This window comes from Polyodon spathula, chromosome 16 (assembly GCF_017654505.1).
Source record: "Polyodon spathula isolate WHYD16114869_AA chromosome 16, ASM1765450v1, whole genome shotgun sequence".
In the NCBI taxonomy this organism is placed as follows: Eukaryota; Metazoa; Chordata; class Actinopteri; order Acipenseriformes; family Polyodontidae; genus Polyodon; species Polyodon spathula.
Window position 1 is genome coordinate 29,351,981 of NC_054549.1, and position 144,179 is coordinate 29,496,159.

A 144,179-nucleotide genomic window follows, 5' to 3' on the forward strand; every position below is an offset into this window, starting at 1 on the left:
ATGTTTAAATTAGAGCTGTACAAAGCGATTATTTGGATCAGGCTCCCCACAGCTGAGCATCATTAGTGTTGATCGGGCTAATTTACCATTTCAAGTCAAACAGCTGAAGAAAGAGCTGCTTGGATTTGTGTGGATTGCTGTTCTGTGCTCAGAAAAGCAGCGATCATCACAAATCCATGCAGCTGCTTCTTCACTTGTGTCACTTTGAATGGTAAATTAGCCCTTTCAACACCAGCGATCTTTACCTGATTGTCTGCACATGATTTCTGCGGAGAGCTTGGTTTGAATAATCAAATAATTGGTTTGTGCAGCAGTAGTTTAAACTGTACAGGTAGGTTTAGGGTGGATAGCCGTCCAAGCACTGTATACTGTTACCAGATTCCACTTCTCAGTAGAGGAGTTATTTGTGACCAAACAGGTAACTAAACTCATAGTCATTAGTTACATGGTTCTTAAGCTATAGGTGTTAAGCTATAGAGTGGAAGTTGAAAATATGCATATTCACAGTTAAAAGCAATTGTTTTATTAAGTGGTTAACAAAAAAGGTGACAAGGATATGGATTTTAGCTAATGAGGAAAGAAACTGGAGTCCCACATAGGTTAACACTACTTTAAGAAAAATGACATGTCAGTATTTTAAATGTTGGTGCAAAGTTGCATACATTGTCAATACTTTCATAAACTATTGCTATAATATGCACCTTTTTATTGGTTATTTGCAGGGCTCAAAAAAGTCTAAATTTAGTGGAGATCAGATCTGAATTGGGCCATTACCCGAGTATTGCATTGCTCTGACTGTTCACCCTGTGAAAGTCTTAATTAAATAATAATTAACTTTAAATTTGGAGTTTGTGCTCAGTCTTGGCTCTCGGGTACTGAAAACGAATCGCTTCAAACCAAAGTGCCAAAAATGGTGTGTAGTCAAGCAGTTTGTTGTTGTTTAACTTTTATATAGTGTGGCTGTGTCTTCTATATTTAGTGCTTATTATTATTATTATTATTATTATTATTATTATTATTATTATTATTATTATTATTATTATTATTGTTTTGTTGTTGTTGTTGTTGTTTTTATTTATTTATTTATTTATTTATTTATTTGGCAATAAATAAATTCCTGCTCTATTTTATGTTGTGTGGGCATGTTTTGATATTTTCTATCCATTCATTTGTTTGGTCATGAGAATGTTCTAAAACTTTAATGGCAATTATAGGATTCTACTTACTGGACATTCTTGAGACTATGTATAATTAAAGCAGCTTAGTACAATGCCGAATTAAATGTAAGGTTCACTATCCCACCACCAGAGCCAGGCTGCCGTTAATGTCTTTTCCCCTGATTTTGTAATTCTGTTTGTCATTTGTAATTATAAAGTGCTGCATGGATTGTGAGGCAGTGCAAGATAAAATCACGATGAGTGCAACCCAACATCAAAACAGACGTGGTCAAATTGCTTTTTGTTCCCTCTCAATGTAACATTTATGAAGTTATGCGCTTGCTCTGAAGTGCTGTGATTACTTCTAGAAAGAAGACTTGAGTTGATTACTCTTTCATTCCGTTAAAGCCTCCTATTTGAACACTGTTACTTTTAGGTTACATTTGTCTTGCATTTTTATTCCAAGACTTTTTCTTTATAAATTTTAAATTTGACCTTATCTGTAAAAGAGCAACTTTGTGTGTATAAAATGTCACGTGTTTCATGTAGCCTTTCAGTCATCCCAACCTATTAAAGTTAAAAGCGCCACTCTGGTCTCAAATGGAAGAATGTCTTTTTAAAGGAAGTTCAGCTGGTACAGAGTGTAACAGTTAACCTGACCTCCTTCAACACTCTGCCCTCCCTCAACTCTGATTTGTAATTACAGTTCTTACAACAGTGTATGTATTGGAGTGATTTGCAAATTTATATAAAGAAAACATGAAATGCTCTCTGCTGTTTGCAAATGTCTCACAATACTGACATACAGATTTGACCACATTCTTGTGGACTGCTGTCAACACGTTGTTAAATTAAATACAATACAGTCATACAATGTAGGTATGTCAGAATAGGAAATATTAGCAGTCAGTAACAACATTGAGTAGAATATGTGCACTCCGGTTTTCTGTGAGTAGCAGACCTAGTTCTTTAATAGAGGGAGAATGTGTATTTTGATTAAGAAGTGTTGCCTGGTGTTGTTCAGTCAAACTTGATTTAATGATGTGTTTGACAGTCAGATTCCAAAAGGAGCCTATACATTCTACAGTTCCGATAATTCTGAGGAATTAAGCATGTTGTTTTATCTTCTTTGTGTGCTGTGGTTTTAGGGACTTCCTGACCCAAAGGAAGTTTCATCCAGCATCCAGCAGATGTGGGCCTTAACAGAAGTGATGCAGATCAATCAGACAAGCGCACGTGTTGGCCGACTTGATGTGAGTGTCAGGTTGGTGGCCACGCCATTCTTTGTTAAAGCAATAAGGACGTGGATGCTGTTATGTACACTTGAAACACTTAGAACATTCTAACCACTGGTTTCGTTCTACTAAATACTTTATTTGTCCACCCAGCATCATTGTAGTTTGTCAAACATGTTCTCCAAGATTACCTATATATATATATATATATATATATATATATATATATATATATATATATATATATATATATATATATACACACACACACACACACACACACACCATTATGTACAAAATTATGAACTCTCCCGCAGCAATCCAGCTAGTAGCCATTTGCTGAAAAGAAACTCGGCCTACATAGAGACAGAAATAAGAAAGCAACAACCAATGCAGGAACTTTTTGAGAAAAGAAAGATATCAAGGGAAGCTGTCCTAAGAAAATTCCATCACAGGCATGCTTGTAAAGTATATTATCTGACATTTATTGTTAAAGTGGAAACCCTGTTTTGGACTTTTTTTTAAAGTCTTTTTTTCTTTTCTTTGAGGTGGATGGCTGCTATGATATCAACTTGCTCTCCTACATGTAACATGGGCTTGTTCAGCTGAATGTGAGTGCCATCGTCAAAGTGTAGAACGGATCATGTGAACGAGAACCAAGCCCCTGATAATAAGGAGTCTTGCTCAACTAGTGTTCGTTCTACAAATAACACACAGTATTTAAAAGATGCACTATTTATTGGCAGTTGCATTGCATTACCTGTTTCCCCTTTCAAATGACCGAAAAGAAGTCATTCAATGTTGTAGCTAATATTCAAGGGAGTGGCACTAGAACTCTACTGCTGTGACTCATACGGACAAACTGGTGTGCAGGGTCAGTGAACCTGAGTGGGCATTTAGACCATATGCTTGCTTACATTTTGTCCACTTCTGGTCAAAAATCTCTACAGTGACCCCTGGTATTATTTGGGTTCATGTGCCGTCTTCTATTATACAATCCACAAATATGTGTTGCACTTTACATATTTGCTGTGCAGCACCATATACAATAGACGTGAAATGAGTGTAGAAATGATATTATATATAAATTTTTCAACAGATGAGTCATTATTATGTATTATTTATAGTTCAACGCTGAGTTCTAACTGTGTATTAATTATGCTGTGTTTTTTTGATATATATATATATATATATATATATATATATATATATATATATATATATATATATATATATATATATATGTCCCTACATAACTACACAATGATTACTGCAAATGTTAGTTTACAAATGTTTATAAGTATATATTATATATATATATATACAGATATATATTTTTTATTATATATATATATATATATATATATATATATATATATATATATATATATATATATATATATATATATGATATTATATATATATATACATTAATTCGTATAAGCATATATGAAAAAATATAGTTGTCTTTTGTTTCACATTTTGTAAACGCACAAGCCTCTCACATTTGAACATTTCTTTTAAGAAGTATGGTGTTCAAAATTGTACTACCTAAGTCTACAATTAGTTAGAAAAAAAAAGTAAGCCGTGTTTATTTTTATTGGTTACGGTGAGCATTTCTAATAAGACGAGGCTGTCTTCTAAAGTGCCAAAGTCTAAGTGGTTGAGGAATAATAACAAGGTAACTGGAGGAAAGCTAAACAGTGAGATAATGGGAGGGAAGAGACTGTTATCAAAACAGGTTTTATTCCGTTTTTTTCTTATTCAGATTTATTTCATTTAGGGCCAAGTACAGGTTACCGTCATATCATATTTACGAAATAAAACATATGTGGTCGTAATCGCTGAACATGAACAGGACCAAACAATAACAATAAACAAGCACGTCTTAAATTAAATAGAATTCCAAACTATTTAAAACTGTCGTCATAACTGTAGAAAGAGTTTTGACTGGTAAAGCTGTAACCTGCCTTAATTACAATAATATAACTTATGTGCATTTAACTGTTTTTCAGCCAGTTAACTGCACAGTATATACATTGTATTCATTTACCTCTAGTACAGCTCCAATTTATATTTTCAAAACTACATTTTCTCCATAATATCATGCAATATAATTTGTACATTTTTTTATATATTGTTATATCGTCTCTAGTTTAAAACAAGTGCTAGCACAAGTAGAACTGAACAGTTTTATATGAAATGGCTACCAGTTTCACATTTAAACTAAATTAACACCAATATACATTTAGATGTAGCACAGTGCTGCAGTGTTAAACTTGTTGAATGCTCAGTTTAAACCACTCCTGCAAAAAAATAAGAATAAAATACAGTTCTACCTATGTGGAGCTTTCTCTGCAGTGTAAATTCATTAGTCAGACTAATGAGAAATATATCTTTTTAATGCTGCCCCTGTGCTGTCACACCCCACATACTGTACAGTGCATCTGTCATCTACAAAAGTTTACAAAGAGTATATACTGAGACGATACGGTGGTAAATGCCAGAATTTCAAACTAAAATATATTTTCATTTTCAGCCAGGTGCCTGTGTGTCCAATTCATCATTATAGCTGTAGGTCCTTCTGCTTTGGGTTCTCTTAAAACCAGAGGCTGCTTGGAACTTATTTCATGCAGTGGATGGGGAAGAGATGTTGCATACCTGTGAACATAGAAATTGAAATATTAATTAGCAATGGGTGGACTAGAAATAAAAATTATTGGAATTAAAGGCAGTGTGCTGACTCATTTGGTAATAAATCCTCTTGGAACATTTTTGAACAGGAATTGTTACACAGAAGAAAATAATATAATAAAGGTTTATGTACAGAATTTTGTAGATGCTTCTGGAAGTATCAATGTTATAACAAACTCATAATTATAGATGTATTAGTATGTTAAAAATGAAGTATTCTGAATATTACAGTAACAGCTTTGGAATTAATAGCAATGGGTTTTCATTATTATTAAAGCAGAGTGAGTTGCGGTAGCATTTTTACCGTTCAAGTTGTGGTTCTTGGCTGGCTCAGAGCTTTAGAAGAGACCACAGTCTTTCAGGTTTTCTTTGATGATAATGTCGGTGACGGCGTCAAACACAAACTTGACATTCTCCGTGTCTGTGGCGCAGGTCATGTGGGAATAGATTTCTTTGATGTCTCGCCGCAGGTTAAGCTCCAAGAACTGCAACTTGATGTAATTACCAGCATCTTCATAGGTGTTTGGGCCTAGCAAAGAAAAATAGACTTCAGAGAAGGTGGCTAGACCTTTTGCTCTAACCTGAAGGCACACCACCTTACTGTCTTTCAACTCGAATCACTAAACTGTACTACCTCTCAGTTATCCTGCTCTAACTACTATACCCCACTGCCACCTAGTCCCCCAGCTCTAACCACTAGGCCACATTGCCTACTAGTCCCTCAATTCTGACCACTAGCAACACTGCTTCTCAGTTCCCCCCAACCCTAACCACTAGGACACCCTGCCACCTAATGCTTTAGCTCTAAGCTTCAGGCTGCAGTGCCTTCCAGTCCCTCTGCTCTTACCACTAAACAACACCTTCCCCAATTCCATAACTCATTCTTGTATCAATAGATTTATATTCTACAGAAAGTGAACTGTGACTTGATGTTTCTTTAAAGATTAATTTACTAACCATCATAATCGGGGAAGCACATGCTGAGGTGAGCCTTCTTGATCTTCTCTGTGAAGACATCTTTCTTGTTGAGGAAGAGCACGATGGAGGTGGTAGCGAAGTAGCGATGGTTGCAAATACTATTGAACAGGTGAAGACTCTCGTGCATGCGGTTCTAGTGGGGAAGAGAGAGACACTTTACAGTACATGTGGAGTTAACCTATGAGGCATGTTGTTGTAAAAAATATTTTTTTTGTCAGAGCAATCCACAAGACCGGATCATGTAACTTAATGGATGTTGATTAAAGTTCATTATGTCAAGGACAACAATTCCAATGAATCATTATGACGGTGGACTGTCTCTACTGAATTCTCCTCATCCTCACCACTTCATCATCCTCCACCAGCACCATGTCGTAAGCGCTGAGGGCAGCAATGAAAATGATACAGGTGACCCCCTCAAAGCAATGGATCCACTTCTTTCTTTCGGAACGCTGACCACCCACATCGAACATCCTGCAGGAGAGGGGCTTATTGAAGACACAGAACCACTTGTCCTAAAAAACTGAAACTCATGTCATTGAATAGAACTGTCCAAAGACTTTGAATTGCTGCAGTTCTATTGGTTTTGTATTTTGTATGTGTCTTTTTTATATAATAGTGTTGTCTTGCGTGCATTGCCCTGTGTTACATTATATAGTAGCTCATGTTTCAGTAACAGAAAGGAAAGTAGATTTTGTTTTGAGTGGATTTTGTTTTGAGTAGATTTTTTTTAGAGTAATTGTCAGTTTTAGATGCAGTGCAATCTATTGTAATCGTTGCTACCAGTTTCAATTTCTGTACTTCAGTACACTTATGAAAAGTATATATTGCATATGTGTGTGTTTTCCCCAGGTAAACGTTTTTACTATATACACTTGAATAGGATTCCAGGCTAACCTGAAGTTTAGGTCTTTTAGGCCGAACTGGGTCTCGATGATTCCAGTGGTCTTTACTCTTGATCTCAGGACGTCCTGCTCAGTGGGGAGGTAGCCAGGGGCGATCAGCCTGTCCAGCTCATTCAGGTAACTCGAGAAGAAAGAGGAAGAACATATTATAACATCATCTACTTCAAATATGTGTTTAGGGAAAGTTCAAATAGGCTGATCTAACCAAATATGTATTGTTTTGTCCAACCCCTGCTTCTAACTGTTTGGGATGGTGTGTATGTATATGGTACCTTTATCTGTAATGTATTCACACTTTGACTTTGCTGCTGAGGTTAAGTTATACATTCTTTAAATGTGGGTTTCATTTCTACTTGTTCATGTACGTTATACTTTTTTTTTTTTTAAATAAGTAAATTCATCATTATTACGGTATGTTTATGCTATACATAGTGGTCATTATTTATTTTTTTGAAGTACTTTTATAACTTTTGTTTTGGCGGGCAGTGGGTACATACTATCCAGCAGAGTCATTGAGCTGGTATTCAGAAGCTCTCTCGAAACACGCCTGGATGCCTGAGTCCTTCCATAGGCGGGAGATTATGTCAGACATCTCCTTAGGCATGGTTCCTTCATCGATGGTATCTGCCAAGTGCAGCAGCTTACGAGCATCATCCTGCAGAGACAGGCAGACACCATGAAAACATGGAAATGCACTGGATTAAACCGCATTCTGCCCTGCAAATATATTCATTTTGTTTTCATATAAAAGTATTTTTAAACTAAACTATGTGCTGCCCTTAAAAGAGTGGCTTAACTTAAAAATTTTGATCATGTCTCCCTAAACCCTTCTTTGTTCCAGACTAAGAAGACTCCTTAAACTATCTTCTATCCCTGAAATTAGTCTAGTTGTTCTTTGTTGGATCTTTCCCAAGCTTCCATGTCCTTTTTGTAAGGCAGAGACCAAAATGGATAGCTGCATTCTAAGTGCAGCCTAACCAGGGCATCACAACTCAACAACCTCATAACCTTGGCTGATTTGTCCTAGGCTGGACTACATGTTGTGTAGGGTCATTTTTCAGATGGAAGGAATGCTCTTAAACACTCTCCCCTTGTGTCAGCCTCCATACCTGTCTGGCAGGGTCTCCATACCCAATGCTGAAGGTAGTCATGGCTTTCACAATGGCCATCATAGACTGCAAGGTGTTGCTGTAGATAATGACGATAAACTCCAAGCATTCTTCCTTTGAATAACCATCTTGATGGATAATTCTGTCAGGGAACAAGGTGGAGTGAGGATATGAGGTGTAGTAAATTATTGTGTTTGTATTTTGCTGTATGCATAAGCCTTTATTGCAAATGTGCTGCTGAAGTTCATTCTCACCTATTTTATGCATTTCAAACAATTGCAAACAAGCAAATCGTGCAACCCCCCCCCCCCCCAAAAAAAAAAAAAACAACACTCACTTCATCTGCTTGACAATGGTGCTTTTTCCAGATTCACCAGCACCTGCAGAGGGGAAGCAATGACAAAATATGAAGGATGGTGGTGATACTTCTATTCACTCTGAAGACATGTTAAACAGGTGCTGAATGCTGCATATTGGTAATACATTAACCTACCACAAGATGGGGATGCAAACCCATTTCATTTTGGCTTTTTACAGGACTACAGGATGTTTTTTATCCTTTACAATGTGTTTTCATTAATTGCCTCCCAGTATTTTCTTTCTTTTTGGTTTGTTTGTTTATTTTGTATATGCAGACATTCCCGATAGAAGAAGGCTAAAGTGGAAGACAAGCCATCTATCTTTAACTTGTCTTGGAAGATAATGTCCTACTTGAGATAGTCCTTCAGACTCAAAAGGATTGATTTAAAGGGGATGTCGTAATGGTGAGTTTGTCTTTATATTAACCTGGGTAGAAGTAGGTAGTAGATTACTTCTTGCATGAGAAATGTATATACAGTAAAATAAATATACAAGATAAATATAATGTGTGTGTATTTTAAATGAATGTGTCTATCTATGACAGTATTATACACAAATATATTCAATTACAAATAAATACTTTTATTCATTGCAGAACACATCCTACTTTTATTTGGAAGGCCGATCACAATTGAACTGCAAGATCATTATTTTTTTTCGCAACCACATTATATCACTAGATTACTGAAACAAGATAAGGCAGCTTAGCATGAGTGATGCTGAGCCAATCCCTAATGACTTTCTTCTCACAGTCCACCTCTGTTGGGACTTGAACAATGGGCTGATTTTGTGTGATGCCAGTGCGGTACATTACAACACTGCACATTCCATGACCCTGCAAATTTCTCACAAAGTCCTTTGTGCAGGATCCCTTTATTGTGGGCATCGGCCGCCTTTTATTTGTGAAGCAGTTTTTGGTCTCCTTTTCTTTCTAATTAGCAGACTTTTCATCAGATAAAAAGATAAGAGAAATGTCACTTGTGGGAAGGTTGTATTCAATGTTATGTTTCCCATTTTAACCATATATATATATATATATATATATATATATATATATATATATATATATATATATATATATATATTATATATATATATTACGAAGGGTTTTTTGCTTCCCCAATAAGTTGTTTATATCCTCCTTCTGCTGCAAGTAGTAGCTGGCGCATTCACATTTTGATAGGGGTTATTTGGTGAAATACGCTTGCAACATCCCAACTCTAACAATTACAGAGTGGAGGGTGGTCACAAGGAGACATTACCACATGTGGCTGCATATCTCTCAACGAAAAGCCTTTTCTTTTTCTTGAATATTTTGTTGATTACAATGAAAACGAAAACACCCACTCTGTCTCCAGTCTCTCCAAAAGAATATCAGATAAACTGGGAACAGAATTTCAGCCGTGGGACAAACCAGACCGGCACAATGGGTTCTGTGATCCTGATCCCAGCCATAATGGTCCCCTCTGTAATGATAGCATTCCCCATCTGCACTACTTGATATTTTAGTCTCTGCACATCAACTCGCACACATGAACAACACCCATACTTAGGCCTTTAGACATTACAAGGTCTAACTGCTGTTCTTTGCTTTTCCGTAAGAAACACAATTATGTTCTATTAAAGCCACAACACAATAATACAAAAAAGTCATTTGCCCAGTTGCATACTTAGTTTCCCGAAGCATTTGTGGCACTATACTCTTTTGTGATATATTGTGCCATCCTTAAATATGTGTTGTCATGCTTTCCTACACTGTGATATGCTTCTACTATGGTCTGCTGTAGTACATTTTTATAAGGGCTTGACTCAATAATTGGTTATGCATTCTGTTTCCTCAGATCACATTTAGTTTGCTTTTTGGGGTTCCAGTTGTTGGGGAAGCCTTACTAACCTGAAATATAAGTTATTAAAGCCGACAAAGGTGACTGAAAATAGAATGTGGAAGGCATATCTAACACCTACGGCTATTAGAAACTTCGGGTTGGCTTGCTGGAATAAATGACTTGTACAGTTCAATTTATTAGAGGTAACATTTTCTTATCCTTCATTATCACAAACTGTTCTTATGAAACAATATGAAAGCCTTGCATTTACAGTAAAATACCATTAGTTTACTGTTTACACTAAAAGGTCAAAGGTAATTAGTTTTCTTTTTTCTGTTTCAGACAATTGAAGTCTAGGCTCCAACTCTGTTGAAGCACATAGGGTGCATCTGCTAACAGCACTGTAAAGTCATGTACAGTGTGTCCACAATGTCTGTTACCCTCAAGATTTTTCCCCACAATTAATTTTTATTTTCCTTTGCAGGCGAGTCACAGATGTATTTCAGCTCTTCACTCCATGTTATGGAAGATGTTGCACCAAACATTGTTATCTGGCATGAAAATGATGGCACTCATTGTCTAAATAGTTAAATACTTGCACTGAATACAACTGTCATCCTTCCACACGTTTCAGTTGTTTGTTTATCAGTGCACTATAGAAAAAAAAAACATGGGAGTCACATGACTTTCCGGACACCCGCTACAATACAGGTATTTTTATTTACATTTTCTTGCATTTTGATATGTTTGTGATCATGAAATGAAAACATCAATGAATCAAGTATGACAAAAGTACAGAGACTCTGGAAAGCCCAAGGCTAACTGACTATCGATGTCCTAATGCTTTTAAATTAGGACTCGAATCAGATAACATCATTGCAATTTCTTTAGCATATTTGTGGCTCACACCGTATTAATCTGCACTGGATACTATGAGTCACTAAATTAGTTTTGGCTTTTCACCTGCATATATTAAAGATATATGATATATATATATATCTGGAATATAATATATATATATAGAGCATATATATATATATATATATATATATATATATATATATATATATATATATATATATATATATATATATATATATATATTTTTTTTTTTTTTTTTTTTTCTTTTAATTGTTTTTCTATTTGGATAAACCTAGTATTCCTGATGTGCCACCTTCCAGACCGAGGGGTCCAGTTTCTCTCAAATTTTCAAACTAAGAGACCCAGATTTAGATCATGAAAGGCCCCAGTTTCAAAGTTTCAGATATGTGCCCCCAGTTTCAAAGGACATGTCTTTAGAAAATAAATAACAAAATGAATATTATTAATCAACCCCAAACAGAATTGAATGCACAGCCTTCTAAGCCAAAAGCAATTCTGTTAAGCACTAAGCTGTTTGCCCACCCAATTAAGTGAGTATTAGCTACAACAACACATAACTAATGGGTTTGGCTGTTTGGTTTAGGTAGTAGTAAAAGCTAATGCTCTTTACAAATAGTGCCATTAAAATGACTTTGTTGTGACTCCTTAAAGTTGAAAAGGCAATGTGCAGGAGGAAGGATTGTATGGCCCTGATTCAATGGTTATGTTTTACGTGGTTTTATGTATTTATTTTGGAGGGTAAACAGCATCACTCCTCCACTGATGCTGCTAGCTACTCATACTTATACAAATCTGATACTGTATGATTTTTATATCAATAGTCAAACAAGAATGTCTGTATTAAACATAGACTGAGTATATTACCACATTGTGTAAAATACTCACACCAATCTGTGGGTATAGAGTAAAACATTTTAATATTATTCCCATTTTCTTCGGGGTGTTCAAATATGTTTTTTGCTGCTCAGCATGTTTGTAAGGTATTGGTTGGAATGTTATCAAAACTGGCAGCCACACCAGACTGGTTATATCAGCTCATTCCTGGACTTGATTCAGTCCCAATGGGTTGGTTTCTCACTGGCTTGGAGATATTCAAATCAAAACAGTGGAGATGCAATGGCAAGTGGGATTGGGTACCCAAGTGAGGTAACCATGGCAACCAAAGCACTATTGCAGGTGATAATAGGAGAAGCACAACATTTCAGTATAAATCTAAACATAGTATCAAGCTACTGCTGCATGCTTGCCTGTGTTTAAAAAAAAAAAAAAAAAAAAAAAAGATAGCTTGCTGGTATTAAGAAGGCTTTGAGCCTTGTTCTAGGGTTCTGTGTTTTTACTCTGACACAGTGCTATTATCCACCCTGTCTGTATTCTGTTAATGTGTCTCTTATAAGCCCAGTTTACTTTGCCTTTCACTAGCTCTAAATCCTTTTAAAAACCCCCCTGATCCAATCACCCCGTCTAAATCCCAGTCTCTTGCAGTCAGCAGTAAAAAAAAAAAAAAAAAAATCATCATAGCGTCAGTTAAAGCAAGATCTAGCTTGTCTTATTCAGATTTAAAAATAAGACAAGTGTTTTACAGATACCAAGCATGTTGCAGCCTCATTTATAAACAAGTCAAGCAGAGTTGTTAACTATGTGAAGGTTAAAAGAGAGACAATAGCTTTTATTTAGCTACATTGCAGAGCAAAAACATACACGGCAAAGAAAAAAAACTGCCTTGCAAACCAAAGTCACACTGCATAAAACTAGCTAGCATGAGGCTACTAGCAGGATAAATGCTATAGTAATCAACAGGCTAAAAACATTCTGTAGTTGTATTAAGTAATATTTCCCACTAAACTCCTACTGGAGATTAATTCAATTGAGTACTAAAACATTCATTCAATCTCAGGCTTGATACAGAATAAGCCAACTGACCTAAATAAATAAAATCGCAACCTGCCATAGCATCTCAGCATGGTACTGAGATAGGGGACCATACTTGCAGGTTGTCATTTTGTCTTGGAACATCCATATTTCCGATAGCATCTTTTCTCTAGCGAATCATTTTTTAATTATACACTAGGGCAATGAATAGCTATTTTACAATCTGGTAACTTTAAGGGTAGGGTTAAATTAAACTCTTTGGGGTATAAATAAATAAATAATTAAGATTAGGTTTATGTGTAGATGCTCCTGGAAGAGTTGATGTTCCTGCAGCATTTAGCTCCTGAGGAAGGGAAAACCTACTGACCGATCACCCTCTGTCACAAACTCCTACAAAAATATCAAATCAGAATTAACCGTTGAGTTTCATAGCTCTTCAGATGAAGATAGACCATCAATAAAAGCTAAGAGACTAGTCCTGTTTCTAAAGCACTGGAGAATGAGATGGGCATGAATTGTTGCTTTAGCCCAGGGGTGTCAAACTTAGTTCCTGGAGGGCCGCAGTGTCTTCTGGTTTTCGTTCCACCTAAGCTCTCAATTTCTTAATTGGTCTAATGATTTGATTAATTTGACAAATGTAAAACTTCTCTCCAGGTCTCAAAATGTTTCATAGGTCATGTACCTTGAATCAAGTGCATTTTTTAAAATCATCAATTGTAAAAGAACTTGAAAAATGTGAAATATGTCCAATTGAACAAATAATTAAATCAATTAACCATTGAGAACTTAAGTTGGTATGAAAACCAGAAACGCTGCGGGCTGGAGTTTGACATCCCTACTTTAGCCCATAAAAGAACTCCATCCAGTCCTTCAGAAGATAAGGGAGGAGATGGAAACCCTTAAATGTATAAACAGACCCTGTATCAATAAATGGCAGTATTTACCAAGCAGCAACAGCTTGACAGTCCTGGCATCTGCATCAGCATCTTCTTTAAGCTTTTTCTCCAGCTCTCTGGAATGCTTCTCCTCGCTGCTAGCACCAGCTCCCATTCTGGCAAAATAGGGTTTATTTCCCCCAAAAAACTAAAATCTTAAACTGCTAAGGCTGCAGCTGAAAGGCCTGTTTAAAAAAAAAAAAAAAAAAAAAAAAAAAAAATTAAGCTTGGAGGAGTCCTGGCTAGTCGTTTGCTTGCACGTCTGAGGGCTTCACTGGCCTCAGCTGGGCTACAAGCACATCGACTGCTACTCACCTAAATGCCAGCTTTTTTTTTTACTTCTTAGTAGGATTTTGGGTGCCCATGGAGTCACCTGACCCTCGCCAGCCAGTGGAGAACAAGGACAGGGCATCAATGGATGGAGGGAGACAGGTGCGTTAAACAGATTTAGGCGGACTTTGCTGTGCTCAGCTGAAGGTGTAGAATACAGTCCTGCTAATTCAGCTAAACTTCTTATCTTTCCATATACACGCACAGCTCTCACACACATAAAAACACTCCACGCACAAATTAAAGGCTTTTATTGGTTCATCTGCTCTGTAGTTCCAGACTTGTGGGGGGGTCAGATGATGGGTGGGATATTAGCACAAGATATTTTCGTTGGATGAGAACTCGAAGAGAGAATTGGGTTAAAATATTGGCTAAAGGTATTGGCCCTAAGGTATTCAAACTGACAACTTTCCTTGCAGCCCAGCATTCTAACCACAGCTACTGAAACACCTCTATAATCTTCTGCAAATAAATGTTAAAGGTTGATAGATATGCATTTCCCTTTTCAGTTTTATTTTGTCATTAATGAAATAGTGTTTTGGTCTATCTTTGCATTTTCCCATAAATCATCTAAGTTGCCCTCAATTTAACCTTTTTGTCCGACAAACAGTTGGTTTGGGAAAAAAAAAAAAAAAAAAAAAAAAAAAAAAACTAAATTCTGTGCACAATGATGTACCCATAGACACATTGTGGTTAAATTATACAGCTATGGCCAAAAGTTTTGCATCACCCTAAAAAAATTACTAATTTTGCTTAATAAAGTCAAATGAAACCTGCTGAATAATTTTACGTTAACATATTGAATTACATACCACGTTGTAGTTTTCCATATACTTAGCTGTATATAGTAATAAATGTTACTTTTTTTCCAAATTTACTGTAGAAAAGCAAAGAAGTTTGTAGTTGCCTCCTACACAAACAGAAAATCAAATGATTCATGACCAAGCATATAATGTTTGTAGAATACTGTATCATTCCCACTATCATTTGTGTGTAGATGGTTAATACATCGTCTGTCTGTTCTATTCATTCAAGTGGTGGGAGTTGGAGGGAATCAGTTCAAATGTTTAGGAATATGTCTTGTGAGCCACAGAGAATCCTAAGTACATACTGTCTGAAAAATAATATGCAACCAATGTCCTGGGAATTGTGCATACAGTCATTTGTTATGTCTATTTGTTTAAACTTTTTGCTTTTGTTATCAAAGTACGAACATACTAAAACGTTTATGAAAGAGTAGACTAATAAGAAATGATATGACTTTTTTGTGAGTGATGGAACCCATTTATTTGATTCTTGAATTCACACACTTGGAATTTCAGTCGATTACAGTTTTTCTGGAAACAAGGTACAAAAACATCAAATGAAAAGATGAAAATATTACACTGTACAGTGACAGAACGTAAGAAAGGACTTAGTTGACTGTTCAAGGTTATTAATTGTTTGTAATAATATCAGATGTTTCACAATTTTAAACATGCACTTATCTTGAAAGGGAATAGTTAATATGCAGTCATTGGCTGCTGTTAATGCTGCTTGATTATTTCATTTATGCTGTGTTTTTGATGTTAAAGTTTGCAATACCTTCTATCTGTGCAGGTGTTGTGATTTCAATGGAGTTTGGTCCAGCACAAGTACAATTAGCTTACTGAAGTTGAAGGCAGCCGATATAGAACTTAAGTAATGCAACCTATATGTGCTGGGTTTGAACTGAACCACTGAATGTAGTTCAGCTGTGATGCAAGATTCATTTGGGGCTGTAGTTCAGCTGCATGACTATCACACAGCAGTGTAACTGCTTAGTTGAGGGTATGTTTACGTGGTTTGAGCTGGATTTGTGCTCTTGTGTAATAAATGAATGTATATCTGTGGTTTGATTGGCTAAAACAACCTTGAGCTTTGTTTAAATTACAAATACATCATGCATGTAGGGAATATGTTATACATGTTGCTGCTGAACTTGTACATGCTTAAGGCAGAGCACCAGAAGAGGATATGATCAGCACAGTATAATGATTTTCCTCTGCCATGTGAGCGTGTTATGTATAATTATCTGTGCATGTTGAGTGAAAGACAACATGGCTGGGGCTTTGCATCAAAGATATTAGACTTCTGGCCTATCAATAATGCACATAATTTCCAGTTTTGAGCACAGTTTTTTTTTTTAATAAAATATGGGTCCAATGCAGATGGAAATAATGACTTTATTGTGAGTTCAACAAGCCCAGTTTTCAACTAGAATGTATATGAGCACACCAGATTACATTTGTAAGGCACCTTTCATTTAACAAAGAGCTTTACAATGGCAGTTAACAGAAACAAAACCATAAAACAAAGGTATGCAATTAAAAAAAAAAATGAAACAGTTTTATTTTTTTGTTTTAATTCAATTTTATACCAAAAATACTCCCAACTAAGTAATGTACTTAAGTAATTTCAATTAATATAGACAAGATTGTCTATAATATAATGTTTTAGGGAGTGTTCTAGGGAGCGTTCTTTTTTCTTAAGAACGCACAAGAAGTCATCATTAACTGACTTGGATTATGGTACTCTCACTGCATCCCTGTGGGCCTCTCTTCTAAGGTATAAAAAAATAGAAACAGATATTGAATATGTGGTTGTACAGCTTCCTTCACAACCCTGCCTGGCTGTTTGCACTCCAGAACACTCTCTTTCCCACGCCTCCTCTTCAGTGATGGCTTCCACATGAATGATTTTGCTGACATATGCTAAATGAAAAATGACTGTATGAAACTTGAGCAGGAAAAGTTATTCTCTCCTTCATTCGATCGTATAAACATACCCAGGCCATAAACTTCCTTTTTATGCTATATCCAAGAGTATTATAGTATTATATCCTACTATATACAAGTAGGATTATATTTTTTGGAATGTGAAGGTATTTAAATAGAGCGATAATTATTGAATGATATTGCGCAACAATGATTATCATATTATTAAATGACTTGTGGAATTAATATTTTTTTTTAAATTTATTAAAATCCTTCTGTTCCTTCTATTTACAACTGCTGAAAGCTCTGGTCTTGGGGGGGCTTTGTGGTAAGAAACACCTCCACCCCCACCCCCTTCCAAAATGGAATAATCCATCCTTTCCCAAATCTTAGTTTATTCACGCTGATTTCACCACTTAACTTCAAGCACCAAACGTTTCAAGAAGTCATTTTGTAATATTCTGTTGCAAACTCTGCCTTTATTTTGTATTGTAGATATGTAACCTGCTGTGTGTTACTAATTTTTTTTATGTGATTCATGCAATCGTTTTTTCAACTCTTATAACAACTTGTTTACAGGTGTATCATACATGTCTACACATTTCATCATATGGTTGTAACATCATAAGACCAGGGTAAATATCCCTGGAGGTGTTTATTAATAATATATCAGAAACACGGTGTGGGGAGGTATACACAAAGACTATCAAGTTTTCCTTTCTGGTACAGTGCACAGGGTATACTATAGAATAATTGAAAGCATGTACAAGGGAACATGATTGTGGAACACTGCAGTTTAAACAAGCTATCAAAAATTAGTCCTATGCATTTTCAAAAGAAAAAGATAGAGAGCAAGAGAGTTGTTAGAAATCTAGCACATTGTTAAAGCCCTTCTAACTTTTATGAATGCAGTCCTTTGTCTCCCTTTCTCTCCTCATCTTATCCTTGTAGATTTAAGAGCACATTGCAAAGCTTGCTCTCAATCTCCTGATGGGCTTAAAATGGAGCTTTAATATTTCACCGGCCAGGCCTAATTGACCTTAATCTGTGGATGGAAAGAGACTTAGGCACACCCTGCCCTAGATAGGCGCTTGAGTCATCAGGAAAGGAACTGAGCCTGCGCTGGCTCAAATTCTTCACAGTTAGCGATATTGCTTTGGATAGAGAAGGGACTAGCTTAAGCACCTTGACTGCTGTGCAGAAAGGTAGTGGATTTCCTGCATCAAATACAATATCCTGTTTCTTTTTGCATTCATAAATCATTATTTTTGCAGTTTTTAGGGCAGGCAATATTTTGACAGAGGTGTTAATTTATGAAAATAATATATGATTCCAAGTAGATTCAATTTTTTTTTTTTTTTTCAACAAGCAAAAATTGGTGAATTACTGTGTAAGAACAAGGAAGTGAATGAATGAGATGATTGATTGATCTAAAAATGCTGTCTCTGAATATTTTGTTTTCCCTATATGTGCAATTAGTCAAACAATACAACGTTATATCTTGAATGGCATTTGTTTGGGATGTCAGATAGTTAGCATTCATTTCAAATGCAGTTTGAAGACACCAATGAAAGTGATCTTGAATGACAGTAGAAGTTGCTCTGTGGTCTGAGTACTGAGCTGCTGAATAAAAGATTCCCAAAACCAACCTTGTATTCAGAGGTCTGTAGACAAGTCTTAAAGGAAAGAGATTCTTATTTTAACACTGGATCAGTGGCACATACAGTTCAGTAACAAATCCCAGTAAGAGACATTGCTTTAAATGATGGATAGGATATCATTTAGTTTTAAACAGGCAGCTCAAGGTTCATTGTATTCTATTAAAATCATATTACTGTTCCCAATAGTAGACTGGGCTACTGGCAATATATATCAGATACTGTTCATAACTGCATAAAGGAAAATATGTCTAGCATACCCTGTATAGTATGTTAAATTGCAGTTCTTTTATCTGAGCAATTTTGTCACAGATGCCTCAAGACTTGCTTATGAGAGTCAATACATGCCATATAAACACAGGGGGTTCTTCCAAGAAAACATTTAGAAGTCATGCCCGTCTGAATACTTTTTACATTTATAGAATTGGTGTATAAAATGTCTGCCTATATTTAAAACGATATGTAGCAAATTATAATACATGCTTATTTCAAACTTAGTAATATTGCATAAAACAATTGGATACAATGGAGCTGTTATTTTCAAGTAGACACCAAGACACAGACTGTGAAAAAAACTCCACTTTCTGTAGCACAGAAATGTTGGTCAGAAGTTAGATGTGCCTGGAAATTATTTGTGGAAAGTGTGTCTTTGATCAGAATGTGCCTTCCTTAATTTTTAATACAGTATCATGAAAATTAACACACGCAAGTTGAGAATTGGCTTTATTTGTAAGCAGTAATGCTGATATGGAGTTGCTATGCCTAAGGGTCCCTTAAGGGGGCAACAGAGACTAGTTTATTTCTTACCTGTAATTATTCTTCAGCAGTTATTTGCTTCATCTGACCAGGACTGAATTAAACTATTTTTGGAAATGGAGTTTGACATCCCTAATTGTGTATAACCTGTGAGAATGAGGATTCATGCATTGCTTCCCAGATGATTGGAATAGCTGCTGTTTGCTCTATCCTGTGTGCTGACACCTTTTTTTTTTTCTTTTATTGTCTAAGGTACAGAAAGTATGAGCCATCCCAAGCTTTATTATCAGCTTAGACACACCTGAACATGTTGTCTATAGATTATAGATCATGTAAAACCTTTTCATTTTATGTATTATTTTGTATAAAATGTTATCTATGTTTTATTTCTAATAAACATGGGTGAAGCTGTTGTGAAAATCAGTAATTTTACCATTTTGTTTATGTAAATCTGGGGGAGGAATATGATATTCAAATATCAGTTAAATGTTTTTTATTTGAGTATTTTATTATTTTAGATGGTATCAGGATGTACTTCTATTCCAGTATCACACGATTGAATGTTGTTTGTAGAGACAATTTTTGTTACAGACAACTGCATGGTCAATACCTCTATGTATTGCACAGTATCAGCAAATTAGAATGCAAAAATACAGAGAATTGAGAGAGAAACCAGAACATAGCCAAACAAAAAGATGCTACGGAAGTACAATGTTTACTTTCTGCATATTTAAGACTGAAGTAATATCATCTTGGAATAAAAAGTCAAAGAAAACCCCAAAGCAAGGTATTTGTTTTTTTATATGAGCATGTGTTTCTGGAGATCTGAATTCTAGTTAGTACCAGGCTCCATGGAGCAATGAGATATTGCCACCATCACTGCTAAATCACTAGAGACCATGTGAGTGTGCATAAAGCCTCAGAGCGATATAAAAGGAATTAAAAGAATTAGAAACTGAATTAGGTTGCGGCCTTGTCACAGTGGGGCATGAACAAAATGGTGATTTTAAACAGACAGACAAAGTCGTTGAAAATGTGATGTTTGCGAATCTTCCTACCGCATGATAAAATGCTAAGACAACTAAATTGACTTGGATTATTATATGAATGTTAAATACATTTTAGCCCCTAACAATATAGTAATTGGATGAAGGACCTCCATGGAAAGCCATGTAGTAGGGTCAGAGGGAACTGTACTGAAAGAGGTGTCAGCCTTGAGAAATTAAACCTAAGTGTTATTTGCTTCTGAATAGGAGGATGGTATTCCCTGGTAGTCTAGTTGAATCCCAGTTCTGGTCAATAAAACTTGATTCATTCTGAAATACAAGTCTGTTTCCCCTCCCTTGTTCCCTAGGTCTTCACTGTAAACTGGAACCTGTTCTGTTGCTAATTGATTGCTTAGCAAGCCTAATTTTGCTAATGTTGTGTAACAGATAACCTGACAGTTATTATACAAGAGGCTGCCAGTCCTGTTTGCACACTGCTCACCCATCACCTGTTGCCAATCAGAAAAGAGAACTGGGACAATGGAGAATAGCGATGTTATTTATGGTCTTCAGTGTATCTTGGGAACAAACAGTGAATGCCATCTCAGTCAATGTTGAATTTAGGTAAATAATGCAGTGCTGTCTGTGTCCTCAGTCCTTAGTCAAGTACATAAACCCTACCCCATTATAATTGCTAGATCTTTTTACATAGTAAATTAATGGAATTTAGCCTTTTGTTTCAAATGATTTCAACCGAAACATTTGTGTACAACAACTTGCAAGCCTCACAATTTTAAAAACGTTGATTTACTATATGTTTGGAAGATCCAGCTTCTATTGGAATGTGCAACACACCTTTTTTAAATGTTTTGAATACAGTACAAACATTAAAGATAGTAAAACATGGTGGCTTGCATGGGAACGCTCACAGCGCTTATTTACTTTCTCTTTTGAATGTTGTAGTCTTTAATTCCATAATGTCTGCATCTTATTTAGAATAGAGGCTGGGCACATTCTGGAATCGACTTCTAGTCATCTTCTATGTCCTCCTTCAGTATGCTTTATAGGAGATTTGTATCATACACTCATTAACCACTTTATTATCATCCCTTCTATATTTTCATATGAAAACTAAGCTGGGTTCTTTAAATAAAGTCTTCTGTGTTTCTGAACATTGGTGCTGATTAGGTCCACCCCACAATGTGGATTGTCATCTTGAAAAGTAAACTTTTAGCAAGTAGCAGACTTCAGTCATAATGCTTGACTAGAACAATCGCAGGATCTCAATCCAATTGAGTAGTTTTGGGATGAACTTGGGCATTGCTTTGTGACCATAGTCCTCTACCTACAGTACCTCAGTGGTGTGGTTGTGAGCCATACACCTGGATGAATACACCTTTAGGCATGTTCAGACATCTAATGCCATTCTGACACCAGGTCGTTCTTAGTGTTTCATGCATTATATATACTAAAGCAACAGAGACAAAAATACTTTTAAAAGGCAAAATATGCACTGTGTAATGTCGCTTTGAAATTTAGACCACACATGTTGCTGTCAAATCAGGCTGGAGACTTCTATGATGTCTCGACCCCCCGCCACCCACACACACACACACACACACACACACACACACACACACACACAAATTTGGTTTAGTCTACGAGGCAGCAGAAGGTCACTACAATTCTGCAATGCATTATGTGTATGTTAATAATGAATAAAATGAATGTTATTATAAATAAGTGTGTAATGTGTCCTGAAATGATGCTTACTGTACTTTATAACAAACACTCCATCACATTTGTATATTTATATTGCATGACTGCATCACTTCAAACTTTTTTTTATATTTGGTCAGTATGTTTAAATGGTATATTTGTGTACTGAAACAGCAAAATTGACAAAAGGAAATATTTTTGCTAGCTCTGTGACTGATGACAGTTTGTAAAACTAGTGTTTCTATGTGTGAGAAATGAACCTACAATATCCTGTTCTGTGGTTTATCGTGTATTTTAAAGTAATTACTGGTTAACCCTTGCATTTAAACTCTGCCAGTGCATTGCAAGGGTTGTAAGGTTAATGTCTCCTAAAGTTGGATGTTTGTTAGCTTGTGTTATTTTTTAACTTTCCTGTCTTAAGTTAAGTAAATATTGCATGCACCCACTCTATGGATATTTCTTAATTGTAGAATACTTTTTTGTGATGCACTAACTATTAAAATCTTGACAAGTAGTATTATTATTATTTAATTATTGAGCAAACACTTTTATCCAGAGCAACTTACAGAAAGTTAAACAAAGTATAAAAGTATATACATTACAGGCAATACAAATTCGAAACAAACACATCTACAAAATATAAACAATAATTATAAAGAAAATACAAAAAGATAAATAAATAGCAATTTACAAATACAGATCGAATAAGTGGGTTTGAAAAGATGGCAAAAAGCAGTAAAAGACTGAACAGTCCTGAGGAGAACCGGTAGCTTGATCCACCACAGAGGGACGAGAAAGAAAAGGAGCGAACACGGGAGGAATGAGAGTGAAGAGAAGGAGCAGCATGAGAGGAAGGACAGTGAAGAGAAGGAGCGATCACGGAAGGAAGGAGAGTGAAGAGAAGGAGCAGCACGGGAAGAAGGAGAGTGAAGAGAAGGAGCAGCACGGGAGGAAGGAGAGTGAAGAGAAGGAGCGATCACGGGAGGAAGGAGAGTGAAGAGAAGGGATAACAAGTCGACCAGTAGAGGATGAGCGGAGAGGGCGAGAGGGAATATAAGGAGACACAAGGGATTGGGGATAGGAAGGGGCAGTATGGTGAAGAGAGCTCTAGGCAAGAGCAAGGGTCTTAAATTGGATACGAGCAGTGATAGGTAGCCAGTGGAGATTGCAAAGTAGAGGGGTAGCGTGAGAGTAGCAGGGTTTGGAAAATACCAGACAAGCAACAGAATTTTGATTAAGTTGAAGAGGGTGAATAGCCGAAGCAGGGAGCCCAGCGAGGAGAGAGTTAAAATAATCCAATCTAGAAAGAACAACCTTGGACCAGGAGCTGAATGGAATAAGTAGATAGAAAAGAGTGGATACCTGCCCCAAACTATTCCAACAAGTTAGCTTGTGTTTTTTTTTTTTTTTAACCTCTTAGGATTTTGATCTTGTCAGATCATAAGAAATTAAGCATAAGTGGGCCGTGCTCAGTGATGTCTGCTCAGTGTGGAGCTCTGTTGTTGGGGTATAAAGTACCTTTGAAGGTGCCCTCATTTACATGTAGTGGAGTAGAATGCAGTGTTGAAGTTTGTGGGTTTCAGTAGCTCAAGACTTGAAAACTAGTAGTTTTGTGTAGCTTGGTTGGAGCGTTGGGCTGCAATGTAGAAGTTAGTGGGTTTGAATAGTTCAGTTGTTGGGGCATGGGGCTACAGTGTGGACTGATGTGGATTTGATTCAAGAAGCGGTCGCTCAGTTTAGACAGGATTGTGGGTTAGCATAGGTGTTGGAAGGTCATTGGATTTAAGTGAAGCTGGATCAGTCAGGCTGTTTCATTTCCCATAAAGAATCTATGGTTTTTGTTTGACAGATGTCAGCTCCCACTGAGAGGTTTTGCACAAGCTCCTAACCCTAAAATCTCCCCTTCCTGACCTCTCCCCTCCACCCCACCGGGATATTTGCTCTGACTCTCGGATGGGATCAGGTTTCTCCCAGGTGCCTCCATATAATCGAGATTGTATTGGGAAAAACAAAGAAAAGTATGCAATGAAGATGCAGTAATTCCTCACTGCATAGAGGAATTTATACTGTTTTTAAAATATCCATAAAGTCACTGTTCATGCAGCAAACATTTGAACCTTTATTAGAAGCTTTGCCATGTCAATTAGTTTTACATCGAAAATGCTCCAAGGGGTCTCATTTTGAAATATTAGTTACTAACAAATTATACAGAGGTGCACATTTGGGGCTATGGTGCCAGCGTACCTCAGGTAGTGCCAGCAACATTAAATTATGGTGCCAGAAGACATTTAACTTTATTTTTGTATTCCTTTGCAAACATAGATAATGAAAGTTTCTCATTGGGTCTGCTGGAAAACTTTCAAAGCAGTCAAGCATCAATTTTCAAAATGACTTTACCAAAAAAGGTAATGGTACTGTATTTCCAGTGAAAGAAACCTGAAGGACTGTTAGCTAATTACAGACAACATGAATGGCTGCCCTCTGGTGGTGTTTATGCTACATGACATTTATTTAAAACGTGACTGGTGAAGTGACTGTATACCGTAGTAAAAGCACAGCAAGCATAGTTAAAGTACTGTAAAATAAATAAATAAATAATCATTGCAATGCATGCAATACACCATTGGGAAACAGTATATCTATCTCGGTAAACTCCATTTACTTGCTGATTAAAGTATAGCAGCTGTCATTTATGTCCACACTAACAGAGAAGTCGGTTGCAGAGTAATGTGTTTTCACAGTCACATGGCACAAAGGATTGCTATTTAATTCCAAAGTGTTGCTCTTTTTGTTGTTACCCACAGCAAATAAATAGTTGACATAAAATACAGTACACAGTGCTGCAAACCTTTTTTTTTTTTTTTTTTTTCCCAATCTGAATTTATATCAAACCTTTATTTTATTTTTTTTTTAAATTTAATAATGTGAAAATTCAATAATTGCGAATTGATTTGAATAAGGAATTGGAATTGAATAAAAGGAATGACCACAACCCTGGCTGGCTGTCTTGTTTATGTCTCTATACAACACAGGATGTTTTTCTTTTCCCCTACACAATAGCTTGTACTTTACATTGACATAACCATCCATCTGTTTTCTTGTTAGCTTTACCCCAGACCCAGAGAAGTCAGCAATGGATTTAAAACCTACCTTGGTAGTGCACTATTCACAGACAACGAAAAAACTTCTTTAACCCACAGGCTTCGCACCAACAGACAAATACAAAACCCTTTGCTGAGGGCCAGTGGAGCGACACTTGACACTTTCACCTCCACTGTTCCTTTTGTGTATCGCTATTAGTTATAGGATGCTGCAGCAGTGTGAAATTTTGCAGAAGTTTTGGTTTCTTATTGGCACAGTTTTGGGAGGACTACCGAGTATCTGGGTGCACATATTTGGCCTATTAATCCATTATACAATTTTACTGCAGCAAACCATGACACATGCATGGTAAAGTGTAGTAAAGCATAACGAAAGCATGGTAAAGCACGGACAAGCTTTGTTAATCACTTGGGACTATGGTAAGAAAAGCGGTATATCAATAGTATAAAGCATGGTTAACTGCAAAAATAGCTGTACTGTGGCATAGAGGAAATTATATTGAGGGAACTAATGCACACTGTCCCACTGCAGACAGAGTACTACAGTGTCAGGACCACCGTTCCAAACCATTGTGCTGTCATGAGTGGCAATGCCTGCTTATATTTCTGCCAGGGTTTCTTCAGGTCTATGAAATGCAGCTGCTCAGGTTCACACGACTACTGAACAGGGCATCTCTGTGCATGACTTCCTTGAGTTGGTCTATTCTTTTCACAGGCTTGGCATGACTAACAACTGGTGGTTCAATGTAAATGCACGTTTGTTTTTAGCATGACACCTCAAACCTTTCAGTACAGGAAATTCTCACCACGGTGCAGTTATATTTAGATTTAAATATGTTTAGTTGCAACAGCTCAGACTGAAAGAAGATAAGAACCAGGAAGTACAGGATCAGATAACTAATAAATGAAGGTTCAAGAATCACTCAGACTTTTATACCTGCTGACTCCCGGTGTGTTGTTCTGCTCAGTTGGAGCAGGAATCTGTATTTAAGTAGGTTAATTTAGATCGCCAGCACAGAAGGCGAGGGCTTCATGACCATTCAAAGACAGTCATCCTCCTTAAATCCAAGGGATCAGAACTGCAAGATGAGATTAGCATGGCCACTGCGAAAGAATGAAATGCAAATTTGTGAAGCATTCAAGCAAAAAAAAAAATACTGGCTATTTCAATGCGTTGACAAGGATGCCACCATATTTCCCAGTAGGAGGCAGTCAGTAAGTTTCCATGCACAGCGTGAGGAGAGCAAAAAACTAAATAAATAATTATATTTCCTGCCTTCACTGATCAGCGGCCACTTACAGTGTGTTATTGTATGAAGGGTTTTTTTTTTGTTTACAGGTACAGTAGCCGGTAAATCAAGGACAGTGTCACCACAACAAACAATATAACAGTTGATCCGTTGTACACTTTGCATGCAGCGGTCGGTCGGGATGATGTCACTGACTCGTGTCCTGAGGATGCTGCATGGTACACAGTTTGGGTCTGACGCTGTGAGTAGGTTTCACCCTCTCCCGAATGTCAGGGGATGGAAAATCTTCTAAAAGGAGGGAGAGCCCAGACTTCAACAGGTACTAGACCCAAATAGGTGAGTATGGTTCTGGTGCCAGGAAAACCTAATGGGTCAGATGGAAATCAACTGCATACATGTACGCTGAGGCTGGGGTGAGACTGATTCATTTGAATTATTGGTAAATAATTGCATACAGTTATACTGATGCTGGTTAGGAGGGATTTCATTCTCTCAACTTTAATAGCCAAGCATATATTTGCCCCGCAACAGCCATAACTCACCTTGTTAAGGTGTCGGCCAAACAAAATAATAATAAAGGTTGGTAAATTATTTCATACAGATAGGCTGATGCTGTGTAGGAGGATTCATTCTCAACTTTAATAGTCAAACATATGTTTGCCTGCAACGGCCATAAGCCGCCTTGTAATGCGTCTGCCAAATGAAACAATAAGAAATGTTGATAATTATTGCAGCCTCTCAACTTAATAGTCAGATCTAAACACATGAGACATTCCTTAACCTCTTAATGAGCAGGTCCTACTTGTTAACTGAGGTTCTTTATGGCTGCACCACCTGAGAGCGGATTGATACCTATCTGGAGAGGGATTATACTATCTCCACAGGCAACATGTATGCTAATAAATACAAGGTAAGTCACCTAATATGCCAACTAGTATATACTAGCCTGACTCCACAGTATAAGTTTTCACTTATAGGTACACATTTGACACTGAAGTCAGGTCTTTGACGAATGTCAGCATGGGAGGAGGTGTAAGATGAGACTCCCGCATTCACGGCAGACGTACAGTTAAACCTCTGTAATCTGCCCCTCTCAAAGGGGGAGTCCCCTTTGGCATTGGTCTGAAGGATCCCCTGGTCCATAGGAAGGAGATCTATCCTGCTCAGCAGCTGGTAGAGGCGCATTCCCTAGTGGGGATTCTTAACAAGCAGTTGCCTTTAGACATCAACAATTCTAGTACCCTTTGGAAAGGTAAGCCCACTTCCAGTGGGGCCAGGGAGATTGATCATTCTATGGCCATGATAAGGAAATAGGCAAGTTACTTACTCCTATTCCTTTCTCTACCCCACTTTCTGGTAAAGCAGGCAAAATATACAGTCTCTCCCTACAGTCCTGGAACCTAAACTGACTGGCTACCCCATATCCGCCCCTGACAATAGGCCAACATTAACTGGATGGTAAATGAGACAGAGCCAGTCTTGTTCTTAGCTCCTCATTGAGCCTAAAGGTTTTGGATTTCTAAGAGTAGGGAAATAGTGGAAGAGGTGCTCCGCAACTACAGTGGAACAGTGATCTGCTGTCAAAAACAATATGCAACATTTTCCACTTCAGGTTTCAGGTCCACACAGTGAATAGAAGGAATTTATCCTAGGGTGTGATCCAAAATCAGTGTACGACTTTCTATCTACAGGTATGCCTCAGCCACCTGTTTAACAGGGGTTCTACCTACCCTTCATCAATGTTCACATTGCTGCAATCTCTATCAGGCTACCTGGCTGGGAGAGTCACTCTGTAGGTAGTACCCTAGGGTGGCTAAAGAGTTTGGTGGGGCTACCACCCAAGACCCCCAGGGAAACACATCCTCCCTTAGGGGAGCCTTAACCTGTATTCATCAAATCAGGTTGCCACAGTCAGACCCTGACCACAGGTAAGATAAATGTCTACTGAATTTTTAATCTTGTGATTGCCTTTCATGTAGGTGATATGTCCGTGGGAGTGCTTGATTTCACAAATCCAACTGATTCTTTACTTTTGCAAAGACTCGATTGACCTTATAGTCAATGAAAAAGCAAATTTTTCTGTGGGTGTGAGATGGTACAGTGGGCTAATTCCCTAGTGTGCTGTGCTGCTGTATTCTGGGACTGGGTTTGAATCCTGTTCATTTTTTTTTTTTTTTTTTTTCCCCAAAATAATTTGTTAATTTCCTATAGAAACAATGAACATGCCAGCTTTTCCATGGTAGTGTGATGGCACCGTGGGTTAATTTACTAGCATGTTGTGTTCTTTATCCTTGGAGTACTGTTTGAATCGATTTCCTTCCTTAATTTAAAATAAGTGGTTAATTTCAGTCAATGATAAAGGATTTTTTTTTCCATCGAAGTGAGATAGCAAAGTGGGTTAAATCATTAGTATGCTCTGGTGTTCACCTTGGAGTCCTGGGTTCAAATCCTGCTGAATGTCTTTTATTTTCACAGAACTGTTTAATTCCCTATATAGACAATAATAAAGAAAACCAGTTCCCAAAAGTGAGATGGCACAGCGGGCTTATTCACTTGTCTGCTGTGTCTCTCTTCATGAGAGCCTGGTGTCAAATCCATCTGATTCTTTTCTTTATTTTCAAAGAATTGGATAATTTCCTCTATAGACAATGGATAAAGGTGGCAGGTTCATAAAAGTGAGATGGAACAGTGGGCTAATTCACTTATATGCTGTGCTGTTCTTGCAGGACTGGGCTCAAATCTGATGGAGCCCCTCCTTTATTTTTAAATTATTAGTTTGTTTCCTATAAATCTAATGAAAAAGCAAATTCTTCTGTGGAAGGGAAATAGTGCAGTGGGCTAATCCTGTGGTGTGCTATACTGTTCACTAGGAGGGCTTGGGTTCAAATCTGGCTAACTCCTTCCTTTATTTTTCAAAAAATGGGTTAACTCACCCTATAAGTGATTGTGCAATAGATATTTCTTGTGGGAGCTGGTGGTGCAGTGGGCTAATCCCATGGCCTTCTCTCCCTGAAGACAGTGGTTCAAATCCAGTGCCTGGAGGTGAGTTTCTGAGGTAAGTACTAGTGTTGGTTGTAACTAGCTGTGTTGTTTGTGTCTCCCCAGGTGGAGGAGGAGATCATGTCCTTCCATGTGGAGGGATGAAGAGGGGGGGGTCTGGCCCCCCCCATCAGGGGGAGAGTGGAGGGTTGGGGTGTTGCTGAAGGGGACAAAAATAGTTTCTTTTAAATAAATTTAAGCTAAAAGACATTGCAAAGTACTTTGCAATCTTTCAACAAAAGTGTAACTGTAAACAGAACTTGTAAGCACTATTTGTTTCCTTCAGTAACACCCCAACCTTCCACTCACCCCCCTCATGGGGGGGGCCAGACCCCCCCCCTCTTCATCCCTCCACATGGAAGGACATCATCTCCTCTACCTCCATCTGGGGAGACACAACCAACACAGTTAGTTACAACCAACATTAGTACTTACCTCAGAAACTCACCTCCAGGCACTGGATTTGAACCACTGTCTTCAGGGAAGATAAGGCCATGGGATTAGCCCACTGCACCACCAGCTCCCACAAGAAATATCTATTGCACAATCACTTATAGGGTCAGTTAACCCATTTTTTGAAAATAAAGGAAGGAGACAACCAGATTTGAACCCAAGCCCTCCTGCTGAACAGTATAGAACACCAGTGAACTAGCCCACTGCACTATTTCCCTTCCATGGAAGAACTTGCTTTTTCATTAGATTTATAGGAAACAAGCTAATAATTTGAAAATAAAGGAGGGCTCAATCAGATTCAAGCCCAGTCCTGCTAGAAGAACAGCATAGTGTATAAGTGAATTAGCCCACTGTGCCATCTCACTTTTACAAACCTGCCTCCTTTATCATTGTCTATATAGGAAATTATCCAAGTCTTTGATGATAAAGAAAAGAATCAGATGGATTTGATACCAGGCTCTCATCATGAACAACACAGCAGACAAGCAAATTAACCCACTGTGCCATCTCACTTTGGTGAAACAGCTTCCTTTATCATTGTCTATGTAGGAAATTATCCAATTCTTTGAACCAAGGAAATTGTTGGATTTGAACCCAGTTCCCACAAAAAAAAAAACCAACAGAGCATGCTAGTGAACTAACCCACTATCCCATCTTACTCTGATGAATTAGTTTTCTTTATCATTATCTATATAGGAAATTAAACAGTTCTTTGAAAATAAAGAAAGAAATCAGCTGGATTTGAACACAGTACACGAAAGTGAACAACACCACATACTATTGAATTAGCCCACTATGTCAAGTCCCTTCCACAGAAAAATGTGCCTTTTCGTTGTCTATATAGGAAATAATCTAATTCTTTGAAAAAAAAGGAAAAAATCAGCTGGATTTGAACCTAGTTCCCATAAGTAGGATTACCTTACTGTGCCCTTTCAGTTCCATGGAAGTGCTTGCTTCCCAAGTCTTTAACAACAAAGGAAGAAACTTCTGGATTTAAACCCAGTGCTCTACAGTCTAGATATGACGTCATGAAACTGCACACCCTCCTATCTTCAGTACAAAATGCTTTCATTCAAGCTGATAGCATAGCAGTTACAGTAAGAACTATTGTGTACAATATCTAAATTTAAAATTATGAAGCAAAATATTACTGTTAAAAAATAAGAACAAATGTTAACTCTAACTCGACTGAGGCGCACAGTGTAGCGTCCTTCTTGAGCTTGGGTTCCTTACCAAGTGACTCCTTGCACGTTGGACAGTTATATTTGTTGTGTCCTTAGAATATTGTGGCAGAAACCTGTAATTGACACTCAAGCTCCCTGACCTCCCTCCTTATTGAAGCCATGCCTTTAGCCTAATGTAACCCTAGTTTTCATTGTTCTGTGAACAGTTTTCTTGTACGGCACCTTTGTGAAATAGGTGGAAACAAAACTTATCGTGTTTTATGGTTGCTGCCAAGCAACTAGTGTGTTGACAACAGTCCAGTAGTTTACATACTGGTACTGTAAAATACAGGAATGTGTATAACAAATCACGTTACAGCTGAACACCATGTATTGCACTGCTCCTCATAAGTATTTCAACTGAGTCAGTTTGTGTGCCTATTGTTTGTAGTTCTAGTAGCCTAGGATATACATGTCTGCATTACATATCGTAATATATAGAGATACCACATTCTCTGTCTTTAAACAGACCAAAAACAGTTAGCCTATCAGGAGATATTTTTATCATTCATTATCTGACTATTTAGGAACCCCCCCCCCCCTTATCTCGCATGAATATGTAGAGGAACTTGAAGCATAAAGCTGGGGAAACACAAGCCACTTTGTAGCTTGGAACTTGATTTCAGGCCACTGCATATATACATGAAATGTTCCATCTATACTTTTGTTTAAACCTTTATTTTTTTCCTGTTGCCCTGTAACTATAATAGCAACACGCAAAACACATCATGATTCATAACTTATCAAATAGCAGTTATATATTATGTACTTCTAAACAGCAATTTGTGTAGTAAGTAGAGTACAATTCTCAAGTTAGATACACAGAAAATATTATGGTTCTCAGAAAGCAAGATTAACAAATTCCTTATGTGAAGAAAGCCAAAATCAACACAGAACTTTCTTCAGAAATCTTAAAAGACAAAACTAATCAAATCGTACTTTAATCTGCATTAACTACACATATATACACAGCATATATTGCTGAATATGTCTGCACAGAGGATGTCAATAAGCATAACATTTTTAGATATAATTATATAGAAAACTAAAATCTAAATATCCCAACAACATGGTGGGTGCATAACACATTTTGCAACTGATTTGTGGAAAAGGCATTAAGAGTTAAATAGTTTGTGCCTTACTCCCCAATTACAGTATGTTCGGTGTCCTCCTGTTTCCAGGGCCAGCGTTTAGTAGTATATAGTAAATAGCTTCCATAATCCATTCAAATGTAAACCTTGCATTAGGCATTAGCTGTGATGCTAAGGTCAGAGATCAGGATGTTGGTGTTGATAGCTCAGGAAGTGACCTCCTGGGTAGACGGTTACACATTCATATCCTGTTTAAAGTGAATCTGGATAAGTATTCCTGCTGGCAAATAGATTGGATAAGATCCAATATACCGCTAGGACTTCTGTGCTGTTGGGGTTAAGGGATAACCTTGATCTACTCTAGTCTATCAGCACCAAGGCATTGCATGTTTGGTTCAATATGGACTGCGTTATCCCAGTTCTTTAAAGAATCAATCATAAAAGAACCTCCTTTTCTTCTGTTGTATGAAAACAAAACTAAACATAATGCAATGTTTACTCTGTTCATTTCTTCTTCCTTGAACCATGACATCAGAGGCTTTGCAGTGTAAGTTTGATGTTTCAGAGATAAACAGTCAGAGATTATTGATCCCAGATTTCCAGATCTCATCCCAAAACCAATGCATCCAAGATTTAGAATACAGTTTGTTGTGATACTCCATGAGAAATTCTATGTTTTTATACAAACATTTATTCATGCACTTAAAACTGAAATTCAGTTATGTGTGAACTAGCAAATGATGTCCTACTTACATTCATGTAAACATTTATTTGCCAGATGTCTGTCCAAAGTAATACATACACAGATGTTTATGAAGAAAACAACCATTTAATTAACAACCAAATGTTGCAATAAAATAGAGGGAACATTAAGAACAGAAATGCATAATTTGTTTTATACATTCCTTACAGTTGTGTGTGCATCCACCCATAACATATTTCACAATTTAAAATATGCCAGTTAAAGCAATGTCTTTTTTGGTTCCGACTGACCTGGTTACTTGGCATTTGTATCTTCCCCATAAGCATTGTGCCTTAAAAAAACAGCTAGTCTCACACTCTCCTGCTGGATAAGTGTGCTTCTGGATAACATCCCCTTACAAAACTCCTTTTTCTTACTTGCTTGGCTGAACTACAGCAGGTTTGAGAACTATTTCCCGGGTCACTGTGTATCATGATGCTCCAGAAAGAGAAGAGCAACAGGGCACATTAACAGGTGAACCCTGACATCAACTTCCTGTCTGGAAACTGGATTGTCAGTGTGGTAGGACAGCGTCACAGCCCACGGTGTTACCGTCAGTAAAGGAGACTCAGAAACAGGGAGACTGCAGCATTGAAGCGTGGTTTGCGACTATTCATTAACAAAATAACACAACACACAGGTCAAACACTCACCCAAACTCCTTCCAAACAATGGCTTTTTCCTTCCTTGATATACATGTGGCCATTCCCTAATTATAACTCAATTAATAGATTAGAGAATGGCCACACCTGTGATTGTTGGCATGGATACATTTAACCCCATCACTGCCAAACTTACATTCACACACCTACTGACACAGTGAGCATCACAGAGCTGAGTGCACTTTTCAGAAGGCGTATAACTGAATTCTTCAATTTAATACAAACTTTCCCAGTAGCCATCATACGTGCGTTTTAGGATAACAACCCCCCTCATGCTCGCTTTCTTAATTTCCCATGGATACAGCGTGTTTCTCAGCATCTTGTAAGTCAATAGCTTTAGTATTACGCTCACTGCAAAATGTAAAAAGTATGTAGTTAGAAAATTGTCTGCAGTGTATGTGGTCACAGGACAGCCACTAGACCTGAAGGCTGTGTGGAAGCGTGTACAATTATCTAAAAGCAGAAGGATCGCAATGACTTTACAAGGGTTCCTGTGCAACCAGCTCATCCCTCTCACAGTTCTGTTCCTGGAGCGGCAGTTTGCAGGACAAAGTGAGCCTACAGACATCAGCAACCCATTACAGCAGGCGACAGAAACCTTTAAAACTGGATAAAAGACACCTGTTTTAGTTCTAGCAATTCTCCACGAACTGCATGGTCCTGTCCACTATTAAGGCCATTTTGTGATTTCTTTCTTGGCCAGTCAATGTACTTTCCTTCCTCCCAGTTATTAAATATATACACCACACCAATTCTCAAGGCAATCCATAATCATCAGAGCACATCAATTTAAATAGAAGAGAGATTTGTTTTTATAAAATATAGAGCTTTAATTTATTAGTCAGCAACATCAACAATGGGAAAAACAATGTCATTTACACAAGATCCAGTAAAGTAACATTACCTGCGCATTTTGTCTGCTACAGTAAGTCTTTCTTAATAAAACTAACAGCAAAATAATCAAACAAAAAAAAAATTCTATTAAAAAAATTACCAACAAATTATACAATCTTCTGTTTTAATGCGCAATTTTAATTTATAAAAATGGGGGTGACATAAGAGGAGCCAGATGCAATGTCCACAGAAACAAGAAGAGAAAAGAAACCTGGGTCAGTTTGAAAAGCTCAAAAAGTCAAAACAGCTATAAAAAAATGCCTTTCTGCTTTGACGTTTCAGTTTCATTCAAATGTTTCATACATACAGAATTCCTTTCTGCAGCAGCGTCTCTACAGCAGGTCTTGCTTTTACATGTCAAGGTCACTGTTGTCACAAAATGATAAGAGAAGTTCACAGTCTCCTGTGAGTCTACCAACAGATGCATATCTCCCTTTATTTATCTATCTATCTATCTATCTCTATCTATCTATCTATCTATATATATATATATATATATATATATATATATATATATATATATATATATATATATACATAGTACATAGAAATGTCATGCATTCTCTGAAAAGCCAGCTTCCCACTGTTTCCAGTATGTGTAACATACCTTTCTCAAGGGAGCATGGGTTGTATATACATATATCAAGCTATGTGTCTATAAGGATCATATGCTGAATGGCCCCAACTGAACTAACAGACATCTTTCTTTTTTTTTTAACAGTTTCATAATGTAAGAGGCAGTTCTTTAAAAAATGCACAAACTACATTGAATGCAAGAATATACAAACTGTACCAAATTTGAAGTGATTCAGTGTACTTATATAATGTATGCAGTATACCATATATACCACAGTTAATGTAACTGTACATTACTTCTCCTGTATATGTCATCTTTATCATATGTACATTTTGTGCTTTAATAACATTATTAGTAATGAAAATAATTAGTCTGGTTTCCTTAAAACTCAAATGTGAGTTTGGTACAGTCTGCATTGTAACATCAATGCTGTAACAATCATTTTAAATGCATATTTATTTTCAATAAATACTATGTTAATAGCAGACAAAAACCTTTTTGTAAGCCAATACTTACGTACTACTGTTTAAGGGTCCATTTCATATCAGCTAAACAAGGTGAATGTGTAGTATGGAGTTTCTTTGCATACTTTGTCTCCAATATTTTGTGTCTGATTTGCCTTCAGTTCTTCCTCAGTTTATGGAGGTTGGAGACTGGGTCTTGGGGGAATCAAAAAGACTTAACTTGTTATTTTATCTCCATCTGTGCTTTCAAACTGTCGATGTCCAAAAAGATACCACTCTCCAAAAATATCAGCTGTCTGTAGCAAGACACCTTTTTTTTCGATTGCCGGGACAAGTTTGGTCCATGTGCCAAGAGTCATTGGGTTCGAGTTATGTGCATGCATGTGAAACTTGGCCAACATTAATATTTTTTTAAACATGAAATATAAAACATGTCTAGCTTAATTTTTTTTTTTTTTTTTCTCGATTATGTTTGAGAGAGTAGCATTGGAAGAAATTAAAAAAATAGGGGTACAGATTGTGGTTTGCTATATTGTAAATTCAATGTAGTTTCTCTCAGATGTCTTTAACAGAAACCTAGACAGCAAGAGGATCTGGACCAAACTCAGTTAAGGGTTGTGTTTTGGTCGCTCACCCTGGCTATCTCCGTGGCTGTGGAATAAAGATGAAAAGTGTAGAAAGTCCATCGCGGCGTGGTGGGAGTTCATCGCTAAATGACTCCAGTTCGATCCAAAACATTAAGAACCCCCACCCCCCCTCCCCTAATTTACAACAAAACCCTTTCAGATTAATTTCAACAAGGTTTACTTCAGTATACACACTTTAAATGTAACATCGATTTTCTGTAGTTCTTTAAGCTGTGAAAACAAAAAATACAGCGCTCTCATAATAATATTTAAAATAATAATAACAATATTTGCCCAGAAGGTACCTATACACAAAGAGCCTCTCCTAATTAAGTACAAAGAAATCCACAGAATCATACTATATACAACCTACAATAAATACTGCATTTCTTAAATTGTTAAAGGGAACCATGTATTTTAATTTTTTTTGTTTGTTTATCTGTTTCAGAGTCTCTCTCTTCGTAGGCTCATGTTTGCTGTCCCCCGTCCTGGCCCTGGTGGTTTCGCCGGTTCCGTGGTTTCTTCTGCTCTTTGAGTTCTTTGAGGTCTTTCCCTTTCAGAGCGCCCATCAGCGGCTCTTTGGGGACAGCCCCTCCCAGCTGCCAGTAGTCCTCGCAGTACTGGTTGATGAGCCCCATCTCTGGCTGGCTCAGGATCTGCAGCAGGTCCTTGTACTGCCCAGGGCTGGGGGTTCGGGGGCTGGGGGGGTTCGGGCTTGGGGATCGGGGGCTGGCCTGAAGAACAGCGGCTGACAGGGATCCCGACTCGGCCAGCACGGCATTGACCGCTCTGCTGGATAGCACCACAAGCTGCAGCCGCACCAGCATGTGTTTGAAGTTGTTCTCAGTGGCAGTGCACAGGTAGATTCCAGAGTCTGAGGGCTGCAGAAAGCGCAGCAGCAGCCCCTGCTCCGTCTTCTGAATGCGGTCATCCGAGCGCATCTGGAGAGGGAGAAACGGTGGAAGGTAAGGAATGGGCTCTTTATGCTAAAAACAAACTTTCTTTAGCCACCACTCTGATTAAACCTAGTGACCAAAGTAAATTTAGTCCTGTCCTTTTTTATTCCAAACTGGGATACTAGTGTTGTGCATACTAATGACCCCTAAAGAAAATTAGCTCACACTTATTCCTAGGAGGCAAGAAGCAGAATACAAGTATTTAACACATAAACCAAATGCTAGTATGTACACTGTATTTATCTTTACAGTTCATGCAATCGCATAATCACTTTGCTTAGTTTGGTAAAGACTGTGCACAGCACATACTGTTGCATATTAAGGTTTGTCCTACTAGTCCTTTAATAGAAAAAGGGGATCAAGTGAGAGGGAAAGAGAACACCAATTCAATCTTGTTTTTTAACCACACCAATCAAAGTGATGAAGTAATTATAAGGAATGCAAAGTAGTGCATGCCAATACAGTGTCTTGTACTAGCTTGCTGGTATAGTCTAAGTACCTAATTAATTGACACCATACACATACATAGTTTTTAGTGCTTAGAGTTGTAAGCCCCGCTGTTTACCTTGTGAGGAGTATTGAGGGATTACCACCACACACACCCATACACACTCACTGACTGCTCCCAATGCTGTCCAGTCCCAAGCACTAACTTGTAGTTCACATGGCTCTTAGAAGCTGCCCTGTGTGGTTTATTATTTTTGAAAAAGAACGAAGATAAATGCAGACGTCATGGCAGTGCAGGGTTCAGGAATCGGGACTGGCCATGACCGTGCGCGGGTTGCACATGGAAATAAGCTGCCTTAACAATGACATCAGGCAATTACTTTAGAGGCGCTTCCCTCCCCAAGGACCCAGCCTGTGTTTCTTTTGTGACCATCAACGACGGAACAAGCAGAGGGAGGCCCCTTTGTTCTTGTTGAGAAGAAGGATGTTTTCTTTACCTCCTCAGTGCAATGACTAAACCACCGAGCTGCCCGTGTGCCAAGGACACTCCTTGGCTGTAGAGCGTGCCAATCTCCACACAGGCCTTTTCCTGTTCTTGTTGGCTACACCCCCTCCTCCTTACCCCTTACATGTAATGAGATAGTGAGAATAGTGTATAAATGATGTAAAAGGGCTACTGGCAGCACTGGGCAATATAATCGCCTTTCCACTGAAGGTCAGGTGCCAGGATGAAGTGAACGGTGCTGATGGGTTAGCGACTGTGCTCGTACTTCTTTCTTTCTGTCGCTGTTTTCTTTTTGCAGGTGCCACTTGATGGATGCTTGTGGAGACCTGGGCTGGCACTCGAGGAAGGCACTGCTGCCCTCTACTCCATACTGCACCATCTCCAGTGTGTTCTTACTGGCTGCCAGAGAGAAACAAACATTGTAAGACTCACTCTTGTCCCATTCTTGTCAAGAGATGCTATGGAGCCACTTGGCTAACCTACACGGTTGCTGTGTGGAACATGCACCATAGAGTGTGAGACAATACGTATAGCAGAATCAGCTGTTTCTATAATGACATGTTTATACAGGTAATATTGAAAACATTCTGCTGTTGAATTTATCTGTATTCTTGGGGTATTATTTTGATCTCTGTAATGGGTCTGTTTAATATGACGTACTGTTGGAGTTGTAGCCCCTGCATTGCCTGATGGGATTCCCGTGTTTCACATCTTGTCTTCTGCTGCGCCTGAACAAGTTTAATAAAGAAAAGAATAAATTCAGTGATTGTGAAACCTCCATTGATTTGAAGGTCAATAATGACAATACACGTTGAATAATTTTGATTGAAATAACAAAACAAACCAAAACTATACCTGTAATCTTGAAATTACTGAGAGAGAAGAGAACCATATTATACCCATATTGTATTCATAATATCCTGGACTGTCAAAGCAGTTATGACAGTTGACCAAAAAAAGAAGTTTAGCAAACTCTTTTTTTTCTAAAAATTCCATACATCTCCGTTTTTTTTTTGGTTCAGATATGATACTGGGCACATTTCTTGATTTATAACATTAACATTGTCTTTCTCCTTGTCAAACAAATGGCGACAAAAATGACACTGATTCAAACAGAACAAGTATCCAACCCAGTGACAGGCCTATGAAGCCACAGCTGAGGTTCAGGCCTTCTACATTTTAACAAGCTGAACCAGGGGCAGTCCTCTTTCCCTACCTCTTGGACGAGGCGGAGTATCGGGAGCAGAACTTGCCGTCCCAGGCACAGTAGGGGTCTCTGGCCAAGCAGCAGTCAGCACAGGCCTCCCCGTAGACATCGCAGCGATGGAGGGCCAGGTGAGTGACTCCCACTACTGAGGCCACATACAGCTGTTGCTGTGGGAACAACACGCAGACAAAGGTAAACTCAGTGATAGCAAAATTATTAGAAATGTTTTTTAGTTTTTTTTTATTGTTTTTGTAAACCTATACATGTATGAGTTTAAATATTGACAGCACATATATCCCACCCATTAAAAAATATGCAATTTATTTATTTGTAGAAATTCATGTGATATACACATATTAAAAGACACTGCTAAACTGCTTACCCGTTTTGAGGAAAGCTTCATCGTTGTAATCGGAATAGGATCCTGGAAGAAATAAGGAAAATGGAATCCATGCTTTAATATTGTATGTAACTTAAGTTATACTGAATTTGGACCAGGTTCCAACACCACCTGAGTCATTGGCATGCAGATAGCGACACTACGTTATTCATACTCAAACTAAATTTTCATTAACCAATAAGAACACCAAGGGACACTGTGATGAGTCAAAGGGGTTTCGGTCTGCAATTCAGCCTCCCAACAGTAGAAGGCATCAAACCAACTCGGGACTTCCCTTACCAAGGTCTTGTGACCATGACAAAAGTCATCTTTTTGAGGGGCGGCACCTTGGTGAGGGGCAGAAGTACGAGTATGTAAATTCCAGCCACTGGAGTCAAGTGAAATTAAGGACACCTGTCAGTTTGGGATTGGTGATCCACTGACTACCGGGGCGGGGTTTGCATACTAAAGGGAACGTGCTACTGTGTTCGGGGTTGGTCCTAAGGAATAGAGGCGGGGGAAAAAAGGCTGGAGGGAAGTACGTGGGAGTTTTGGACTGTGTCACGAACGGAGGCCTTACTAACTTGGCTCTTTTCTGTTTTTATTCCTTTTTGTTTTATTTTTGGATTTAAGCAGAGCGCGAAGAGGACTAAGAGGCTTCCGTTCCTTTATTTTTGATTACTCCAGCACTCCCTCCCTCACATCCTTCTTTATTATTTTTCTTTTTTTTTTCCGTGTAATATTAAGTAAAATTTAAATTTTTACACGTAAATCACTGTCTGGAAAATTCATTTTTACTCACACGTCTCACAGACACGAATATATCCTAATATTTTATACTGTAGTTATTCATACTGTGTCTCCTGTGAGTTAAACAGATTCATAACCCAGCTTCAGTATCCAAGCATGGAACTACCCCTGCCCTGAGCATAGTAAATGTTCTAGTGAATGCTTTCCTTACCTTGAAAACTTCCACCTCTTCCAGAATTAGTTCCTCTGTTTCCATGTCATCCTTTGGGAGAATAATCACCTTCTGCACTGTCCCAATGTCTGTGAGAGAAAACATTTGGAAAGGTCACTGGGTGGGTTGAATGTTAATTATATACTGTAACAGAACACTATATTATATGGAGAATATAATGCATATCCCTATGAACAGTGTGCAGGATGGCTAATATGATGTAAGTTGTTGCTGCTTTTGTGGCAATTCCATTAAAACTCGGCAGGTGCAGGTACATGTGATGAACTTTTCAGAAACACCATCATAGAGGGGACAGAGTAGCCACACAGAATACATTAAAACATTTCCCTCTAAACAACATTTAACTTGGTGCTATAGCCCCTGTTCACATAGGCAAGGCGAGAGCACACCGATTCCAATATTACATAAGGTACAACAAGTAACCTAATGTCACTTTAATACATTAGTGTGTTTTAAACAAGATTCAACAAGTACAAACAGTGATTTAACATGTGAATGTAAATGAAAGCAGTTGGTGGAACTTGTCTGTTAAGAAGAACGATGTAACTCCATCCACACAGGTTCCAGTACTAGAGAAAACTTGAAGGGTTAAAAGCAAATATATCTAGAAATATATGGACGTCAATCCTCTGGATTAGTTTCCCTAAGGTTGTAATATAAGGCTTTGGGCACAATAAATAGTGTTTACCTGAGCTGTACTCAATTAAAATGGGGAGAAGCAGATTCCACTCGTGAGTAAACGTAACTCCAGGAAAAGCCAAATGCTGCATTTTAAAGAATGTAAATCTCAGCGGCGCATAGAGGCTGTGGACCTCCCAGCCTTCTGTTTAGAGTCTGTGAAAGTGGAGCTTATCTCCTGGATTTCAATGTCTCAGTCACCGTAAATATATAGTACATAGCAACGTCAAATGTCAACACAAAGCTCATTTAAGGTAGATGATGATTAAAGGGTGCTGTAGTTTCTTAAGGAGCTGGGTGGCTTAGTGGATTAGTAATGGGATATGAAAGTCATGTCTACCACATGTGCTGTACTTGCTCTGTGGATAAATATAGCTTGAGTTACTTTTTTACTACTAACTCAACTTAAGGGTCACAAAATAGCTCTTCAGTGAAGCAAATGAACCTGTGAAAGAATTTGTTGCTGATTCCAAATGTGGTCACACAATCTCAAATTTGTACATTTGCAAAAAAATGGACAACCCCAATTAAAACAAAAAAACAAAAACAAGCTTGCCACAAAAAATGCAACAGTATTGTAAGTAACATCATTACAGGGAAATTCCCTGTATCGGCGAATAGGGAATCCAATTTCACACTATTAACAGAGAAATGTTACAAAAGCACTATATCCAGAACAGAATCTGGAAGTAAAAATGAAAAATAACTGACCTGTCCCCAGGAAGAGGACCTCATAGCGCCCATCTGCTGCATCCACCTGGTCTACAGTTATAGTGGTAAACTCGTAGTTGACATTGGTTCGCACCACTAGGGGGCGCCTGTGCACTGGGTAGACAGCGTTGTACATGGTGGGGTGGTTCCGCATGAAGTTAATTACCTCGTCAGGGTAATCCTTGGTGGATTTCATGTTGGGGGTGAAGGTACCTCCAGGGCACTAGAATTCATAAATAATTATTAATATAGCCAGTAAGCCCCCCCCCCCACCCACCGTTTAATAATTGATTTAAAACATTCCATTACAACCACAAAATAAAGGTATCTGCAGTGGCAGGGAAATGTACCCTTTAGAAATGATCAACCAAACGTCCTCAGCTTTGATTCAGATCTGATTATGTCAAGGATGAAAAGGCTTCTAATTAATTAGTGCGTATCCATTTATAAAGATGTGTTAAACCCAGCCACATTCACTACCTAAGGGCTCATGAAATGTTACACCTTTCCCTAACCAGCTAATGATTCAAGTTCACACCCACAAAGCAGAGAACATCAAAAATATAGATAGAGCCCCGTGTTTTTTGCAACAATGAAATGCAACATATAACGAAATGCAATGTAAAACAAAATAAAATTCAATGCAAATATAAAACAAAATGAAAAATCATTATAAAGCAAACATAGAATGACATTTTTAAAATGGGAGGTTTGTACAAAAAACACTTTAAATACTTGCAATTGTAGTTGTCAAGGCTCAGCCGTTACCATAGACACGGGGTGCGTTCACAGAGATCATTCTGCGCACATTCTGTGCAGAATCTGACCAATTTAGCCAATGGGTGCATTCACGGAGATCATTCTTAGAAGATCATTGGCTAAACTGGTCAGATTCTTTACAGAATCTGTGCAGAATGATCTCTGTGAACGCACCCATGGTCTGAAGGGCAATGGAACCTCTGACTAGCATTTGCGCAGATGTATAATTTGGAGCGAGTCATGATAGAAGAGAAGAGATGTTTGTTTCTAAAATGTCCAAACCACGTATAACAATTAAACAATATAATTGGAGCAAGAGGGGATGTATGCAGCTGACGCTGACAAAGTAATGATGTGTACATTTTCGAAAGATACCGTTGTTAAAGCTGTTTATTCCTTTTGGATAACATATGGCTTGTTTGCTTATATTTTCTAATAGTTCAATTCTTTGCTTTATTTCAAGTGGTGCAAACTTTGCACTGCAGCAAATGCGGTTCTGGTTTTGAATGCATTTGAATGAATTAATCTGCTTTGCTAAGTGTTTAAGTACTGAGAAACCCCAAGCTTGATGTATAATGGAGCCCTGCTTCAGTGCAATGGGATTGAAATATAATTCCTATTGTTTTTTGGGGTTTTTTTAAAGGGTAGATTGCTATATGTGCAATTATTATTTTATTTTATCTTATAATGTTTTTATAGAGGGCATGGACAGTATTTACTGTAAATAAGAGTTGAGGACTGTATGTTACTGTTCTGCCACTAATGAGAAAGTATGGCAACTAAAATATTTTTCTGTGCGAGGTCTGTTTATGTCAAGATGTAAGAAAAAGAAAAAAAAGGATAATGTTAAAACATGATGTATACTATATTATTGTTGCTACACATCTATTTGAGTTGTTTTATTAAAGTGTATCTATAACAAAACAACATTTTTGAGAAATAAAACAAAATAGAACAATGTGAAAAATAAAACGAAAAATTGTAAAAAAAATACAAAGAATTTCACGGGGTTCTAAATATAAATAAAGGTAGCCCAAGTCATGATTTCAAAATTAGCACAGAGAATAGGATAGGGGAACGAAAATGGATGACAAATAACGTTCATAACAGCAGCATTTATTTTTCAACACATGTAATACAACATAGTTTACCAGGAAAAGTAATAACAACCCTACTTGCATCTGAACCTAAATCAAAAAAGACAAATAAAACTCTTGATTGGGGGGGGGGGGGCTATAACACTCACATATCTGTAACAGTGCTGGATTAAAATGCTGAGTTTGTGCTGGAGAAGGGAGATGGGGATGGAGATGAGAACACCTTGCTTGAGAGTGAGGGTGTGAGAGTGTGTGAGTGAGAGCTATATCAAAGAGAAGCCTCACCGTGCCAGGGCGGGGGTAGGGAATCTTGCCGCTGTAAGGTACCCACTGGTAGTTGGGCCCCTCCTTATGAGCAAAGGGTCCGTTGAACACCATTCTGATGTCAGCCATGGAGTAGACACACACTGCTGACCCTTTAAACACAGATCTGCAGGGGCGACCAAGCACAAAGCAGAAAAACAAGTTATCTTAACAGTGCCTAAACACTAGACTCTAGTTCTGGGCTTTTCGAAACCCTAACAGCTGAGTGACCCTCACCAACTAGAAGGATGCAAGTTAAGTCTCAACTAGCCCATTAAATACTGTAAGAGGCAAGGGGGAATTCAAACTCTGTATCTAAAACTATTTATAAAAGGCAAAAGTACATATTTATTGTGAAAAGGGATACTCAGTCCATATTGTGAAAAGACATTTGATCCATTCGTAATTACGGTGCCACTTAATTCACAGCAAGGAGACCGATTTGACCAAAGCTACATTTAAAGCCTTTTAAAGCACTTGTGCAGGGTGCACTATAACTGAAATCGTTTTGTTGCTACTGGGTTGTTTCACAGTTTGAAATAAATATTCAGTAGACCGGAGGTACAGGCAGATGTATTTTTGGTTACAGAGCTTGCCTTCAAAAAAATTGTGAAACTGCCCAGAAGGCAAGGGAAGAGCAGTTGTTACAGTGCATCTGAACTGAAGTTAATTTCCTACATTCTATGTTTCATAGAACTTGAGGCAGCTGCGAGGGATTTTGCTGCCCAAGTATCAAATACCTCATGTGAAAAATGGCAAATTTACAAGAAACAGGTTTTTGCTGCGCTTATAGATTTCCTTTGTCTGTTTCTAGTTTTGACCTTCGCGCTAGACCTTAGCAAATCCCAGACCCAATCAAGTCGCCATATGATAGAGCTTATCCAGTGCACTGCAATCATGTCTCAGAATGAAAAGGTTTTAAACTACCCGGTGCAATGTCTCAGACAACGTTACATGAAACAAGCGATTATGAAAGACAAAACATGGTTAAAAATGATTACAAGTTAGGCACAAGTATTATGGTTTATGTTATTACCAATTCACCACTTTCAGTTGTTTGTGTCTTACTAATGCAATACATTAAACATGTCTGTTTACCTTTTTACTAAAAAAATAATTAAAAAAAAAGATATAATAAGTTTTAAATTTGGTGGGGTGTGCTGCTACTGTTTTTATATGAATAGGACATTTAATTAAGTTAGAGGATGAAAAGGATGATATCACGGAAATGTTTTAAGTAGGCTTAATCCATAAACAATACATGATCATTGTCCATACCATCAAAGGTCCACTTTGTAGCCATGGTTGTCTATGGATAGCTACTGATGGTAAATGACCAATTGGCTTTCAAGATTATTAGTCACGAACCATGGAAACCAAAAGATGTAACAAGGATACCCTTTTGTTACTGAAAACACAGTTGAGTAGAACACTATGGCACTCACCCTGATGCAGAGAAGACAGCGTAGATGACAGGGTTTTTGATGTCCTGTGTCTGCTGTATATAAACATCCTCTAAAAAACAGAAAAAGATGGCACTTTAATATAACATTGCTTTTCTTGTTGCTGCTGCAGCTTTGATGAAAAAATGTAAGTAAAAAAAAAATGTTTGTAACTGAAGCCCTCTTCAGAAAGTCTGTTATGATTAAAGAAGATGCTTTTGTAGAGTGCTTGATGAAATGTAAGAAATTTCTTTAAACAAGCATCAGCCATAATCAAGCCTCTCTCTTTAAATTAACGAGAGACCTGAAAAATTGCCAAAAAATGTCAAACAATAATACTAAATAACAACACTTATCCTCTCTTGCACAAAAAAGGAAAAGCAGAGAAAATTCACTACATAGGCCCTTAACACAGCAGAAGTAGGTTTGTAGGATCGCTTTTTAGGGAAACACCTGTCTTTGGTTATCTAAGCCCTTGTTTTATGCAGTTGGGGGGCCCTGACTCCTTCAGCAAGAGCTATGGGACTTACGGGCTCACTTTTCTCTGAGTTTACACTAGGGCTTTTACTGCTGGGACATTTGTCTTAAACGTAGTAGCACAGCTGGAGACTGAGTAGCTAACCCATTAATACTGCCGTGACTCATGTAGCCTCATCAAGATATCTACAGGACAGATGAGGCTTTGCACAGTGTTTCTACTGCTGGGGTGCCTACAGCGTTGAACTGGATAAAGCATTACAGGAGAACAGACCTCTAAAGGGTTTACAATGGCAAAAGCGTGGTCAGTTCTCAAAGGAGAACACCATTGATGAAACATTAAGAGTATTAAATCGAAATTATTTCTGTGCCGGGGGCGTATACTGTATGTGTTCTCACAGCACCCAAGCCACTTTCACTCCAGCAGCGTTAATCTCCACAGTGCAGCTCTTCAGATCTATGGGTTCCCCATGCTGTCTAAACATTTGTCATCAATCTCACAGCCTGTCAGGACGGCACTTTACCGGCTCTGCTCCGACACGCTGCTGCATGGTTGGAATTGTTCAGGGATCCATGAGCTTGCTACATTTTCTTTTTTTTTTTTTTTTTATACAAGAGTGTCTCACTTTTCAAGGTGTTTAGCTGCAAGGTGACCATTAGAGACCCATCTACTAGTGCCCAGATCCTGTCATGCAGGGGAGCCATACATAAAAATAACTGGTCTGTTAAACTAGGAAAATAAGTAAACACACATTTCAGGTTAATGACTTTGTTCTATATGGATTTATGTTTTTTATAGGTTTATCGATTGTCTTGTATTAATGTGGCTGCCCACCTTTTCAGTTATGGGATGAGTGCTTAACTCTGCTTTGCTTGTGCACAGCAAATACAATTAAATGCAATTAAGGAAATGACACTACTTGTGGGTTCCCTTAAACAATATATCATTAACACAACTAAAGCATTACTGTGTGTGAGGTAGACCATCACCATCATCATCAACCAGAGATGGATGAGATGGAAGCTTCAGTCATGATGTAGTGTAGGAATGGAGGCGAAGCCTGTGGCTGCATAGGATCTGCAGTCAAAGTCCTACAGCTCACACCTTCCCCAGGGCCCAGGTTTTCTCAAAAGGTGGGGAATATCTCATATGAATTAAGTAAAGCACAGAACATTTTATATTCAACAATACTGTCCTTATGTGAGCTCCTGTTGAATGAATTGCTATATACTGGGGAGGAGGCAGAAACAAGACACGGATCAAACTTTTGGCAACTAAAAAAGAAAGACATTCATAAAATATCTGACGCCAGTATGACAAACCTTTGGGCTACAGACTAAAACACAAGAAGCTTGGAACCTGCTGCATCATTTACTCATCTGTAATTCTTTTTTGTGTGTCCAAAGATATTGCACATTTTAACTTTGTGTGTCTCGAATCTAATTACATTTAAGAGGAAAAAAAATAAAATAAATGCATATATATATATATATATATATATATATATATATATATATATATATATATATATATATATATATATATATATATATATATATATATATATATATATATATATATTTGGTACAGGTAAAACCTACCGTGTATCTGTAGCATGTACAAACAGGAGTATCTATAGCTTGAATGCAACACAGAGTTTAAAGTAACCTTCTATTTAAACAGAACCCAGTTACACAGAATTAATACACACAGGGCATGGTTTAAAATAATGAATGCAGCAGTAGGGGGCATACACAACCATTATTTGGTAGATAATTGACTTTGTATTGCCTACACCACAGGTAACACCAGCTAAATGGGATTTAAATTAAAACTAGAACACGTAGCCAACAGTATCACCTAACACCTTAATGAATGTTACCGACAACCAAAATCACTTTTTCACACTTTTCTCTATTTGTTTTTGTCCTCCACCTTCGTGAGTAATAAAAACATAGCATTCACATTTTTCTTTCTTTTAAAGAAAGTTTATTTCTTCTGGATTGCTGCCTGTTCTCTATCATGGCACTACCCCAACTCATTCTGAATTTAGCAGCTTCTCTTCTGAGCTGTCTAACTATGCCTGTCTAGGCACATTCAGCAATGCCGACTGAATTAACTAAGCAATAGCACTGGCGCCCCACAGACAGGCTTAGTCTCCTTTTTGATAACTGCACCTTTATTAGTTGCGTGGATTAACTCCTACTTGACTGCTATTGACTTTGGGACTCGAAGTTCAGTCTGTGTTGACTTTAGGTACCTCAGCAGAAGTGTTGTTGGTGCAATCCTATAGTAAAATGGGAAATGAACATTCTTGCAGTCTATCATCCGAATACAACACCCCTAGCTAAAGTGACACTGTTGACTTAAGTCACCAAAAAATAAGGGTGCCGTAGTTGGTTTCTTTTGGTTTATTTTATTTTATTGAAAATGGGTTGGTTAAGAGTTTATTTCTGTTTGGAATGTATGTGCTGTATTTTATTCTTTGCAATTATTTTTGGTGTTTTCTCAAAATTATGGTATTTGGGAGTGTTTTTTGGAAAAAAAAAAAAAGTTTTAATTTCATCTCCACATTGTTTGTTTAAAAAAAAAAAAAAAAAAACAAGCAAACAAAAGCATTATTCTTTGTGTAGGCTAGTTTACTTTTTAAGTACTTTGCAAGTCTAAAACCAGAAAACAAGGAACTTAAAATCAACAGCACTTTGTAACTATACAATCAGTTTGCTGGCTTACAATAAATGTTCTGAAAGAAATGTAATATTATAATGTATTTAAAGGCTGTTTGAGAACCTAAAAATCTCTGGCTGGCCTGTTCCCTGCCTAGGCTTGAAGAAAGGTGTAGGATATTAAGACATTACATGCTCCTCATCAGCTTCCCAGAGATCACTGCAAACTGCAGATTTATTAAATGGATATTGGTGTGTCTTTGTAAATAAGCAGATCTGCCCGGTTTAAACCATCCACCAGTATAAAGGCGTTCACATAACCTGTATAAACAAAGACCAAATGCACTGAAACCAGTTTCAAAAATAATTTCCGTATGTCACTGTTATCTAATGGATTTCAACTTTAGCAATGCTCGATGTGAAGTGTTCAAATCACAAGACAGTGCAGCCTTGGGTGGCTTTATTGTGATAGAGTACAAAATTGATTGAGGTTGTTCAAACTCCAACACAGTGATGGAATTTAAAGCATCATGCTGTGCATAACCTAGCAGTGAATACATAACAGCCTGCAAACCTGACAAAGGATGCATAATGCAGCAGCTGACAGAAACTTTAACACTTTGCAATGACATCAGATTTTCACATGGCTCAGTAGAAACCCTGTCTGGCCTAGATTTCAATTCAAGTCATTCCAGCACACTGACAAAGGACTAAATTGGCATGAACCAATGTAATTTGAAATAAATAAATAAATAAATAAATGGTCTACTGTATTTTGAATAGGATATGAAGCAGCTAGCAGGTAAGCTGATAGTCACTTTCTATCTGGAGTCTCTTGAGGGATGATGTGAATTGAATTCTAGTTAATTTAGCATAGAACACATTACAAAAGGATTGGATGGGCATGAAGTGAACTACTCTCTCAACAATAAGAGTTGAATTCCTGCAGGGCTGAGTTACAGCATGTTGGTTGGGCAGTATTTAAAACCATGACAATGTAAAGAAGACAACCAAGGATAAACAGATTCTCCTCTAGTAAAATTACACCTCATCACAGACGTTCACCACATGCATGGGAATTAGTCCACATTAAAATTGAAGCAGGCATTCGTTGCATATGAACATAAACAACCTTTGAGGAATGATTTTTAAAAATGACTTTTTAAAAGATAAAATTCTGCCAACCTTGCCTAGAATGGCTTCATATCCCATTGCCTGTAGCTACCCTCTGTGGATAATACTGCCTTGCTGAAATACTGAGAGTCCTTGTGTGGTGTCCTGTTTTTTATTTTAGTTCTGAAAGGGGATCCTCTCTCCTTTCCCTGATGGAGAGAGTGTGCCGGAGTTGGAATCGAAGGGTTTGGAAACCCGACCCCAGCATGGAATAGAGACCAACCCAAACGTTCCCCTCATTTCACTCCTCAGCTGGCTGTGATTTGGCAGCCATCCCAGATAAACTAATGAGTCTGAAACCAGCCAGTGGAATTTCAGTCTTTTAGATCCATTCGTTTTAAACACTCCTCTGAGGGAGTGAAGGGAAGAGAGAGAGAGAGAGAGGGAGAGAGAGAGAGAGAGGATGCTCTAAAAAACCATGATCTGCCACCCAGTGAGGCACAAGCAGTAAAGAAAGGCCAATGTTAAAATGAGATGCTGTCTTCAACATGTGCGTGAAATATTAGAAAGCTGTGGGGTTCATCATTAGTACCATCTTCCATAATTTTCCTTGGATGAAAGCAAACTCTGCTGACACACACATCTTTCTGTTCCTTGACATTTAATGCCTATACCGGCATGCCAATTTTATTTTGTCTAAACTAAAACCTGGTATTTAGAAATGGATGACTGCCAACAAGCTTTCATTTTATTAGTGAATGCACAGAACTCACCTTTCTAACCCTCCCCCCCTCCCTTAGGTCTGAGATGCAAACATCAGTGTATCCTTACCCCACTAACAATAGGTCTCATCCTAAAAAACCAGGAGCAGTATAACCAAATTAAAAGTAATTATGTTTAGCAAAAGAATGCAAAAGATGCTGAAACCATTAAGCCTGCTGTGAAAGTCTACAGACAGGTGGGTTTTTTTGTTTTGTTTTGTTTTTGTTTTGTTTTGTTTTTTAAGGCTTGCAGGCTTCAAAACTGTAGGGTTGAGGCCTATAGAGCGTTTGTCACCAGTTATGCAGGGTTTGTGCTTCCTCTAGACCTCACTGGTGGGGGAATGACAGTCCCTACTGGAGTAAATACACTGAAGCATAGCTGAATGTCATTTCACAAAACCAATGAATTTATATGGGTAAGAAAAAGAATAACTTGGCAGGTACAGTCATGTGTAAAATAGTGAATACACAGTTTGATGGATGTTTGCTACTATTCCCTTAGTTGAGAATTAGACGTGTTTCATACTGTTTGACATTTGAGTTAAGGATGAGGAAAGATGAAGACAGTCAGACAAACACAGCTTCACTTACGGAGCTCGTCGAAGTGCGTTTCAATTCCATCAGGCCCTGAAACTGAGCAGATGAGCCTAGCCTTGAGGAAGGAGCTCCATTTGTTCACTAGACAGCAATGTCCGCCATCATCATTCTGTGGAGCAGAAACTGCCATTAAAATACATAATACGATATATAGGGGGCTCACTTATTTCAACACTTTTTATTTATTCTAGCAGCAAGTCAATACATTGGGAAATATTGAAGCTAACGCAGTTTGTAATAATTATTTTTTGTGACAGCCAATTCATATAAAGCCTTCCCAAAAGATTTCATTTTCACCTGAGTGCTGTGACACAAATTGAAACAATTTAATTCAACTCTGTCAACCTTAGGGGTTCTACTGAATAACGTTTCTCTAGTGATTCAGTTTGAGTGGTTTTAGTTTTGAAATTGGTAAGAGATCCAATTGTTATACAACTCTAGAAGCTGTGTCTTACAATACATTAACAAATTGAAATTGCAACAGAAGGGGTGTGTGAATGCATATAACTAATCGGTTACAGGCATTTTTTCATAAGTTCATAATGGTGCCCATATGCAGCAGGTAATGTTACACTTCAAAGGTCACAAACGTAACTCTTGGCGGTAGTCACAGACGAAGTAAATGTTTTCACAGTGAATGTTTTTCCAAAGCAGCCTGCGAGACAGCAAGGAAAGCTGCTTCCATCTCTACAATGAGATGAACACAAGACCTTTAGTTGCACATCAGTAAGCTGAAGTCCCACGAGACTGGCCAAACAAATCTTGAGGCAAATTAAAAGTTTACATTCAAGCGCACTGACTGATCCCGGCCTTATAAACATCATGTTAATAACAGGTCTCAGATCGGTTATGATGTATAGATGACAGGATAAACACAGAGGCTTGTGTAAACTAAAGCAAGCAGTGGTTTATGGAAGGGAACAATAAATACCACATTATTTGCTTTCTCTACCCACCTCCCCACCTCTCACAGTATTGATGGGGACTGTGCACCGGAAATTATTTTATTTAAAGATCACTGTGAATCAATTCAACCCTAAAAAGGCTAATGGGGTTTTGTTTTTGGAGCGGGTCCAGATTTTTAAGAGCCTATTTTCACTGTGATATCATCTGAAGCTGCATTTATATTGGAGTAAGGGGTGGTCCAAGTGTCTACAGTCTGAGGAACTGAATGTTCTTATACAGTATTTAGGTTGACATCCCCCTCAATACATCGGATGCATATGTGTTCAGTCCCTGTCCCCATGTTTGGGTTAGAGGTAGTAAATGGGGTGGTGCCTGTAACCTCAATATAAGCATTTTTAAATTAGCATGCAAGGATTTTGATGATCTACCATCAACAAGCTAAGAGAGACCTACCAAACAGATCCTGCCAATTCGTGAGTGCGCCACGGGGCTTTGTCCCGCATCTGATGACTTCTCCCGGAAGAAAAAGTAGAGTTTATCATCGTTCTTCTCTGCGCTGTCTGGGATCAGCTGGGCATGTACAAATGCTGGATCTATGGCAAACACACAATGGATTAAGAGATGTTCTGATCTGATTTCTAAAAACGGATGAAAAGAGAGAATACATGTTGCCAAGTCAATGCTACCTTATATTTTACTCTTTGGTTAATAAAAAACTTTTACTAGATGGTGCTGTTGTACCACATGCGCCTCTGGTACACAAAACATGTACGGGAAGATGTACTAAAGTGTTGCGTCTGTCGCAATCGTCAGAAGTGTAGCGTGAAATGTACTAAACAAATGCAAAGCTGTTAGCATCATTTTAACAAATGCTTTGCAGCCGCAGTTCTTATTTGCACTTTAGCCTTAAAAGAATATGTAATTCTGGGCTTTCCTGCAGAAATTCGCAAAAACAGGGTGGAGATCAGCGCAAATGAGGGATCAAAAATATTGTAATGAGATGTACTAAAGCTGCGAGCAATTGCGACATTTACAATTGCATCAATTTGTTAAGAACTTTTGAAAGCATGTTTTAAACAGTCGCAATTATTGCTGTCATTTCCCAGTCCGCTTTTTTTTGGTGCGTTACCAGTTGTGCTCAATGTATATTTGAGACCAACACCCAAGTATATGATTTATACCCAATTTTTGTATAACTTTCAAACGTGGTTCTCTGTCACTTCACAAACACATTATCACAAAGTCTGATTATTGTGGCAACTACTTGGCGTAGTAACTACTAGCTTGATCAAACATTTATTTGAAATACTTGCACAAAAATGTAACATTTTTTGTGGATAAGGAATGGGGAGAAAACATAAATCAGTTTATGAATATTCAAAAGAAAATAAGTGTTTCAAAGTAAACAAAAAGCAAAAATAGCAGAAGTGGGTCAGATAAGATAAAGGATGCATAGCACTGCAAATACTGCTGCTTTGAGGTACATGTTTGCACTGACAATAAAAGAACATACTGAAAAATAAGTGACACATTAAACTAAAACAAGGAAGTGAACAGAGAGACAAGCAATTCATTTATGCAGCTCTTACACACGCTTTTAAAAAAAGAAAGCACAGAATGACTGTGTTAATGAGTTTGTCAGAGCGCTATGCTTTGCTGGACAGCCACTGTTTATTGCAGAGGTATGTATTGATGACTTGGTGTGACAGTACTGTCTGTCCATCAGCTAAAACACTGCCTAATGCCAATAATCTTAATCGTAAATATTTGACAGAAAATGGTGATGCTTTAGTTGGTAAACTTATATGGAATGCATTACTCCTTATGTCAGACAAACATGTCTGGTTTAGCGAGGGGCTACTGTATGATTATGAAAAGCATTTTGGGGGTGAAGGTTGGGGCCCCACTATAGAATCTGATGGGATTAAACTGTCTTTCATTGTTATAAAACAGTACTAAATAAGGTAAAATGAAGACGGAACAGAATGCATTGCACAGATAACGTTTACATTTAACAAAAGCAAATATTGTTTAGATTCTTGCATGTATAGACGCTATCCTTCTGGCACTCTCTGTTGCAGCAAACGACAAATCAACTGCCACTATTTTATTTGAAAAAAATGTCACACAACTTTCATATTCTACTATAAAAGCTAGTCGTATGACAGATACAGTAACTCTACCAATTATGAAGAATGTGATACAATAAAGATCTTTAGAAATTACTTCTTGTTTTGGATCAAATATGTAATTAGAAACACATTTCCTTTGTATGCGGGGCGAATTATGTTTTTGGTCAACATAGGACATAAAAAAGACAGACAGGTGGACAGACAGATACATACTGTCGGAAATAAATTATGGAAAGGACACCTGATCCCTCAGGATTTAAGACTACGTAACCTTGAATGTCTTTCTCAAACCTGCTCTGCTCTGTGCCAGGTTTAATTAATTACTTTGTGGTTAGCTTGTATGCCGTGTGTGTTGAGAAGTTGAGAGTTTGATCTGATGCCAAGCCTTGCTCAGATGAAATGCCAGTGTAATATGACCATCCACCTGTCAGATGGGATGCTAAACTATACTTGATTAGATAAAACTATCGTCATGGGGAAGACTTAGCTGTCCCATAGATTTTGTTTGGGTAACTATAAAAACTGAGCAAGCAACATGCGGTTATGTCCACTGTGTATCTGAGGATTAATCTTCCAACTCTGTCTATCTAGCAGAAAACCAGGATACCTCTGTGGAAATTACAACAAACATCCACCTAGGGGGCACTGTGCACAATGCTAACCATTTTGCAGTAGAAATGGGAATTTAGTCATAATCCATTTTTCACATATCAATAAGGTTTAGCTATGCCTTATGTAATACACAAGTTTATGTGATGTCACTGCGCCAGGTCACTGCAGCATCTGTAATAAGGATGTGAATCTACATATCATGTAGTGGGAAACGAAATAGAAAATGATTATTGTCCCAGGAACAATACGTAATGTAAGTCAAGGTGTTTTTTTTTTTTTGTTTTTTTTTTCTGAGTGAAGGTTATGGCATTTAAAAATTTGGAAAAAATAAAATAATTTGAATGTTACACAGGTCAATGCAAAAGCATACAGTACATTTATACTGGTACCATTGAGCCAGCGAGAGTTGTACTGGTCTGTCCGCATGGCCGTCTGCGACCCCATTGTGCGGAAAATGGCAGCATCAGTTCCCATGAAGTCGATATAAACACCCGCATAGAGCTCGCCATCTGTCCAGAAGAGGGAGAAACAGAGAGGGGGATCAGAGATCAGACAGCAGACAGACAGCTTCCATCCTGGAATTCAACTGGGGAGCCAATTTCTTCGGCTCTTTGATATTCAACTACCAGCACCCAAGCCACAAAGCAAGCCGGATCTTCTTACCTTTCATGCACCCGCAAGTAAACAGGCACCCCGTCCATCCCTGCCCTGAATTCTCTAAAGACTTAACTGAATAGTTTTGGAGTGTCATCACTGACATTTTTGTGTCAGTTACTTCTTTAAGTAGGGAGAAAGGGGACAGTAGATTAGGGGGTTAGCTTAACCCATCAGCGCTGTTTTTCACGCACCTTGATTCAATCAAAGCTCAGAACAAAGGAACTATCTACTATGTTTTGTTTCGTTTTTTTGCAACATACTTTTAGAAAAGTATATCATTTTCACGTTCATGTAGGACGTTGTCTCAAAGTTCTTTTCAGTTGATTTTTACACAATTTACAAGGTGAAAGGCCATACCAAATAAAAAAAGGCTTCACATTAGTTTTGGAAGCTAGAGAGAGTGAGAAGTGGCTTCCATAATAGGCATACATCATTCAAATGTGCAAGGGAGGCATATGGTCTGAAATACGTCAGGAACTAAGACTTTATTAGTTTGAATCAATCATAGTGGCGAATGTGTGACGTGTGAAGGCTTCATTTAACTACTCTGGAGAAAAATTGGGACAGTTGCCCCATTCTGAAGGCATGGCAGGTTCAGAGGTATCTTACAGCATAGCACTGATGCCAGAACATACAGCTAGCCTGGGACTCACAGCTGCTGTAGCCCTGGCTCCATGGTAGAGCAGGTGTAGTGGGGCTTGTGTGTCCCGTGCTGGGAAAGGGGGCAGACAAACCAGGGTTAAAACGAGCCACAAACTGCAATTTTTAATTCTTTGCATAGTCCTGCCATTTTGAAGCAATGAATGACCTTGTCCAAATACCAGCTGGTAAGTCATGAGAACTTTGATTTGGAAAGCAGGGAGGGGGGAACAATTTGTTGTGCAACATGTGTAATCCTTAACAGAACCTTGTTTCAGATTCACACTGATGTTGTGTCACTCAATATCTCCGGGCCTAATCCTCGTCATTGATGCTGATTAGAGCAGAAGGGCAGTAAATTTGTTTTAACCACGCTCGTTAGTTCCGCTTGGGACGGCTGCTCCAGTGCCAACATGGGGAAAGTGCAGAGACATTTACACTTGGTAATCTGTGGCAACTTGTTTCTAATGTAAGCAGTAGGGACCTCTGAAGTGGACATGACTAACTGGTAATGTCCAGTTTAAGTTTCCCAAGGTCAAACCAAAAGCTCTCAACAAAGAAAATATTGTTTGCTCACAGCACAGCCAAGATCCTTTTTGGGTTTTTTATAAGATTTTCAAGGTTTTTTTTTTAAATATTTTTTTAATAGATTTACCGTCTGCTGAACTCCCACCAGGAAGTATGACATCCTCCCAGTGACCACAATGGAAAACATCTAGGTAAACCTGTTATTATTTACACCACTATTACATTATGCCATTATGGTGAAATTTAAACTATAAAGAATGAGATAAGAACAAGATTAGCAACATTATGCCCTACACATTTTTACTGCCCCAACAAATGAAATACTTGAGTAACGGTTCTATAAGGCAGGTGTAGAAGGTGTACTAGAGGGAAGAAGCAGCGACTCACTTATCAAGGCTGAGACGCTGTTGAGTTTGGGGTCGTACGAGCATTTGCCTTTCCCAGAATCCACTTTGCCAGGCTCCAGGTGGAAGATGTATTCCTGGAAAAGAAGGCACAGAATGCAATCTATAAACACTTTTATACACTCCATAGTAAACAAATATTGATTCATTTTATGAGCCCATTAGAAAGTCCATAACCTTTTACAGACTTTGGCACACTTAATTTGCATTCAACTTTTTGCATTAAACATATTGCAGAGTTCTATGTATTAAATTTACTGGCTCTCGCATCCCAGTATTGAATTCTCTGTACTGAATTTCCCAGCAATATCAAAAGCTCTCATCTGAGAAAGAATGCATTACAAATCACCAGAATGACTTTAAGAAATGCAAACAGTTCAGTAAGACATTGAATCAAATAAGACCAGGCCTTTTTCCAAGTTGTTTTTCTTGCCATGACAAGAAAATCACAAACAATGCATTTACATGGTGCCGTCAGCCGTCAACACAAAGTTAAAGTGGTATTGTAACCTAAACCATAATCTATCAATGTCGCCTTGAAGCTACCATGCAAATGTAATCATACAGTGCATAATTTCACTACTTAAAAAAACAATTAGGGACTAGCAAGTGTATTCAGATTTACTCCAAGCTCCAGGCTTCATTCACACACTCCAGAGCTTCATGCTTCATGCTTAAAAAAAGAAACAGGTACAGAATATTTTTATAGCTTACAAGCTCAGATCTGAAAGAATCTTTTAACAAAATATTAAAAAGTAGTTCTTGAAGCGGAGCCCTTGTTCTGAAAACATCCACACCTTTACTTCAGTAAATCCATAATCCATTTTCTCAGTGGCACTTGAGGCAGTTTTACTGTAGCAGACATGGGGCTGGGTGGTGAGCTTAGACAGTCAGTAATAACAAAAGCTGTCAGTGTTATTACAGGTTCCTGTCCTTGCTTGGATGCGATTAAATGCTCTTTTTGTTATGTGAAATGAGTTCTGCTGGGTCTCATTGTATTCCATATAAAAAAGTCTTTGAAAGAGGCCAACAATTGTACAGACATTCATATACATTTTGTAACAACTGTACGGACAATCGCCCATACAAAATAAGTCATTTTTCAACACAGAGCTGCAGAGGCACAGGTTTTTATTTGTGAGCTTGGCTTGGCTTGTGGACACTCATGCTCCACAGACTTTGTGGATAAACAGAGGGCTTCACTCTCCAGTGCTGTCAGGCACCAAATTCATTATAAATTCAGCAGTCATGACTGGATCCCACCCAGGCTAAGGAATGCGCTGCATTTCCCAGCACAAAATCCATTAGTCCCATTTAAAAATAATAAACATAAAAGTCCTGTGCTACACAGTCCTCTTGGTCACCAATATGGTGTAACTATTTAACCAATTTAATGTTGTATTTTTATTAATTTTATTTTATTTTTATTTATTTTTTCACAGTACAATTTTCGCAGTAAGGCTGTTTTACAAGTTGAGTCCTTAAGTACGGGATCATTTTTAAACATGGAAACTTCTGACGAATATTATTTCTATGTACCCGCATTCAAAGAACGGCTTGGAACAATCATCCTATACATACAGGAATCTGTATCTCTGGGGGATTTTAAAGACAAAACATGTAACACATGTAACTGAAGCTAATTAAATTGGTTGGAATGATATATGAATGATGTAACTTGTAGTGCTGGTTCTACCCCTGGGAACCCCTATCAAAATGAAATGATCTGTCATTTTGTGTACAGAGGCCTATACTTGTATGCCAAAGTTTAAATAAAATGAAATAAAAAGGGTCAAGGGGCAGAGACATGCACCCCTGATAAGGGCGTGCTGGGTCTGACTCGGTTTGGGAAGGCCCCTTGACTCCCTGCTGGGACGGGTGTGCGGCTTGGGGAGAGGCAGGACAGCCTATGCATGGGAGGGGCGAGTGATCTCAGGCCGTGTCCCACCTTGTGATCGTTCGGTATTGAGGGTGAGGTGATGTCTGCGGCTCTGCTGGCCCTCCCTCCTGGCTGGGGCATCTGTAGGTGCAGGGGAGCCTAAAACAGAAGATAACAACACAGGGGATTAAACCAAAACTACAAGCAGTTTGGGACTGGTTCATTTGAACTGGAGATTTGTCAGAATGAACTGGGGTGACTGAGATACAAAACAACAACAGCAATGATGGAGACTAAAACCCCTCCATCTTAACGGAAGGTACAGCAGAGTTAACGGTTTGGATCGACGCTTTTTATCTTTGTTTCCACAGTGCAGATACAGTGTAGCATCACAATGTATGCAGTGCCTATGAAAGCAAGACTTATTATGGTTTCTTCTGCTATTTGGTGCTTTCATCAGTAGAAATTGAAGCCAATGTGGCCCAACATTTCTTGTTATTTCACCAACCCATACTCATTACTGTTACTGCATATTCATCTCAGCCAGACAGTAGGCACTTCCCTTTGGCTTTTGGGTAGAGGAAAATAGGTTCTGTAATACACTATAATAACTTTTTCTTCAATGAAACAATACTTGATTGGCTGACGAATATGTTTTCTGCAATTGAAATGTACTTTGTGTGGTTTCATGGGGTTCAAATATCAAATAAATAGCTGGACCATAGTGTATATGCTGTTTCACATGGTCATGTAACTTCTTTGGAGATGGTAAACGGGTCCTGAAGGGAACAGTATAAGGAACTAAAAACTTTTCAAGCTAAATGAGTCTGAGCCCTTACGTCACCAATTTGGCAAAGGTATGGAGAGAGATTTCTAATAAAACGCTTTTCATTTTTAAAAAGCCCCCTAGCAATCATTAGAGGATAGCCAAAGTGTGTGTGTGTGTGTGTGTGTGTGTGTGTGTGTGTATATATATATATATATATATATATATATATATATATATATATATATATATATATATATATTTTTTTATTTTTTTATGACATGCACTCAAGTCAGAATCATTGGCACAGACATGGAAATTTAAACCTTCCTCCTAAACTTCAAATTAATTTATGGGTCTAAACAGGCAGAGGAGTAACTGTGCGCTGGGGACAGCAGCTGCCTTTGCTCGGATCACAGGCTGGAGGGGGGTAGGGAGGAATAACAAGGCTGGTGATAGAAGGGAGGCCAGTTTGTTAATGATGGATTTTCTTCTCTGATGAGCAGCGCTGACTGGGAGGCAGACTGCCCCAGCAGGATTGGGAAATAAAAACTATCTGAGAAAATACTGAAATACAGATAATGAGCTCTCCTTTGATATTTGTCAAACTGAACCAACTTACCTGTCACATGAAGAAATCATTCCTCAACCTGAACGAGTTCTCCTACTTTTCTTTTCACTGGATTCTCACATAGAAGGCTGCGAGTCTCACTCCAAGTGAGAATCAGCGTTATCAACTGACTGAGATGGTATCTTATATATAGAGTGCTTCTGCAAAAAGACTGTTCTGGTGTGTTAAAAACATACAAATCCATACCAGAGGCTTACGTCCTCGGTTGATGTAGGTGCATATGGGATTGTAGGCCCCAGTTCCACAGACGTATAAGTGGGTTCGGTTCCATGGCTCAATCAGGCGGATAAAGTTCCCACACTCCCCCTGGAAAACAAAAACAAAGAGGGAGATTAGCTTGGAATTTATTTTCCAACAGGACTATTCCTCGTAACACTTTGACCCTGACCACCTTAGTTATTCTAGGGGTGATGTCCCTAAGCAGCCTTTGAAATGGTTACAATATTTTGTTTTGTATTTCCCTTTGCTTTATTCCAAGTGACCCAGCTGATTGACAAGCTCTGAGGGTCTAGCTCCTCTTGGTTGTCAAGCTGTTCTTGCTCTGCCAATCATACTGCCAGACCAGGCGAGGTCAAGGGTCAGTGTCCCAATGGTTCTGCTTGTTCCTCGTCACCCTTAAGGTCAACGGGGTCATGTTTCTGATTCTTGAATTGAGTGACCCCATGATTCTTTTTTTTTGTTTGTTTGTGTTTTGTTGAAGTGGGGGACTCCGACCCTGGAACATGTCTTGGGCTACCGAAACCATTCAATGATCCGTGGTACATCAACATCTCTCCTTAAACAAACACACTGCTGCCTGCACAAATTGCATCCCCCATGTCTGTCTCCTCTTTATCCAGGTCACTTACGAAATGGGTAAGCCAGGAAAAAGACACTATGTAAAACCCCAAGAATTAGAAAAGGCATCCAAATAGATAGACCATTAATCTAAGGAAATATTGTTCTTTTTATTACATTCCACTGCTTTTTTTTAAAATGCTCCCTTAAATCTTACACACTTCTCTTTATGCTCCTGCTTTTCTTTTGCTACGCATTTTGTCTGCTCTGACATCACTTCCCCTTTCATCATTCCCAAACTAACACATACCAGTTTTGCCTTCAATGCATCAGATTTCACTTTCTCATTGAGGAGCATGGATCATAAATTGATTAAAAAGCCTGCATTCTAGTCTTGTGATGCTGATCACTTTCAAAAATATCACGTATGTGAAATACAGATATTTTGAGCTCTACAACTTATAAGAGAATACTTTAGCACCATGATATAAAAAGCTGTTAGGGCATTCGGCACATTTTTACAGCGGTCTGCCAACTAGGTCATCACCCCAAGAAAAGCGTTTAGAGTCTAGGGCATTAGACTTAGAGTGGTGTGTAGAGAAACCTTTAAAAATTGATGACAGTGGTACTATACATACCACACAAAACTGACCATAAGTGAACAATGGAAGATAGTGAAGGTAAAATGAGGGGGATTCAGATGGTAAAATGAAAGTTAAGTGTGTAAAGTAATAACAAGCAGAGCAGCTTTGTAGCATTAGAGCAGTAAGCCCGAGACGCTGGAGCGTGGAAATGAGTTCAACCCAGGGGTCTCCAGAGCACCTCAGGACAGTTTTATGTGACATTTAAAAAGTTTTTCAAGAATCCATCTGCTCCCATTTGGAAAATAAATAAAAAGAGGGAGACCAGGCCTGCGAGCTGTGCTGTGAAATGAAGCACATGCTCCCTTGAGCTTGCAGGCCATTTCAACAGCAGCTGTTTTGTTAAAGCATTCTCCGCTCCAGTGTTTGTTTTTGCAAATGCTCCCCATGCTCCATTTAGCTGTTTTTTTTCAATCTAATAATGTGGAGCACCTTCCAGGCAGTAAGAGTAAAGGGCTGGGAGGGGTGGACAGTACTGTCCCTTGTAATGAAAAAAAAACTGCAGGACCACACTTCAGGCCTTGTGTAGGGAACACATAAATTATACTCTACATACAACGGAGATACACTTTACAGTGTAAGTAGATATACATATAGTATATGAATTATGGAAATTCAACCATAGTTATAAAAAAAAATGATTCAGTCGTGATTTGGTAAAGAAACACTACAAATACATCACCCTTTCATGTTTATATCTTTTTTAATGTATCTATGTAAAACACACAATTATTATTACATAACCATGGTATGTAGAGAGTGTGTATATGTATTTCAATATACAAATTCACATACCACACAATACTGTCTAAGAAATACTTACATTTGTGTCTTTCCCAGATAAAACACACTCGTCCCTTCTTTGCTCAGAAACTGGCCAGTGTATCTGAAAAGGATTTGAATTGAATAAAGGGATGAACAAACTTGAGAAATCAAACAAAACCCAACACTGTCCAAATTCTTGATAGTTAGGTAAGATAGTTGTTTCTGTGGGTAGAACTGAGGTCTCATAATATATAAATTTACAGATTATTTGTATGTTTGCCGCACACATTGTGTAAGAACCCATTGCAAATGCTGGCACAATTACCTGTTTTTCAAAGTTACCTATGCATAGTACACTTTATGAATACTCTCTAGAAACAAAGTAACAGAAAAAGATTGCCAATGAGGGTCCTCTTACTATAAGTGGCTCCTTGTTGATATCATGAAGGTCCAAAGACAGGATGTAATCTTTGCTTCCAACGTACATCCGATCATGATCTTCATCCATCCGCAGGATCCGGTAGTCTGTCGTGTTCAACAGGAACGAGAAGTGGTGGGATGTGCCAGTGGTCTTCAGCTCTGTTATTAACAAACATACATGAAGATTGTTCATTTAATGAGCAATCCATTCTGTGCTCCTGGCCTGCAACTTAATAATAAGCATTGAAATACTTTGAACAATCCACCATTGTTATTCACAGTAACCCAATCCCCCAGAACAAAGAATTGAGCACAACATGAGACACTGATGCAAGCTCGTTAGACCAAGACGTTGCTAGGGGCTGCTTTAGTTTTATTTTCTAGTACAGTACCAGTCAATAGATAAAGCAATCATGTTACAAAGACCACCCTTTTAACACAAACACAACTGAACGGTAAAGCAGGTATAAAATGCCAGTGTACATACAAACACACGCACACACACACAAACTGTACGCGCACACACACACACACACACACACACACACACACACACACACACACACACACACACACACACACACACACACACACACACACTCAATCAAAAACAGCAAGGTCAACTGAAGCTCTTGTTCTTTACTGAATAATACACCCTTGTTTGGCTCTTAGTTAGATTATAAACACTCTTCAACTGGTATCCAAGAAATAAAGGCCATACAAACAAACTTCTCTAAACTAGAGCACTCTCTGAATAGATCTTGTTGACGTTGGATGGCTCAGTGTCAGAGCATTATGCCATGAGGGAAAAGGTCTCAGGATTTAATATATGCTTTGGATAATGAGCTTTAGCAACAAAACTACAGTATGGGCTAGGGCTTTGGAAACAAGACTACGCATAGTACTTGGAATTAGTGCAAGTCTCCTAACTTTGATTCCAAACTTATTTCATAGGTATCTGTAGCAATGCCTTGGACAACAGGAAGGATTTGTTTTACAATTTGTCACGTTGCCCAGCACTTCTGTGCAAATACACACTCCCACTTGAACCACTTTGCTGCTTTTTTTGTTCAATAATAGCAGTGATTAGAGGGGCTTGCTTTTAGACCATAGTCAAGCGTTTGTGACTGGGGAAGGTGCAATGAGAATCAATGCCTAAGACAATTAAGGGCCCCAGTTTTTTTTTTTTTTTTTTTATTGGTGGGTAGTGTAAATAGCTGTGTTATCATGTTTAAATATTGTCTAAACTGATTTAACATCACATGATGCTGCAAAGTTAATAATGAAATGTCTGCCCACCTGTCTTTAGAATAGTTTATAGTTTCCCTGGTAACCCCCTTCCATTCATGTATTGTATCATCAATAACAAGACCATGAGGAATTCTTGTTCTTGAATGAGTGACACCTGAGGCCAATCTCTGCTTCAATACTCGTACCGGACCATCGGGTGGGGGGCCCCACACACCCCCACCCCCCATGGGACCCGACTATTTGTCTTGCAGAAAGTAGAAGGATAGAATGCAAAGGGCTGCAGATGAGCTGCTGTGGAATGGCTTTCATTAAGGGTTGCATATATAGGCACTGAATTCCAGAGGACATGGGTGAAAGCTGCAGGATCCATGCTTTCTTTCAATCTAGCTGTCAATAACCTATCAGGGTCTATTTGTCTTTAAAGAAAGGCTCATTGGGACCAACTGCTGGGTGGGCCAAGCTCAACTCCAGTCTTAGGCATCAACAAAAAGAGCACAGGGTGAGGAGTTTAGAGTAAAGAATTGACAGCGACGGAGACCAAAGTACACTGTATGTATTTTGTGCTTTCGTAAAAGGGCAAAACTGACTTCTAAAGCTAAAGCAGTCAGACACAAATAATCCCATATAAGGTATAAACTTAATCTGATCTACTTTGGCAGTAATGTTACAAGTTTTTTTAAGTCTTAAAGAAATTCGTCAAGCTAAATATCCAAAAGGGACGAAACTTTTTTTTTTAATCGTTGTATTAGCTAATGAACATTCTAGTGACACTCTCTATCAACCAGGGAAGAATTACAAATAAATGTTGAGTAATTAAGAGGGTAACTATGTGCAAATGTCTCCAGATTCTCTAAATAGAAATTAGCAGATTACTAAGGTTTAAAATCATACAGTGCTACCCCGTTATTATGCGAATGTCGGGATCCATAAATTAGGAGACTGTGTTATTTGTGTTTCACCTTATAATAAAATATAGGCATTTTTGTTCCCAAAATGATTACAATGCCCACAAGCCAAATTAATATTGTAGCGTATGGTGGACAATGAAGGAAGAAGACGCACACAATTTACAGATACTCAAATCCACAGTTTATTGGGACCCTTACTCCCGGCCCCTGTCAGCCTGGGCCACACCAAAAACAACAAAGTCTTGCACTCTCACAGCAGCACATTCACACAGCAGCTTGTCCCTCTCTTTACCACAGCACATTTCTTTCCTACAGCAGCCCTCTTTGGAATCAATCTTATCAAGAAAACCTCTTTGTTTTTCCTCGTCTTTTAGCCGTCCACACAATATAGATTCTACAACATTGATATCTTTTGAAATGGCTGCTTGAGTTTCACCTCTGTCCACCACATCGAGTTTCATTTTAACAGAGAAAGATTTTTGTTTTTTGCTGTCTGCTATGCTTCATACTGTAAATCTGGAACGTTCAACCAACGTTTGCGAGTCAAATTCCATTGTAGGGGAAATGGGAGCCACGACCTTACCATATTATAACCGATTCCACACTTTAACAGGTCGCTTTATAACGGGATAGCACTGTATACAGCTTTGGTTTAGTAATATCTGTAATTTTACATTTCAAAAATAATATTTATATTAATTCTTTTTAAACTACCACACCATATATGAAACAATGACTGCTTTCTTTCTACTGTCCACAAACCCAACCCCTTGGTTAAGCCACATGATTTAATCAGTCAGGCATCTATTGACTTTCTAAGTTCCTTTCTGACAGCAGACATTGCAATTGGCGCTTGGTATTGTTTAAATGTGTACAAGAACTAAGTGAACCACAAAAGGTGCCGCTTACTTTATTAAAGCCCTGTCAATACAGCTTGAGAAGTACAACTGACCCACATCTCAAAACCCTGGGAGTACCAGCACAGTTCAACAGTTGAAGAGTTTAAGAAAGCCATCAAGCTTTTTGCTCCCCATTGCACTCATGACACAGAATGCATCCAAAACTTGTGTTCTTTAAATACCTAGTCACAGTGAACTATGGCACTTGAAAATATATGCAACCCATTAAATTGATCTGAACAGTGATTGATCTAAATACTACTGCCCTTTGGACCAACCAACAAAAACAGTGCAATCAAGATTCTGCAGCATTTTGCCTTTTAAAAAAATTATGTGAAATGCCGGAGGAAGCCCTATTTTAGATCCACCACCATTTAGCTCAATAGGAAATCCCTCCATGTTTGACCTGGATTTTGGCTATATAATTGATCCATGGCATATTACCAGTAACTACTTGTAATATACTTTCTTACTAAAGCTTTAAATTCTGTTGCTTGTTAAACTGGTGTTTTAATCCAGTAGTTTAAACTATATAATCTCATACACTGCTTCCATAATGGACCACCTGTAGAAACAAGAGCAATTTCTTGGTAGGTTTCAGGCTGTGCAAATATTGACACATAATATATTAATTAAATGAATACATAAAAAATGACCTTGACTGTGCAATATATATGACACACTCCCATCCATGCTGCAGTCAACTTTTGTAATCGTTGGTTCTATTCATAAAGCTTGAAGTTATGTAAACATTTAACCAAGCCTTAACTGGCTAACATGTTCCATTGACATACGTACAATTCTAAACTGCGACAGCCTCCAATAAATGCCACTATATGAACATGTACTTCAAATCAGGCGACAGGATTAAAAACCTTTATTTAAAAGGATTACCCAGATTTCAATAGTAGCCTGTTTAGAATTCTTGAAAGTTACCTTAATACCTCTCCTGTGGAAACTTTTCCAGCTGGGGGGTCCTTAACCTTTATAAGCCCCCAGCAAATGAACAGCATCTTTTGTTTAAAAAAAAAAAAAAAAAAAAAAATATATATATATATATATATATATATATATATATATATATATATATATATAATATATATATATATATATGGGAAGAAGTCTTCATTAAGAGGGAAGTGAAACTCTCTGAAATTTGCATGGAGTAACCTGATCTTGTGGGACTCTCAAGGTGGGCAGCAGCAGTGCAGGATGGGGAGGTAATACCAGCTGGAGGTCTAGTCCCAGTATGCTGTCTGACGGCAGCCCTGTTCCCTTTGCAGTCTAATGAATCCAGACAATTGGGCCTGCTCTCTGGGGCATAGCAACCCAGTCCCCTTCTCTGACCTTGCTGAAGTATGTTGGGCACTACAGCACTGGAATCCCAGCACAGTCCGTGGTACCACACTCTTTTCCCATGTCTAGAATATACGTTTGCCATACTTTACCTTGCTTTTACTGTCTTTATTATATCGCTCTCTTTTTACTGGGGCACATCATAGGATTGGTAGTGGTCCTATTCCTTAAGCAGAAAGCAAATAATGGTTTTGTAGTTGTCTTTAAATGTTGAAGACTACAACACTAAACATGTTTTGTTTTGGTCTACTTTGAATTAACTTTTTTTTTTTTAAATGTATACAAAGTCTACCCTGCTTTATCAAATTGGTGTATTCTGGTAATAGTTTTCAACTTGAAGGGTAGATTTCAACTAGACACACATAAAGGAGTGATCGAGCACACAATTTTAGGATAAGTGGGTTGAATATTGAGCTAACCCTAATCTAAACGATTCTCGATTCTTGAACAATATAGAGAATGCTGTTAGTTAGATTGGATGGGGCTCCTGGTTTACACCAAATCAGCTGCAGCAAATAACACAGAAAGTGATACATTTCTGCAGCCCTATCTACCCTGCTAGAAAGGCTCACTTAATCATTATTGTGTTCATTTGTTTATCCTGGACAGACCCTTGAGATGAAAAATATTTTTCAAGAATGTCCAAAGGGACGTGCCCGGGTTGCTAACAATCCACATGTATTTATTTATAAAATGTGTTAACCAGGATTACACAATTGAGACTAAACATTCAACATTTATTCATTAATCCAAGTGTTAAAACAAACAAAAAAATACTTCAATGGCAGGGTTCCTTATGCAATGTTGGCTTACAACATCTAAAACAATTCACAGAGCTTGAGATATACCACACTGCTCAACTGAATCCATGCATCCAACCCATTTGAAGGGCATTAGCTGATGAATGGAAAGCTGCAGCTGCTCTAGCCCTGCCCAGCAGGGGTCACTGTTTGGCAGTATGCGAGTTGGACGGGTGTTGGGTATGCATATTAAAAAATGCCTAAAGGATAATGGCTCCTCTCTCCACTGGCAGAAATGAGGCTTTGCATTCCCCTGCCTGCTGTCCCTGGGCTGCTGCCACCCTCCAATCCCAGGGCACAGGTGCGGACACTGACAGGGCTGGGAAAATAAGTCATCCACCAGATACTTTAAACCTCACAAAGTCCAGCACACTGCCCCCCACCTGCACTGCTACAAATCCTCTCCCTGCCACAGAGCCCACCCACCTCAAATCAACACTTTGTGCCATTGCAAAGCTGTCAAGTGTGGATTAAACTCTTACACCTCATCAACAGCTTTTAAATAAAATAGTAGGTAACAAACACTACGGACGGTATGTGCCAGCTGACCTGCTCTAAAAAACTGCCAAAGCCTCTTTGCTGTGATTGAGTCGTTCTTATAATTTCCAGTGTGTGAACTGCAGCTCTGTCAGACACAAACAGGGTTATGTTATCAGTGGAAACTGCCAAGCTGGTTATTTGAAAATGAGCAATGCAATACTAAAAACAGTCAAGGGACATTTCCACTTTTGCTCCAAGATCCTTATGTGAATCGTTATGGTAAGTAGATCATTAGCCCACCCAGGTTCCTCCATCCGGAAAGGCACATTGCCACTGAACATGGAGGGCCTCTAGATCTTTTTCCCCACACAACACCCTAGTACAGTAATAAAGACGTAGAGCTGTAGCCCTGGGTTAAATCTGTGTAACTTGTCATGGTGTAAATTAGATACATTACCTGATAGCCATGCAATCTGTTGAGTAACAGAGCTGTGCAGTGGCTAACTACAGGAAACACAGGTTCAGGGTCGCGGCAATGAGATACGGGTGCGATCGACATGTGTTCAGCGTTAATAACACTTGCATATGGCTCTTTCTAATGTAGTCAGAGTATTAAAGCAAGACTGATTTTCACATTTCCCCAGAGAGGGTGCATTTGGAATGTGACAGGTGGACGTGCCGAAACAAAGCTCAAAAACACCTTCAGCCAATCTATTATCGTGATCAACCACATACAGTAATCTTGAATGGTGCTACATTCTAATCTCCTGTTGTTTTTCTCTGTGTTGTCAAACTATACTGATGAAGACATCTTGGTTTTAAAACATAAAAGCATGCTGCTGTTTTTATTGCACGCTTGATAATAAAAACATAAATATAAATAAAAACAGCTTAAAAGAATCTGATTAAAACTGTGGGTGAGCAGCTTTCCAATGTTCTTCGTAAGAATACAGAAAATGTAGGACTACATCCCAGCAAAATGTTGTTAATTTCCATTTACAGCAAATTCTGCTCAATGCTAATCTGGGCAATCTTCCCCCCTGCGGTTCAATAGCATAGTGCACCAGTTTGCTCTGATATCCCAGAGAATGCATTCCCTGCTGTGATGGCAAATCCTGCAATAATTTGTTTGCCAGCTTAAAGTATCTCCCTCTTGGTGGAAACTATAGCTTGCAGAGCATTCTCATCAGATGCTCCCTGCAGCTCTCATGAACAGTGCAGCATCTGCTTCTGGAATCCAGGTAATTCACACCTTGCATTCCAATGAGTGAGCTGTGCAGTATTCTTCAGGTCTGCTTGGAGTAATGTAATGCTAATAGCCGACTCCATTTCACTTTTCTAGACTGACCTAACGCAAACCTAATGCAAGCCAGTTTGCCCTCAGAGTGGTCACCTCCAGGTTAGCAGCTAAGTGATGGCTTTGTTTTCTTAGAAATAAATTATTAAGTGGTGGTCCTCAAAATAGAGCAGTTACTTAACAACCCAACATTAACTTTTCTGGCAAATCCCTAATATAAACATATTAATATAATAATGTATGGCTGCATACGCACCTGCTTAAAAACAGAAATCTTGGCTTAAACATTCTGTTGTACATTACAGCATATTTGTCTCTCGCTAAAAAAAGAGGTAATTTAGAAGCAGCTGCCAACTTCAGAACAGAACATGTTTTTGCATGCTATTCAATTGAAGTTCCATGAATGCAAGACTCAGGGTGGGGTGGGAGGTGAAATTTTGGACTGTGCCAATGGCAAAGCAAACAAAGCAACACTCAAATAATTTTTGCCATCCCATCTCAGAGCTGTTTTGTTAGAGAAAGACAAGACCCCCAGAGCAGCTGCAGTTTCCCACAGAATTTCAAAGCCATTGTTTCAGCATACTTTATTAGACATAGAAGAAATACGTTATTTGACAAGATGAACTTGTTTTAAATAGGTATGAAGACCATAGATAGTTATCAGCACCAAACACAAAACAATGAATAGATGCCGAAGTCAAAATATCAATCTGTAGGAATGCACACCTAATGCAGAACATATAACTATTACAGACAAAACATGACCTATGCTCTTCTTCTCTGGACAAACAAACACACTTTATTTGACTGAGACACCATTACACTCCTGTAATAAGTCGAGTGCTCTGGCTATGAAGATTCAATAATGATCTCCTTTGCCAAGGTCTGGAGAGAAAACAGATGGATATCCTATCACCTCAATATAGGGTCAGCTCCTTCTTCCTCTCAAGGGTGCTGTGTAAATCAGCAGGTTCTCCTGCGAAACACAGCAGCTCAGCCCCCAACTTTGATGTCCCCACATCTCCTGAAACACTACAGGTCAAGTTGAAGGCCAGGACCACTGAACGAGTTACCAACTCCTTGATTTAGGGACATCAAATGGTGCGGTGGTGGGGGCTGCCCTTGATCATGTTATTTATTACTTCATTCCATACTTTAACCAACATATTTATTCTCAGCCTAAAGACGAAATTGCTGTGGTTTTGGGATGCCAAAAAGTTATTTTCATTGTATTTATCCACATTTTTCACTGTGCAATTATTTGCACCATGAAGATAAAATAAGCAATATTACAAAACCAAGGTGTAACAACTCAAAGTGAGAAATTATGGGCTCCAATGTACACCCAAGTCATTTTCCCACTGGTTTATTTTCTTACCATAAAAAATGGTGTCTATTGCACCCTAGAGAAAGCAGCTTTGATAAATAGTGGCCAACTGTTAAAGATGTTTCTGCTGAATCTACACTTCATTCTACTGTAAATTATGGCCAATCTCTTGCAAAATTATCTTTAAGACTACGTATGGTCTTTAGTTTAGTATACCTGCTAAATTTTTCTTAAATGACAAGCAAATCCAGAGAACATGACTTCTCATGCCAAGCACTTAGCATTTCAACATAATATAGTATGTGAGACAATGTGCATGAGCTTGGCCTAAGGCTTTCACAGGGCCATGCAGCTTTACAAGTTCGCAATTTCGACACAGCAAGGCAGACTTTTTTCTGCAGTTGGATGTAACTTTCAGGTGCGAGTTGGCAGCAAGAGTTTACTCTGATAAAAAAAGAAAGCTTTATCAGATAGATTTAGTCTATGCATTCAGTAACAAGCAAGTCAGTTGCTTAACTTTTCAGACACAAGATTTAACCAGTGGAATTGTTGTTTGTTTTGGATTTTCTCCCATTTTTTACTGAAAGTACACAGACACTAAACTCACAGGCTACTGAGCACACCCTGATGATAGAGATGGGGCTGGTGCAGCTCCAGACCCCCGCACAGCCACTACTACCTATCAGGGTATCGGGGTACTGGGCTACCTCCAGGGTGTGGGCTATAACTTATAAGAGTCCCTGCCTGCCAAAACCAAGAAACTTTTAGGAAGACACAGCAGGCTTACTTGGTTAAAAGTGCGAACTGTCTAGAAAAAAAATGTAGCGCCTGCTCTGAAAATGACCAATTCCATTCTGTCATCAGTTGCAGTATCAGGGCTTATATTACATCAAACAAAATTATTAACTTTTTAAAGATTTTAAATTAATCAGTCCAGCACATCAAGATATGCGTGTTAATTTCATAGCTAGCTCTGAGTTCAACTGGGTTTATACTGCTGTATACCATGCACTCACGTGTTCCTGTGCAGAAGTATGGGGTTAGGAGGCTAATTCTGGATTGCACTGTAACCAAGTAGCTTTTGCCTACTTTTGTATCTTGCTTACAGTCCAATGTAGTCAGTGGTTGATTCCATAACCCTCAAATGCAAAGGTCCCTTATCGTTGTTTGTTTGTGCAGTAAATATCTAAGTTGGAGTTAATCAACTGGATTTCCTGTGGTTAAAAGATAACAAGACTCATCTCTAGAGTACACAGCCCAAGACAGAGATAAGGCTAACAAGCAAACAAGTGTGTAATTGTCCAGAGATAAATTCTGCCAAGTTCCTGGAGACAGTTTGATACAGGTTTGAAAACTCTGACAAGTATTAGGATTCTGGCTACTATTTTCAACCAACTAAAAAAAAAAATGTTATGGTCCTTTTCTACTGAAGGTACAAGTCTCTTCTATAGCAGGAAAGTATATACATATAAGACAAAACTTTGTAGAAAAACTTTGTGGATTTGTCCTCCATCAGTAACACCAAGACCAAACAGAAGAAATTCTAAAAAATAAAATACAAAATTCTGAGAAAAAAAAAAAAATCCCAGATCTGCTTGATGTCAAATTCACTTTGTTACAATATGGGGTTTGTATAAGAAGAAAGAAGCAATTGTTTAAACCTCCCTGCACTCTTATCTTGTTGCTTGAGAGGTAGAATGTATAATTATTGATTAGAATGACAAATACTGGTAAGTGGCTAGTAATTTAGACTATATTGTGCTGTAATAAGCAGCAGCAGCTAAAACCCAATAAGCCACATTAACGGACTAGGTGTACACAGTGTATAAGCAATATCAAACTATGGGCTTCACATTAAAAGTGACAATTTAAGGTTTCAAATTAGATTTGATGTAGACTTCAGATTAGAATTGACTACACTGATTAAATGACCAAGTTCAGATCCCATTACTGGATGATAATGGACCTGAAAATACACAGGCTCAATGCTTTGCCTATGTGAATTGACATGTCTGTGTATAAATAAGTACGGGATTAATCATTAGTTACAATTAATTAGTAAATAGTTGATATGCATTTGTACCATAAAATTATGGTATAAATGTTTTTTAAAAAAGCTGTTCAGCTGGGTAAAATACTCCACTAGCAAAATATGTGTTGCATTTGCATAAACAAATCGTTTTAAGGCAAATGTTATACCTATACCATCCATGACTAAAACTAAGTAGAAACTGAAAATGTCCAAAATACAACCAAATAAAAACATGATTGAAAATCTCAGTCAAAAGAAACATGGGAAACAGTTCTTTACCAAGCAATATCTGATCCATCAAGGAAATCACTAAGCATCCCAAGCAATAAATCTTTCAAATTGTCCAATTAAACACAAATGGTTGGCAACAATCCCCCCCCCCCCCCCCCCCCCCCCCCACACCCCCCCATGATTCTAGAAGTCTTCCTTACCCCAATGGGGTGGGGAGCGGTATTGTTATAGAAGAACTTTAAAAAAATAAAATATGAAAAATAAATCCTGGGTCCTGTGGCACTTAAATGTCCTATTAATCTCTCTCCAGCTCTGCTGCTGAGAATGCATTCTTTAGTGGAGAACTGTATCTCTATTAAGATAAAAATCTTGTGCAGTCACTTAATCCGTTCTTTTGAAGGCAGGGGTAATGAAATACATTGCTGGTCTTAGAGCAGAACTTGTCAGCAGGTACCAGTATGTGTAGGCTCTATCTCCCAGTCCATCTCTGTGATTCCAGGCGTTGAATGGGGACAGTGCTAGAAGGAAGGGCACTGACAATAACACATACCTGCCCAAGCATTCTCTGCAAGTTGTTTAAATTCCCTTTCTGCACTCTCTTTTGGAATCTTTTTGAAGTCAAGGCTGAATGTATACGATGCATAGAATTGTGTGTGTGTTTCTCTTTCTTTGTGTGTGAGATTAAGTGCATGTTTGTGTGGATGTAATGCTTAGGTTTCCACTGCTTTCAGGTGTAGCTAAGCTAAACCGGTTTGTTGGACATGTAGTGAGAGATTGATTTCTTGATTTCCATTATTACTTGACAGGTGTCAGAGGATAAATTAGAATTTTGTGAATAGAAGATTTATTATTTTTAAACAAAACTCATATACCTGGCAAGCTGCCACTGAACACAAAGAGATACAAACAAAATAAAAGCCTGGCTTTGGGGTGTAATGCCTCCCTGCATAATCCCTACTAAGAGACCAAACTTTTCCTATTGGTACTGCAGTACAGCATAGCATACCCAACCCTCTGTGGACTGGGGATTAGGCAGATATGTCAAAAAGTCAGACTTCCGAACATATATACAAAATTACATTTACACATGCATAAACAGGTTACTGAACAAAAACAACACTCAAACTGTTTTAAACACAGGGACATTATTTGCTTTAAAAGTAAGCAAACATAAACAAGATCAATTAGGCTAAAATACACAGTGTTGCTATGAAGTTTACTATAAGCCATCTCCACGCAAAGCTTTTAAAAAAAAAATACAAAACAAACGGTAAATGTACAGTAACCTGCAACTGATGGCTTCTTTCTTAACTCTAGAAGTCCCTGCCTCCCTGGTTCTGCTTTCTTAATATCTCTGTCATGGTACTTTGCGCCCTTTCTTGATATTGCCAACAGCCAATAAGAAGCTTGGTTTAAATAGTGCTTTGGCTATTTTAACAAACAACCGGTAAGCATTGCATTTTATGAAGTTTGCTTTGTTTAATTCAAACGCATTTAAAAGCTACAACAAATTGCTGCCAATATCTGCAACTGTGCGCTCATATAAAAAAAGAGTAAAACACAACTGGTGTATTGAAACATCACTGCTACACACAGATGACTGACACACGCACACAGGCCGTCTCTCTTAAAGGGGAAAGCATCAAAAGGCTGATTTGCTATAACGCTTTCTTTCTGTTTCCATCGTGGACACTACACTTGCTGCCAATGCCATTACTCTCGTAGCCTCATTTTTCTATTTATTTATTTAGCGAGGCGGTTAATTGATCAGGGCGGTTATGTGATGGTCGAATATGCACTGGCTACCTGTAAGATCCAGGATTACTTTAAAAATTCTCCTGCTTGCCTACAAGGTCCTTCATCATACAGGTCCAGAGTATCTCTCCAACCTGCTGACCCGCTATGTTCCTGCATGCAAGCTGAGGTCCTCTGACTCTGCTTTTTATACCCAAGGAAAAGTGCACCACACTAGGAGAGCACTCTTTAAGCTTCATGGCCCCGACTCTGACTCCCACAGTCGCTCGCTTCAAATCAACTCTCAAGACTCACTTGTTCTCTTTTGCTTTCAATGCTCTTAAGCCTGATGTCTGTTATTAGATGTTGTCTAAATTGCTATTTCAGGTTTTCCACTCCATCTTATTCGTATGATTCTGTATGACACATGCATCCACAATATCTAGAATTCACATCATAGCCCTGTATTTAATGTCATTTATTTATGTCATCTTTATTTAATGCATTTGCATTTGCTTTCTGTTTGTATTTAATGTACTATGCCCTGTATTTCACTGAATTTAATATACTATGCGTTATTCCTCACTATCTTGTAAAGCGCTTTGTGATGGTGGTCCACTATGAAAGGAGCTGATTGATTGGATAGTCGCCAGGTAAAAGAATTTGGCAGCAACGACCTTTTCAGAATCTTGGGATTGCAAACAGCCCAGCACTAGCCAATAACAGAATGTGGCCACTCAGTCAGGAACATAAGAGGTAAACTGATGATAAAATCATAATATAATAAATTGGTCACAGAAAGAAACTGGTAGTTAAATTGCCGCTATGTTTAAACAAAGTTCACTTCAAAGTACTAAAGGGACAAACAGGGCAGTGACAAGACAGGGTGACATGATGTGCAAATAGGCCTCAAGGCCAGCCTTATCACCAATGCCATAAAGCCTTCTCAATGTGATCCCAATCAGCCTCGTTATCAGAAGTTGCCCTCAGGCCTGTACTATTGACATGGCAAACAGACTCTCTAATTAAGGCCCCATTGATTTCCAATTCTCTTCCAGTCCAATGGCACCAATTTTAATATATTATCTGATCTCAAAAGGGTCCCCACAGGCAAATTAATTACAGATATGATGGACTTATCAGATCCATTCAATCAACTGTCTCTTTAAGTTAGGGTTTAATACCTATCACCCTGATAGCGATGACAGCCTGGATGTGTGGTACAAGAGGGCACCATGTAAGGTCTCAAACAAGGGCTTTCATGTCATTTTGTGTGGAGCTTGGAAGGACAGTTAGTCAGTAGCATATTAACCTTGGGGTCATCACATTATGCTCTCAAATCTTGGATAAAAAACAAAAACTGTGTTAATTCTTTATAGCAAGCTCAGCATGGTTTCAGGAGACCAACGGGCACTGGTCAAGAAATGACCCCGATTTCCTGTGTATTACGTTTGTCTAACATAGGTCTTTTCTCCCCATTTGGCAAGAAGGACCTCATTGAAATGGACATGGCCCTCAACAGACTTTTAAGTATATACAGTATTCTTAATATTTTCAAATAGTAATACTGTTCATGTCATTAGTTGTGTTGCAGCTGTCAGAAAGCTCCCATTATTCCCCTTATTTTGACAACCAAATGTCACTGCTACCTCTGAACTTTCACCCAGGGAAATAATATTTTTAAATAGCTAGCAGACTGTAATAACGTATCCCGTGTTTTAAAACAACTGGTACACAAACAACAAGAGTTAAAAAAGTTAATCTCAAAATCCACCTTCCAAAGAGCTTTTAGGACCTGGTCAGACTTCTGTTGCCAGTCCCTCTTTTTAAAAGAGCACTAAACTCATCAATGTGCTCTATCAGCCAAGTGGACAGTAATACAGAGGGCTTAGGTCTCCAATACACCACTTTTCACAGACAATAAATGCATAGCCATACATTAAATATTTTAATTAGGTACCCAAGTTTTTATCTGGCAGCCAGATGCTGTGGAGATTAAAGAAGGTTAAAAGGTGAGGCTGCAGTAGAGGTGATTCAGCTGCTTGTTATCAGGGATTAGATGAAATGTCAGGATTATCACAGTGAGTCTGAGTGGGATCAGAGAGCAGCCATAGTGGAATAAGTGGCATTAGAGTTGTCCTGAGCAGAATCACAATCACTGGTACTGGTACTTGAATAAAAACTAGATCTTTTTGAAGCAATCCATCGAACACACTCTCTGGATACAGTAAGTGTGACTAGACTATTACAGGTCCAATTCCATCACAAGGATTACCTGCTATCAACCACCTAGGATTCTATCAGAAAACCTGGTTCTGTTCCATCTTTTAGGAGCATAGTGGGTGAATCTGGGCTTGCTTAATCTACCAGTAATTGGTTATTGAGTTCTACAGATCAATATATTTATTATATTAATCAGTTCTTTATTTTAAAATGGATATACAACACATTACTCTTAAGAAGATGTCTTGCGCACCTAAGGTAGTTACGTCAATGATACATTCAGGTAGGCAAGCATACAATTACCTTGTATATTTAAAGCGATTAAAAGATTTATTTAAGGAAGCCTTTGTTCTGTTTACACAAGCCTATAGAGGATGTTAGACATACATCAGCAGATCATTTGTTAGGAGCTTTCAAATCAAAAGGTTTCCATTCAAACGTCATTTGTCATCATTGTAAATTGGGCAGGACAGAAGAATGCACAGTAACTGCCCTTGGATACAGCCTATACACAGTAGGGCAGAACACTTCCAATTACAAACACATACGGCCCTATAAAACTGTATGCTAATACTTGATGTTAAAATCTTTCCAGTGTGCATTAAAGTTGCATATTTGCTACACTGATAAATCCCTGGTATCAAACAAATGGCAATTTAAGAATGCAGGTGGTGTACACTGGGCGTCTAATGACACTCACCCTTCTCTTTTTGCATGGTCACAATAAGTGAGCAGCAATATGCTAAATGATGCATTTAGAGTCCCACTTGATTGTGGTAAGGCACCAAGTGCAGACGGCTTGCCCAGTTGAAAGGGAGTTCTTGTTTTCTTGCTACATAAATGGCAGAAACAACACAAGTCCCACCATGTAATGATCAATTATTGGATTGAGAGCTGGCAGAAAACATGACGCACTGAACTTAAAGTGAAAAGGCTTAGCTAAGCATTTCAATTTAGATTAATGTCACTGTGACAGAAAGACAATGATTCTTGATGGTAACTCTTCCTCCCAACCTATAAGGCGTTAGTAATGGGAACAGAGTACTCTGGACTACTTGGCCTTACACTTCGTTCCAAGGGTTAAAAGGAAGTCGGTCATGTAGAAAAGAGATGGAACTTCGGTACACTAACTCATTGACCCGGAAGGTAAATAATGTGGCAGCCGCGGATTACAGGAGTGGCTGCAATCGTTTACCAAGGGGTCATGAGTGACAGTATAAATAGGGGTCGAAGCAATGTATCTGTTCCTTCGTTTGATATAAAAGCATTTTGGACAGTAAAGACTGTGAGAGACCCTGTGAGGAATATAAACATTTGTGAGAGTTTTGTTTTGTTTGTTTGTAATTGGTTTGCGTTATATTTTACTAGATGGCTTCCCTTCAAGCATCAAGTGTTCTTTGTCTTGAGCCTGAATTTACAATATCAAACCCTCCCTGACAGCAATACAACCTGAATGTAGCCAGTCCACCAGATGAACAGCATGCTAAACAAGTGAGAACTGTCTTTGACCTAGTGTCACTGCCAAATGATTTACAATCTGTGATAAACCAGCAGGAAACAGTTGCATTCTAAGTGTTCCTTACAATCTTGATGCCAAGTGTTTTCCAGTCTTGTTCTGCACAGTTCTGCAGGAAAAGGAGGTGATATTGCAGAGGCAGTAGTATTCGTTCTTCCCTTTAAGGCCAGTGCCCAGTGCTAAGTTTGCTTAGCCGTTTAATGTTGGGCCAGTTTTGTAGAGAATGTGCTTGAAGACATTTCCTCCTGATCTGTCAGCATTAAGTGGGTTGGCATGCAGGACAGGACTTTTATTATATTTAGTCTGGCTTTTTCACGGGTCTCTAATTTCAGAATCTTTCAGAGCGTCGACAATTCTGAGTACAGACCAGGGCATGTTTGTCAAGAGCGATACAATCTTTCAATGTGAAACTTTTCAATGTGATACATCTGTATTCAATTTTTTGCATGTTTTTCAATATTATGAGTAGAATTATGTGTTGGGTATTGACAGGGATGCAAAGAGCAACTGTAAATGAGGATGGAACATCATGAATAGCATAGATAAACCAGGGACATGAACTGGAAGTATGACCCGTAAAATGTTCCAGTTGCCAAGTGTGTATTGCAACTGTTCCCCCATATAATTAAATTTTTACTTCCTACCATTTTTGCAGCAGATAGACCAAGAAGACATAATCCTGTGACACTGCTCCCAGAGCTTGGTTAAAACTAATATTTGTAAGTTCTATGGAGGAACTGTGAAGAATTGTGCTGAGTTGCAGTGTGTTTCCTCCACCTGGTGTCCCTTTTCCCATGCACTAGCCTAGGAAGCTGGATTAGGAGCTAAATCCGATTTTCCCACGGTTATGTAAACAGAGCCATGCATTTCCGCTTCATCTTTTTCTTTTCTCTTTCTGAAAAGCACTCGCCCGAAATAAACGCGATTAGCATTTAACAAACAGAGCTGTGTTTTTGTCCCTATCATTTCCTCAAAAATATCCTGACCCCTTGCCAGGCTATGGCTGAAAAGTGCCCTATGTACCCTCCATGGGAGGTTAACCCTATAAATACCAGCTTCAACTTGCAGACATGGGTGATTCTACATGTGCACACTGAGCTGGGTGGGGAATCAATTGCATTTTTTCAAGGCAGATCGTTTCCAGAAGAATAAATGGGCAAGGTGGGTTAACAAGCTTCTCTACCAGAGTTCATTTGCTTGTTTCCCTTTTGAAAAATAAGGTAACGTGTGATTAACAAGCTGTGAAAAAACAGGGCAGGAGATCAAATCTGCCACCTCCACTCACCCCAAGACAAAATGAATGTCTCATCTTGTAAGGCATCACCCTTCCTTCCTTACTCCCTTTCCTGGCTCTCTGAGACTGCCTTAGCCAAAAGGTGGCATGGGAGATAATGTGCTGTTGCTGTTAATTCAGACTGCCATGTTATACTCTCTTATACTCCTATAGTGGCGATGATTTGTCCTTCTTTGGAAGCTGAGGTTTAATTTGAGAGGATGTTGACTAAACAGGCAGGATTTACCTAAAAACCTAATGACACTTGGTTTGTCACTGTTTAAAAAATAAATAAAATCAGAACAGCAACTCTGATGAATAAGTTTTTTTTTTTTTTTTAAAAAAGGTATCACTATAATGCAATTCTTACACACAGATTTCAGAAAGTAGGGGAACAGCTTATGTTCATGGAGTTACATACTGATGACAAAGTGTCGTATTTAGAAAAGTTGCCATCTTTAGCAACATGTCTAATTTATTTGATAGAAAATATACATTTGAGTATGCAAATTTTCATGACTATTAAATGGTGGAATGTCAGCACGACATGGATAATCAGATACAGGAAACTGCTGAGCCCCTTTAGAAGAAAAAAAAAACAAGCGTGTGAAGAGCTGCGTTCCTCTGAGGTGGAATAAAAAAGGTATTAGTACACAGAGCCCAATGTGGGGGAACTGTGAGCACCATCACTCCCCTTAAACACTTCCCCAGATGGCTTCCCCCAGTCCCTAAGGCCTTGCCTGCTTAAATCTCTCATTTTTGAAATCTCCCTCCAAACTCAACAATGTGCTGTATTGCTCATGTGCATTTCTCGCTGCACATTTAATTTCTATATATAGAAGGATAGCGAATTTACCTTTCATTCTTGTCCAGCAAACAGCGTTGGAGATGACTGAAGAACATGAACTTTAGGTAAAAATTCTCATTCTTCATATAATAAATACAGAAAAATTAAAAAATCACATTCTAAGCAGTCTAATATGGTGCACAGTACATCACAGACAACACTATTTGATTCTGTTTATTTTTTTTAGGTTTAAAGTTATACAGCAGTCTAATCCTTGAAACTACCACCATTCAAACCAAACCAATCCGACTTTACCCCATCATTTTCCAAGGCTGACATAAGACTGCCCCCCAACTGAGGATCAAACCAAATTAACTCCTTATCCATGGATATTGATAGCAGTCACAAGGTTATTCAGCGGGTCAATAGAAAAACAGCATAGCCAAGAATTATATTTATTTTGAGGACCACAGAAGTCTCAGGAGAAGAATATAAATTCTCTCCTTATTGATCCTCTTGGCCTCTGAATTGGGACACTGTCAGACCGTGCCACACAGAGCAGCAGCATCTGCCTTGGGGCCTTGCTGGAGCTAAAATTAGCTGGAGAGGAGACGGCAGGCAGAGCGAGAAAGAAAGAGTGACAGCAAGAGAGAGAGAGAGTGCAGAATACCAACACCAGTTATCTTGCATTGATTCCTTGCTCCCAGCAAAGCAAGGCAAAGCAAAGGAGGGGGCCAGTGCTAGCTTCTCTGGCCTTGAAAATCAAGCACTATTGATTCTGGGACATCTTCCAGATACTTTGTCAGTCCACACATTTTGAATTAACTGGTGGAATGAATATGGTTTTAAAATGAGAATAGTGAGCCGTGTCAGAAGCATAAACCACAGCACATGTATGCACTGGTGACATGATATTTTAATTTTAATGAATGAAGCAGAAAACAGTAATTACATGTAGTCATGGAAACACTGCATTGAGGGGGGCATTATTTGAGTTTTTATTTTTGTGTCAATGTCACACCAGTATTTCACTTTTTATGTGGTTTCTACAAAATGTTTTTGCTGATTTTACTATTGAAAGAAACATGAGGTGGGTGTTCTATACAATAATAAAATCTGCAATAAAACCATCATTCACACATTCCGTTTAGCAGCTGGGTATTTATAAAGGAGTCACTCGCAAACACATGTACGCACCACAGAGAAAATGCATTATATTGTTTTTCATCCACCTTTAGCAGGCGGCAAGGTAAACATTTTTTGGCTTTTTTTTTTTTTTTTTTTCTCTTATACGATGCTTATAATGCAATGCTGATATACATCCTGGCCACTCTTGGACTCTCTTATAGGTCTATCTAAGTTTTAATTGTGGTTGCATGTAAGAGGGTGCAGGCCTCAGTGGGGAGTTTAATCTGGTCAGAATGAAGCATTAAACCCCTTTAAAATCGCTTTGTCCTTTTGCTGGGGACCTTCCCCTCCCTCTAACTGCTAGAACAGAATGGACAGTCTTTAACTGGTGGCACTGAGGTTTGACTGAGAGGCTCAAAGGGAGATAAGGAATAAAGAGATATTCACAGTCCCCTGCTGCCATTTCATTCAAATCGAAATCCCCCCAAAAACCAGTGAGAGATTTCACACCAACAGTTTGGCTAATCGCTCTCATCTGCGCAGAGCTGTATGGGACACAGAGACTCTGTCAGTAGAAAAGGGTTACGTCTGAGGTCTGCTGGGAGGTCAGGGGTTCGACCCTAGTCCTCAGACTAGACACAAGAACTGTGGGATATGCTGGTTGTGAAGGGGACGCTTGACACAGACAGATATTTTTTTTAAATTATTATTTCTTTGTTTTCATTTTGGTCTCAATTCTTTTCTGGCACAAGACAGATTACTGCATGTCACCAACAAGGGCCTGGGGCTAAAAAAAATGATTTATTAGACTGGAGCTGAAAATAAAAACATAAAAGATATTGAATAAAATCCAGTGCAAAATCGTGCCTTGGAGTCAGCACCTTTTAGAATTATAAGAAGCTTTCATGAAGTAAAAAAAAAATGGAGTCAAAGTAAAATGTTTTTGCATTATATTTTTTGGTTTTGAATTTTGAAATTGCCACAGCCATCAACTGCCATTAAATCTTATCTGCATATTTTGATGGTCTGGTATGCATTTTGAACGTCAATCCAATTCAGCTTGAATATGAAAATGAAGGTAAAATTGGAGGAATAGTTTTCACAACTAAAAGAATGTTGACATTGGAATACCCTAGATATATTGTCCCCGCTATCAGTAGAAAAGGTGCTAAAGAGAGACAAGAGAGAGAGAGAGAGAGAGAGAGAGAGAGAGAGAGAGAGAGAGAGAGAGAGAGAGAGAGAGAGAGAGAATTGCTTATCCGCACTCTGCCAGTTGAAATTACCAGTGGTCACTCTGATGAGCAGTGCCTCCTTTGTTTTGGATGTGAAGCGACCTGCTGAGGACAGGGGGTCAAGGGGTTATTGTATTTAACAACTCATTAGAATCGAAACTGTCCAGGTCAGGAATTCTATATATTAAAAAAAGCAGTCCAAATTTCAACGCCTCAAAGCATGGCTCACACCTTCTTGACCTCAAGGCTTGGAAGAAAGAAAATAAAAACGAAAAAAATTGGCAGGTTTTAATAAACCAGAACCTAGATCCAGAAAGAGGGTTTGCAACATAACACATAACAATACTTTTGAGAAATACCAAAAAGAACATATCAGCTCATTTTGACTGTATAAAAAAATGTGCGCTCTGAATAAACTGCTTTGTACATTAAAACAGAAAATTACAACGAACATTGGATCCAAAAGTAGGGAGAGTGTTGTATACTCATTCTAAGTGTCTAAGAGGGCAAGTTTCAAATACAGTACTGTAACTCGTCAGGCTGCTTGTTGTCTGGGGCATGGGCAAGTTCTGAAAAATTATGCATCCACACCCCCTACAAACATTTGACAAGGTCAAAAAGTGACCCTATTTATGCAAAGCTGTGTAAGTGAAATTGTGTGGACATGCAGAGGTGTTTGGGAGACTGCAGAGCTTCATTGTCACGGGGGCCCACATCCACAATGCCAGTGAAAGACGGTGAAAATCCCACCAGAATATTCATTAATCAGAGTTCACCTGAGTGCCTCCATCACTCCGTCTTACCTCTGCTAATGAACTCCCTGCCATCATCCTCCTGAGCTTTACTCATCACCTGTTCCTATATTGCTTGGTTGCACAAACTCAAAAGTACTCTGCTGAAGTTCATTAAAAGCAAAGTGGAGGGACAGTGAGGGCAGACATGTGACTGGCAAGCTTACATGCAACGTACAATCATTTTCACAAATGTTTAAATAGCCAGCCTTGCAACAAGCATGGTACAGTATATACAAAAACAACCATGGCAAAGTAAGCAATGTTAACACATGGTTGGTTTTCAATAGGTTAGCATCATGGAAATTAACTCTCTGTTGAGCGCTCAATAGGTTTCATCCACAGCGGACTGTGTTTGCACAGATTTCTTTGTGAGACAGCTAACAAAACTGAGCAAACTTATGGAACATCCAACCTACCTCCCTTGCGCTGTTCCTGATTTTTCTTTGTAGACTCTGAACCCAACAATTCTCCCATGACTTTCGACCAGAACTAATCCCACTAGACAAACATGGTCACCAACAGGATTAATACACCTGGTGACATGCAACACCGAGCAAACATTTATTATGAAAGGACATCAGGATCATCAATCGCAACTCCACCTCCTGGCAGTGACAGACTCTCAACATGCTAACTTTGGTTATACATTGTCCCTGTACGTAGGCTGCAGGTAAAAGGGTAGACAACAGGATAGCTTGCGATGCAGTTTAAATATCAAAGAGAGGTAAAACACTCACCACAAGCCAGTTTAAATGCTCAATCATAAAATATGAGTCAAACCAAAGATATGTTTTAGTCTAGCAGAGTTGATCTGAACACAATATGGAAAGACTTATCCTCTATCGACTGGCTTATTAGCAGACAAGCTCCAAGAATTATTTAATCAGCAGAACTGACAGAGTGGCAGCCTTGTGGATTATTACTCCTTTGCCATTTTCTTTTACCAAGTGTCCTCTTGGTGACTGACAGGCTCCCTTCCCTCTCGTTGGTATTATGTGGAGATCAGCTACGGTCTGTTTCGCTGATCTCTTTCACATTGATAGACAGGCAGGACATCCTACATAGTGACCTATTGACCTTTCCTTCCCTGAGATCCTAGGGACCAGAAATCTTGAGCTAACTCATTAGGGATAGGGGGGGGGGGGGGGGGGGGGGCATTCAAATTAGGTGTTTTCTTTTCCTATCTAAAACAGACTGGTATGTCATAGGTAGCACAGAGGGAAGGGGGGTCCTAAATTTGGATATGTGAAAGACTGCTTCTGCAACTTACTGACTGGATTTATTTATTTATTTTTCTGTCGCTGCTTGAAGAAACTGGTTCACTCAACACAGGCATAACTATAAGACATAATGAAACTGGAGCAGTATAAAAAGGTAGGGAATTATTGTTAATCCTAGCAATATAATAAAAAATGCATGTATTATTTCAGATGTTTCAAAGAAGGGATTTTACTAAAGTGGTGATTAGAGTGTACTCTGCTGTCCCTGATTTTAGTCATTTAGGGGCAACAAACAGAACTACAGAAACACGATATAACCTAATGGTTGATTGTAAGTATTTACACTATATACACATATAATTGTATTTTATTTTATGCTAAATTAATTTATTGTTTCTACAGTTCTTATAATAAAAATGGTTCGAAACATTGCCTTGGCCATTTAAATAACTAATAGCAGGCTCCTTACATTTAATTGCAGGTAGTTCTAAAGCAATAAGACTTGTAATGCAAGACAATGTGAGAGAAATAGAATATTCAATAATCTAACGCTGCAGGTTCTTTGTATCTTGTGCTAATTGTCAACATGATTTGTTTCCTTGCTGAAACGGGTCACCAGGCCTGCTATGGAGTCAGAAATTATTTAATTTATGTTTGTATTTCTTTGATCAGTGGATCCTAATTCTAAACACACATGGTTTGTTCTGGTCTGAACCACATGCCCCTGCTGCCGTTTTTGAAAACAGCCAGCGAGAATTAAGATTTATATCTTTTGAGAAACTCTGCTACTGCCCGTGTTCAGAGAACTTTGAAACAGTAAATTCCCCTAAGATCTCAAAAGTTTCATTGTTTCAATCATTAAACATTAACTAAAGCATGCTGTGGATAAAAACTTCAATAGCATGTCAAAATACCTTTCTTTGGTATAATACACTTTTTATTTTTATTTTTATAAATACAATAGCTGACAAAAATAAATGAATAATCCACATACCAATCAACTTCTTAAGTGTGCTGCAGTTGAACTTTTTCACAAACAGTTACTATTTGGCCATATAAAATACATATCAACCATAGAAAGGCAGTCTCCCTTTCACATTAAGCCCTGCTCAGTGTACCACAAGTTTCCATACAGAAGAGGATTGGCAGTGGGAACAGAGTTAGATACAGTAACCGTGGAGGAGCTCAGCAGTCAACTACTCGACCTCTAAATCCGGGTTTGCAGCTCACAGGGTGAACAGACAGCCTTGTCAGCTTGGCTTTATCAACAGCTCAGAGCAGTGCTTTTATCTAGCGGAACAGCAGTCCCTCTTACACCAGTGACCTGATGAAGTGCCTACAGATTAGGAGGGACAGGATTGATTAAAATACAGACATGTCCTCTTAAGGGCATGACAGCTCATTCACTTCTACCCAATGGAGGCCCTTGTGTACCTGTATCTCACACTGCCAAAGAGCCCTCAACTTCTCTATTGGTACAACCAGGTCCCAGTCTGCATTTAAACCACCATCATGCCTACTCTATTAGCCTTCATATTCCCATGCAGTTCTCAACAAAGAACATTCTACTGGCAGAGGTGAGTCTAAGGTAAAGCAAATAGACCAAAATATTTGGGATACTCTACAGTGCAGAGTAGCTGGCATATGGGAGTCTTGGTTAAAACCAAACTCCACTACCTAGTGTGTAGTCTGGTGCAATTCAATCTAAATTGCACCAAAACATACCAATGTCTAGATACACAAGTAGGAAGAAAGACTCCCTGAAGGGGAACATCATCCCGGATCTACACTCTGCATTTTCTAGATTCTAATCTAATTTTCCACAACACTTTCACTTCCAAAGTTCCATTTCTGGAGACACAGCTTTGAAAAGCTTGAATAAGGGTACCAGCATTGCACGTTATCCTTATTCTAGGTTCTCTGTTTAAAACCATTTTTGACATCCATTCCAACCTCACTTTAATACTTTGGGCACCACTCTTAACCTGCTCTCTGCTTAATCAGTAAGTGCAATGTTCATCCTGTCATAATTAAGCCTAATATCTAAGATCATTCTCTTGTGGGTGTATGTGAGGTAGCTGGGTAAAATTCCTAGCAGAGATAATCCCTAAAACTATTCTGTTTACTGCAAAGCAAAATAAATATCATATTCAGCCATGACAAAAATTACTTCTAGCTCAGTTTAGAAAGCACAAAGACTTTGCTAGTTTTTACTTCCTCACACAGGGCGAGTTAACTTTATATTGCATGGCATGTGTCCAAAAGCACAAAAGTACACCATATGGGAAACTAAAAAAAAGACCATCTACTTCAATGTGACAAAAAACAAGCCTATTCCATTGTGTTCTCACCCTAACATATGGCCATCATAGCCTTCCATTCTAACACTGTGCCCCTTGTGATCACCTACCCCTTGATAAAAAATAATACTAAACAATAGATACAACTCCCAATGGGTAGCCAGTTAAGTCATTTTACAATTTACTCTGAGGTTAATTTGTCACACCTGAGCTTAAACATATCCTTGAGGCCACAGCAGGTGTAATTAGCCAACACCATAGTAAAGCTTGGCTAAACTGTTATTAAATACGAATCATACTGTACCTGCTTCCCATCCTACAGACAGACGTCAGCCCAATGCGTGTCTTCCATCTCTGATCCAGAAACAATCAGGATAGCATGAACGTTATCAGTGCCATTGCGGCTATGCGTGAGAGACTAGCTGTCACCATTGTCTCTACCCAGATTACCAATCAACACAACAGATAAGCACCTCTGCCATGCCATATGGTTTTGGACGGCCGGCTGTAGTGATATCCTTCTCTCACGACATTTTTACCAAACAACGCTCTGCTGTAATTATGTTTTCAGATTTGATATCAAACCTAAATAATATAGGATGAAGATGTTTCTTACTGCTAAGCTGCTTGTGCTGTTGTATAAAATTATTCCAACCCTAGGACTGAAAATGCCTCCCAATATTAATTGTATTACCATGACTGGGAGCATGTGTTACCACTATCAGTTGTTCAGTACTCTGTAAGGTTTTATAATGATTCTGTCTTTTCATTTGGGCCACCAAGAATAAAACATAAAGGTCTGCCAAATACACATCTTAATCATCCCAGTAAATGTTCATTTATTAAAAAAGATAATGCCTTCAGAAACCAATTTTCAAAGGTTACATTAAAAATAAGACACTGTTGGTTACATTAATTATAACATTCTACTCTGTTTGCTATTTCAAAAGGGAGAATTATGTGAGGTTTGAAACATTTTTACCGTGGGAACTGCTCAGTTAAAGGTCAAAGAGAAAAATGTTTATTTTTAGATCCGATTTAGTAATATGCAGTAAAATATATAAAAGTAAATTAAAGTAATCAACTTTCCTTGTTATTTAGTCTAACTCTGTTCATGTTAAGTTGTTCTGGGACCGAGGAATAGGCAATAGTAACTACTTAAAGAAACCTCCTTAACTAAATTATGTATCACATTCCTTTATGTTCCTGGTTGTAAGGTCTACCCCACTTGTACCATCGATGTCATTGCTTGCTTACCAACTGTGTATTAATCCATCTGGTGTTTTCTTCTGGGGAGGATTTATTAACGTTACTACATACAAAATAAATAGTGAAATATGGACCTCCGAAAATCTGTATTAGGAATATGAAGTGGCAGTAAATTACAGTTGTAATGGTGTTACAGTTGCAATCGAAGTAATACAAAATATTTTTTATAGGCCAAATAAAACGCAAGCCAATACAAAAGAGATATTGCCTCTAACAAATAAAGTGGGTAAATAACATTGTGAACTGCCAGAAACCCATTCATTTCCATCCCTGCTGTGCAATTAAATCTGGTAATCTCGTTTCATTTCTGGTATTACAGTGTAACAAATACGAGAACAGAGAAATAAGTCCAGTCTAAATAGAATGCTTTCCTCTTTCTAAACCACTGCCCCAAAGAAACCTAACCCTTTTACTGCTTAAGTCCAGAAAGGTCCAAGATTTTGTTTTTAAATATTGCTTGGGTTACATATGTTAATGAGTGGTAATCTAATGTAACAGACAAAATAACCCTCAGGACTTGGCCAAGCTGCTAGCGTGTGAAGGTTCAAGGATTCACATGGCACTGAAAACTGGGAAGAGGATAAACAGAACACTGCCATGGTTAAAGAGGGCCTCCGAGTCTTGTGCATTGCTATTGCCGTCACCTTTTCACGAGAACTACATTTGTAAAATAAAACAATCCATAAAAAAAAAGAATTAACAACAATAAAATCCCTCTTAAATTGTTTCAAGAGCAGGCCTGCCAAGGATATATAAAATATATATAAAAGTCCACTTTTTTTCCATCAATTAAACAGAACCAGACCTGCACGCGATTACTATACCTAAGGGTTTGTTTGTGGTGCCAATTGGCATTTAGCAGCCTCTGTTGGCTATGTGCAGGACACATTTGGAGATGCAGATAGCAACTCTCCACCTCTACACCTAGGGGCCAGTATATTGTTACTGCTAACAGCAGGGGCCAATAGCTAGAGCATGATATAAGCGGGTAGCTGTTTTAAATACCAGGCTCTTCAACCCTGTAAGCTGAGAACTAGCCAAGAGACTGAAATAACCTTCAAATTAATGATGAAATACAAAACACCACCAACTGCAGCTGCTGATCCAAAAGATCTGGCTTAACAGTTATCACAAAAGGACTGCATCTGAGACTGTCACGGAATACAGAAATTGTGTGGCTCTGTCTGAGCCAAGGCGAATCAAAGTCTGAAAGCTGTACTCAATATACAATACTACTAAATTAAATCAGATTCCAAAACAGCACAACAACATTTAAGAGTAGCTCCAGACTTATGAAGATATTGTATTGGTTTACTCTTTTTTCACATTTGTTGCATATTGTACTGTACTATTATAATATGCACTTTTATGGAACATATATTTGACCATTTGTATGGCAGTTTGCACAAAAGGTGTAAATGTTTTCAGGAAGAGTGCACTATTAAAAGGTATATTTACACTTACAGCTTTATTACTCCAGCTAGAACAGTGATTTAAACCAGGCCTATGTATCCACACTGCAATGCCTTGCTCTATAAGACACCCACAAAATAAAATGAAAAGGTCCAGATTCAAACAGCAATTGACCTGACTGACACTACATGTTGGTATAAAGCATAATGATTAGGTTAGATATTTACAAAATAACTAAGACCAAAGGACAACCACTGGCATGGTTGAGGGCAAGAAGGGGTTAACTCCGTAATGTCTGTAAAGTCCCAGGTGTATCATTAACTTGCCCTAATGCCACACACAAGCAATCTGAAAATTATAACTAATTTTGGTGTAATTTAGTCAGTGCTGGCTGATTTTTTAAAAAAAAACATGTACATTTCAGTGCTACTGTACACACACAAAATAAATAATTCAAGATGCTCGCTGACATGAAAATAAAACTAAAAGGCTACTGCTGGACTTCTTTCCCTGAGTTAGTTGATTACAGTATTCAGTGCCCTGGTCTACTTGTATACTGGTTCCTAAACCAATGCGGCAATGTTGCATCTTAGGAGGCCTGTCTCTGTTCTATTCATTCGCAGCATGGGGGGTCCCTACTGTTATCTAGCTTGCCCAATAATATAACCTCATCAGTCCCTGGTTTGTCAAAATAAGGACTATTTACAGGATAGTTGAGGGGTTCAACCAAGGTTAAAGTGAAATTAAACACCCTTTGTTGCTCCATTGGGGATCCCTGCTCTCACTGTACTTCTAACCTGCCTGACCTCTGTCTTGTTTTCCAGAACAGTGAACACCCAATGAGGGATGGCAACTCTTGGAAAGGTATTAAAACACAAAAACCCCTTCTGTCAGTTTTATTATTTCTTTTTTTTTTTTTTTACTGGAAATTGCCTCACCAATGCAACCCACTTACAGATCAGACAGACTGATCAACAAACAACCTTCATTACCAATTTGATTCATATCCTCTTTTCACCCAATAAGCAATGGTCGCTACCAAGCTTCTAAGAAGGACGGTCTAATTGAAATTGAATTTGATACTTGTTATTTTATTCAGATATTTGCATCTGAACTAAACATCCCACTCTTTTTTTTTCAAAACTGGTTTAATGAAACAGCATGGGACTGTAGGTCACTGTGTATTAGAAAAACTACTGAGGAAAACTATCAATTTTCAACAATAATCCTCTTTGCCTTTGCATTTGGCTTTGCAAAGTATTGCAACCCTCAGGGCAAGGTTATTTCCCCTATAAACCTCATTTGCATTCCACGGTTGTGCAGTATACTCCTCATTTGATCCCAGCATGTGCACTGGGGTTTCTGTACACCGGTATGTATCTTGAAAACAAATATCTTCAGAAATAAATGCACAATGCTGACCTCAAACATTGCACTGGAAATTGCAAACCAGCAGGATGTAGTTTTGTAGTTTAAAAACCTGATCCTGTGGCATCCACAACCCTGGACAGGTGACCTCTGGCCTGGCTTTGTTATAAATATGATTTCCAAAAGGCAAGGGTCAGGAGTAGGCGATTTGGAATGTCTGTGGGCACTTGATATGAGATATGCTTTAAAATAAAACCTGGAAACCTGATAGGCATTACATTGCATAAGTCAAATTATTCAGGGTGGGAGGGCCCTGGACACTGCAGAAGATTCAATTAACCTTTTCCTTTTATATTGCTTTTAGTGACCAACCCACTCATCAGTCTTCTATACATTTAACCTGTTTTAACAAAGCAACCCACGAAGACGACTCTCAATAGCCCCTTGACATTTTCACGCAGGTCCAAACAGCTGCTTCTCCAAAAAGGGGTAAACATCACAGTAAGCAGAGAAGGGACCAAGAAGAAAAGCAGCTCAAAGGACAAGAGAGGCTAATATCATATCAGTGCTAGCCGCACAATGGCAAGTGGTGAGGGACTGTCACCTCCCACCACAACTTACACCTACTCAGGACTATCACAAACACACAGTATTCGCAAAATAAAACAGCATTTTAACAAAAAGGACAAAGCATCAAAGATCAGTAGTCATTCGCCAATGGTGTTTTGTAAAGGGGAAGCCACACAAAGGCAAATTAGCTGACGAACGCTTAAGGAAACAAGTTTAATTGTGCGGGAAGGTCTTTCACATATGTGAAAAAAAACTCCACCACAATGCATAGAAACACACTCACACCCACACATAAGCAATACAGAAGACAAAAAAATGTTGCAGTAGAAACCAAGCCAAAGAACTCCCAAGGGAACAGGACTGCTGGCTGAATCGCAGGCATTATTTCAAATGGAAATAGTTTTCATATTGACTGAAGTTAAATTAACCTGTTTATCCAATGTGTACTGATACAGTTTATTTTGTAGATTTTTTTTGACAGCCTCCCCTTTAATTTTGTGGAAGAATGAACATGCATTAGCAAATAATTCTGTATGAGGTGCCAGCACTACTTCCTAGTGCTCAGCAGAATAAGCAAATGCATATTGCAATATACACACATATACTCGCAACAAATCTAGCATTCTTTAAGTTTCTAGCCTTGTATGGGAATACACTCCCACAGCAAGTTATGTCCTCCTCAGCATATTTTTAACACATAATCAGTACAAACTGCACTTAAAATCCCTCTTTGGCAATTCAGAAACCTCATCAGCTTACCATTACAAACAGCAGAGCACCATTCCTCAGTACTTCAGTACAACGCTGGAGCCTAATCAGTGATTCTACAACAGGTATGTAAAAGTGTCCCTATGAATTTGTAACTAAAATACCATGCTCTGTGAAAACAATTCACTAAGAATCCACCAAATGCCAGCACAGGTTTATTTTCTTTCAGCTAGTCAATGATACAGCAACCAAAGACTGTCCTCCAGGCAAGCGAGCCACAGCGCAGCCCAAATCCTCATCTCCACATGCTTTCTGTCTTTGAATCGCAAGGTTGAGACCGTATCTTACTACCAGTGGAGAAACAGAATCCCGAGCCAGCAGACAGATGATAATTAATGATGGAGGGCTGGATAAACAGGGAAAAGATGTCCTTCACCTCTGTACAACAGAGTTCACTGTGGGGTCAAACCCTGCGGATGACTTTTCTGGAGAACTCCCATGGATTGGAGCATTTGGAAGGAAGGGTGCTGATCTACTTCCTCACCCCCTAACCAGTCTTTAATCATGCTCTGCTACATTCAATCAGAAATAAATATATATATATATATATATATATATATATATATATATATATATATATATATAACAGACATAAACATACAGGCAGTGTTGCCTGTTCTCATCTTTTAGACTTTTTAAATCAATACCTGTGCTGTACCTGCCCCATAGGGCAGATATACAAACATAAGACTAATTGCTTAAAAATGTCCTGTTATAAAACACTACCCACACAACCTGCTATAGTTATGCCAGAAACAGACACTGGCAGTAGTAATGCCAACAAAAAACCGCTAGAACAATGTTTCTGAACGTTGACCTGGATAGAAGAGTTTCAAGATAACGGGCATTACTGAGGATGGCAGAAGGGTACACAATACCTCCATTGTGCTGGTGTTGCTTGATATATAAATGTACACACTTGTCCATAAGGAACTGGCTTGAGACCCACAACAACTTACACTCTATGGCCTGTGTGTGAAATATTTCATTGATGATTATGGATGCTGTGACTGAGCTACCAGACCATGCATTATTCCTACCCTGAAAACAGTGCCAACTCCCAGTGCTTTTGATCCTTCAGCAAAGCCTGACCTCTTCCTCGTTCTAACAAAGAAAGTAGGCTTAGTTATGCTTTTGCTAATTATTAACAGGATAAAGAGGAAAATTACCACAGCAACCAAAATAACAGCAACACACCCTCATTACCCTCCTATTTTGCAAATTCTTTGTGGATAGATTCATAATTATGAAGCAGAACAAGAAAAAATAACACAAGCATATTACAGAACGATCCAAACTGGATTTTTCAGTAAACACTGCCTGTCTAGGCAGCAATCTCGTTCCATCACTTCAAAACGCCTCAGGTCTCTTTGCTCCCCTCCTGACAAGTGTTTACGTTTTTAGAGTTCAGTCAAACACAAGAAGTTATTATTTTATTCAAACAACTCTAATTTGTACAAACACTTGTACTTGCGATGAAATGAAGACCACTGAAGAAAATTTCTCTTTGAAGAAAAACAAAAGTAGAAAGAACTTTTATCTTTCCAGGTATTGACATATAGAAGCCCATTTTTACTATTGTTTGGGAATAAAACTCGCTTGACATTCTGGCACAAATTACCATTGATTTTACAGTATGAAGTAAACAGTAGCTATACTGCCTCTTTCTTGCTACCCAATACGTTAATACAGAGCATGAAAAACACCCCCTTCAGTGGAAACTAAACTGATGAACCAACAGCATGACTCTAAACTGTTACTGCATTCCAGGTCCTGTTTGAAATCTGTCCAGTCTAAAATAACAATCCCTCCATGGGCAATTTACTTTAATAAATCACTCAGTCACATATAGAATGTCTCAGTCTCATGATTGCAGACAGGCAGTCCCCTCGTTCTTGCCTCTACCCCAATGGGACTCACAGACTTAGCCTAATTCACCTTGATTTTCCTTTGGTTTGAATAAAGTTCTCATATATATTTTTCTAAACAGTTCCCAGTTGCAAATGCATTTGAATGTACAGTATCACATCACTAGGAATGTTTTTAACCTAAGTCATGACATTATAAATTACCCCTTTGCCTTTATACCACAGCTCCAGTTTTTCTAGATATGCCTGCTTTAAAAATAAACAATGTAGAAAAACACAATAATTTTCTTTTTTTAATGCTTCCTCCTTAAAAGCTTTGTGCAGCGAATTACAGCAGTGAATCAGGTGTGGCCTAAATACAGCATGGGCTCAGCAAACAATACCCTGCACAGACATGGGGATCCTGTCTCAATGCTGTAGGTCTCATCAACATCACACTCCAACATTTAACTGCAGCTCGGGCATCCGCTCCTGAGCCATTGTTCCCTGAGAGATTATAATGTAAGAAGGTGATTATGTTTACCTGATGCAATAGCTGCTAAACCCGCTGAATTATTCAAGCAATAAAATCACAGTCAATTCCTCTGAGCCGCAGAGCTCTCAAAGAAAAAGTGCATTGTAATTCATCAAGACAGGGAATGCCTAACGAGCACTGCTCAAATAGTTAAATTTATTTTATAAAAAACCATGGAACAAAGTTAGCTGCTGCAAAAATATCTGAATTCTCCAACAGAGAGATATGCCATCTGGAACATCTCACATTGCATAGAATTTAGTAATGACCAGGGGTTAGACACAAACCCGCCTCCTATAGAGAATATTATTCTGTTCCAGCAGTCATACACTATTTATCATTATCGTTGACCAGGCATGTGAGATTCTCTAGCAATGCTCCAAACACTTAATACTTAAATCACAGCGCTATAACAACTTTGTAACCACTCTGGTTAGAATTACTACCAAAGAAACAAAAAAGACAGGATGGATTTTAGGATTTAAGTAATTGATTATTTGTAAAGATGTGCTGAGAATTTGATACAGTTTAGAGTTGAGTTCTGTATATTGCACATTTAGGATTTGTTATGCAGCAGGCAACTTTACTGCATCGTTGACTAAAAGCACCAACACAGGCCTATCATGCCAAGTTGAATCTATTGTTTCTGACTCTAAAACCCCACAGCTTGCCAGATCCAATAGATTTTTTGGCAAAGATTTAAAAACAAAATGATTTCATTTGGAACATGTTGCTTTTTTCCCCCTCCTTCGAGACAGTGGTGTCTTACTAATTGCTGAGGTAATCTACAAGCGGAACAATAGCCGCGAAATTTTTTAAAACAATGTCGGTACCTAGTCATTGACGCCGGCTCTGCATAAATAAAGATAACAAATGTTTACATATATAAATATATATAATATTATATATATATATATATATATATATATATATAGATATTAATATTATATATAATATATATATTAATATAATATATTACTTAATATCTCCTAATTTTCAAAGCAAATGGTTATTAGAAACAGTGGGAAATAAAAAGCACTGGAGGCTTGACTAAGATTTCCAAAAGCAACTGCACTGCTTTCACTCCACAAGATGCAGATTTGTGATGCTTTAAACAAGTTTAAAAGATTATATAAGTTATACAGGGCTGTAAAATCATTTTCAAATACATTATTTTTGAATGGGGGCACTACACAAATGTCTGTGCATTGGGCAGGTGGAACACTCCAATGCACTCCAGTGAAATATGAGTGAAAGACAGCACTGTCAAAGACAACCTCTGTCAGTAATTCAACTGGGTAGATACTAAAAAGGGATTTCAGTGTTTGTAAAAGTGAGAGACTGGCAGCATATACAAGTCTACAGTGATACTTTCTGTAGAAGACCTTCATGAAAGAAAACTGTGGATAACTTTAGTTTATTCCTTTCAGTGTTAGACCATTGTCGATAGATACGCAAAAACTGTTCCATATAGTACTGCACTGAAGATTGTCTTCAACATTGATAGACTAGATTTAGCCATAATGCTGTCACCTTTAGTTTCTCTGTGTTGAGTGAACTGAATTCAGCACAGAGGTCCCTATCAGATCAGCGGGTGTTGTAAAGTTCTGTGCCTCTGGGTATGATGATATATTTCCAGTCGGGCCCCAACAGCATTATGCTGCATCGACTGAGATGGAAAAGGAAGAAAAGCTCCCTCGGCCCCAGCCAAGCAGCCAGGGCTGTTCTTATTACTCAGTTTCTTTGTGAGATGGAGCCAGCCCTGAAGCTGTAATCAGTTTCTTTGCATTAATTCTGATTTGATTCAGTTTTTCCAAGTGTCTCACCTCGCCTTGCTGCCAGCTGCACGCTGTAGACTCCAGCAGAAAGTGTGGAGTGTGGACATGCTTTCACCCCACAGAATAGGAACACAGCTTTACACACACACACACACACACACACACACACACACACACACACACACACACACACACACACACAGTTGGTTGAATGTATAAATAGTGTATAATCTAACAAGTTAAACCTACCTACCTAAATTATTTAGACTATATTATACATTTTCTGGCTGCTGCAGAAATATACAACTAATTAATTAACACTCACAAGTTTAGCTTTTGTACTTTCTTCCCTATATTTGTTACCGCATAATTCTGCTAGTTTTATATTTAAGTGTTCTGGTGCACCAAAACCTCTATACACAATATTAAGGTCTGGCCTCACCCCAGCAAGCTCATTAAGTCTGCCAGCGGGATTAATTAAGATTCAGAAACCCGGATGTTCTTCATCCCAGACCGCTGGACCACACAGCCTGAATTTTCTTTTTTATTAACAAAAGCCTAATCCTCAAGCCAGCCTAATTGAATTAATGGTAAATTCAGCAACCTTCTGTTCCTGAGGCAGATTTGCTGGCACTGCCCAGGAGTGAAGCCCATGACTAGGGCTTCCTGTTCCTCACAGTCCCCTGAAATCTGTCTTTCTCATAGTAGCCTGGATCTTGAGGGCTTGATTGACTCCCAGCCACCGTAGCCCCTTCTATTTCTCTTTCCTGGTTAACAAAAATATAAAAAAGGGTGATTCTGAGTTTTTCTTATTAAACAAGAAATATTTTTGCCTAATTGCTGCTTCAAGTAAGTGCGATTTTGGCTGTTTCCAAAATGGTGCCAGTCCTTGGCTAATTCAGGGTTATTGTTTCTCCACAGTTTAGCATCTACAGCAGATCTCCATGCAGCAATAACATTCCAGTGCCAGGGAAGAAGGCAGTAACTGTGTTGACATCATAGAGAACACCCATATATAAGCTGAACAGAAAATAAAAGAATAAAAAAACAAAAAACAAAAACAGTAGTAAGCACTTCATATATAATTTACATCAGGAACCCTGTGTTGGATGAAGGAAACTGATGGTGCTTACCAAACTGAGCTCCAACATCCCATGTCAGTTTTGAAGGAAATAAAGGGTATTTTATTATTCCTCCCTGCTGAAGACAAAACTGCTAATTCCCAAAGAAGACAAAGCCTTCAGCTACACAAGATCAGAGGGCTGAAGACTCCCATCCTAATCCTTAACCGATATTGTGACCATATGGCGACGGCTCATTTTGAGCTTTTAAAGTGGATTAGTCAATGAGTGGATTATTAAAAGGACCAAAGGCTACAGTAAGGCCAGAAGGCAATTGTGCACAGGTGGGTTTGCCAATCATACAATGGGTTTGAATAACTCCAGAATTACAGTACTACTCACTTGAGTTGATGGATGCTTATTGTTAAAGCAAGCTTGGAAAGACCCGAGAGGGTAATTGAAATCCCTGCTAGTGAACTTGTTCTCTCACCAGGACACTAGTGTCGAACATTTCAACCACCCATTGATTCTCCTGTAACTTTGAGCTCGAGTTGAACCTTTCCAAGGCACTTAGCTTTGGCTCCAATCTCAGAGAGCAAGATAAACAAATGCAATTAAAGCACTTGTGGGAGGCTGAAGAGAGATAAACTTCACAGTCTTTGACGGTTAAAAATTCAAGTTAAAGTTCAAACTATCTCCAGTACAAGGCTACTATTCAATTACCTCTTGTTCTTAGGCTTGCTGCTCTAATGTTGTCCAAGATAGCAAGGTTCATAAAAGACGCCTCCAACACCGTCTCTGATATAAGGCTGATATACCATAAATCTTCATACATGTTTAACATTCTCAGCGCCACTGTGTTTTTGAGTCTTTAAAGATCTTAGTTTAGTTTGCAATTTAGAAAATCCATAAACTACAAACTAACATTATTTACATTTACATTTTTGTGCTTGTGTTGTCTTACGCAATTGCACACCGAATCAATGAGACCCAGGTCCCTTATTAAACAACTCAGTCATGTTTAATGTTGTTGAAGCTGACACCCTGGGATCCTTCAAGAAGCTGCTTGATGAGATGCCAGGACCAATAAGCCACTAACAACCAAATGAGCAAGATTGGCAGAATGGCCTCCTCTCGTATGTAAACTTTGTTTTGTTTCACTTGGCCTAAACTGTATTTTTACTTACATACTGTACTTGACATCTCTGCTAAGCAACTACAGCCTTCACAATGCACCAATCTCAAAGCACCCAGCTTTCTGGTGTACAAATCACAACAAGAGTTTCTACTCATGTAGAAATTGTTTTAACTGCAGTTCAGCTGCATCATGGCTGCGAGAATTTGATTTTTTGTGAGCTCAAATTCCTGTTGCAGAGAAGACAACCCTGATTTAACAATTGCCTGCCCACAATCCTCCTGACCTTGGCCTAACACTGAAACTATGCTATAGTTAGATCTGGAGATAGAAATAGGGATGTGCTTCCATATCTCAAAGTGGGAATTACAAAAGGTTAGCCAGGAACAGTATGCCTGGACTTCCATTGACTGGAAAGTGAGAACATTCTTTTTGTTAAAAATACCCCTCCTCTGTCTGTTTGCGCTAAGGACCTTCCACACAGTGTTCAGATAAAAAAAAAGGACAAACAGTGCTCAGTTAAATAATTTGGTGAAACCATTGCTGTCACTGTAGATAAGGTATTAAAGATCAACAAGTACCCATGTCCAGGAGGCAGTTTTCAACTTAAGCTAACAAAACTCAATGTGAATAAATAATGAATGACCACACTTTCAATTAATTGCATCAGAAACCGTGAGATGATATATCTTTCCTCTCAAACCTTCCTATTTCCCCACCTAGAATCTACATCTATCACCTATTTTAATGTGTACCAGCAAGGGTTCCTCGTACCCTTTCTCCACCCTCGGCTACACAGCCTGGCCACTAGGATTAAATTATGACAAGAAGGCAAGGACTTTTAAACAATGGGGTGGTCCTCAAGGTGAGCCTGTTACCACCTCAGCAATGAGAGAGAAGATCTTCCAAACCTTCTTTTTTAATTTCCTTCACAATCCCAAAATGGATTAACTAGGCATGTGCTGTCCTGTATTTACTAACCACTGAGCATAATAATAAGACAAAAGGTACAGTGTGTTCAGCCATTACCTTTATAACTCAAACTGGTTTAGCTGTTGGTTTTATTTATTTATTTACTTATTTTTTTAGTACAGGTATTGATATCAATATTTTATTTATTTGTTTAAGTTTTTTTAGCTCAAACATCTAAACACATACAATAAGTCAGGAATCAGACACTTGCTATACCTCTGGTGCTGTTCATATTAGTACTCGACAGTGGTACAGAAGTTTGTGGGTTTGTTTGGTGGTTAAAGCATAGGAGTTGCATCACTGGAGTACATATAAAATAGGGGAGTGGAATTTGATATTTGCCACTATAGTTCTAGGTCACTTTATCTGGTCATGACACCATAATTTAAGCCTGTCTGGGTTAGAGATAATTTAAACAAAAAGTGAAAATATAATTCCTGCTCCCACCACCCCACACACTCTCAGAGTTCAACTTTCTCTCAGGGAGTGGAATTTACACTGGGGTCATGCGAGTGCTGGGCAGCCACTTTTAAGTTAGATCCCTCTCCCCAGAATCCCTTCTTCCAGGGCAACAAAAAGTAAATCGATTATCCATAGACACTCAGGTTTCTGAAGTAAGCGCCAATATCTTGTCACCCACAGAAGCTTTAAGGTATTGATTGCCAGAGATCCAACTAGACTGTCCTGCCAATAGTTCATCTTACACGTCACGAAAATGTTTTTACTGCTGCATCACGCTGCCAAGATTGAGATAAGGTAGTCAAAGTCCTTTCTCAAGCTTCTTAGCTCACAGCTCAAGCAGCCCAGCTTAGAGAAGCTTGTTTATGCAGCCTTGATACACTGTGGGTAATACAGGTCAGCGTCATGCTTAAACTTACCCTGATCGCACATCAACAAGGTTGACCAGACCCTGAACCCACTGCTTTCCCTACAGCTGTCCAGCACTCTTAATACCCTGCAACCGAAGTGTCACAGATAAGACTCCCTTTTCATAGTAGTTTAAGGCATTTCAGGCTTTACCATGAACTTGGTTAGATATGACCTTGCTGAATTCATCTCACATGTGACCAATTAAAATCTCAAGCCTCTTTGAACTGATGGCAGAGAATCAGAGAACCAATTGCAATTCAGTGTCTGTATCTAACCAGGATGAGAACAAATTGTTAAAGGATCCAGCTCATCTGTCTAGGGGATCCTATTCAACAGAAAATGTGCTGTGTTAAGGAAATACTGCCTGTACATTTATCCCATTCTCAAGCCTCTGTCATGTCCACTTCTACAATGAGCATGAGTGACCGGGATTTCACACCATAAAGCAGCTAGGATTTCTTCATCCCCTGCACATTTTTTTAAAGAAACTCAGGAGAGCCTAGCCAAAGCAGCAGAATCACCAGGGAATGTTTCTAGAACCTGCCCCAGGAGAGGAAACAATTGAGAACAAAGAAAACAAAGGCATTCAATATTTATTTTTAAATGTTTATTACATGGAGTCACTCCTTCTGATGTTTAACATAAGTTACTCTGGATTGCACAGTCAAGGATTTTACAACATTTAACTAACCTTAAACAAAAAGGTTATTTACATAACCTGGAAACCTAAAGCCCCCCAGCACTGAATAAATTGGAAGATTATAAGATTGAACATAAAATATGTGAAAGGAATTTGGCACAGTGACTCATAAAGACTTATTTTGCTTGCTGTCACTAATGACTATGAACTAATGGAGTGTCCAGAAAGTTAACATTTGTTAATAAGTACACTCTTGACTTAAGTTTGCATACACTGCATTCAAACATGAGCATAGCTACTCTGCTATCTGTGTGTACTCCGGGGGAGATTTTCCAATATGAGCAAATTGCCCACACCACAGCTACAGTGCCTACACTACACTTTGCCTGCATGACCAGTGAGCTATTAAATCCTACTTGATTAAGAAAAAAATGTCAAAGCGATGTAGCAACAGTTAATTATGCCAAATTTTGCTCTGCTACCCAGGGAACACAAGCTGAACAGTAAAAGTTCTCTCCAGAATTTTGCTCCACTAATCAAAAGTGTTATTTCCTTGTAGATACAGTAAAGCAGGCAGCGTCTTGCTCTGCTGATCCAGGCAATTTGCACTCTGTAATCCCCTCTGCCTGCGAACTGTCGCCTGTATGCTAATCCATATAATTCCCACACTGCAGTAAGTAAACTGGATAGCAGATCCTGAAGCCAAATCCACTTTGTTAAACCTTGCCTCAATTCCCTCACAGCAACAGTATTTTGATCAATCCCAGGTTCAATTTAGTCTTTTATCAATTTGTCATTCGCTTTTTTTTCCACATTCACTTGGTGTTGTTTTCCCTTTAACTGGTTCAGGACAGGTCTTGAGTTTCCTCACAGAGTATATCGAGAAGAGTGCTCTTTATTACCTGATCTAAACCATATATTGCTTTATGGAAAGCTAGCATAAATATTAGGGTCCCAGACTGGGTCATAAAGTCATAAACGACCACCAGCTTGATTATATTAAAAAGAGGGAGCGCCATACCTTTGAAGGTCAGCTGTACTCTTGGGGCCGACAATGGAAGACAGCTGGACACCAGCACCCAGAGACTGAGTGCCAGGAGATGGGTCACCATGCAGAGGCTGTGAATGGCCATGGTGTGAAGAGGTCCAATCCTAACCAAAATCTCCCAAAAACCCTGAGGAAACAAGGTAAGATGTTGTTAATTATTCACAATTACAGGCCTGGTGTTTTTGTTTATTATTATAGGTCAGCTTGGACTAACTGGGTTTTCATTAGTGATTCCTTACACAGTAATTTGTTTTCAGGGGCATAAAAAACATTTTGGGTAGATGGCTCAATATCCTTAATTACATAAATCATATATGACACATAGTAGGTATACAATCAAAAAGCATGCACTATGTACAATGCAATACTTGGGAATCAATCTTAATTAAAAAAAAAAAAAACACCAACAGCAACATTAAAGTACAAGCCCATAGCAGAGCACACAGCACTGATGGTTACTCCCGCACTGTTATAATTACGATCAGCCATGAGAACAGTTGTAGAATTACAGCCAGTCCTTTTTTGTGTTGAACAGCCCTGGTGTTCACACATTTTGTTTTTGTCAATAAACCCTACAATGTGGCAAAATTACTATGTGTTGCACTTCCTTCTGCTCTGACTAGATGGCAGCATCAAGCACCATAGCTCTGTCTGACGGACTCATCTTAGCTCAGTTCAAACGATGCAAACAGTACACATGTTTGACAGTCTTTGTTAAAATGTTGAGAACATTCAGCGACTCAGGAATTAAAGGGTTAAGCACGCATCAGAGCATATGAACATTGGAATGCACTTTTTCATTCTTTTCCTTTTCTCCTCCTACTGTTTACCGACTCCATCTCTCTTTCTTGCCCTCTGCTCCCTCGCTCCCTCTCCACCTGTCTTCTGTTGAATTCCACTCTCCCCCCTTCCCGGTACCAGTTCCAACTATATCATGTCTCTTTGAGGTCTTTCCTCTTCACAATGGCAGAAATGAGAAACCCTAACATAGACAAATACTGCCCCCACACTCATCAACGCGGAGCCCAGTAAAAAGAGCAGAGTCAGCCACCGCTCTTTGAAGAGAGAATTTGCCTTCCCACTCGGTCCTGTGCATGCTAGTCTTTTGCCCGCTGTTCCTTTCAAAACAACTCCTCCACTGCAGACCCCAGTGGGGTCCATATCATTAGTTCTATGGTCACCCCACCCCCCACCCCCTTCCACAACACACCACAAACCTTTCTGCACAAAAGAAGAGCACCCACTCAAGTCTAAGTGTTTTCAAAATGGCCTGTTCAAGAGTAACAAGGAAACTTAGTATATTGTGTGTTTTTTGTTTTGTTTTGTTTTTTGTTCATCTAAATTTATAGAGCAGCCACCAAAAGGTAAAATGGTTTTGATCAAGAGCGGGTATGAATATTGAAAGCATGAGTAAGGTCCCTCTTATAATGTTAGCGAACTACATTTACTAATTTATACATTCTGGAGCCTTAGTTCTGTGGAACTGGTCACAATAACTGTTCTCTTTACTAATGATGTAATGACAGCATGCATGGAGTGATAGTCATACCTCATTCAAGACTTTGTATTCACAGTGTACGCCTTCAACGCACAATGCACACATTAGCATGAATAAATGTTTAACAAAGCAACAGGGTTCGTCAAGTTGAGGAATTCAAAAAGAATATCCTGCTTTGAATTTTTTTAAAAAGGACCTTGGTCAATGCTTCCTGCTAAATAATCTGTTTATATTCTAAGAGCTAATCCGGGAATGTCAAAATACTCACAAAGACTATAGCAAAAATTATCCACAACCAATATTACTAAGAGAAACAAAGACACAGCGGAAGGCACTTAACAAAAAAACGCCAGTGAATAGACCGGATCTACTAAGCTTTTGATAAGCCAGTGCAAAATTGACACCATTGTTTACCAAGGGCTTTTTATTTCTGTACAAATAGTTTATGAACACTCTACCACTACAAATCAGAATTTTTACAATCCATTTGATACTATATTTTCCCGTTCATCTGTGATCCAGCCGTTGCTTTATACCATTATGGGTTGAAGGATCTTATCAAGGGTTTTTTTGTTGTTGTTGTTTAAGACACTGAGTTATGCTCAAGTATATCATGTTTACAGGGTGTTATTGATTTACAACAGAGTTTTCTCTCTACTCTCAGAACCTGTTTAGGCTCCAAAGTCTCCCAAGTCAAATCAGCTCAACGGGGCTTTAAACAAGCTTTGTGAAAACTATTACAGGATTTCAAAGTGTAAAAGAAAGTGAGTCATAAAAAAAGGGAACAAAGAAAAACTCAAACATTATGGATTGTACATAATAGAACTGTAATCTCATGGGATAATAGTTGGATTGACTCAAATAAATCTGCCCTCTCTCATTCCCTCTTTTGCTTACACTCTTTTAGAAATGTATTTGTGCTGTGTGCAAACCAGTCACACCTTTGAAGCACAATAGGAAAACGTGTGTCTAAACCCGATGGCATTATTGCAATGTGATTGCAAAACAAGTGAAGCGGTCAATTTCTGATCACACAGCAGTTCTATTAAAAAGCACCGAAAAACGATTATATTAGTTGATTAATACGAACAAGCTATAACAGCAATGTGATGCAGAAAGGAATCCCTGGTTGTGGTTTGAGTTTGGTACAAATTATTCATAATAAGCTCTATTTTTATTTAACTACAACTATTCTTTAGAGGTTATGATACGATCACTTTTTCAGAAAATATTTGGAAATATTTTTTTTGCAAAGGCCAACTGCGTAACATGTCATATGATCAATTGTGCCATAGTTGAGGAGATTTATTAGCGTTTTAAAGGGGCATGACAGTGGGTGTTTGACTAGACAGACTATCCGTATCCTACTATAACTGCCATAACACCCCTTCCAATAAAGTGACCACGCTCTGAACATAATGAGGGACAACAGACAAGGTTATCACTACTACAGAAGAGCAACCCACTCACAATTGGGCTCCATTAAAATCCTATGTCACATATACTGTTCAATTACCTGAATCTGATTTTGGAAAACAATAATCTGTCTTTGGAATAAGAGCAGGACAGAAACTGTGTGCATCCATGTTAAAAACATAAGCTAATTTAATAAAGTCGCCCGGTTAAGTCTAACATGAGCAAGGGAGTTTTTAAACATTATTACTTGGTTGGGCAATTAACTACACGAAAACAATCCACTTATTCTAAAATAAATTTACAAGCAACAACTGAAGTATGTTTGTTGTATTTTAAAAGCCTGTAACAAACCTTGGGTAATGAAATAAATGTTTCCACTTCGCAAAGAGTGTATTTCTTTGCTCATCTGGTAAGATTTTGGCTTGAGGTTGAAGGCAGGAGATAGAACAAAACACTTGTCTGTGGGAGTGGTTTTATTCAGATTTCATGGCTGAGCAGTTAAAAGTTAGCCTATATATTTGTTTAATTCCTACCGTCTTTACATGTAAACCCTTAATTTTCGTATAACAATACTATCAGTTTTATTGCATTTGTGGATTTAATTGCATGTACTTATTCCACCTGGAGACTATTTAGGCATCAAGAACAGCAATTCAATGTTGAGATTCTATCTTCAGAAAGGAAGCTGGCAGATGAGACCCTGCCTAAGTTATTGTGACAATTACCACTGCCTGTAGTTAATAAGGCAGATGGAGGCAAAGCTTGTGAGACAGATCCTCATTAAACTGAGAACTATGCTTATTACCATACAGAAAAAAAGGATATCTATCTATCTATATATATATATATATATATATATATATATATATATATATATATATATATATATATATATAGCATAATAGATGGGCTTCAGTGAGTTACAGGAAAATAATTCAACTATGGTTTCTGTTATGTCATAAATTATGAGACCGAAGGTCGAGTAATTTATAAACTGTCACAGAAACCAGAGATGGAATTGTTTTCCTGTAACTCACTGAAGAGGCCCATCTGTTATTTTTTACATGGATACCCTTATGATGCAAGTATAAAATAAGATGAGGTTCAGCAGTACAGTTGTTTTTTTTGTTTGTTTTTTTAAACGTAGTGTTTCAGTGCTGTACGGACGTTCTATGTTGTTATCCATTAGTGCTTCACCTTCATTTGGACGATTGCCTTTACCTGTTTTAATTTCCCCTTCCTCTGAAGATATGCACCAGCTTTATATCTTTATTTTTAATGTATTGTAACGACCTCGAGAGGTGGCGGGAATCTTGGAGGACCTCCGTGATGGACAGGTAGAGAGAAAGGCTGCCAAGAGATCTCCTCCAACCGGAAGTGAGAAGCGAGACGGTGTGAGCTGCAAGAATGACGTGAGGGGGAGAGAGAGACGACAGCCAAACTGATAGGAGTGAGGTGATAATAAGAGAACGAGAGAACCACACACCATTACTACTGTCAGTCGTGAGACAGCGTGTGTGTGTGCTTGTATTGACCCTCACCCTCCATACTTCTGCCTACCCTACACTCTTTCACCTCTCTATCCTTATTCTAAATAAATACGGGCTGACCACCACCCGTTCACCACCATCACTGCGTCTGTCTGAGTCCATAAGTTTAGAACCAGAAAACGTTACACTGGTGTTTGAAGTGGGATGCAGGTACCCCGGCACACACTCATCGGACTGTAGCCTGATTAAACGGACTTGAGGCTCACAGAGGAGAGTGTAGCGTGCATCGGGGTAGGCAGCAGCAGGGCTGGTAGGTGACATAATCACTCACGAAGACATAAGCCTGACATACCCTCCTTGCAACAGAGCCGGCTTCTTTATACAGTGGTATCGTTTTCATGAGAGGGGTCCTGGGTTTGCGTCCGCCCTCTGTCTGTGTGTGGATTACTAATCCTATCTGATGCGCCTGCCTGCGGGAACCTATTCGCTACAGTATTCTCATTTTGTTGGTCATCAATGAACATTTCTGTACTGTGGGTGTTGTAGAGTGATTGAAAACGAGACACTTTGTGTTTGAATTGAAAGTGATCGTCTTGAATCAAAGAATGGGTCACAGTTCAAGTATATTTTCCTCTAGAAGAATTATAACTTTTTGAAATCACTACTTTTTTTCCCCTGAATGTCTCTGGATGCAAATATAGCCTTCATCCATGTATTATAATATAAACACACACACACACACACACACACACACACACACACACACACACACACACACACAAACAAATTATCCTGTGTATTTTGCTTTGCATCTACAGGCGACAGAAGCAGTTAATAAATGGTTTGTTTGTTTTAATGCTTGAGTCTTAAGTTAGCTACTTTTTTGTTTTGTTTTTAAAACCTTTAAATCTGAAATAGATGCTACCACAGGTGCTGGAACTAGGGGTGCAGCACCACCCCCTGGCTTTGCATGGCTTCCATTATATTCAGGGGTTACAGTTTTGTTCAATGGCTTTTCATCACCCCCACTATAAAAATGGTTCCAGTGCCACTGGATGCTAAGATATTTTCCTTTCTCGGTTACTGAAGTGAAACAGATCGACCACCCATTTTGATGTCTCAACGCTAAATATGCTTTAGTCTAATCATTGTTTCTAGCACATACACCTAACACCAGCTTACAAAATCACTGCAAAAAAAAGTAGGCCAATTTTAAAAAGTGTATTTAATTTCCTTAAAAGCATTTCTAAGCGCTTAAAAAATCGTTAGGCAAGCTCTGCTTTTAGGGGGCTTAATATTTTGTAAAACGTGCAATATGTGCCTAGGACAGACCCACTGGGGTACACAGATCTGTTTTACAGAGGTGTAAACTCGAAATTAATTAAAACGGAATCAGAGGAACTGTGTATTTCCTTTTTGGAAGCGTCCGTTATAATTTTGACATGACCTGATTTATACAGCTCAGGGTCATAAAAAACAATTCAAGCTATTAAAAATCTCCCCGGCAGGATCCTGTTCCGCTAGTAAGTACGTGTCAGCGACGAGCTGCTCAAATCTGCAACCCAGGGAATGGGATCGTGTTCCCTGGGCAGCCGCCGGTATCAACGTATCCGTTCCTAGTCTGTCCAATTGCATTTACTGCATCTGACAACAACTTTGTAAACGACTCTACAGTATGTCTATATTGGCTTTACATGAAATACAGCCACATGCATAATCACTGTTTAAAAACGAGGGGTGCACAGATTCAGCAGCAGTCTAGTGTTGTGGTTATCTTAATTTTTACACCTCCCGGCCCACATTAAGCCCTACTTATGTACCTGTTGAGTGGCAGGGTAACTCATAAATCACAATCTGCTAATGTTTATCTTTTTTTTTTTTAAATTAAGATCGTGTTCATAACCTCACCAGTAAGTTATATAGCCTATGGTAAGAAGCCAAAACGTGGTCAAGCAACAGATACACCAAACTTGCTGTGTATTATACACAACGAACATGCTATTCTAAATACCAATTATTCACATGTTCCCTTAAACATAATTCAAAGCCATTAACTATAGGTAGTTCCATTAGCAAATCACAGCGATAAACATAATACACTCTAAATGCGACTGTGCTTTACTCCGACTAAATAATACAAAATACATAATAGAATTCCCTTTAACAGTTCAGTAAAGCAAACACCCTGATGTGCTATTATTACTGTCCACAAGCTTCCGACTTTAAATGATACAAACCCAGGTGGTTGTTCAAAAACCACTTACACTCACCCATTTCTGATAATACAGGACGCATCGAATACTGTAAGCGACGCGTGCAGGTTAACACAGGCATTATGTATTGTCAGGTTTAATAAGCATGTAGAACGGCAAATTTCACTACCTCGTTTTACTAAAAAATTATATATATATATATATATATATATATCTTGCTATTTAGATTTTACTAATGTAGATTGGGATACTGTATGGGGTAAATTACAGAACTGTTAAATAATTATTATTAGTAGTATTACTCGTCGTTGTAGTTTTAACAATAATAGTATTAAATGCTAACAATGTAGCAGTCTTAACTATAATACTCAAAAGTGAACGTTTGCAAGCTGTCTATTTGCTTATAGTCTGTTCATAAACAACGTCACCATATGGTAGTTGTTATTGTTTACTTTCTTTTTTGGTATTGACAGCGTTTATCAAAATGTTGATAAATACCTTTACAATATTGCAGTCTTATCAACATACGATTTACAAGCACCGATAACCTTAAGCCTACTTCCAGAACATAAGTACATAAACACTGCCAGCTAACGATCAAAATCAGCCACTGTCGGCGTTAAAATATTTGCAAAAATCACATAATATATAACCACAATGTAAAATACAATAAAATTAAACAAAACAGTGTATTGCTATATGGCGTTTAACTTTTTTGAAACTGTACAATACCTATTATAATTGGAAAAAAAAAAAAAAACCAAAACAAACGATATTATCAATGAACACAAACATTGCACACTTCACATTAAAATAAATACATTAATTAGATTGAGAATGAATTACCTTTATGTTATGGTCAGTAACAGTCTATCTTAATCCCCAATTATACATATACAAACAAACTTGTATATAGAGCAGTATCCACTGTAACGGTTTTCCAAATCACGATTTGAAGAAAAATGCAAATCCTTAAAAAAAAACTACTACTACTACTAATAAATAATAATAATAATAATAATAATAATAATAATAATAATAATGCGCTCTGATAATAATAATAATAATAATGCGCTCTGATAATGTTCTTAACAAGTTTCTTGATTCCTGTTTTTCATAAACACCTGTGTTCTTGATTTGGGTCTTGCTGCATACAATCCAAGAAAACAAATTAATTCTTCAAGCGCGGCTCTCAGTGTGCCCAGGGTGGAAGATGGTCCCAAATTGGCAATTCCTTGGAAAAGAAACAGCAAGTTGAACGTATTCCCGTTCTCTGATTCTCTGACCGCTTAGGCAGAGCTAAGAAGCTCCTGACTGCTGAAGAAAAGCTCTGGCAGGTGGATGAAATCAAGTCATTTGCATAACCCCTACCACAAGGCGTGGACTTACCTTTGCTGCCACCGCCCACAACCCCGCCTCCTAATGCTGGCAGAAGCGTCCCCTTTCCATTTGTCTTTTTACATACGCGTGGAAACCTTGCTGTCACTTTATGTAGACAGTGTTTATATAATCAAACATACATTTCTAGATAGATTTTGCACACTATTGGATTTAAACTAGTGAATGTTACCTTTTAAGATAAACTTGATATCTCCCAGCACAAATAAAGTATAGCTTCTAGCAAAAGAAAGGAAAATCAAGAATTACATCGAGTATAATTGCGCTAGTCCGTAAGTGTTTCGGTCTGAACAACAACTAGATGTTCTAAAATAACACACACTACATAACATTTATTAGTGTCTTGTTCGATCGTCATTGGATCAAATACAGTCAAGCATGGTATATAGCCCATATATATATATATATATATATATATATATATATATATATATATATATATATATATATATATATATATATATAGACACACACACACACACACACACAGTTGTATTTCAAAAGTTTACACATCATACCCCAATGGAAATGTATAATTTCTAGAAATTTCTTGAAATCAAAGAAGTTTTCCTTTTGTGGATGAGGGAAAAAAAAGTTACAAGAAATAGATGCCTATTGTAAGGGTGCTCACGGACATTTTAATCAGAGGGGCAAGCAGTGTGCAGATATAAAAATAACTTTACAAGCTGCTTTCCACCAGGCATACCTATCACCTTTTAAAAGAAACAAACAATTTAGCTGCCAGTAGGGGGAGGTCAATTATTTTCTGCGTTATTTCCTGATCGTTGTTTACATGAACATGAAAGATTCCTGGTAAGGCTTTATTTAAATGAAACACTATGTAGCATTCTTCATAAAGCATTACATTTTATAAATACATGCAGAATCCTCCATAATCACTGTAATGTAAACAGTCGCTACAGTATTTGCATAACGTTCATGTTATGATGGTTTTCAAAGCGATTCTGAAAGATTTTGCTTGTTATCTTCCTGTCTCAGATATTGGTGTACAGTACATTGAACACTGGAATGAAGACCCTTAGAGATTATGTAAAGTTCAATTACATTCCGGAGCAGGAGTGTGGGAGTGGACAAGCGTGTGGCTGGGCAGTGTTCTAACTGCAAGCCCTACTGGGATAGGTAGCACATTGGCAGCTGGGAGAAGCTTCTCTGTGCTGCACATGACTTTCATTCCAATGCTCTCCCTTGCACAGAGCCCCGGGCAACGTTGCCTCGCTCTGGCTGTTTGCTTTTAATCAGCTCTTTGTATTGTTTTTATTTCCTGTCCTGCTGTTCACTGCCATCTCAACAAAAGAGGGTGGGGGTTGAGGAGTTTAACCTGTATGCCTGTCTATGTAATTAATTATTTCATAACAAGTATGTGATATACAGTATTATACATGTACGCTTGATTATCAGTCTTTGTATGAGCAAGATCGGTAGTTTATGGTAGACATGCAGAGTTATGCAGGATGACTTAATTTTACAAATTTAGGAAAATATAAATGTACACATTAAACACAGTGAAGACATCAAATAAAAATTAAAAGACATGATGAGGACTCAAATTGAAACTTCCCCAATTTTTTAAAGTGTAACATGTAACCTTTTTTTAATGTTCCAGTTTCATTGAATTGTGCCGTAGGTACAGTTGAAAAAGTCCAGGGTAAGCTATTGACTGGTGGCAGAACACAAAACAGGTGCCCACAGTAATAAAAGGATATTAAAACCTATGCCTGCAAAAGGATTTTTCTCCCTGGGAGGTACACTGTTCCCATGCATCACGTTGCATGTGTATTGAATGTGAAAACTCACCCCAATAGCGAGGTAAGATGATGTTGCACCTTTAGTAAAACAGTCAAAGCCCACGAGGCCAGGCTCTGTGTGGAAAGCCCTTGTTACCTAGGTGGATTATAAGCAGCAGGTTAGGAACAGGACACTGTCCCATTTATTCTCAGCACGGCTCAGGTTCCCCAGCAACACAGCCCTCTTATTGTGGTTTTGCGTTCAAGGACAGGCTTTTCACTTTTGAATCCTGCCACACTCGAAGAATACTGACCCCTAATGACCACCAAGACATCAACCCCTTACACAGCCCCTGATCCCCTTTTCAACTGATGATCCCTGGATTAGAATTTCATTTTAGTCTCCTTATTCACTGTTTCCAATTTCTCTTTGCTCCTTGTCTTTCTTTTCTGGAAGAGGGCTGCTTTTTATCTATATATCCCTTTCTTTATTCCAGGTTTTAGATTGCCGCCTATTCCATACAATGTTTTTGATTGTGTTGCTATAGTCGTAATAGTCTTCAATGTGCCAGATGTATCAAGGCCATTTTAAAGTTTAACTGATATAAATATTAAAATAATATTGCAAGAAACAACATCAACACACTTTTGAGTCATTAAATGAATAAGTTGCTTGTAACTAGTTTTGTAATGTAACAATTGTATCTTCCTTCAACAGAAATGGTATAAAGACCATGCCAAATCTTTTACATTTTCTTTGTCACCGAGTTAGGTTTATTAAACTCTTACAAAGCTCTTTGCACATTTTATAATTTTTTTTAAAAAAAAACCTATGTAACACTTGTAAGAAACAACTTGGTTTCAGGAATTCCAACCACAATGTACTGTGCTGTCCCATCCAAACGTAAACAGAATCAAAGTTTAAATTAACATGATAAATTAACTAAAGTTTAGTTTAAACTATTCAATAGGAACGCCACACAAATCCTCAGCAGGATTATGGTGCTAAATAAACAATACTCCTAGGTACATTTACACTGAATATTTGAATCAATGTCAGTAGGAGGAAAGTGGATGTGTTCTACAGTTAAACTCACATATACCGAGGGCTCAAAGGCAGCTTGCCAATCAAAACAGTGTTATCCTAACAAATTATCTTTAATAAAGAAAAAATGAAATCTCTGGCATGGGACCCAAAGCATTCTGTCCAAGGTAACCAATTGCAACTTAACATCGCAGTAGTAGGCTGCTCTTGGTGAAGATTTAGGGGTACAATATGCATGTGTGTTAATCCATTGTTCTCAATTACAATTATGGTCCTGCTGCATTCTTTAGTTGCAGTGGCAATTATTGGTGAACACTAACTATGTATTTTAGAACACATAACCTTACATGGCATCCCTTGATGTAGTTTTCAACATCAGCCAGCAGTGCAAAGTTATAACCACTCTGTCCTGTTTGTTGCATGTTCTGTAACATAACGGTTTGAAATGTTGAGTTCCTGAGATTATCTTGTATTCTCGATACATAAGGATTCTAAGCCAGCACAAAAAAAACAGTGAATAATAAACCACAGCAACCAACCAATAAAAAAAAAATAAAAAAATCAGAGATCCTATTTTATATCCTGTAGTGTACTGTATTGGGGAGGGGGGATCAAAAAGTTATAAATATAAAAACAACCCCCCTTCCTATGCTTCTCTTTGTAAGCCATAACATTGCCATTTGGCACGACCTGATTGCGATTGTAAAGACCAACTCTATTTACAAAGCTGGTTCTATGCATAATAGCAATAATTGATGGCCTCAGAAGATGATTTGCATGCAGCTTGTGATGTCTATTGTTTAATTATGACAGACATAGTTTGTCATGGGTATAATTGCATAATTATCATATCAAATTAAAGAGACTCAGCTGGGTTTTGGAGACAACACAGTGCAATAAGTTCTCGTGGTTTTATGAAGGGTCCCTCTTTTCAATTTAAGCCCTGATCTGACTGCTGGCAAACCACAGGGTGTGCTGTTTTGTGTTATTTTGAGATCAAACCTGGCAAAATGGTCCTGCATGTTAAAAACCAGTTTCACAGACCCAGATGAGGGCAAGTTGACTGCCTTTTGCGGTTATTTCAATATCTATCTTCCCCCCAGATTCCAGTTCAGGTAACCTGCCCCTTACTGTTTTCAAACTTGCATTTCTGACTGGGTTGAATGGCAGATTAAGCATTCTCAGATCAGATCTTTATAGAGACTCCTCAATGGCATTCAGCAAGCTGACTCTCATCAAAATGCAGTGTCTCTTTGTAGTGGGTCCAATTGAAAGACAGAATGGTTTAAAAGAAAATGACCCATCAAAGATTTTCTATAATACCAGTACTCCTAATTAAGTGATGTATAATTGCTAAAACAAGATCAGTACCAGTACCAAAATAAGCACGGCTGCCATTAATAGGCTCTTTATGTGTTCTTTAAAGTTCACCTTTATTACAGAACAATGTTTATTGCTGCCTTACTAAGTTTCATGTTATAATGAGACGAGTAAGCTTAGCCCCCTACTGCATGCATACAATTTTGCAGCCCCCGTGTCAATATTGACACTTTTAAATTGTGATAACAACAGGAATTACATGGACAATAAATAATTTGTTTCAAAAAGCCTTGAGACAGGCACTGTGAATCTTGAGTGGCATAACCTAGAATAAATTGTTGTTCTTTGGGTCTAGTTATATGATTTAGCAATTTAGGTAAGTTTAGTTTTAGAAATCAAATTGTCTTACAACTACACCTATTACTAACAAAAAATATATACTTTCAATCCTAAATTATTTTGCCAAAAATAAGGCTGCAAAATGTTTTTAAAATAAATTACAAATATCAACGCACACAAACAGCAAAAAAAGAATGTAGAGGAATTTGAGCAAACCGCTGCTTGTGAAGGGGCATAGAGACTGTAGATTGCATGTGAAGAGGGAGGAACAACCTCAAACTACAAGGAGACGGAGAGACAATTGACCTAGAAAGTCGTGTTTATGTGTGAAACGGAGCACACTGCTGACTGAAAGGAAAGCGCGTGGTCACTGCTGTTTCACCGGAAGCAGAGCTTCATGAAGTAAAAGCTGCAGAGCGGTCTTCCTGCAAACACTCCATCTGGCTGCTGCTTGTTTTTTGCACCTGGCAGACTACTGGCCAACGGCACTCTAAAAATGCCCCAGTAAGGAACTACGGGAAGAGCATTAAATTGTAAGCAGAATAGATATTTAAGTTAATAGCTGGTGAGATAAATTGTGCTGGTTTAACATGAAACCCTGTGTGCTAATCAACAACAATATTTGTTTTATTTATTGGTCTGTTCATTTTAATTTGGATTCTTTGTTATGTGATACACAAGTCCTGGTACCTCACTGAAAATATGTATGCTGCTTTAAACGTTGGTTGTAATGTCAGACATGCTCTTGGTCATTATGGATTACAGCAGGATGCACAATACAGTACATCATTACACCCATAGCGATTAATGTATTTCAATAAGAATTAATAAATTACCAAATGCGGAGCAATCAGATCTCAATTATTTTTCTATCCTCTGTAAGAAGACAGAAATCCCAAGACATATGTGATTCATTTTTGAAATTTAAAAGCAGTAGCTTCCTAAGGACGATAAAGATCAGATTTGAACCCAAGTGGCAGTGTGGAAGGTGAATTCAATAAAACTGAAGTTGAGTCAATAAAACTGGCATGCTCCAGATACAATGTGCAGCAGTAGGTAATAGATGACATCTTCAAGGTCAGTTACAACCCAGAAAGCAAAACAGAAACAAAAAATTGATGTTTTTTTTTTCTTACGGGAAACAACTGACCGTTTATATTCAGCATAACATTTTATATAAGATTTCTTATTTTAGGTTTTAAACACAACATCGATAAAATGCCTCTGAAACAAAACAAAATGAATGGGTGTTTATCTTACAAACACCAGAAAAATGACCAAAGACTCCTACCTATTTTGTGTTTACTTACCCTGTAGATGCAGTTTACTTTACTACATTTTAAATCAAATTACAGTAGACAATGCTCTAGTTTTGAATCAATAATTTGTGACAAAGTAGCATGGAGGTTTATGAAAAAAAAACATTGCTGTTATTGAGAGCCTCTTGGGGTCTATGTCAGCTGTTCCATGTTTCGCCCCAGATATCCACTTCCTGCACAAACCATGGCCCTTGAAAAAAATGTTCATGAGTTCTTTGTTTAGGCATCAAATGTGAAAAACAAGGAGTAGGCTTTTTCTCCCCAGCTGAGCAAATATTTTTAAAAAAATAAGAACTTGAGCAGTATCCCTCCTGCCCAGGTTGACAGGGAGTGAGCCAGGAAGGCTGCTGAAGAGGTTGGGATCCAGGCTGTTCATTAAAAAAATGAATGGAAACCATGGAACCAGGTAGCTCTCTCTCTCTCTCTCTCTCTCTCTCTCTCTCTCTCTCTCTCTCTCTCTCTCTCTCTCTCTCTCTCTCTCTCTCTCTATCATAAAACTTAAATTGCTGAATAAATCAGATTGCTGTCTATGCCACACAATCAACCAGCATGTGTTTGAAACACAGGGGGGACATGTGGTGAAAATAGGTTGTGGAAAGAATGCTGTGGAGGAATGATGTTTATTTGACTTGTGTAACTATTTTGAGGTTTTCTATCAGAACAGTCTGTTGTCAGTTAAAGAAATCCACATGCAAAAATATTTTTTATGCAATTTCCAGGGGGATGCCTGCAAAATTAAACAACTCATCTATTCATTCTCTTGATCTCTGTATCTCTATGTATATACCATTAAAAAATGTGCTTCAAAGAAAACTGTTACCTCTGAAAGGCTTTTGCTAGGTGTTGTCATGTACAGTTCCACATGTAACACAAACAAGAGGAAAGTCAACCGGGTGGCCGATGCCATGTGTGTTTAAAAACAGTTAGCAGCTGCCGGGCTCTCAACACCCAGGGGCCCCAGGAGCCCTGCATTCTGTCCTTTGGTCTGCTATGTGAATGGCTGGGCTGGTATTCAGCTCCAGGTGAGTGCCAGCTCTATTTCTAACCCTCTGCAGAGCTAACAATCCAAGTGGCAGTGGAAGACTAAATGTACTATATGAATTAGTGTAGCATTAGGGTGCACTAAATACTGTAGCCATCCAAAAATTGGAGCAGAACCTCTCCTTAAGCCAAGACTCTATCCCCTCAAGTGCACTTGAGAGAAAGCAATTGAGATGTACTGCAGTGCTTTGACAGGCTGAGAATGCTTAAGGGACCTTGGATTATATGACTTTTTTTTTCACTAGTTTTGGACAATATTAGATTCTGTGGCTATATGGTGGTGTCTGTATGTTTGTACATCCATCCATCTGTATGTTTCAACATTTCATTGGTAATTCTTATTCAATACTGTTCTGTACATGCTGTTGATGTATGCTGTGGTCATCAACTCCTATCATCCTGATAGCTCTAGTGTTGAATTTATAGTTGAGGCATTAAAAATCACGACCTGGATTGTGCGACTGCAATTGTCTCACTTTGCAACAGTGACAACAGTGGCAACTGTGAGTTAGTAAATGGTAAAACTCTGTACAAAATGGCAGTTTCAGATGGGATTGAAGTCACAGCTCAACACTCCTGGGGATCATTTTTCAAACTGCTTCAAAATATTAGCTTTGTAGAGCAAGTAACTTCACAATACATTTTATTAGACTGTTATTAGATTGTCCCTTTTCCTTTTTATGATGTTTGTAATCATATAATGTTTGCTGTATAATATATATGCAGTTCCTAAACCCTGAAGAAAGAACCTTAACAAAACCCTATAAAATAAAAACATTATTGGTTAATTTCAATGAGAACCACTCAGAGTGATTGCAAATGTCAGGAGGAAAGTAAAAGTAATTTGACCAGCCTGAAACCAGGACCACATGTGTGAGAACAAAGTTATGAGCCTTGTAATAAGAGTGACGTATAGCATCCTCCTATTAGAGATAGATAGGGATAGTGATTGAGGGAGGAGCAGATAACATCCTCACATCGGAAGTAACATTAGGTTATAAAGCCCTTGGGAGGGATAGAAAGTAACCTGGTAGCAGAATTTGATTAGTGTATAATGCATTGTGTAGTACCACTGTGTCACAGACTTGGCGCAGAGAAGCCTGGGATTGAGGAAGGAGTTGAGAAATTAGGCTGATTAAATGCTTCTGTGTGGACAATCAAGTGCTGAAAAAGTCATTGAGACCCCCCTCCTCCTCCCTGCTAGAGGCAATAATGGAGATCCATGATCACTCTGCAAGCGGACTTCCCCACGGTGCTGTCTTACAGAGCCTGTCATCACTTTTCGGGGATCAGTCTGGGACGTCAGAGAGACAGGTGGCAGAGTCACTGAGAGGACACCGGCTCTCCAGTGATAATGTGCCAACGTGGGGCTCTGTCTGGGAAAGGACAGCCTGCTAACTTAAATAGGACCTGCTAGCGGCCTGTGCTGTTCTCTATTACGTAGTATCAGCCCCTCTCTGGTTACAAGAGCATGGCAAGCCTCTCCCCTGCACATAACATTCACAAAGGTTTTAATGAAACATTTTTCAGGACATTCAGCCTGTTTATGGGGTACTGTGCTTATATTATGATATCAATAATAATAATAATAATAATAAATAATATACCCCCTACTTTAAATAAGGCACTAATTCAATGAATGGGTTCTGGTGACATGATAAACCAAACAGCCAGCCAATCTTTTGTCCTATATTGGCTGAGAAGATATAGTGCTGCATCATTGTGCAAGCAGCAAAAACCAGTGCTCTCAAAATGCAGTTACAATGTTGTTTGCCATTGCAGCTAAACTACAGTTACTGTCACAGCAGTAGTTTTTCATCAGTGATGCTAATACATTGTCACAGGGCAGGCCTGTTTCCAAAAAGGTGGGTACAGTACAGTGTGGTTCTTGAATCCTGAGCCACAATTATGGGGTAGGGGAAGTGAACCTGCTGATAGAAGGCTGCCCTATGACCATGTTTACCCATTGCCATGGAAATCGTGTGCCCCATGCTGGGAGTGGTGAGGTGATGATATGCGAGCTGGTCTGTGCTGCTCTGCTGTTCTCCAGAAAGGGTATTATGCACTGCTCTGTGCCAATACTGAAGCTTGAGAGGGTTAGTCTGGCACCCTGTGTTTGAGTTAAATTATTTTTTCATGAAAATATAATGTGTGTAAGTGTGGCAAAGTGGCTGCTGATTATTAACAGGTGCAGAGGTGATGCAGTCCAGGAATAAAACATACAGAGATTTGTAATCTGGTATAGAAAAGTGTATTGTGTATAGTGTATAGTGTATACTCTTGTTATACACAGCGATGCGTAAAACACGCAGGACAGGGATTTGCAGCCATAAGCAATAAACGCAGGTATTTCTCCCACAATATACAAGCACGGTCACCAGTCCTGGGTGCGCGCTGTAGTGCTCGTGATGGGTGATCCAGTTTATAGAGTGACAAATAGTGAAGTGCTGTTCCGGGTTTTCCTGCTGGCCCTTAGCGACAGCTCTGGAACGTGTTAGGCGTCTATGAACACACAAGTAATAATTATAGACAAGACAAACAAAACAAACACGCACAATATTGTACTATTTACTACACGGGTCCTTCTGGGTTATATTTCTTAACCAAAGCGAAGGAAAAGATTCTCCGGCCCCTTTATGCTATCACGCATGACCCCTTGATAAACGATTTCAGCTGTCTCTATTGTCTGCAGCTGCTACATTGTTTATCTTCCGAGTCAATATGTTCCTGCAACGTATCGTCTCGCCTTCTTCCAGACTGACCAACTTCCCAACCATGGAAAGGAATTGTCAGGCCAGCCCGTCTAAAGACTTCACCTTTCGCTACTTAGCGCCCTCACAGGTTGGGAGGGAGATTTACAACCAAAACTCATTATATTTCTGTCACAGTATGTCATGAATATCAGATTACTGACAAAGCCAAGACTTTTTGATGATCAAATGGTGATCTGTGTATTCAGATTACCACATAGATCTTTGGTTTGCCATAAGCCTAATATTATCAATGTAAAACATACCCTTTTCATGGAATGTTCCTCCCTACCTTTGTCATTCACCGTACCAGTTACCATCTTTGAGTTATGAACCACACTGATTCACACATCATATATATTTTTTTTATATTTGCCTATCCCATACAGGTTTTTAAGAACAATAAACATTAGACTATCTGACTAAGTATCTATGGAAACCACTTTGGATGTGAAGGATGATTGTACAATACTGGCAGTAGTGATGTAAGCTAGTTTGGGCAGTAGTGGTGAATGTGATTGATTAGTCAGTAGCTGAGTCACTCCAAGTTTCCTGTCTCTCAGGCCACACCATCAGGGAGGAGACCGGGGTTATTACAAGGGGTCCTGGGATTGGACACTGAGTGGCATCTCTCTGCCAAACAGCATTCACTTCCTAACTGAAGTGACAACATTCGGCCTTCCTGCCGCCACAGCCACACCACACCACAGCCAGAGTTAACGCTCTTGCTAACTATTGCCATTACATCTATGAATCTCAGGGCTGTTGCATTGCAAGATAAGATGAACAGCGGATTATTGCCTGAACTTATGTTCACAAGACAAAATAACATATGCCAGCAGGCAGCTGGTAAGACTAACACTCAGAACCATTTACAGTAATTGCAAACATTATAAAGAAGCACTTAAATAAATATAAGTAAACATGAATTTAAAACGTTTATGGTATACAGCTTGGTATTTGGCTCTGCAATCTATACTAACCAGGTGCCATCACTAACAGGAAGAGATGCCACAATGAAAAAAGTTCCTCTCAACTAAAGTTCCTCTCATCTCATCTTAAAGATATATATATATATATATATATATATATATATATATATATATATATATATATATATATATATATATATATATGTGTGTGTGTGTTTAATATACTTTTAGTATACTTAAAAGCAAGAAGAGGTTTCATTGGATGTCTTTGTCTGTCTCCATGAAAAAGTTCTCACATATTATCAGGAAGCAGTTACAAGGACAGAGCCCACCATGAGTCTTGGATGATTAGCACATAACAGCTTATATCTACTAGCTTCAAGTACACCCAATCTTTGGAAGTCATTACCTGTTGACTTAAAACAAACAGCAGTAGGGCTTTTTAAAACAAAACTGCTTCAGCTTCTTGACAGGTCTTGTAATGTAGATCATGAAGTGTGATGATCCCTTTAAAAAGTTTCCCATAGTAAAAACATAGCAAAGTGTAACAAAGCATAGTGAAAGTATGATAAAGCAGAGGTACTCATTGTAAAGCATAGAGGGGCATGGTAAAGTATATTAAATAAACATATATACTATGGCAAGTGCATAATTACAGTACACATTTAACATGGTAAGCCTTAAAAAGGGATGGTTCAATGTGTGAAAGTTAAATGATTGTATGCATGTGTGTCACTTTCAAAGGGAAAACACTGGACAGATCTTGACGAGTTAAAGTACGAAGCAGATGGAACTTTTTTGCAAATATATATTGGCTAGGATAAACTTGAAGGTTCTGCAATCATCTAACCACAACCAGAAATATGAGTGGAATAATATAATATGAATGGATTTAAGAAGGCATTGACTCCTATACCCACCACTTTCAGTTCACATTCAAAATCCCAATGACACCAAGCAGCAGGTAGGAGATTGATGTATGTGTGTGTGTGTGTGTGTGTGTTTTTAATTGATCTTATATAATTATCACATTTAGTGTCATTGGAGTTGTACAATGAATTGCTTTGCCAGACATAGAGAAAAGAGTATTTTTTTTTTTTTTTTTTTACTTCCGGGGGGTCTATCAACACTACTGGCAGCAATTATTCCCTGTTGAAATTGGCGTCAATTAATTCCTAATGTAAACTGACCTTTAGGGCTGGCTGCAAGCAATTCCTATCGCTATCATATTTCCAGGGGAATGTTGGTGTGACACATGACGCTGTTTTATATCCTTCCACACTGCAATAAATACCTGACAATATCATTGTTTCAAAAGAGGTGTAGTGATACTTTGAGTAATATGTTCACAATCGTTCGGTTGAGTCTGGAGACAGACTAAGTGCAGGATGGCTTGTTTCTTACAGCATCCATTAGTGGTAAAAAGAACACTACCGATGAGCCTTTTTCCCTGCCACCTAATACAGGGTATGTGCATTCTTGTTTACTCATGAAAAGCATATTTTTCGCATTACACATATCTCAAATTGCTACCTACCCACATCTGCACAGGTTTGTTAAGTAATAAAAGGCAGATGATTGTTTATTATGTTTACATTATTAGCAGGGCTAACAATAAGCTGTTCTTTCCCCTGTTTACCTGTTAATGAGGTTTAGGCTGTATATAGAAATAGGGTAATGACATGAATAAAAAGATAACATTTGCAATGAAAACATACCAAGTCAAATTTAAGATTTGCACAAAGGCAGTTAGTGTCTAGGTAGTGGACTAGGGGATTTAATGGGCTATTTACCTAAATACATACAGTAACAAGCAAAAGTGAAAAACACACAACACAGCTTTAACAGTGTAACATCACATTTGTTGGCTTTGAAGCATCACTCTGTACATACAGTACTTTCAACTTCTTATTCTGCTTTTTTATTTTCAAAATTAATTTTTGTTCTGTTGAGAAGTACCAGATTGGTAGCATTTGAGAAGCATTTGTACAACGCTGGAACTTTGTCCCATGTGAAATTATGCGTGTATGGGCAGGTATGGGAGGGAGTATTTCTCAAATCCAAAATGATTACGAGCATCGCTAGAGGAATTGGGCAGCATCATTGATTTTGGAAGTTATTATAGAGCTTCTCAGGACTTTTTCTGCTGCTGTTCAGCTGCATTTTGATGATCTGAGCATGTCCCTGCATGGGCAGCTTAATGAAGTGTAAACCTTCGGGACTTTTTCAATTTGTAAATGTTTCTGAAACATTTCTGGAGGTGTAAATAGGGCTTAAGATTCCTCTTGATTTGTCATCCTGAAAATTCCACCCAGGATTAACGTCCACCTGCAAAGGTCATTGTAGCCTCTGGTTCCAAGGCGTTTCTCTTGGACAATTCCTTAGATTGATTTTCACATTGAGAATGGCCAGTATGCACACATGACACCATGACAGAATATGGGATTTGCAAATCCTATGCTCTATTTTTTGCACAAGAGACAAAATGCATGTTATAGTTCAGTTGTTCTGTTCCTGAGAATATAGGAGAAATATTGTTGATGATAGAGAGACATTGATAATACGGTGGCTTATCCCCACGACCTCAAGCAACATGTACTGTAGGAGATTGTTTTGTGTTTTTTGTAATTGTTATATATTATTATCAGATTTTATGTCACTGTTGATGTGAAATGAGTAGCGATTTAAACTCATAGTTTTTTTATTGTGTGTGCCATTTCACACATTGTTTCTCTATCATCCACAGCAGGGTATAGAGGGTATTCAAAATAGGTATTAATCAAATAGCAGTGCCTGGTTAGCACGTGCACAGATTTGTGTAATGACTGCAAAGGCTACCAGGCGATGCTGCTTGACTATTTCAATTATGCAGTGTTTACGATATTGAAGTGTACGGTTCCTTTTATCTGATGCTCAACTTGAAGGAGAATAAATACATGGTTGAGTGTATATTTACATGGTTTGGGTTGATTGTTCCACACTATTGTTAAAACATTGTTTCTTAGTTAAAGTATTTGGAGAATAGGAAAAGTTCCATAAGCAATAAACAGGAAAAAAAACAAGACGATCTGTCTTTTTCTGATGTGACTGTTGGACAAAAGCAATTGCTAAAACTGGATTGGCAAATTTGCTTGTGACTGAAATTGTCATACAGAGTCTGGCACAAGCAGGATAGACATTTTGAGTTTAATACGACTTGGAAATGTAACAGACTCCTCTCTCATTCATTCACTGTATTGGGATGCTAATGAATAAATGAAACTATCGGAAATATCTTAGAAGTCGCTCTTGACTTGTGCAATGCATTTCATTAAAACACAGCCTGAAGTCACACTTTGATGGACAAAGCGGTCAGTCTTCTGAGTTCAGATTAGTGTAGAAGCACAAACCCACACCCTGCAAATTAACTCTCTCATTCCCTTACTCACACTGCAATGACCTGCATGGCTACTATGTACAAGTTAAATGTACTCTTTAATCATATCATCACCTGATCATATATACACTGCCTGTCCAGTTTATTAGGACCTGTCTGTCTGAGTGGATTTTGAAATGCCCTGGTGTGGATATGTTCTCCTGGTACACTCTGGGTCCGTTGATTCCTCTGAAAGCATGTTCTCCTGGTACTCCCTGGGTCCATGGATTACACTGGAAGGCTGAACAGATACCTTAGTTTACTTGAGTATTCTTGCAGATTAAGTCCTCCAAACAATGCTGCTGCTTTCAAGATGGTAATGCACCCATCCACCGTGACAGAATTGTGTGTTAGTGGTTTTTCAGACCACGACAGAGACCACTTCCATGGACACCACAATCCCCAGATCGCAATCCGAGTAAGCATGTTTGGGATGAAATTAAATGATGCATTTGTCTTCACAAATGTCTTTGCAAATTCCTAAAGGAAAAAAAAAAGTGTCTAGAGGGATTTAAACTTCAAACATGCTTCAATTAGGAAAGCATTCTTCACCCGCAATGATACAATACATTCCATGTAAAATCGAAGGGTATACTATTGTTTGACTCCAAGTTAATTTTCTTAAAATATAGATATTATAAATGAATAATAACTTGCTGGAGAGCTCTGACATAATTACAATGCAATATACGGCTGTATGCCTGGGCCACATTGGTAAATAAGTACCAGATGGAATGGGCTATGGGCACACATTCATCTATGCAGCTTTCTCACTTCCTACAGTGAGTTTGTGTTTTATTGTGTGGATTAATTGACATCTTTCACAATCCAGCCCTTCCATTAAGAAAGTGATTACATTTATAAACAAAAAAGCTTTTATTGGGTTATGAAAGGTTATTAACAAGGGGTGACAGTAGATTTAATAGCATTTTAGAACCATGTCAATAAATCATTAGGTTTCTTATAAATGCTACATGGTGTTATAATTTTAACTCTGATAAAACTGTATTTGTTGCATTCTTTGAACTTTTTCTGTTACAAACAATACAAATTGAAACGTGAGGTTAATGTTATGATGTATAGAATAAATCCTGTGCTATAAATACTACTGAATAGGTTTATATTTATTATATACATGCCTGAAATGGACTGTGACAATTTGTCTGATTGACTAAAACAAAAGTTTATTGCCTAAATGTTTTTTTTTTTTTTTTTTCAAACGCACACACACCCGTTTTTTTTTAAAAGACTCTTTCAAGTACTGTAGATCTGTCTAAACTGTGAGAACAGATAAATCAGACAAACTCTGCATTTAAGATACTGTCACCTGGTCTTCCTTTCAAGGGGAGTTTTATTAAGGTATTTACATATGTTCTTAGAAGCCGAGCTTTGAAATGAGTGTTCCAGTTTGAAACAGAAAGGTTTTGAGCCACTTTTGTTGTACCTTATTGGAGTCAAGATCCTGTCTCAGAAAACAGATGACAGGTTTTTAGAATCATATTGGAAAAATATAAATTTCTGAAGGGATATTTTTAGTGCTATAGTAAAATGTTGAACCCTGCAGTTAACGTAACCATACAAAAATTTGAATTTGAATGCGTTTATGAAGGATTTGTAGATGTTGTTACTTAAGCAAACTGACCCAGATTAAAGGCATTGCCCTGTATTAGTTTACTGTGTGGGGAAGGTAAGAGCCTAAGCAGCAGGCAAGGACATTCTCCATAATTAGGGTTTTATTGTGATTTGAAACCAACTTTATTTATATCACAAATTCACTTTAATCTGATTGGTTTTTTAAACCTTGATATTCTATCTGGGTGTTCTATGGTTATCTAATATGTGCTATTGCCCTCCATTGAAGCTTCCTGATTGATTCTGATGTTTCTAATACAGTTTACAAGTTGTTCTATGATGCCTTTCATTCATTTGATCACCTTGTTGCCACTGCCCCTGCTACTACTGTCTGTACAAGAATGGTATTACACCATGAGATGATGCAACTCAAGAAGCAAAAAGGTAATTACAAAGGTGAGCTAATCTTTTTTTTTTTTTTTTTTAAATGTAAATTGTGCTATACTGATGACATTTAACACCAATAGAGCGCATATTTCTTTTTTAAAACTTCACCTTGGGAGATACAATTTTTAAGAAACCTGAAAAACAACCTAAATGTGTGTTTCAGTGAGAGTGTGTATTTTTTGGTACTGTACCTCTGTGTTTGTGGTTTATGTATATGCGTGTTGTAAGAGAGGTACAGCCGATGCAAGCAAAAAAGATGTACTTCTGAATGAGAAACGATAAAAGGGGAGCTGACTAATTTCTCCGGACACTAGGACAAAACTTCAGTAATCGCTTTGACAGAGGTACTCCATCCAGAAACAGCAGGAGACTCCAAACACATCTCTGACTATGGCCCCCAGCAGAATGCCCCACAGCGGGGGTCCAATCCTATCAACGGTACACTGGCCTGTATCTCGGCTGGCCAGGGGGTTTTGTTAAGCGGATTTGAGTTGTGTTGTACCAACAATGGGATTAGAGGTCCTCAAAAGCCAGGAACTGAGCTCACTTTTTTTGGTTTTCAAGGCTGACAAAAGGGAGATGCATGGCCCTTGGGTATTGTGGTAAGTGCAGTATGTGTGTACGTGTGTGATGGTTGGGGCCTGGGGATGCTGGGATATTGATCTTCTTCATTTTTGGACAGAATGTTCAGATGGTGGAGAGAGTTGGTATCCGCCCAAATGTCAGCAGCCTCTGTGCCCATAAAGCCCAGAGTCAGAAAAGTCTGCAGCATTGAACATTTTAATACAAAAGTATTAATGTTAATTAAAGCTAAATCAAGCCACAACATTCCTACCTATCTTCCCCATAATGGTCCATTGTCTTCCACTTAATACTTGTCATAAACAAACCCCTCACACAATATCTTATGGCTGTTTCAGTGCAGTGAGCAGGGGTAGCTTTTTATTATAGACTTTTGCTTATGTTGTTACAAACTATTCATTATCTAAATGATCTGTCTGTATTATCATATAGAGAACCAGTCTTCCTTAAGGAGGCATGTTTTACCATTGGTGAAATTATACTCACTCAGCCTTATACAAAAGATACTCTTGTCCTGTTTGTGTCTTATGATTCTGCTCAGTCCAGCAATTTATATTAGGTTTGGTAGAAGTTCATGGCAATGCACTGGTATCGTAACCCCAAAGGCGTGGTACTTATTTGTGTTTCACCACCATTCTCTACATGTTACCTCACTTTCAGTATGATTCATTACCTTTTGCTGTGTTTCTTCCGTAGTGTATTGCTGGAAACTGCTTCTAAGCCAGTTATTACTTCTTTGCTTGTGTTTTTTCTTCTTCTTTTGTTTCAGTTGATATAAATTATAGATCCAGTGACTAAACAAACATCTATAGAGGTTACTGTCTCATTTTAGTATTTCATTCAGCTGTCAGGGAGGGATTACATAGTTTGTATAAACTGTCATTTGTTTTCTAATTTGATCTGACTGCATCAGCAACAATGTCTGTCATACTACATTTTAACGTCAGCTCTATTTGGCGAGAATGACAGGAGAAGAAAACTATTTATGAAGGGATTACACTTTACCTGGACGAACCACACATCTGTGACTTAAGACGCTACTAACAAAAAAGTAGAGTTTTCATAGGAAACCACATTAAGCCCTTTGCCATCCCTATAGTGTTTCAATCAGGCCATTTTTGTAACATCCTAATGTTTTCAATACTGATACTCACTGATTTCTGTTTATTATTTTTTGAAGGTGACTGTTGTAAACCATAACAAAACAGCTAATGTTAGACATTGTTGTGGAAATATGCAACATACAACCAAAGCTTTGTCAAAACACATTCAAGCATAATGAAGCTAAATCTTGTTAAACCATAAATTAGAAAATAGGCTAGCATAAAAAAAAATATAGCTGTGTGTTACACCACAAGTTAACAAAGACCATGCTTTTTCAGTGTGTGTGTTTCAAATTGTGAAGAATGATCTTGGCAAGAGCACCACATAGATTTTATTATAAATCAGTATTGCCAAAAACAGTCCCACATGAGTTTAAGAATCCATTGATGAAACACATAGAAAATAAATGTCTCATTAAATATTTGGATAATTGTTAACAGAGGAATAAAGATTATTGCAAAAACAATATTAACTTCCAATTTTTTATATATCTTTGAGCATTTATAACACAGCGATCCATACATAATTAATTATTTCTAAAGGGTCCTTAAACTTAAGTGTTACCAAGAATCGTGGTACTGCTTAAAAGAAAATTTACAAACTGTATTCTAAACGCAGGTTCCTACTGACAAAACTGTAAGGACTGTATTAAGGAATATTTTGTTAAAGACAAAATACTGAATTGACTCTCTCATTAAACATTTTGTTAGTGGGATCAAAATCTTTGTTGCGGAACCCTATCTCAATTTTAACATCCATGGGGTTTAGCTGAATAATCTAAACTGATTTAAGAACCATAGATAATTGATGTTGATGTGTAATTGGTGGTAAGAAGTGCTCGTTATGGTATAAGATTAGCCTCTCTGATCCAGAAATCACCAGGAGGTCTTGGCTCCACCTCAATGTCTGCTCCAGACAGAGGATCCTCAAGATGTTAATAATGTAATCATTATTCAATGGGCCAGATTTAATGAGGTTTATCTTTTCAAAAACATTTAAATAGTAAGACCTGACTTTAGTACTGTGCATTTAAGAGCTTTGGTATTGAAACTGGTTGGCCTTTCAAGTAGAATCTTCAATAGTGTCCAGTGTTGAATAGCTCATGAATAACTATGGGAAACTACCGTATTAGACAATTATTAAACAAGAAGTAGAAACTAGAGGTAATAGCTCATATGTCAGCTTGGTACATGCTAAATTACTTTTTCAAAAACATTTTAATAACATTTTCAAAAAGTCACAAAGCAAAGTTTTAATATTTTTCCTTTGGATAGTCAAATAATGCCAATCAAATCAGTTAAATTTTTGTGTGAAATTGTTTTATATGGGGATTATTGCAAAGTACACATATTCCTTTGAACACGGACAAGGCTATGTAGTATATAAGGTTAAAGAGCACAGCAGGCTAGACTTCCATATCTTTCACCTGTGTGGCCTGGATTTGAATCAGGCTGAGGTTTACAAGTCAAATGAGTTTTGTGGGCTTAACTCAGCACCATCAGTGGATATTAGTGTGCATTCCAAAACCACCACAGAATTTGGCACAATTGGCAAGCAGCTGTTCAGAGCCCCACTAACAAGTGGTACGCTGTGGATTCTGCCAGCTCCACGCCTCACTGCAATTACCCTTCATCTTTTGAGAACAATACATTCTCAAACACCAACATTTGAAAAAAAGAAGATAAAAGCAAATAACAACACTGGTATGTAGTAGGACCGAAGCCAGTGAATACAATATAACAGATATACCAATTACATCCTTGACAGACTACTTGTTTATTTAGAATTAAGTGTTCAGTGAGAGGGCAACATAATGTAAAACAGTACCAAGATACAATATTACAAATGAAAACTAGTAAATGAATCATTAATAATGACAACACACTGATTTTGGGATTTGTCTCAATTTCTTAGGGCAAGAGTGAAAATCTGCATGACAGTCTGAGAGGGAGGTCCAATCTCCAGGAGGTGAGGCCATGAACCCCAATGAATGCAAATAAAGATAAAAGATCATTGTTTGAATCCCGTTCCTCTGAGCACAGGGGAAAGCTCTTATTGCCAATCTGCTTGATGTGGGACAAAGGGCAAGGTTGTTTACAACCATGGAGAAAAAATAAAGATGTGGTGAGGAAAGACATATAAGTTCATAGCATTTGTAGGAATGTGATTATAGAGTTTTAGGCAACCTTGACGTATCTGTTCCATTGTCCCAACCTGTTTTTAATTTATTTAATTGACCCAAACTGGAATATCCAAGACTGCTAAACACTAGACAGTACCATTTAGAAGAAGTTTGTTGGAGTCTCAGTTTTTAGCACCAAAATTAAAACAGAAAATAATAAATAATCTTCCATGACAAGGGTGTCACTGTAATTGAAATACAGCTACACTGTAATAACAGGCAATGGTAGCACAATGCCGTTGTTAGAAGAATGGTATAGAAATTGTAACATTTGTATACTTTGACTATGGTGTCACAATAGGAAAATACACATTTCCATATCAATCCCATATGTATTCAGAAATTGATTTGAACCCATTGTGTTGCTAATGGTGGTCTGTTCCTTCCCATGGATGCTGGTTAATATAAATAATTGTACCCCAATTATATTTTTCACTGAATACTTTGTATCCTTGTTTTTACTTACCAGTATGATCTTATAAGCTTCATAAAAAAAAAAAAAAAAAAACCTTTCTAAAAGTGCAACAGAGAAAACATTCTCTTTTTGGTGAACATATTTCGTTATGCGTAAGTGTAAGCACTGTTGAGAATGTTACCAACACTATATATTTAGTTATACATGTGTTTTACCCTTTCTTGCTTATTGACAGCCTCAGCAGGTTGAAACTCCAGAAGATATCTTAAGCTAGCCTGTGAAGGGATTGTACTGTGGGGGGCTGATGGGAACTCATCTGAGAGAACAGCCCCTTCATCTACTGCTCAGATCCTCATCTCTGTGGTACCAGCAGGGGTGTGTTGCTATGGTTACTACCTTGGCAGGGATGCTAATGATATCATGCTCTGGGACTCCCCTTTCTCTTCTTATTTCTTTCTCCACTTTGCTACAAGGTGAGCTCCAATATGCTCTTTGAGGACCAGCTACCCTGAGCTTTTCATTTCTTGTTATTTTTCCCAGTTTTGAAAATACAAAAGAGAAAAAAATATATACATATTAAGTTCCTATTAAGTGTAATAATAAACTTTCTCCCTACGGTCACAGAGAACAGACCCTAAAATTCAAATTCTAAGCTGGTCTGAAAGATAGGGTTTGCTGGTGTATGTAATCGGAATTATTTGTTTCTAGTTTTCTCTCTTTGACAATGTCATTAAAAAAAGACTTTTAAAAATGGATGAATGTTTGGCTCCTTGGATGCTGAGACATACAGGAACAAAGAGAATATATGTTAAAGGTACCCTTAAAAAATGGCTTCCAGAACATTGTAGATTCTGATGGTCACTGACAAGATGTAACTGCAAGCTGATGATTTAGAATGCAATTATAATTAATACAGGTTTTATTCAAGGCCAAAAATATATTTTAGGAAATAAACATGACTGTAATGCGTAGAACAAAAATATTTTCCCCTTGCATTGTCAAAAAACATTGATCGAATTGGTTTACTTTGTAGAGTGCAAATACATTTTACATTTTATTAACACATGTTCACAAAAAGTAAATATATAATACAAGTAGATGTTTTGTGTTATCATGACATAATCAAAGTGTCAAAAGCTTAAATTTTTTGGTGGAAATTTAGTCAACTGGAACACTTTGACAATTGACATGGAATTTGAAATGCTTATGACCTCCTTTTATCATATAACGTGGAAGATGACACCACTGATACCCCCAGACGACCACTTAACAAGACCTGAAGCTTATTGTTCAGAAGGAGCACCATTACAAAACTTTTCACACTCAGGTATTTTGTAGCTGAGTTCAGAATTGCAGCCCCCATCTTCCATTCCCATTCGACAGGAGGATTCTTGATTCTACAGACAAGTGATCTTTACTATCCTTTGCTGAGAGAATAACAAAATGCAGACAAAGAGCAGAGTGATAATCCTCTCTACAATGTGGGTTGTTATCTCCTGGTGCATTCACATAATAGGGTGCTTAGGGAGTCCCTCATAGAAAGGGGAATGGCACCTACAAATAGCTCTGAATTGGGTAGTGATGGAGCACTACTGTAAAAGCAATGGTTGTACACAAGGATTTGTTATGCTGTATGTTCTATTGATCTTATGGTAATGGCATTGATGAGGTGCCTTTCATGTGTAGAATTGCAGGGCTGGAGTGAAAGCATTAAACTATTTGGTGCACACTGTGCTCCAACAGGAATGTGTTTCTGTGCATCTTATTGACTTTTACCTTGTCTAGCTTCCCTTTGACCACCTGACACTAACATGTAAGAGTCTTGTGTGTGTTTATCTTTCACAAAAGCATGATACTACAAAAGCAACACTGAAACAGCCATTGTGGCACAGCGGGAGTAGACATCAGGCTATTCAGTACCATTAAAAAAAAAAAATGCTGCACATGTAAACAGTATGACTTCCTTTGGAATAGGCTTTCAAAAGAGTAACATCTGAATAAATGAATGACAATGGGAAGCCTCAAATTATAGTGGTAACTATGGTGTATTTAACATTACACATTTATGGTAGATTAAATACCATGACCATTAATAGACATTTATGGAAATACTGCCTGCCTTAAGAAATGCATTTATCGCATACTTATGTGGATAATTACTTATCCACATAAGTATGTCATAAATGCATTTACTGTTTCTTTCTTTCTTTCTTTCTTTCTTGGTCAATTAGGATGTTCTAATATTCAACTCATAAATACTTTAATAGATTGTGCAGCTTTAGTAAAGTACAACAAACAAACCTATTTCCATGTTTGATCTGGTTCACTCTTCACTTGATGTATCATGTCAATGTAATGTCCCATTTGATTGTAGTGGAACTTCACTATTTACTGTAGCATAATTGCTCATTAAATACTGCATTTGTTTGCCATTAACAAGACAGGCCCAAGTGCAGTAAATCCCGTTTTCAAAAGCATCCCACAAGGGGAGAACCATTTCAATAACTCACATTAATAGCTGTACTAGAATTAACACTTTGCATATCTTAAGTAAACATACTTTGTACAATTATGGGGTTGCTATTAATCGATACAATATAATGTGGTGTAATTTGAAAACATTTACCATCCAGCTTTAGTCATGCACCAAATAAAGCTTTGAATCATGGAAGTGTCAGTCATTCGCGTGCTGCTGACAGAAAAACTCAGGCTCGTTGAACAGCACTCTGTAGTACAGGATAATAATCACCTCATCGACACGCAGGCAGAGACAGGGCATTAGGGCAATCCACCACACAGTTCCAAGTTGTTAACTTTTCACAGGGAGTTAATAAGGTGACAAGTACTGAACACCACTACAACGATAGAGGCTAGAGGTCCCTTTCAGAGCACCACATAGCTCAGCCTCATTTCTGTCTCATACATGCTGGATCACATTCTTTGGCCTTTAGCTTTTCAGACCCCTTTTTTCAATTACAACAACTCAGTGACTTAATTTCAGTTAGACGACTCTTATAGTCAGATATAGAGTGGTACTGAATATAGGAGAGTTGGCCGGCCTATAACAACAAGATGTGCTACAGCGGGACATAGATTAAGAGAATTTAGGGACTCTGTTACAGTTGGTATTGATAAGGGGGTATAGTGAGGTAGAGGTACAAAATTCAGGGAAAGTTTCAATGAGGTTGAGACAGACTAGTAGAGACAGAAACTGTTGAGTATAAAATGAACTGTATTTTAAATTGTATTCTTAGTTGTGGTTCGATACAGCAGGATGAGCAAAAGGAAATGCAGATAAAACTGCATCTTATCGACTAGTTATCCAGCTTGAGAACAGGTAAATGACGCATCCTGCAGCTAGCCAAAGAAACCAGTTGACAAATTCCATCACAGACTCATACGTTTTCTCACCAGGTTGACAGCATTAGCTGTCAAAAATATTCTTTAAAAAAACAGAAAAGAAAGAGCAGAACAAGATTTTAGAAAGAAGCATATGACAGTTTGACAGCTCCCTGGCCTACTCAGAGAACAATTATTACTGGGCATTAGAGTACTGTTGCTATGGCAACTGGACTATAACTGCACTGGTAAGTGCAGGCTCTCGACCTCAGCTGTCGAAAGGGAGGGACAGGTGTCAGGAAGTTCTCTTTCTCACAGGTAACGTTAGACTTGCTATTGAAACTAACCAGAGGCTGAGAACTTGAGCTAAGCTCTACTGCTCCAAATCCCTGGCAGTTAACAGTTCAGGTTTGTACAATCTCATTGCAAGTAAAGTTCTTCCCATGAGTTCTAGGCTCCAAAGTTAAGTGGTCAGTGTGTGACGGCCTTATGTGATATAACCACAAAATATATGTTAACAACCACTGGCTTACTGATCCAATAGCCCAAATGGTCTTTCAGTTTAGCCTGATGTAAATACAATTAGGGCTGGAAACTGAAACAGTAATATCCCTAAAAAAACAGAAAGTCAAGACCTTTTTATCATTTTGAGTGGTTTATTTATTTATTTATTTATTTATGTATTTATTTATTTCTCAAATATGGAGTTTACTCTTTTTAGCTTTATTACACTGTAGCCTGATTTGAACTGAGTTCAGGGCAGTGGTTCAGTGGTAACTGCCGTGGTCGTTGACTTCTTTGTTCCTAGTACAGTCACCATAGACGTAGTAGCGTCTGCCTATTGTTGTGTCAGTCTCAGTAAAGTGGGCATGGCTGTAGATTTGACAGACTTCAATAGACATGCTATAGTTGTTTAATTGGAAGGTGCAAATTACTGATGGTTTAAATTCGTGATGTCTTAAAGGCAAGACTCAATGGTCATTCTGGAGAACACTTTGCTGCAGATTTCTTTCTGGTGATCATTGAGGAGTAGTCACAATCCCAATTAAAAAAAAAAAAAAATTACATATTTTTTAAGTCTAATATACCAGAGTTGTTAAGTCTGAGTATGAATTGACTTTTATACTGAGTGGTTTCCTGACTTCAAAGAAAGTTTAATAGGTACTAATTTCCAGCCGCTTGAGGTGAAGAGAAACGTTTTCCCATCATTAACAATAGGTGTGTACTGCATTTAAATAGCTGCCTTGCTGACATTAAACATTGGATGTTTAAAAACTTTTTAAGGCTAAACTAAGACAAAACAGAATTGATGATAATGAGACCTCAGAAGCAATACAAGAACATTGATTCATCTGATGTTCTACTTGACGGTCTCTGTACAGATTCTAGAGCAGAGATAAAAAAAAAAAAAAAACCTAGGTGTCATTTTTGATCCAGACCTGTTTTATTGCTGCTTTTCTTATTTTTGATTATTGTCATTTATGTATGTAAAGTGCTTTATGATCCCCAAAAGGCGCTATATATATATATATATATATATATATATATATATATATATATATATATATATATATATATATATATATATATATGTTATGTTGCACATATAATAAAACTACCCACACCACAAACAATACAAGGACCATGCTAGGAGCAAGACATGCAGTTTCCAACACTCTCTTGCAAGAGACATGCAAGGCCATCAGTAAAAGACGTATTGAAATATAGTTTTTTATCATCTTCAGTAGGGTAATAGGAACAGACAGCAGATGGGCATTCTGGGCATTAAATCTCTATATATAATCTCCGTGCAAAATTAGCTCTTTGGTCCTTTAGGCTGACACCCGCCGCAGGATGAGCTCAATAGAAACTCATTGCAGGGATAACAGTTCCCACAGCTCTCCTATTGGTCAGAGATGGGCGCTCCTTGTAAGCCCTATAGAAATGTGTAGGTACGAACCTTTGATAGCTTACGAGTTGAGCAATTGTGTGGAGGTATTTTTATATCCCACTAGGAAGGGCGTGCCCCCTCCCTTTAAGAATTTTAAGAACTGGGAATAAAAGTCACCCATTATAATGATGATGCATATGTGGTGAGTGATCAAGTACCTGTGAAAATAGAGGGAAGGGAGGATGGGGGTAAAGAGGAAAGGAAAAATACCAACAGAAAAAGTATAGCCTGTTGGAAATACCAGCAATCACCATCAAAGGTCTATCCTGGTCAGAGATAGTAGTTTATAACTGCTCAGTCTGGTTTGTGATGTAATGCTGGTTGGCTGGTCAAGGTGATTTATTTAAATTCACTATACATTTTAGAAGTTAATTTTGTTTGTATTCACAAATAAATTAAATTGATGTAAACGGGTGAACCTTTTTTTAAATATATACCTGCTTGGAATCCAGTAAGAAGCAGAACTGTGTGTTTTAACTCCTTGAATTACAAAAGGTAAATCAGTCATCAATAGCCCAATAGTGTCATAAAGGTTCAGATTTTTAATGTTTGACTTTTTTTATGTTTGACTTTTTTTTTTTTCATTCTTTTCAGTTATATAAAATCAGATAAAATAATGAATTATGAATTTAATTCTTTGTTGCATTTTGTCAACTATACTGGTGGACAATCAATTAAATTGTCCATATTGTTGTTTTTTTTGTTTTGTTTGTTTTTTTACTTTTAAAATAATTTTCTATTAAAAAAAATAATTAAAGAAAGAAAAAAATGACCTAGAAGGGATTTACTTGGTATTTGTTCAGTAGTGGTTTAGAATTTAGAAGCATACAGCATAAAAAATATGTGTATTAAAATTAAATACATTTAGATGTACTTACAAAAGCGATCTGCCAAGAATAAGGGAATATCACTATTCCCATGTGAAATTGGGTTAGAAAGCAGGCTTCATAGGATTTAACCCCAAAATCTAATTACGTATAAATATAAGCCTAATAAAACTCACTTCACAGATGCTGGAGAGGAAACTGTGCCACAAAAGCACAAACTTAATGTGCAGTGCTGGTCAGCCGCTATACACTGACTACCACAGAAACAATAAAAACAGTGACAAAAAAAAAAAAAAAAAACAACAACAAAGAAAAAAGGATTTGACTTTGAAATTAATTTAGTTAAAATAAAAATATTAATTTTAAAGAGAAAGGAGATATTATAATAAAAAGCTCAGCATGCAACGCTCGGTTGGGAAAATACATTCTTGTTTTGACATCTCTGAAGAAAGGCCTTTCTGGATTTGTCTAACAGACTTGTAGTAACAAGCAGATGAAGCCAGCAACAAATGGATTTAACCCTTTAAACACTGCAGGGTATTTTGACACTACCTGCTATCTGAGTATCTAGAAACTTGAAACACATTACAAAACTTAAATTTGAAAACTGAAAAAATATTGTGATGATTGCATGAACCAAAATAATTAACTATAGGTGATTTATCAATTCAGTGCAAAACACTGTTTGCAAGACTACTTAGTAGTAGTACTAATGCAATTTGTTACTTATGTGTAACAGAAGACATGAGTTATTTAAGTGTATTTCTATCTGTAAAATGTGTGAAACCCAAACAGGATTCAATTGCAATCATTTAAACTTGGCTGCTTTTTTTTCTGCCCACTTTTTATAGTCCCTATTACTAAGAACTATGCACTTAAAAGCATATACATATTAAATAAAAATGTCATTGTATTACATATATTTAGAATTACAATTATTTTCCAAAATGAGAATTGTTTGCAGATATATATATAATTCTCTTCTTTCTCTTCTTTGAGTGCACAGGCTGTCGCTTTGCAGTGAGTGTCTGTCAAACTGCCCATTATGTACCTGCTTAGTAAAGCTTAGGCAAGTATTTGCTAACAAGGTGGCCAGCAGGCTTCAAGATATTCCTTACTCCTCTTTGCATTCGACTACTGTTTTCAGAAACACAATACCTCTAACTGCTGAAGTGAGATTCAAATTCTGAGCTGTGAATGTCTTCTTAATATTCATCTTGCATTTAACCTGTTTAGGAAAATCATTGAATAACTGCATACAACCTCCAATAATGTTTGTTTTGTTTTTTTTATACAATTAAGTCACCTGGAAAATATTTTAAAAATTTTGACAAATACACTATGGAGATATGCAACTTGAACGGAACGGTACTATATACTATATATATATTATATATATATATCTATATATATATATATATATATATATATATTTATATACTAATGTAGTGACCTGATAGGATATCAGATGTATTGTTTGAACTACAGAAGTGGTAACTCATTTGGTAGTGAAGCATCCTCAAGGGTACCTTTCTGGTATTTCGAATCTTTTGGTTTCCAACATTGCTAGTCTCTCACATTTACAAACATCACATTCATCATTGTACAGTGTTTTGAAAACAAGCCGGCAATGGCTCAATAGCCCTTTATAACATTTTCCAAAGGAATTTATTAATTTATACGTCTGTCCTGCTAAAAAAGGTAGAATCGCTCTCCTGGAATATCAATCAACAACTGAATTCATCACCCAAATAAAAAAAAATTACATTAAAAAGAATCTCATATAAAAACTGACACATGGGCAGCATAAGGCTTGCACCTGTCTGGACACCAACTCCATGATTCATGAGATTTACAGAACAGGTGGGTTTTGTACTGAAAATGTTGTTTATATGAAGCCAGATGCATCTTTAAAAACCTCATTTGTTTCAAAACCACAGGGATGAAAAATGTTACAGCTCTCACAAAACAGGAGAACAATGGGCCCTATTCATAAAAACTTGTGATTTATTTAAGATGCATTTGTTACCATTATCTGAGGCTAGAGAGTGTTTTGAAGTTTTCATAATGTGCCTTCATGAAAACAAGCTTAAAAAGTCTTCAAAGCGGCATTGTCCCACAATCACCTTCATTTTCACAACAGTTTTTGAAGGTTTAGTCTTCTATTCACATTGGTTTCGATATTCAGTTTTCCCCAAAGTTAGTTTTGGCTATGGCAACACAAGCTCAAACCCCTCTAGAAACGTGCTTACCACAATGTCATCTGTTGATCCAAACAACTGCAGTAGTTGGGGGCTATATATGACATTATCAAGCTCTGTTATAGCTCAGGAAGCTTATAAGGTAACAACTTCTTAAATATTAGAACAAAATGGTTTTATAAAACCACATCAGAACTACTACTTAAAGCTTAAGTTTTATACACAGCTAACCAGCGCAAATGTACCCATAGTTTGGGTATAGCAAGGATCATTAGGCTATTCATATGACAGCAATGACCCGAGAGGAAGAATAAGTGTTTCCTTTGAATGCTAATCAACTGCCTGCAACTGCTGCTGCCCTGTCATTTTAAAAGCCATGTATAATTACAAGCGTAATTGTGGCTGTGCTTGCCTAGGAAGACAATTTCTGTCCTTTACCACTGGACCACTTTAAAAGCGCGACAGCTCACTGAAACAAACAAAAAATCCCTGAGGATACCACCATCCGTTTAAAGTTATCGTGAGATAGTAGGTTGGTTTGGTTCCTGAAAAATAATTTTTGTTTTTTTTATGAGAGATGGCCTAATACCATAAGAGGCCGCTTTATTTTATTTTTTTAAATAATAAAGTCTGCTTGCAATTATTGACCTTGAAACTGTTCTAGAGTCGTGTTGTTTTCTTAAACAGAGGTCAAAATAGAAAACTGTATTTAATTTGTGAATAGGATTACTGGGCCCCAATCGTTCTTGTCCAAGGTAGAAGACAACAGTTTATAATATTGAGTCATTTTAAGCTTCAAAGTAAATTCAACTATTTTATTGCATTATACAGCTATGGCCAAAAGTTTTGCATCACCTAGAATTTTAGGACTGAGATATCATTAAAAAAAAAAAAAAAAAACTATATGAACATAAGTTACATCTTCTATTTAACATTATCTAATCAAAGAAACTACAAAATGATATCGCAAAAGTCTTCTGGAAGCCATAATAATAGTACAGTGTTTTATGTTACATTTCTAAATGTCCCAATGTTGTCAGTTTTTCATTAAGTATATGGAAACCTACGAAGCGGTATGTAATTCAACATGCTAACGTAACATTATTCAGCAGGTTTTTTTCGACTTTATGACCAAAATGTGTTAATTAGGGTGACGCACAACTTTTGGCCATCGCTGTACTTTATGTTGCTGAGCACAGAAATGCTGATTCTGCTATTTGAATTAGACTATCAATGGTCTTCCTGTCTGCCTAAGTACAGACTATCAGGCTATGGGTCTTTTCTACAGTAAATCAAAAAGCTGGTCCTATATCAAATGCTGTATCTCTGCATCCTTAATGCAGTGCTAATCCTTCTCTTCTCCTTGACAGGTATCCGGCTTTAAAGCAGGGCAGGTGGGGGGAGTTTAAAGGGACAGCAGCTGACATTTCCTTTCATCTGAGGCCAGCGCTGCTCTCACTTTCATGTCACCTTCTGCCAAAAGGGTCCTCTTTTAATGTGTTAAAGACTACAGCATCCCACTAACTCCAATAGCAACGCATTCCCTGGTCCAACAGTCAGTGCTGAGGTAGAGAAAGTTAAAACTCCTTTACCACCCGACCCTAAAGGGCAGTGCCAGCAGCTCAAATTCAAGCCCAAAAACTTTTCAAGGGAATTTTATTGTGTTGGTAAAGTTTGCTGTACAAATATAAAATATCAGTGAAAATGTGGCTTCAGTGCAGGCTGTAGCATTGTTATGTAGTGGATTTAATCAAAAATACAGCATTGCTGTATGACCCATATTATTTCTCTATTCTATTGCACTATTTGATCCAGACTAGCATACTAGCAGCTCTAACATGAAGAAAACATGTATGTGGCCAGAGTGATTGAATTTCCTTTAATTGGTGTAGCATACTAGGGGAGTGTAAATGGTCTTGCTTGGATCACTTGGTATCACACCTTGCATAATGATAGTGCCAGTGTGGGGCTGTTACCAATGTCAGAAAGCTTACACCATAAAATGACCCTTTACAAGGGTCAACTCCAGTGGCATGCCCTTTAAAAATATATTACCACTGCTATGATTTGTTCGAAGTAAAATCTACTATTAACAAGGAAGAAATTCAATGGATGCCTACTCTAATGAACAGTGTCAACGAGTGGTTTATAAGGGTCAGTGCTGGTGAAATGTCTTTCACGTGATTCGGAGGGAAAGATGTCCAGATGTCCAGTCTGTGTAGCCCTAAAAGACCAGGAAGGGGACAGGTCCATTTGTCTGTCCATGACTGCCCCTGATGGTCCCTCATTGGTCTATATTAATACAGGCTCGCTCTAACTGGGGGAACGGCCTTCCACTTAAACCATTGAGCTGTCAGTGACAAATACTTGACATCTCGGTAACCGGGGCTGTTTTACTTCTGTTGAGGAGCACAAGTGTCACCCTGAAGCACAGACTGCATTAATCATTGGGAAACCAGCTGTCAGTTTTACAGGATGAAAAATGATATTCACCTGTTATGGAATGAGCTCATATGGCAAGCGTGTAATGCTGGAAATGTATCACAACAGGAACGGGGAGGGGGTCTTCGCAAATCCAACCCGGGGGGTACTGTCCTAGTTAATCCCAGGATGAATTTAAAACCTATTTATAACACATTGTTACTTTCTTTTTCCAAGAACTGATCGCATTGTATAAAAGTAAAGTTCAATAGTGTCTTGAACAGAGACACGAGAATGGTCTGATTTCAAAGTTGGTCTGTTGGATAAAGTTAAGGACTGCGAAGCAGTGTGATTCAGTTTGCAAGACAGTGTACTAGCATCAAGTTGACAAAGTGATCAGAGATGCGAACTGAGTGCCTGAGGTTAATTCACAGTCACTAACATTAATGGACAGTGAAGAAAAATAACTTGACCTTCTTGTATTTGTACATTACAGTGACCATGCAAGAAACCATAACCATAACAGTTCAGTTTAACTTACTATAAATCATATTTTGTTAAAAAATACATAGCTGTTTTTTTTATCAATTATTCATTGTATTATATAGTAGGGGTTGTGGGGGGTCCAAAGAAATAACCCTCAGTAAATCTGATCAAGTGTGACACCACAAATGTATTTACAAAGCATTTCTAAATGTTGACACTACAGGATATGAATAATTTTACAAAAAAAGAACCTGTACCACATTTCTGGTGATTCAGTGAGGAGGTGGAAGCTTTGAATTGAATAAAGGGCCTCTTCTTTCAGTAGAAACAGGCAGTTTTGTAATTACTGGGAATTTATGCTGTATTTGATCTTCTCCCGCCCTGTGCTCACCTCTCTCTCACTATCATCCAGATAAAACACTCACTATTTCCAAAAAAAATGTAAACCCTCTGTTGTTCTGGCTCTCAATGATCGAAAAATTACATTCAGCAAGTGAACTTAGGTGACCCGTGCTGGTCCCAAAAGTGTTGTGTGAAGCTGAGACCGCAAAAAGAAATATGCTGACTGCATTATAAAAAAAAATGTGGTCCTGTCTCCATGCTGGGCCAGGTCAGCAGGTATTTATACACGATAGCCCTTTTGATCATGAAGGCTATGAATGCATCTTCTTAAAGCTGAGAGAATTTCTTCTGTCCAGAGTTCTCAATTTTACTTTAAGATGTTTTGCTTACTGAGCAATGTCAAAACTTATAAGAAGACGGCCATTTCAGCTTGTGCTTTCTTTACATTAATGAAGGCACTAGCCTAAACGTTGTTTATCTTCTTGAAGAGACTTCAGTCTATCAAGGCTTGTCTCTTGCCAGCACTATTTGCCCCAGGACAGAACCAATTTCTGTACCTCAGTGTTTTAGTTGTTACATTCCTTAGAAAGAGGTAACCTCTGCTGGACAGCTTAGTGTTTCTCACAGAGCTCACAGAAAGTGCAGTATATGGTCACAGTATTTCACTTCTTCCTCCAAAGCACTATTCATGCCGGAATGTCTTTAATTACAGGCTATAATCGTAAGAATAGCAAGAGCACCTGTTCATTGCACACCTAGCCTACATCAAAGGTAAAGGATCATTCTGAATTTTTAAACATTTTTCTAGATGAGGGTTAAACCAGTATAACACGTTTAAAGATCCAGTGCAACCATCCTTTATGGCTTTACAGTTTTCTATTGTTCAAATAAGGCCACATGTTCTGGATTTAAAACTGTATCACAAAAAATACTTTATCTATCTACTGCTTCACAAAGCTTTCTTAATAAGAACTTGTATAGTATACAAATAAAGTTTGTAAGATATACCGTCAGCAACAGTTTATCTGCCTCTCATTAATCAGTTACTCTCATTTAGCCCTCAGGGGAACCTGTGATGGGAGGGGTCAGTTAAATAAGTGCTGGCTGTAGATTGAATCAAACAACACCAAATGTATCTGACTATTACAAATTAAATTACATAAAAAAAATTTAAAAAAATTAAAGTTACAAAATAATGACATACTGTCCTGTAACTCTAAAAACAACAATGAG

At 38.1% G+C, this 144,179-nt stretch overlaps 3 protein-coding genes across 4 annotated transcripts in view; 1 reads left to right on the forward strand and 2 right to left on the reverse strand.

Annotated features, from left to right (window-relative positions):
* Positions 1-2,982, forward strand: part of LOC121328999 (nicolin-1-like) — a 6,952-nt gene extending 3,970 nt beyond the window's left edge. The window contains exons 5-6 of the mRNA XM_041274161.1: positions 2,306-2,410; positions 2,941-2,982. Coding sequence (XP_041130095.1) covers positions 2,306-2,410; positions 2,941-2,982 — 147 coding nt within the window. The remainder of the gene's footprint in view (positions 1-2,305; positions 2,411-2,940) is intronic.
* A 918-nt stretch (positions 2,983-3,900) lies between these two features.
* On the reverse strand, positions 3,901-14,559 carry LOC121328234 (guanine nucleotide-binding protein G(t) subunit alpha-like). The gene is made up of 9 exons (XM_041272790.1): positions 13,960-14,559; positions 8,416-8,458; positions 8,079-8,220; positions 7,467-7,624; positions 6,962-7,090; positions 6,409-6,538; positions 6,044-6,197; positions 5,391-5,615; positions 3,901-5,053 (listed from the first exon to the last, which is right to left on the reverse strand). Exons 1-8 carry the CDS (start codon positions 14,063-14,065, stop codon positions 5,425-5,427), a joined length of 1,053 nt encoding a protein of 350 aa, XP_041128724.1. The 5' UTR covers positions 14,066-14,559; the 3' UTR covers positions 3,901-5,053; positions 5,391-5,424.
* A 20,543-nt stretch (positions 14,560-35,102) lies between these two features.
* On the reverse strand, positions 35,103-111,078 carry LOC121329071 (semaphorin-3F-like). Of its 2 annotated transcripts, none has more exons than XM_041274378.1 (19): positions 110,898-111,078; positions 103,130-103,283; positions 63,093-63,253; positions 62,733-62,795; positions 60,678-60,797; positions 59,164-59,253; positions 57,199-57,292; positions 55,377-55,496; positions 52,697-52,836; positions 51,332-51,446; positions 45,726-45,795; positions 44,263-44,407; positions 42,122-42,344; positions 40,712-40,800; positions 39,754-39,795; positions 39,381-39,538; positions 38,825-38,892; positions 38,430-38,563; positions 35,103-37,197 (listed from the first exon to the last, which is right to left on the reverse strand). In XM_041274378.1, the coding sequence occupies exons 2-19, from the start codon at positions 103,239-103,241 to the stop codon at positions 36,724-36,726; spliced, it is 2,418 nt and encodes an 805-aa protein (XP_041130312.1). In that variant the 5' UTR covers positions 103,242-103,283; positions 110,898-111,078; the 3' UTR covers positions 35,103-36,723. The 2 variants fall into 2 exon arrangements, with proteins under 2 accessions (XP_041130312.1, XP_041130311.1); XM_041274377.1 differs by lacking the exon at positions 110,898-111,078 and adding an exon at positions 110,620-110,778 and having other exon boundaries at positions 35,104-37,197.
* Positions 111,079-144,179: the final 33,101 nt, after the last annotated feature.

What these genes read in the sequence shown, in the direction of transcription:
- LOC121328234 (XM_041272790.1), bottom strand. Translation starts at nt 14,065, where the DNA reads ATGGGAGCTGGTGCTAGCAGCGAGGAGAAGCATTCCAGAGAGCTGGAG. An exon ending in TGTCAAGCTGTTGCTGCTTG is followed by an intron (nt 8,459 to 13,959) that starts GTAAATACTGCC and finishes TCCCCTCTGCAG; the next exon opens with GTGCTGGTGAATCTGGAAAA. An exon ending in ACCATTGTCAAGCAGATGAA is followed by an intron (nt 8,221 to 8,415) that starts GTGAGTGTTGTT and finishes GTTCCCTGACAG; the next exon opens with AATTATCCATCAAGATGGTT.
- LOC121329071 (XM_041274378.1), bottom strand. Translation starts at nt 103,241, where the DNA reads ATGGCCATTCACAGCCTCTGCATGGTGACCCATCTCCTGGCACTCAGT. An exon ending in AGTACAGCTGACCTTCAAAG is followed by an intron (nt 63,254 to 103,129) that starts GTATGGCGCTCC and finishes TGTTAATAACAG; the next exon opens with AGCTGAAGACCACTGGCACA. An exon ending in CAACTCTCGCTGGCTCAATG is followed by an intron (nt 52,837 to 55,376) that starts GTACCAGTATAA and finishes TGTTTGCCATAG; the next exon opens with ATCCAGCATTTGTACATGCC.